Source organism: Equus przewalskii, chromosome 17 (assembly GCF_037783145.1).
Source record: "Equus przewalskii isolate Varuska chromosome 17, EquPr2, whole genome shotgun sequence".
NCBI classification, from domain to species: Eukaryota; Metazoa; Chordata; class Mammalia; order Perissodactyla; family Equidae; genus Equus; species Equus przewalskii.
Window position 1 is genome coordinate 66361660 of NC_091847.1, and position 139341 is coordinate 66501000.

At 40.9% G+C, this 139341-nt stretch overlaps 2 protein-coding genes across 10 annotated transcripts; one reads left to right on the plus strand and one right to left on the minus strand.

Moving 5' to 3' along the window:
• Positions 1 to 11211: 11211 nt before the first annotated feature.
• Positions 11212 to 83423, plus strand: MFSD6 (major facilitator superfamily domain containing 6). 8 transcript variants are annotated; one of them, XM_070580446.1, is made up of 8 exons: positions 11212 to 11396; positions 33156 to 34767; positions 62571 to 62668; positions 76212 to 76373; positions 77302 to 77400; positions 78878 to 79158; positions 80959 to 80983; positions 81144 to 83423. In XM_070580446.1, the coding sequence occupies exons 2-8, from the start codon at positions 33209 to 33211 to the stop codon at positions 81152 to 81154; spliced, it is 2235 nt and encodes a 744-aa protein (XP_070436547.1). In that variant the 5' UTR covers positions 11212 to 11396; positions 33156 to 33208; the 3' UTR covers positions 81155 to 83423. The 8 variants fall into 8 exon arrangements, with proteins under 8 accessions (XP_070436547.1, XP_008514750.2, XP_070436546.1 ...); XM_070580445.1 differs by lacking the exon at positions 11212 to 11396 and adding an exon at positions 11861 to 12157; XM_070580447.1 differs by lacking the exon at positions 11212 to 11396 and adding an exon at positions 12345 to 12694.
• Positions 83424 to 86853: 3430 nt separating this feature from the next.
• NEMP2 (nuclear envelope integral membrane protein 2) lies at positions 86854 to 110376 on the minus strand. 2 transcript variants are annotated; one of them, XM_070580460.1, is made up of 10 exons: positions 110191 to 110376; positions 102199 to 102314; positions 97871 to 98102; positions 97661 to 97733; positions 96212 to 96305; positions 95267 to 95381; positions 93433 to 93658; positions 90049 to 90225; positions 89184 to 89341; positions 86854 to 87204 (listed from the first exon to the last, which is right to left on the minus strand). In XM_070580460.1, exons 1-9 carry the CDS (start codon positions 110294 to 110296, stop codon positions 89203 to 89205), a joined length of 1278 nt encoding a protein of 425 aa, XP_070436561.1. In that variant the 5' UTR covers positions 110297 to 110376; the 3' UTR covers positions 86854 to 87204; positions 89184 to 89202. The 2 variants fall into 2 exon arrangements, with proteins under 2 accessions (XP_070436561.1, XP_070436560.1); XM_070580459.1 differs by having other exon boundaries at positions 86854 to 89341.
• Positions 110377 to 139341: the final 28965 nt, after the last annotated feature.

The window sequence follows — 139341 nt, forward strand, 5'->3', positions numbered from 1 at the left end:
GTGGTGTTATTGCTTAGCTAAATGTTTGGCAGAACTTACTGATGAAGCCATCTAAGCCTAGAGTTTTCTTCGTGGAAAAGTATTGAACTACAAATTCAATTTCTTTTATAGATATATGCCTATTCATGTTATCTATTTCTTGTTGAAGTAGTTTTGATAGCTTATATCTTTGAAGGAATTTGTACATTTCATTTCAGTTGACAAACTAGTATAAAATTGTTCATAATATTTTCTTATTATCCTTTTAATAGAATTGGTAGTGATATTCTTTCTCTCATTTTTTTTTATATTGGTAATTTGTATCTTCTGTCTTTATTTCCTGCTCAGTCTGGCTAGAAGTTTATCAATTTTATTGATCTTTTTCAAAGAACCAGCCTTTAATTTTACTTATTTGGCAAAGATCTTTTAGATATGACATAAAAAGTTTAACTCACAAAATAAAAAAAGTTGATAAGTTGGAGTTCATCAAAATTAAACAACTTTGCCCTGCAAAAGGCACTATTAAGAGAATGAAAAGACAAACCATGGATTTGGGGTAACATTTGCAAATCGCATATCTGGTGGAGCACTTGCACCCAGCACATATAAGGAACCCTCAAAACTCACCAATAAGAACATAAACAATCTGGGTTGGCCCCATGGCCGAGTGGTAAAGTTTGCACACTCTGCTTTGGTGGCTCAGCGTTTCGCCAGTTTGGATCCTGGGCGTGGATATGGCACTACTCATCAGGCCATGCTGAGGTGACATCCCACATGCCACAACTAGAAGGACCCACAACTAAAATATACAACTATGTACTGGGGGGATTTGGGGAGAAAAAGCAGAAAAAGTAAAAGATTGGCAACTGTTGTTAGCTCAGGTGCCAATCTTACAAAAAAAAAAGGAATATAAACAATACCATAAAAATGGGAAAAAGATCTTAACAATTTACTAAAGAAGAGATACATGTCAGATAAGCGTATGCAAAGATGATCAATATTTTTAGTCATTAAGGAAAAGCAAATGAAAACCACAATGACACACCACTGCACACCTATTAGAAGGGCTAAAATCAAAACACTGTAAATAGAGGCCAGCCTGTGGCCAAGTGGTAAAGTTCCCTCGCTCCTGCTCAGTGGTCAGGTTCACAGGGTCAGATCCTGGGCACAGACCTACTCTACTCATCCATGTTGTGGAGGTGGCCCACATAAGAAATAGAGAAAGATTGGCACAGACGTTAGCTCAGGGCAAATCTTCCTCACACAAAAACAACAACAACAACAAAAAGCACTGTAAATAACAAGTGCTAGCACAGTGCTGCCATATATTTGCTGGTGGAAATGCAAACAGCCACACTGAAAACAGTTTGGCTGTTTCTTATAAAATGAAACATGCGTTTACCATGTGCCCAGCAATCTCACTCTTAGGTATTTTCTCAAGTGAATTGAAAACTTTTGTTCACACAAAACCTGTATATAAATGTTTATAGAAGCTTTATTAATAATAACCAATAACTGGAAACAACCAGATCTCCTTCAATCAGTGAATGGATAAAAAATTCTGCTATGCCTATATAATGGAATACTACTCAGCAATAAAAAGAAATGAACTACTGTTTCCTACAACAATATCAGTGGATCTTAAACAAATATTGCTAAGTGAAAGAAGTCAGACCTAAGAGGCTACAATTTATATGATTCCATTTAGATGACATTCTGGAAAAGGCAAACTATAGGCACAGATAACTGATAAGTGGTTGCCAGGAGTTGAGGTGTTAACTACAAAGGGGCACAGCACAAGGGAATTTTTAAGGTGATAGAACTGTACTTTGTGTGACTGTGCTCATAGATACATGACTTCATGTATTTTTTAAACTCACAGGAAAATACATAAAAATCAGTGAATTTTATTGTATGCAAATAAAAAATAATCAGACAGGATGTGGGAGAGAGAATTAAGATGAAATGCAGAATTTTGGCAAATGACTAATTGCATTACAAATTAATCTTATTGCATTACACATGAGTGACCACATTGAAGGGTTGGGTTAGAAAGGAGCTGACTTAAGTAGCTTTGGAAAACAGTGTTTTGACTGGATATTGTTAGGCTAAAAGAAAATTCCAAAACACTGTACTCTAGTTGGTAAATTTATTTCTCATAGGGATATTAGTGAGGAATTCGGAAACTACTTGACATGTATACTGGGTTTGAACAAATAAGTAAATACACTGTAGATAATGCAAGCCAGGCTTCTCACTGGTAGAGAAGAATTATAAATAAGCAAAGAAAGAAAGCTAGAATGAATCCTATGATGCTAGACTGGAGTTGAAGGTATCAGTATGTACTCATGTTTTGTTTTGTTTTAAATTATACATACAGTTAGGTACAGAAATAAATATAATTATGTATGTATAAATGGATTAGTATACATACACACATTTCCTACTCTGTCCACCGTTAGGGGCTGGAAGTGGTGATATCCCAGTCACGATGAGTGCAATCAGTTGGTTTCTAAATACCATCTTCCCATAAAAACAACCAGAGCTCCTTGGAGAAGGAGTTGTTTCTAACGTTGGGGCAGAGAATATATAAGATGAGCTCAGAGCATCTTGTGATACCAAAGCTCCTAAATAAATAAATAAATAGGCATATCAAAAAGATACAAAATGTACAAAAATGTACTACATACATACACTGGAATATCATTCAGCCTTAAAAAAGGAAAGAAATTCTGACAAATGCTACAACATGGATGAACCTTGAGGACATCATGCTAAGTGAACTAAGACAGACACAAGACAAACCCCATATGACTCTACTTATATGACGTACCTAGAGTAGTCAAATTCATACGGAAAGTAGAATGTTGGTTTCCAGGGGCTGAGGGGAGGGGAAGATGGGAGTCATTGTTTAACGTGTACATAGTTTCAGTTTGGGAAGATGAAATAGTTCTAGAGATGAATAGTGGGAATGGTGTCACAACAATGTGAATGTACTTAATGCTACAGAACTGTACACTTAAAAATGGTTAAAATGGTAAATTTTGTTATGCATTTTTTACAATTTTAAAAAATGAGTTTATGAAGCAACTAATATGAGGATTGATTTCAGAAGATATTTTGGCAAAATTCATGGCAAAATTATCCTGTTTATATATTTAGAATTCTGCTGAAATTAATAAATTGTACTCAAATTCCACTCTGAAAAAAGACAGAGAAGTCAACCTGAAAGAATGCCTAATGGCAAAATATTGAACAATTTGACAAAGAAACTAAATAATGATAATATTGAATTTTAAGTCAAAGAATAAAATAAATATCCATGAGTCAGTACTGATCTAAATAAGTGATTGAATAAGTAAGTAAGGAAGAAGCGAAAACTTTTCCATACAAAAGAATTCCAATTAATAAATGTAGCAATAATAAGGAAAATGGAAAATCTTGATGAAAACATCACAGTAACAACAGATGCCAGCAACAACAACCAATGAATGCTAAAATGAATGAATAAAGGTTTGAGGGGAAATGGAGCATTTGCACAGTATCAATGTGTCTTTTCCCAAATATTGTTTATTATAAAGGGGAAGATAATGACCGCAGAGTGGAGAAACCTCGTAGACACCACTTTTCTCAGGGGATCAAGATTAACATTGCAGGTAATGGGATATATGGTGCGTGTGCTCTCTGATAGGGTCTGAGAAGGGCCCATGACCTCAGTGACATTATTCCCCAAAATATATGGCTTCAATCTAACCATGAGAAAGTATCAGTAAAACTAAATTGAGGGTCATTCTACCAACTACCTGACCAATATCCTTTAAAAGTATCAAGGTTGTGAAAGACAAAAAAAGGCCCAGGAGCTGTCACAGATTGGAGGAGACTAAGGAAACATAAATGTTATACGGAATCATGGATTAGATCCTGGAACAGAAAAAGGGCACTGATGGAAACACTGGTGAGATCCAATAGGACCTGTATTAGGGTTTAGTTAGGGTATTGGCAGCAATGTCAATTTCTTCATTTTCATCATTGAACTACGGTTATGTAGGATGTTAATATCGCAGGAAGCTGGGTGAGGGGTGTGAGAGCTCTCTGTTCTAACTTTGCAACTTCTCTGTAAGTATAACATTATTTCAAAATAAAAGACTTAAAAAAAAGAAGTCTGATAATACCAAGCGAGGGCAAGGATATGAAACCAGAAAAACTGCCATTAGGAGTATAAATTCTTACAACCACCTTGGGAAACTATTTGGTATTAGCTAATAAAGGTGAAAACCTGCATATCTTATGATTTAACAATTACACTCTTAGGTTTATATGATAGAAACTCATAAATATGTGTACCAAAAGGCAGTACAAGAACGTTCATAGCAGCATTATTTGTAATTGCCAAAGAATGTAAATAATCCAAATGTCTATCAACAGGAGAATGAAAAAAATAGTGTGGTATATTTGTATATTGGTATAGAAATAACTACACACAGGAATGTAATTTTGAATAAAAGAAATCAAATATAAAAGAGTACCTACTCTTTGATTGCATTTATGGAAAGTCCCAAAACAGGCAAAACCAATTTATAGGGTAAGAAGTCAAAATGATAGTTACCTTTGGGGAAATAATTTATAAGGGTCACAAATGGATATTTAGGGTACTGGTAATGTTCAATTTCTTGCCATTGGTGATGATTACACAGAGTTTTTATTATTTTTATTATAACTCCTTGACTTTTACCCTTAAGATTTGCGCACTTTTCAATATGTATGTCATACTCTAATAAAAAGTTTTAAAAGTTAAAAAATAAGTATATTATCAAAAATCATGTAACTGAAATCCATATTAAGTGCTTTGGTTTGTACTGGACAGATTTGCAAGGCTGGAAACAGGGAAGCCATTATGGAGACTGTTGCATTAGGACCTTAGTTAGAGTAGTCTGTGTAGGGATGGGTAAGAAGAGCAAATTAGAGAAATACAGAGGAGATAAAATTGGCAAGACTTAGTGTTTGACTGAAGGTGATAAAGATTTGGAACTTTATGTATTAGGCCATGAGGATGTAATGAATTTTTCCTTAGTGGGGAGGAACATGATGAAAGTGATATTTTTGAAAAGTTAATCTGTGTACCGTGCATAGCATATGCTACTTTCTATTACAATCAATCTGTTTATAGCCATGTCTCCTGCTAGTAAATCACAAGCGTCTTAATGGAAAGCACTTGATTTTATACTTCCTTATATATCCAAGGCTTAACTCTCTGTTCCACTATAGTAGATTTATTGTCATTTAAGATGACCATAATTAGAAGACAATGAACAACATATGATGTGGTACTGGATTAGGAATGGACAAGAAAACATCTTAGAAAACACATGAAGGAAATTATATTAAAACACCTGTTATTAATTTTTAAAAACTCTTATTAAATCAGATATATGAAGCCAGGTACCTGAGGGTTACTGTAAATACTCAATAAGAACATGGTTACCTTTCAACCCTGTTCCCAACATAGACATAGATGAAAAGAAGTTAATCTTGTCAATTCCTGTTTTCTTGTTTAACCTGTAGGGTCATTCAAGGGTCACAAGGATTTATGAGCTTGTTTCACCGAAGAAAAAGAATGACTTCAAGGAAGTTAGGATCACCAGATAACCAGGCTCTAGCCGCCAGTGAACTCATAAGTCAGATTGCCCAAGGGCTTATATGGAGTGAAAGAAACATGGATTACCACCTTTGTTTCTCTGAAACTCCTCCTGCCAAGCCCCTTAGATCTATAAAAACCCCTGCTTTCTTCTCTTCTTAAGGCAGATTTGAGGGAACCTATCCTCCTGCCTTCTCATTTTGGCCAATTTGAATAAAGCTTTCTCCATCTCCAAGCACCTATGTCTCAGTGATTGGCTTACTGTGCATCAGGCACATGAATTTGAGATTAAGAGGTTCAATATCATATAGGAGGATACTTTATCAACATAATAAAGAATCATCCATGGGGCTGGCCCCGTGGCTGAGTGGTTAAGTTCACGCGCTCCGCTGCAGGTGGCCCAGTGTTTCGTTGGTTCGAATCCTGGGTGCGGACATGGCACTGCTCATCAAGCCACGCTGAGGCAGTGTCCCACATACCACAACTAGAGGAACCCACAACGAGAAATATACAACTATGTACTGGGGGGCTTTGGGGAGAAAAAGGAAAAAAAAAAAAATAAAGAATCATCCATCTCAAAGCAATAGCTAGCCTCATACGCAGTAGTAAACAAGAGAGGCACCCATAGAAAAGAAAGTAATAAGACAAAGGGACAACTATCAATCACTGTGAATGTATAATTGTTTGGTGAATGTAATAACATTTTCAAAAGTAGATATAAATATTGGAAAAACCACAGAATCATTATTTGTAGGATGCTATGATCATCCACCTGGAAAACTCAAGAGAATTAAGCAGAAAGATATCAGAATAAAAGATTTCTATAAGTTAGACTTCCTTCCTCCTATTTACATTTTAAGACATCTTTTAAGTCCAGTATAAGAATAAGAAATAAGTATAAGTATAAGAAATATACTTTTATCTTGTTTAAACCACTATATGTGCTATATAATGCTAAATAATGCGAATAACACAAAGTGATACAAACACCGTCATGCACCACATGATGACGTTTCCATCAATGACAGACCACATATATGACGGTGGTCCCGTAAGATTAGTATCATATAGCCTAGGTGTGTATTATTGTCTTTAAGTAGCTCACAGTCCAGCATGGAACACAAACAAGTCATTACCATAGTATTTGATAAGTGCCATGACAGAAGGCTCATGGTACATGAAGCCATTGAAGGGCAACAAGCCTCATCTGTGGAGGACATAATGTTTTATTTGGGATCTAAAGGAGGGGTGGAGTGTTATCTACTCACTCCTGCTTGAAAAAACTCTTCTGTAGGCTTCAGTGACAACACCCTCCTGAGTTTCCTCCTACTTCTATGGCTGGTCCTTCCTAGTTCCTCCTTCTTTACCAACCAGTAAATATTGGCCCTTCTCAAGGCTCTCTCAGTATAGTCTCTCTCTGGGTGATCCCCTTCACCCCCATGATTGTAAATAGTACCTCAGTGTTGATGATTGCTAAGTCCAGCCCTCTCTTCTGAGCTTCAGACTCAGATATTTAATTGCCTACTTCACAGCTCCACCTGCAAGTCTCACAGGCATCTCAAGCTTATTGTGCCAAAATGTGAACTCTTCCTTTCTTCCCTCCGACCTGCCTCCCACAGTCTTCTCCCTCTCAGTAAAGGTTACCACAATCCAACCACTTGCTTGAGCCAGAAACTTGTGAGTCATTCTTAACACCTCCTTTCCCTTGCCTCCCACACCCAATGTATCACCAAGTGTGCTGATACACTTCCAAAAACTCTCTCTCAAATCCATCCATTTCTCTCCATCACCACTGCTACCACTCTGGTACAAGACACTGTTAATCTCTCTCCTCACTGATGGTCACTGTCTAACTGAGCCTCATTTCCACTTCTGCCCTCTCCATGCCAATCTCCACACAGCAGCCATTGTGATTTTTTAAAGGTACAAATCGGATCTCTTAAATGTCCTTCAATGGATCACATTGAATGTAAGCTAAAATGCAAAATGCTTAACATGATGCACAGGTTTCTGTCTGACCTGGCTCCTGCCCACTTCTCCAAGCTCTTCTCTTGACATTTCTCCTTAGCTCACCACTCATTCTGCCCCAGTCACCAAAGGTTAGCTCTTTGCTGCCTCAAGGCTGCTCCTTCTGTGGGGAAAGGTCTTTCCAGAACTCTTTTCCTGGCCATCTCTTTCTTATGCCTCAGGTTTCAGTTTACTGTTACTTCCTCAGAGGTCTTCCCTATCCTCCAATCTAAATTATATTCCTCCATTCTTCTCTTGCATGGCACCTTGTTTTCCTTTCTGTGGAAGTCTGCTAATTGACTCCCCAAATCCACTTGCCCTTTCTTGTGTAGTAATAGAGTGGCATACAAGCGATCAGCTAAAGACTGTTTCCCTCCCTTGCATGCAGATGTGGACATGTAACCATTTTAGACAAGGGGCTATGAATGGATGTGATGTGTGCAAACACTAGGGCTTCTCTTTGAGTAATTGGGCATATACTCTCACCATCTCATGTGCTGGGAATGGTGGGACCCGAGGCCATCACCCTGGACCAGACATGGAATCCGTGTGTTGTGTGGATGGTGGGCCACCCTCTCTGTGGACTGTTAATGGACTGCCTACCTGTGGACTGTTATATGAGAAAAAAATTTGAATCCTACTTAACTATTGGACTTTTGAATCTCTTCGTTACAGTAAAGAGGGCCTTGGATGAGTTTTAAGTAGAGGAGTAAGGTCTGCTGGTGGCACAACCAGGAGGCCCCGTGGTGTTGTGCAACCCTGTGGGACTGCAGAGAAGTGACATGGACAGACATTTTTAAAGATTACTTTGGTTGCAATTTGGAAAACCGATTGGATGAGAGAACACACTGAGGCAGAGAGGCCAGAGAAATGGTTGTTATGGGGCAGAGGAGGAGAGCCGCAACGACTGGCACAGCACAGGGATAGAGAGAAGAGGAGAAATTCCAGAGATATTTTGAAAAGTAGACACTTGGCATTTGACTGGGTGTGGCAGGCAAGTCATTGCCTCCTAGAGATGTCCATAACCCCAGGAACCTGTGAATATGTTACTTTACATGGCAAAAGGGACTTTACAAAAATTAAGGCTCTTGATAGGAGATTATCCTGGATTATCAAAGTGAGCCCAATGTAATCACAAGGGTCCTTATAAGAGTGTTGAGGCAAAACAGCCAATAACCATTCTGTTGATAAGAGAGATAAGGTGAGTTCTACTTGAGTCAAAGTGAGGATTATAACCCAGGAAGGCCTTTTTCAAAAAGGAAGAAAGTGTTCCGGAGAAGCATGGTTTTCAGTAGTTTTATAACTTTTTAGAACAAAGAACATACATTAAACACACCCAGAATACATATTCATCAAAGTTTCAAAGAGGTATTCAGTTGCAAATTAGCAGGGCAACATGCCCCTGATGTGGGGAAAAGGACTAACACGGTCTCTACAGACGGGGCATAGGAGGGGAAGTATGCATTCTTATCTTAAGAGAGTGCATCCTTTAATGGCTAAAGCAGATGTACAATGTATGTCTGACAGGCCATAAGTCAGGCTTCTTTAGTTCAACGCAAATCAGTTTTGAACCCAAATAGTTACCCCATACACCTCAATATGCGGAAATCTCTTGTCAAGAGGGAGGCAGGAGGGTCAGAGACAGAAAAGGCAATGTGAGGCCTGGAGTAGAGGTTAGAGCGATGAGCTATAAAGACGGAATGCAGCGCTGCAGACATCTCGATTTTATCCCAGGAAAACCCATTTTGGACTTCTGACTTTCAGAATTGTAAGATCATAAATTTGTGTTGTTTTACTCTGCTAAATTTGATGTAACTTGTTATAGTAGCAATAGGAAGTGAATATACTGGGTAGGAGGGTAAGGGTGAAGGGAGCATGGAATATAGGGCCTTGTACAACTGGGTAGATCATGGGCTGTTTGGGAATCTGGAAGTTAAGAGTGAGTAGGGGAGGGGCAGAAGATAATGAAGCGTTGATGTGGGACTTAGTGAGGCTGGGGTGCCTGTGAAACAGCCTACTGGACAATTGGCTGTATGGATCTGGTACTTAGGAGAGAAACCCAGAGAGAAAGATTCAGAGGCATCCTCAAATATTCTGTGATTGAAGCCAAGGGAGTGGGTGAGAGCAATCACAGAAAAGACAGAGGAAAGAAAGGCCTAGAACAAAACCCAAGCAGAGAATACAAAGGAGAGGGAGGAAAGGAGGCGGGGGAGGGGGAGAAGGGGGGGTTGGGGGGGAGGGAGAGGGATGTACAGGTTCTACCCATATTTCACAAAATATACTCACCTGCATGTACCTTATCCTAAGTGTGTTAAGCTACCCTCTCTCTTTCCCCCAGGATTCTTACTCTGCATTTTAAATCGATTCAAACAGCCACGTGATTTCAACATCTTCATTTTGTCTTTGAGCCTTTCAGTGCAATGGCTCCTGGGATAGCGTGCCTGGCAGTATACTTGGAAGCTAATTTCCCACGCCACACCCACTAGTTACCTCGCAGCGGGTCGGGAGACGTGGGAGTAGTGGCAGATCGCTCTTTCTTTATGTGGATTTGCAGCTTCTCTTTAGTTCTACTGAAAAGGGAAGGGGCTTCCAGGAAAAAATTCCTGCCCTAATAAGGCCAATTAAAACATTTTCTGCTGTGCCGACCCTTGAGGCTACCCCGTCCTGTTTGAAACAGAAACACCAGCTTTAATCTCCAGGATGATCTGGCTTCACTTTTCAACATGGGGCCGCCTTGGAGCAGCTGTAGTCGAGATCTACCCTCTTTTCTCTAAAGTTGTTCGTGCTCTCTTTCCTCTCCTTTCACATGTAGGAGAGAACCTGAACCATGGTAGACTTTCTTCCTTTTCTTTCTGAAAAGGTTGCTCCTTTTAATAGCTGGACAGATAAGAAGATTGGTATTTCTATCGTGACAGCTATCAGCTGGGTACTTTGTGAGCTGTTCAGTCCCAAACAATTCAACAGGAAGCTGCTCGAGGCCACGTGAGACCCAATTCAGTCTTCCGTGTTGTTGAGTCCAACCACCACCTTAACTTCTTTCATTTGAAACCTTAGCACTCACTGCCTTTAACTGGTTTGCTTTTATGCATCAGTGATGCAAGTGGGTTTATCAGGAGGAAAAGGCAGCTTAAGCTTCAGGGACGGTTCCTAGGGCCCGGATGGGTGGTGAGGGGGGCTGTGGGCTGGGCTGGGGCATAGCAACCTTGTCTTTATAATTTTGTTTGATTTTTCCTAAAGAGGGACTGCAAATGCTCAAGCTTCAGGGCCCATAAAATTCTCATCCATAGATTTCTGGTTAAGAGCTTAAGCCCTGGAGATAAAAGACGACTTCTCTCTCTTCTACTATTTAGTAATTTTGCATAGGTCACATTAAAGTTCAGCCTCGGTTTTCTCAGTTGTAAAATGGGAATCATTTACCTATACCTGTAGGATTATGATAAGGCTTAAATGGTACTCAGTGCTTCAGATATAAGAAATGTTCATAAATATCGGCTGCCATTATTATTATTGTTATTGCCAGAACAAGACCACAAGCTCCCTGAGAACAGATCTGGCGCCCCCAGAGCCCATTGCAGGCACCCAAAAATACTGTAGGAATGATATCTTTTACAACCCACTCCACTCTCCCCACCCTCTCTGCGTGTCTAACCAGAAATACAACTTCAATTACGTTCTTAGTGCGACAAACATGGTTACCTCTTTAGCAAGGCGCCAGATACTCGGTAGCACCTTCCCAATTTAAAAGGGTGCTTTAGCCTCGGTGAATCCTTCCCTGGTGAGTCCTGAGACCCCGGCTGTTTGCCTCGGGTCCCCCGCCCCGTTCCTCTCTCCCGGGTCAAGTGAGGACAGTTTGCCAAGGCCGGGGACTAGAGACACTGAGAGAACGCATCAATAGCATTAGCGTTGTACCTGCACTTGATGAGCGTTCCATAAAAGATGGCTATTATTATTATTACTATTACTATTCTCAACCAGGCGGCCATCTACTCCCCGCCCCCTCCCCCCGGAGCTAGGCCTGCATCATTTGCCTGAAGGGGTGTCGGGGAATGAGGGTGTAGGGGGATGGGGGTGGGGGGTTCGAGCCAGGGTGGGGGTCGGAGGATGCGGGGATAGAGCCTCGCGGTCGCTTCCCCTCCTCAGCGCGCCTCCGGAGCGGGGCTGGGCGCCCGGTCCCCAGGGGCCGCCAGGGCTGGCGGGAGGCCGGGAGGAGCGGCTGCCGACGCATCCGCCGCGCCGCAGGAGGCGGAGCGCTGCACCTGGCGGCGGGTCCTCGGCGCCCAGCCCTGACCCGGGCCAGCCGGAGAGCGGCAGAGGCCCGGGCCGGAGGAGGCGGCAGCGGAGACAAGGTCGCGCTGCCGGCTGCGCTCGGCCCGCATCCCTCCGCCGCATCCCGCCCCACCCGCCGCAGCCCCCAGGACGAGATGGTGCGCGCCGCCCCGACAGCCGCCGCCCTGGCGCCGGCAGCCACCGCCCCGCGCCCGCGGGAGAGGGCTCCGCGCGCCCCGCGCCGCTGAGCGCCGCCGCCGCCCGCAGCAGGTGAGTCGGCCCGGCGGGGGCGGCCGGGAGCCCCACCCTGGCCTCCCCCGCGGGGGCCGCGCGGGGCCTCGGGGCAGGGAGCCCCCTGGGGCGCGCACACCTGCTGTCGGGAGGGGGCTTCAGAGGAGGGGCCCCGGGGAGGGCGGGGGAGGGGTGTCTCCGCTCCCAGCCCTGCTCGCCCGCCGCTGCCCCCTCCGCTCGGCCTCCGGGTCGGCTGTCATCTTTAGGGGGTGCCGGGCGAGCTGCAGCCGGCACCCCGGGCTCGCCGGGCGCGGGCAGCACTTCCGCAAACGTAACTGGAGTCGGGAAAACAAAGGCGCTGCCCAGGGGAGCCCTGGCCCGGAGCCCGCAGCGCCGGGCGTGGGGTGAGGGCTGCGCCCCGAGGTCCAGGCCCTTCTCGGCCCAGCCCCGCGCGCGCCCTGGCCATAAACATCCTCGGGAGAAAGGGGGTGGCGAGAACCGCCAGACAGCCCCAGTGACAAGGTCGTGGCCACTTGTGTGGCAAGAGGAAGAAATTGACAGCGTCTGCCTCCCCAGGTGAATAAATACGGAAAAAATACCTCTTCCCTCTGCCTGCTGCCATCCTGGGAAAAATTGCCCCTCCTCGTGCTTGTTGACTTCCATTTGGTCTAACACGTCCCTAGAGCCCTTTTGAGGTGGTGATGCCGGTTGCTAGTCCTTCTGGGTCCTATTTCTTCCCTACACAGCCCCCCGTAAATTCAAGCAGGTTGGTGAAAAATTCCAAAAGCAACTTTCCCGGTTATTTATTCCATCCCCACGTCGACAGACAGGTGGATTCATTAGCCTTAAGGCCGGCATATGGTGCATTTTGCTTCTCCCACACACATTTGCAACCACAAACATTTCCTTTCATCTAAAAATATTTAATAAATACCATACAGAGCTCCTGAACAGATAAAATCTTGCCTATTAATAGTAGGAAGGAACCTTAAAGAGTTGAGGTTCTAAGCCCAACTGGTGTCTAAATAGTTCTATGTCCTTGGGCATGTCACATCTTCCTCTGTCTCAGCTTTCTCACATGTAAAAAGAGACGACTGGCTAGTACAGTGGCCAGCCTTACCCCTAATTGTTCTAGAAGTTTAGGATTTTGTGGAAATCTAAGCTCTTCAATATAAATGAGCGTAAAGGGTGGGTGGACATACAGTTGACCAACAACATGTGATAAAAGCGGGTCTGTGTTTGGTAGCTGCCTGGTGTCTGCAGAGCATCGCTTCCCCAAGACATGGCCACCAGCCAGCTAAAGGTGTATGCATCATTGATGGCCTTGTTAAGTAAAAGGAGAGGATAGGGAGGTCAGCTTTTGATGCTTTAAGTTGCTGTCATCAGCAGACGTGGAAGATATTTTCAGTTATTTAGTGATAATCAGGTGGCTTGTGTTCATCACAAGTTGTAAGTGAAATTTAAGATTGCTTAGGAGGAGTTTGGGAGATTGCTAATGTGCCCAGAGCAAAACACTGGGGGAGTGGGAGGAGAGAGGATCATATTTCGGGAATGCATTAAAGCAGCTAAGAGTGTTTACTGTAATTTGTTTCGGAGGCACTTTCCGTGTCTGTAGAAATAAGGTAAATATAAAAACGAGAAGGCGAACTGAAACACAAAGATAAGCAAAACAGCACCTTTGCAGGTAGCTGGTGGTCTGAGGTATTGGATCGCTAAGTCTGTTGTATATGGTTTCTGGAATTTTAACAGTAATAAGGCACTTTGTAAACACTTACTATGTGTAAGCACCATCTTAAACACGTACTTTCTAAATCGCTGTAAGGTAAGTCTTTTCCCCGGTCTTGTGGATGGTGGAAGGGAAGCTCGGAAGGGTTAAGGAACTTCTCCAAACCACATAATCAGTGAGAGGTGGAGTTAGATTTGACCCCGTGTCTCTGGCTCCAGAGCCTAGGAAATTTCCACATGGTGTGCCTCCCTGTTCAGCCTCACCACCTACGCAGGGTGGTGCTTCTGAACTTTGAAAATTAATGTTGCTTCGGCGTACATATATTTGTTAATATTTTCTACGTGGGATAATCTGTATATTTGTAGTGCGTGTATATTAACGCATATATATTTACCCATTTGTTCTCTCCATTTTTAGATTGAAGGTAAGTGTAAAAAGTAATATAACCAAAGATATGTTTAGTATTAGCCTTTTACTTCTTTTGATATTCAGTAAATCTCGATTTAACCATCTTATTCTCGCGAAAGGGAGAAATGCAGTAACTGTAAACGTGTCTGTTAGCTGCTTTGGTATATTGTCTTGGGAAAAATCAAGATATAGTAAGTGAAAAAAGGAAATTGTAGAAGAGATTTGTATGCATACACTTAAACCTGCATACAGGCATCGCTGTACCTCATTGTCCCTCAACTGTTGCCAGAGGCTGCCTGAAGGAAGTGGGAGGGGGTGCAGAGAAGAGGGCGCTTTTACTTTTTATTTATAAAGTACGTTTTGGCTTTTTAAAAAAAATTTTTGCAACAAGCATTTGTTCTTTTATTATATAAACTAAAAATGGAAACAAAAAGAATAGAATTGATTCACTTAATAAAAATCCAAAATAGGAAAAAAACTGAAAGTGGCTAAACTCTCTAACATTAGGGAAGTGAAAGGAGACTCAAGAGATCAAAGAGGAAGGTGATATTCTGGGAACTCCAGGTATGGGAGCAAAGGGTGGAGAGTCTTAGATGACTGATTTTTACCTTTTCTAAAAGTATCTATAACGTGTTCTACAGCACCCCCAATTTTCCTCGTCAGTAAGAATGCTTTGGTGCGCACCCCAATTTATCTGCCAGGCTAGGGCGATAAGAATTTCTTCCTGGTCTTGCTGGTCGTGGCTGTCTTTGGAAGCATGTCTGTTCTTTTCACAGAAGGTAGGAGTAGGAGAAATAAATTGACTTGCTGTGTCATTTCATGAGATTATGGCTTCTGCGTGACTTTAGGTGCAATTATCTTTAGTAACATAATTTCAGGAGCAGCAAGTTATCATTAAGTTAATTTAGTCTGATGCGTATATATATTTATTATATACAATCCCACAATTCTGCTTAGTTTTATGTAATATTAAAAAAGGCATTGCTTAGAACCCTTAAAAATTAATACATTTCCCTGCTCAGACTTAGAAATCCGGAGCCAAATACATTCAGAATCAAGAAAACACATGCTTCTTGTGTTTTGTACTTGAAGGAAATCTGAATAAGGTTGGCTCATTATAAATGCAATAGGCAATCCTGAGAAAAAGGTAATTGGAAAATTATTTTGCAGAAGAGATATTCTGACAATTTTAGGTGTCATCCAACATTTCGTTTCAGGTTCTAATTCTGTCTTGGGAAAGGGAAATCTCAGTCTTTTGATTTAGGAAGCTCTGTTGCTCAATGGTTTCTCTTTAAACCCAGAAATCAAGTGCAAAATCCTACCCTAGCACAAAGCCAGTTTAGGTAAAACTTCTTACTCAAAGCAAAACAAATGTGGCATTTCCCAGGGCACAGCAAACGTATATATCTAAAGCAAATTCTGTGAGGGGCAATGAAAACATCTTAATGTCTCCATCAGGAACATTCCATTTAGGTATAATTCCTGTGTGGTTGTTTATCCAACATTAGCTGTCTATGGCCATTTACTATACTTTACTAGCCTTTTGGAAGGTGAGCTGGGCCTGTGTCAGCTGACTCGTTGACTTAAATCCTGAATGACAGGTTATCTAGTACTTAGCCTTATTGTTGGATTTCAGTGACATTTGCTTTGTAGCTGTTTTTCGTTGTCTGTATTTAGAAGATACTAATTTACTTTTTTGTCAAGTGGCATTGTCTAAATTAAGTTAGCTGGTCAGGCAGCTTTCGGAAACCATCAGAGTCATTTGCTAAGACAATCATTTATTGGTGCAGAGCCCAAAACCAAGCCAAACCAAACCACAGCAAATAAAAAAAATGTGAAACACCTAAACCTTGAGCCTATGTGTTAATATATGTCTGCTGTAGATATTAGAACTCTGGTTGCTAGTTTGTGACTCTAAGTAGCACACGAGTACACCCCTACCTCAGCACTAGCAGAAAGTACCGTGAGTGTTGTATGGATTAAAAGTTGCCTCTGGGCTGGCTGGGTTGCGTATTGGTTAAGTTCAGCTTCAGCGGCCCAGATCATGGGCATGGATCCTCACCACTCATCAAGCCATGCTGTGATGTGTCCCACCTACAAAATAGAGGAAGATGTGCACAGATGTTAGCTCAGGGCCACTCTTCCTCGAGCAAAAAGAGGAGGATTGCCAACAGGTATTAGCTCAGGGCCAGTCTTCCTCACCAAAAAAAGAAAAAGAAAAGAAAAAAGAAAAAGCTGCCTCCATATGCCTTGGTCCAGTGTAATGTAAATGTGGCTGAGCTGTAGATGTGTTGATGATTGTGTTGAAGGGATGTTCAGGTTTGGAAGTGTCAATGAGAGCTCCGTATTCCCTTATGACCTGGTGGTCCTGCTGCATTTTAGGAATGGGAGAGAATGGGGCAAAGATGGGAAGAAATCTGGGCTCTTGGATAAACCATATTCCACAGGTATGAAAGAGGGCTGACCAAAGGAGGGCCAAGACACCTTTATTGACATTTGTCCTGGTATGTGTTTGAGAAGGGGAGACCAGCTCAGGGAACATTCTGCAAGTAGAAAACAGGAAAGTGCAATTTTGAATGACTCTGAGGAAGTGTTTTGATCTGAAATTAAGAGTGGGATAGGGAAGAGGAGGAGACGGGACATCGTGAGTCAGTAGTGGCTGGAGGGAGCTCTGCTGTGGCTTTGCGGAGGATAAAAGGAGAACTAGAGAGAGGAATTGGTGTTGTCTCAACAAGCCTGATTTGTGGGTTAACTGTGCCAAGGGAAAGTGAGTGAGGAGCCTGGGCTGGTGGTTAGCTGCCCAGGTGGTCATGTAGGGGGCCCTCCATGCACAGCGGGAGCCCTCCACTTTCATCAGCGCCTCAGCACGGCTCCCACTGCAGTACAGGGTGAGGAGTGAAGATGTGGCCAGCAGGGCCCAGGACTCCAGAGGAGCTCCGAGCCCTGGGACAGGGGAGGAGGGAGTCCTTAGGAGCCATGTGTCCAGGTCTGCTCTTATAACTGCTGTGGGCACTGTTCGGGACAAGGTTAAGGTAGAAGACACTGGAGCCCAAGGTAAACAAGGCCTCTCTCCACAGAGCCAAGCCTGAAGCCCCCACACCAAAGATGTGAAACAAAACCCTACGGAGTGACGTGCACAGCATCTGTGACTTTAAAGAAACGCTCTGATCTGGTCCGGCACAGTCAAGCTTCTGTAGCTATTGTGGAGTGTACTCTTAATTCTATTTCAAAATAATTTTGGAACCCAAATTCACCTTTATGAGGAAGTTTGAATAAAAGGCTTTATTGTTATCCTTCAAAAGGATAAAAATGACACACATTTTAATTTTATTTCCTATATAATGAGGCTCCCTGCATTTTGAAGGTGTAGTATCTTTTGAGAGTGTCTCAGAGCCCTGATCACAGGCCCTTTCATTGCTGCTCCTGGGAACCAGGACAAGCAGACTTCTAGGACCTTTCAGGAACTCCAAGATCATGGGTGTCCTGACTGTTGCTCAAATGCCTTGTATTTAAAATAATGCCTTTTTCATATGTACTTTAAAAGTGATAAATGCTCACTGAAGAAAAAGCCAGTGAAATATAAGAAAAAAAAATTAAGGTAACTCTTGATTTTACTTCTCAGAGATAACCCCTAGTAACATTTTGATGTTATTTTCTTCAGGTCTTTTTCTGACATATGTTTAGTATGAAGTACATAGATTCACAGATATAAACTCTTGCAGTATGTAGAGATTTGTGTCCTGCTTTTTTTCACTTAATGTGATGCATAGGTTGCGAGCATTTCCCCGTATTCTATACATTCTATTTAATTGTTTTATTGTTTCATTAATTAAGTTCTATTTTTCCGTCCTGTGGATATAAGGTTCTATTTTTGTCTCATATGGCTATGCTGTAATTTATTCAACTCCACTGATTACTTACTTTCTTTCAGTTTTGATTATTATGAAAACTACTAAAAGAAACATAGTTACACTTGAATCTTTGCCTTCTAGAAAGGTTATACTTCTACTCTCAGTGAATGAGTGCCTGTCAATTTTCATGTTTACCACCATTGAGTATTTTTATTTTCAAAAGTATTGGTATGGCTCGTATAGTAAGTATCTTTTTTCTTTAGTGAGCTGGGTAATGAATCTTTTTCTGAAAGAAATGGATAGTACGTGGTAACTCTCAGTTTATCAGTCTGAACAGCATAAGGAACAAAACAGTTTTAGATTACATAGATTGGAATGTGCTTAGGATAGAAATTATTTTAGACTATAGTGTATTTAGGGCATATAAGCAAAAATCATTGATAGTAGCTACCTGTCTATAGAAAAATGTATTTTAAACCTTGAAGTCTATGTTTTGATCTAAATTGTACACATAAAAGTTATGTCTGAAAAAGAAGCACTTATGAATTTCTGTTTAAAATTCCTGTCTTATGGATAGATTATTCTTTCTTTAACTCTCTTAGCTTCCTCAGTGTCTAATAGTGTCAGAATAGCCGATTAATAACACATCTTTTATTAAATAAGCATTTATCAAGCATTCATTGTAAATATAGCATTATTTTATATATATAAAATACCTGTACCAGAGCCCACTGTTATGTTATATTACTAATACCTGGAGTTGTGTTTTTGTTTCTCATTATAATTCTTATTTTTCCACAGTCTGCTTTTTCTGTGTTCCTAGGATTTTTAGATCTTAGACCCATATTCCTATACTAATTGTGTTTACCTGAGTCAGTCCTTTTCTGAAAAGATTTGAAAAAAAATTTTATGCATCTGTGTGTATAAAACAGGCATTCATATAACCAGGTTTAAAAATAAACCAAAAAACATTTTAATAGAATTGTAATTTGTCTTTTAATTTTTTGCTAATATATATTCTGTATAAATTGCTTCTAAGGTATAGGCGGCATTGATTTATTGAGGAAAATCTTTTTTTAAACCTTAAGCGAATAACTGTTCAATATCAACCTTTCAAAAATCTTTTGTTTTATGCTTTGAAAAGAGAAGTCTGAGATTTTCCATGTTGCATTCTTGGCAAAGAAACAAAGATTGCATTTATGTTCATTAAAATAGTAAATAATTTGATAATACAGACAGTTCTCAAATGGGAAGTGTTGACTTGCTGTGGCTCCCAGTTTCACTGCAGCTTGGTGCTGACCAGGTGCCATCCTCCCCTCTTTCTCTCCTGTCTAACCCTGTACCTGTTCTGTTACCTAGAAGGAGTTTGAAGACACCTTTTCAGTATTGATAGATTTCCCAGGCTCCCACATGAAAATAGTTGTGCTTGTAGGGTCCCCTATCTGAGAAAATGCATAATGATAGAAAGCTAATAAGAATTGCATTAGCATTTATTAGAGAAATATATGTCTGGTGGTAGCAACAATACACATTTGAAACACATTGTGTGTGACACATTTATTTAGTGCCTTCAAAGATCACTGGCAGTGACTCTGTGGCTCCCACAGGTTGGAACCATTGCCCTGGAGGAAGCAAGCAACCTGTGATTCCATGCCCACTGCTGGGGCTCATGGCTGGAGGGGAGTGAGTAGGCAAGCTCTGGGTGGGCCTGTCCTGGGAGATGTGTTGGTGGCTTCCAGAATTCCCCTAATTTAAAAGTTATGCGCTCTGTTACGCTTAGGTACTTTTAGTACTCTTGGTTCAGTAATCTGGGTGCTACCACTATCTGAAATATTATTTCAATCGGGAAATGGTTTCTATGCTTCAGCACTTGAAGTGCAGTGAATATTGGAAACCCAGCCTGTCCGTTAGTTTGGTTATCCTAAACAATCGATTTCATTGCTGTGTCTGGCTACTGATCTTTGTTTAGGGAGAGATGACTGTGCATTGGTTCTACTTCTGCAAAGGTTCTGGGACCCCCTTAAATCCGTGCATTGTCTTCTTTCTGGACAAATAACTGCGGAGTATCAGCAGCAGCATATTCGATTAATTTCACTTCCCGTTTTGAACGTTTATTGGATTTTTTGTTTTTGGAGAAACTCAAAAGATATGAATATCTTTTAAAAAATATTTTTTTTCATTCTGTAATATGAACTGTTACTTGTTCCTCACACTGGGCTTGTTTTCAGACAGGAAGTTCGAGAGGTAGAAGGAAATGAGATTCTAGGGCCTGCTTCAAATTTATACTATAAGCTGTTGGCACAATATTTAATCAAAAGTCTAAAAAGAAATGAATGGGAATCTGCTTCCGTGATGGTTGATAAGGTCTAAGGACCTAAGTTACAAAACTTTTTATTGATATTTAATTATGTCTTCCACAAAGTGAAAGTGAAAATCCACTTGGTTTTTATTACTAAAGCCACATTTAGGGTTAAAGGCTATTTCCCCCACACACCCTTAAGAGGTAAAAATAATTTGTTCCTTTTACCCTCTTAGCAGTTTGAAGGAATATATGTTAGGATTTCAGCTCCTTTCTTTCACATTTGTTATGTTACAAATATAATTAAAATGTTCCTACAGGGGACTATATATATATTTTTTTTTGATCGTCTTTTTTTTATTGAATTAATGATAGGTTACAATCTTGTGAAATTTCAGTTGTACATTAATGTTTGTCATTCGTGTTGTACGTGCACCACTTCACCCTTTGTGTCCACCCCCCACCCCACCTTTCCCCTGGTAGTACAGAGGACTATATTTTAAGTGAATAGTTATTTCTGTCTGGAGATACTTAATTATCATTCTAGTCCATAATCCAACAATGTCTTCTCAGGGAACCAGTGTACTCCCCCCAAATTAGGCTGTGGATGTGGAGATGGATGTGAACATAAATTCATGAACATTAATTTATAAAATGCTAGCCTAGTTTGGAGGTGGTGCAAAATAATTCTAGAACATTCACTTAGGAAGAAGGCTTTTGGAATAATTGCATAATAAGGCCCAGCAGTTTAATGAAATATTATGCCCTAGAATAAGATCATAACCGCCACCACCAAGAAATGTTCATATGTTACTTTTGAGTTAGAAAAATGCTTTTCCGTACATTTCATTTAAGCATACATAAATCACCCCTTTGTGAGTTAGTTGACTTGGGTTTGTGTTTTTATCCCCATTTTACAATGAGGAAAGGGAGGCTCAAAGAGGCACTGATTTGTCAAAGCCAGGAGAGCAACTGGAACTTCTCTCTACATTTCCTAAAATTAATCTCTGTCACATTAAACTTCAGTAAAATCTTATATGTATATTGCCATCAAGTGCTTGTCAAAAATAATCAGTATTTATTAAGAGCTTAGAGGAGTAAAAGGCAATATGCTAAGTACTAGATTCCTCCGTCAGGGAGTTTATAGCCTAGTTGGGCAGACAGGAAATATCTATAAAAAGAGCAATAAAATTACCCATAAATCCTACAGAAGCTGAGGAGTGAGAGCAATCTCTAGAAGTAGAGGGAGGAGTCAGGAAAATACTACAAGGTTAGTCTATTTCCAAGTGTTATGAAAGATTGCATTAGATACAATTCATAAAGTACTGTCTAAAATGATTCCATCACAGGATATTTGTACTTATAATTTGTGTTAAGACTAGTATCCTAAAATAAAAGGTCAAATGTTAGGAAATGTTTAGTAGGGGTTGCAGTGGCAAAACCCTGTCAATCTATTTCCGGCACTGAAGCCATATTGAACTTTGTAAAATACAGATATGGCCATTGTATAATCCTGTTTCATTCTCTTCAGTGGCTCCCCATTGTGCTCAAAATAAATCATACCTACAGGTTCTTATTATATATCAGGCACTGTGCTAAGAGTTTGACATGTATTATGCTTTTTCATCCTCACAGCTACACTAACAGAAAAGTATCGCTATGTTCCTCATTTTGCGGATGAAGCGACTAAGACTTAGAGAAGTCAGTAGCTTTCTCAAAGCCACAGTTACGCACTGACAGGGCTAGGATTCCACACTCATCCGCTAGTCAGTAGTGTGTAGAAGGCCCTTCCTGATCTGGCCCTCGCTTGCTCCTCCTGTGGTTACTCTTATTCATCCTTTAAAACTCCCCTAAGGTCCCACCCAGAGATTCCTATGTCACCCCGGCTTTTTCCTGTTTTAACCCTGAGCACAGTATGTTGTGGCTGTGTTTTCCCGGTCTTTTTCTCGACACTGGACTTGATAGAAGGGCCTGCATCTTCTTCACCATTTGAATTATTGATCAGCTAGCACACATCCCATCCGACGGTGGGTGCCAAGTTTATATTTGTTGGATTAAAAAAAAAGTCTTTATTTTCAATATAACTCTCTAATGTAGTATTTTATGTTCTCTCCTATCATCCTTCAGCTTCATATTAAAGGCCCTCTCTAATCTGATGCTGTCTGCTAGCCTCATATGCCCTTCAACCCCAGTATTAACCTTTTCAGGATCTCCTGCTGTCTTTTCTTTTCTACCATCGTGACATCCTAGAATAGTTTTCCCATTCCTCTTTGCCTAAGGCAAATCCTCCACATCTTTCAAGGTTCGAGTTAAGTCCCTCATTCTCTTGACAACCCCTATCTGAAGTTTGGGCTCTCTACTCTGAACTTCGGAAGCACCCCATTGTCTGTAACGTTTTTTGTTAATTATACAGTGCTATGTGGATTCTCTTCTATTATTCTTCCGACTTGTCATTTAGATCTTCCTTGGGTTTTGGGCTCATCTTTTCAACTGTAAAGCAAGTCTTTGAGGCCCAAGACTAAGTTTTTGACATCCCTGTCTAGTAGCTGCATAATGCATCAAGACCCAGTATCTGCTAAGAGCATAGGCTGCCTGGATTTGAATCCCAGGTCTGCTACTTACTCGCTATGTGACCTTGGGCTAATTATTTACCTTCTCCGTGCTTCAGTTTCCTCATTTATAAAGTGGAGAAAGTAGTCATTCTCAACCCACATAACTGTGGTGAAGATTAAATGAGTTAATACATGTTAAACCCATAGCAAGTGTTACTTAAGTGTTGTTGTGTTGTCGTTAGTAATAATAGTGATTATAATAGAGCCCACAGAGCCCTTACTGAAATACAAATATGTTGTCAAGATGAGCAACCACAGGGGCCGCATTAACCATTATGTGGATCAATTTGTCTGTCACCTAGCAGACACATTTTGCTGTGAGCCTGGGACAGGTCCACCAAGAATGACAAGGATGGTAGGTTCCGGGGTCTGGGAGGAGTTTCAGTCCAAGTGGAATGCTGTCAGTAGCATCTGTGGGGAGCTTTTGGGCAGCGCTGAGTGCCTGGAGGGCTCAGACTGGACGCTGGAGAATCAAACTGGGCTGACAGGACTAGAACCAGTTTTGACTCTTTCACAGTTTGGTTTAGCCATAAAGGAGCCATTTCCAAATGCTCCAAAAGGAAGAGGAAGATTCTAAAATAGTCGTTCACCGTTGTGCACCTTAATGCCCTTGTAGCTTGTGTAGCTGTTATAAAACCTACCTTATACTTCTTTTTCATGACATTGGCTAAATGTCTACCAGATGCTAAAGCGATCCTTATTGAAAAAAGATCTGTTAGATTTGACACTGAACGCTGTGCCTCTGAGGAAAGCTCTTCCTGGAAAATTCTGAGGGTTGAACAGAATGTTCAAGGGTGTAACCTGTGAATACCAGGACTCTAAGGCTCCTTTAGAGTTGTTTCTCTGTGTCTATGCTGGTAATAAACTGCAGCAGTAGTTAGAGTCCTGCTCTGGGACTCCCATTGCTCACAGGCATGGAGAATGGCCAGTAACAGTTGACAGCATAGACCTAGTGCTGAGGTTGAAGAAATGGATTTCCCCACTTGGCAGCTTCAGTGCTGGTCCCTGGGCAATATCGAGTTATGATGGCAATGGCGGCAGCAGGAGTGTCCTTTCCGTGTTATCCAGGATTGTTTCTTCTCTATCACTGATAGTTATGTCGATGCTATGTTATAGTGGTTGTAAATCTGACCTTTGGCAATTATTATTCCAAATAATATATTCAGTTTTAAGGGTTTTTTCCTTCAAAAGTTGAATCCATTTCCATCCTCATATATTTGTGGATAACTTGGTATATGTTTGAGCAGTTTTAATTTAAATACTTAATGAAGAAAGCTATCAATTTTAACAAGGATGATGTTACCGCCTCGCATCAGTAATTCAGAAATACCTGCTATTTGAATGACTCAGTGTGGGTACTGCTAGAATGCCTTTCCAGGTTTTAAAGGGCTTTGTGGTATTTTCACACTAATGGTGTTGATTACTATCATTAAATAGTGCTAGGTGAGAAAACTTCTAAAAAGAAACAAAGTCCTTATCCAGTTAACATTGACTGAAAACCTGTAATAAAGATTTCCCAGAGAAGTATACAAATTTATTTCTGTGTATTCTTTGAAATGCCATCTTCTCTCTTTTTTTAAATTTTCCTTTAAAAAAGTCTCTAAAACTCAGATGTTTAAAACAAAATATTAGCTTAATAGGTTCACGTTGGTGAACTACTCAGATTAAGTACTTCATCCAGCATATAAATAGTTTTACTGCTCTTTATTCTTGCTCTATCAATCTTATGGCAAATTAAATGTATCTAAGGCATTCAAAGCATGACCTACTTTGGGACATAGTTTAATTTTATTAAAATATTGAGTTTATTTCGGTTCATTTGTGTTTTATTGTCCCTGATCTTGTGATCACACAGATGACTATAGTTACACTTTATTTTTTTTGCTATGTTTGCAATGTGATTATTTCAGTTCCTTTTCATCAAAATCTAAATATGACCTGAAAATGTTGTCTAAATATTAATGTCCTGAATTAGAACTAAAAGTTTTGGTTGTATTTTTAGATTTGAAATTCATAGAAAAGTTACTGAATGTGACACTCATATAAAAGGTACTGAATGTTATATTACAGGAACATTTCCTTAACTACTTCGCATTTTTTGCTACTTTGAGACTCGTGTAACATGAGAAACTTTGTGTAACCTTATGATAATCAAAAATCATTTGAGTAAGATGCAGAAGAAAGAATGGCTTGGGAGAAAGTCACTCATCAAGGTTTAAATCAACATCCTAATGTAAGATATTTTGCGTCTTTGAGTTAGCATTTGGGCATCAGTTCTTCATCATCACTTGGACAATTCAGGGACTTATGCTTTTTTAAGAGGACTTTGTGTCTTTCTCTGACCTACTTGATAAAGACTCAGCTGTTGATTTATGAAGGTTAAGTAATTAAAGGCCACCTGATTAGAATTCATGCAGTCAGAATTCATTCTGTACAATTCCGAAAACTATTTTTAGTCTGTGATAGAAGGATACTAGTAGCTGCTTTTAATTGTCTTTTACGAAGACAAAGCTCATATGCCTGCCTGTTTCTTTTTTAGTTTTGATTTTTATTTTTTAAATCAGAGTTATGCATCTACAAAGTTTTAAAAAATGAACAAGTTTATAAACCTTGTTTTAAAAAAAGAACAAAAACTGAAAAAACAGATTCTATGCCATCCCTCCTCATTTCTTCTCCCAGAGGCAACTACTTTCTTTTGCTTTTAAGACTATTACTTTGATGTTCAGCAGTATATTTTTAAATGAAAAGCTTGTATTCCTTTTTTTGTTTTTTTGTTTTTTTTTTGGTGAGAAAGATTAACCCTGAGCTAACATCTGTGCCAGTCTTCCTCTATTTTCTATGTGGGATGCCTCCACAGCATGGCATTTTACATTTAACTCTATGATCCATTTTGAGTTAATATTCCTATAAGGTATAAGACTTAGGTTGATGTTCATTTTTTGCAAATTGATGTCTAATTGCTCTAGTACCATTTGTTGAAAATGTTGCCTTTTCTGTATTAAATTGTTTTCACATCTTTGTCAAAAATCATTTGGGCATTTTTATGTGGATTTATTCCTGAGTTCTCTGTTCTGTTCATTGATCTATTGTCTATCCTTCTGCCAGTACCACACAATCTTATTACTGTGTAGCTATAGAAAAAATCTTTTAAAAAATTGCTTTAGCTATTTTGGTTCTCTTTTAATGTAAGTTGTAGAATACTCTTGTCTACATCTGCAAAAAAAAATCTTGCTGAGATTTTGATAGGGATTGCATTAATCTTGTATATAAATTTGAGGAGAATTGAAAACTTTACTGTGTTGAGCATTCCAGTCCATGAACATGGTATGTCTCTCTGCTTACTTAGATCCTTGATTTCTTTCATCAGCATCCTGCACAGGTTTTGTTAGTTTATACCTAAATATTTCCTTTCTTTTCTTTTCAGAAATTATAAGTGGTATTATATTTTTAATTTTAGTGTCCACGTGTTCATTGCTAGTATATAGAAACACAATTGATTTTCTGTATGTTTATCTCGTATCTTGTGAATTTGCTAAAGTCATTTATTGGTTCTAGAAGATTTGGGAAATTTCTCGAGATTTCCTACATGGACAGTCGTGTCAACTGCAGGAGAGTTTACATCTTCCTTCATCTGTATGCCTTTTGTTTCCTTTTCTTTCGTTATTGCTCTGGCTAGAACTTCAGCAGTATGTTGCATAAGAGTGGTGTGAGAAGACAGTCCTACCTTGTTCTTTATCTTAGAGAAAAAGTGTTCAGTCCCTCACCATTAAGTGTAATGTTATCTGTAGGTTTTTATAGGTGATCTTCATCAAGTTGAGGAAGTTTCCCTCTATTCCTATTTTTATCAGACTTTTAATTAATGAATATTTAATTTTGTCAAATGCTTTTTCTACATCAATTGATAAGATCATGATTTTTTTTCTTTAGCTTCTTAATATGGTGGATTACATCAATTGATTTGCAAATATTGCACCAGACTTGCATCCTTGGAATAGATTCTGTTAGGTCATAGTGTACGATTCTTTTTATATATCACTGAATTTTTTTCCTAATATTTTGCTAAGGGGTTTTGTGTTTCTATAAGGGATATTGGTCTGTATTTTCTGGCTTTTGGACTGTGTTTTTTCTCGATATAGGATTCTGGGTTGACAATTCTTTTCTTTCAGCACTTAAAAAATATTGTGCCACTTCCTTCTGCTGTCCATGGTTTCTGATGAGAAATCTGCTGTAATTTGATTTTTTTCTTATGTTATGATTCCTGTCTCACTGCTTTCTTTGATTTTTTTCTTTGTCTTTGGTTTTCAAAGTTTGACTGTGATATGTCTTGGCATGGATTTCTCTTGTTTGGAGTTCATTCAGCTTCTTGAATCTGTAGCTTTATGTCTTTTGCCAATTTGTAAAGTTTTCACCTTTTATTTTTTTTGAGTACTTCAGTCCTGCCCTTTTTCTCCTCTTCTCCCAGGACTCTGTTGGCATGAATGGCCAATCTTTTGTTGTAGTCCCACAGGTCCTTGAGGCTCTGTTAATGTTTTTTTCAATCTATTTTGTCTTTGTTGTTCAGATTGTATAATTTCTGTTATTCTATCTTTCACTAATTCTTCCCTATCTCTCCTCCATTCTACTGTTGAGTCCATCCATTGAGTTTTTTTATATTTTGATTATTGTATTTTTCCAGTTCTAAAATTTCCATTTTGTTTTTCTTTGTATATTTCTTTGCTGAGTCTTTCTGTTTCTGTACTTCACCTTTCTATTTTTTTCATTTGTTTCAAGGATGTTTGTAATGGCTTGTTGAAGTATTTTTTGATGGCTGTTTAAAAATCATTGTTAGGTTATTCTCACAGTCTTATTTCAGTGTTGGCATCTGTCTTTCTCCATTCAGTATGAGGTCTTCCTGGTTCTTGGTATGATGCATTATTTTTAAGTGAAACCTGGACATTTGGGTATTATGTTATGAGACACTGGACCTTCTATTTTAGCTGGACTTTTCTGACCCTACTCTGGCAAGGGAATGGGAGATGCTACCTCATTACTGCCAGATGGAGGTAGAAGTCCAGGTTCTGCACTCAGGCCCTGTTGATACCTGAGGGTGAAGGGCTCCTTGTTACTGTGAAGTAAAGATGGATATTCTGGCGCACCATTAGGCATCCACTGATACCTCCCTGTCTAGGAGGGGTAAGAGTGCCTCATTACTGCTCCTCATGTGGCCTCTACTGAAACCTCAGTGAGGACAGGGGGAGTGACCTTGTTATTGCTGGGTGGTGCTAAAAGTCCTGACTGTCCCTTGCCCTCCTCTGACACCGCCCCAATGGGGAAAGGGTGGGGTACCTTGTTACTGACAGGTGGGTTTGGCAGTCCAGGCTCCCCATGTGGCCTCCACTGACACTGTTGTGGCGATATGGCCTCATTACTGCCTCACAGTGATGAAGGTCCAAGTTCCCTGCTTCGCCTTCCCTGACACCACCTCGGCTGAGGAGTTGGGGTGCCCTGCTGTAGCCTGGTGAGGGTGGAAGTCTAGGCTCTCCATTTGGCCTTTGCTGGCAGGGGTGGAAGTGGGGCCACAAATTTTTTTTCTGTGGTATTTGACTGGAGTACAGCAGTTATTATCTAAAGTTTTCTATTTTTGTAGGCTGCCCCTTTGCTGGTCCTATGGCTAAAGAGGCCTTTTTTTTCTTTTTTGGTTCTGCACTCACTTGTATTTCTGAGTTCTTCAGCTCACTCATCCTCATGTTGTTCTTTGGGTACCAAGGTCGCTAACCGGGCTGCCTTCTTCTGTCTCCCTTTCAGAGTCTTCAGTGTTTATTTTATATGTAATGCCCAAGATTTTTAGTTGTACTTAGTAGGAGCAGTAGGGAAAAGTATGTCTACTTCATCTTCTCGGAAGCAGAAGTCTACCCTGACTTTTCATACCATAAATTAGTTTTGCCTGCTTTTGAATTTTATGTAAGTGGAATCATATAGTATATACATTTTTGCTTCATGTTTCACTCAGTCCTTATTGTGTTTGTGAGATTCATCTTTGTCATTGCATGTAGTTTTAATTTGTTCATTTTACTGCTGTATAGTATTTTATTGTATGCATATAACAGTTTGTGTATTCTGCTATAGACAGGTTGGTCCCAGTTTTGGGCTATTAGAATTCTTCTGTGAACCTTTTTGTAGATGTCTTTTGGCAAATATATTACTATTTAATACATATCTAGTAGTTTTAATAGGGTACACACTCAGGTTTAATAGCTGTTCCCAAATAGTTATCGAAGTAATGTGTGAATTTACACTCCCACCAGCAGTCTATGAGAGTTCCAGTTGCTCCACATCCTCACTAACACTTGGTATTATGTTTTATTTATTTTTAGCCATTTTGGGGATTCCCAAATGCAGAATGCATTTTTGCATTCTGGTTTTAATTTGCTTTCACTGCCCGCTTTAATCAAGTTGAGCATCTTTTTGTATATTTATTCACTATTTGCTTAAGCTCTTTTGTGAAGTGCCTGTTCAAGTCTTTTGCTCATTTTTCCTATTGGGCTACCTGACACTTTCCTATGGATTTTTAAGAAGAATTCTTTATATATCTGGATACGTTCTTTTGTCGGATATATATAACATTCACCCTTACCAGAATACCTTCTCCTACTCTTTGGCTTGCCATTTTAATCTTTAATGTTGTCTTTTTGTGAACAGAAGTTCTTCATTTTAATATAGTCCAATTTATTTTTTCTTCCTTAATGCTTAGCACTTTTTTTTTTTTTTGAGGAAGATTAGCTCTGAGCTAACATATGCCACCAAATCCTCCTCTTTTTGTTGAGGAAGATTGGCCATGAGCTAGCATCCATGCCCATCTTCCTCTACTTTATATGTGGGACTCCTGTCACAGCATGGCTTGATAAACAGTGTGCAGGTCCGCACCCAGGACCTGACCCGGGGGACCCTGGGCCGCTGAACTGGAGAGCACAAACTTAACTGCTACACCACCAGGCTGGCCTCTGCTTAGCACTTTTTGTGTCCTATTTAATAAATCTTTTTCTATCCTAAGATCTTCAAGGTATTTTTGTATGTTTCTTCTAAAAGTTGTTTTGTCTTTTACTTTTAGATACACAGTCCATCTGGAATTGATTTTTGTGTTTGATGTAAGGTAGTGGTATCTGTTTATTATTGCTCTTTTTCTTCTTTTTTCTAAGACGTTGCCTCAAATTTTTCTTTTACATCATCTCTTAATTTTTCATTTATTGCTCTTGTTTTCCATAAAAAATTTCCATAGCTCTTTTTCATTCAAGCATTCCTTTTGTTCCCCCCTCCTCCTTCTTTAAAAATATATATTATTCTATTTTTGTTTCACAGTTGCATTTTTTTTCCTGTTTCTGAAGTTATTAGTTGATATATTTACGAAGTGTTTGCCTCCTCCCAAAGCTTCTGTTTTTTCCATAGTGATTTTTTTTTTTTTCTGTTTGGAGGCTATCTTTGGTGTAAGAGACTTTCCTCAGTGTCTTCCAATTCTTGGTGACTGCTCACGTTGGGCTGCAGAGGTTGCTGACGCTGCACTCCTGTGGAGAGTGATTCCACTGGGTTGTTTAGTTTAGGAGGCTTCACTATCAGGATCTGGAGGTCATTCCTCTTGGACTAATCAGATTCTCCAGAGAAGAACCTTCTAGTTTCCTGCCTGGAGGGTGAAAGCCTTCCCAGCCTCTGGGAACCTAGTGAGGGAAGTGGGATGGAGGCTGGGGGCAGGGCCAGGGCTCAGAATCCAGGATGCGTATGTTCACTTACTGCCCCTGTTTTCAGTATGGTACCCCTCCTCTCAGTTCTGCCTAGTGCTCCATGACTGTGGAACCTCTGTTTGTCCTCTCCAGAGGAGAGAACCTCTAGTTGTTTGGCTAGCTATGTGGAGTGGAGAAGGGGATTGCTTGGGCATTTTGAGTTGAGGTTCAGACTTTTAATCAACTGTATGTTGACAGCACACTCCGGCTCAGTTACACAAACACACACACACACACACGCGCATACACACACACACGCACACACACACACACTCTCTTACTTGCAGATAAACCTAATATGGCCGACCCGTGAGCCTTTGAGGGGTTCTGAGTAATAAATTGTGTTAGTTCTTGGCTTTCCCCACTGTCAACCCAGGTTTCAGTTTTCTCAGATCTCCTAAGTTAATTACCAATTATCTAACTACATTCTGGCTTCCAGAATTTTATTTTGTTGCTATTAGGTGCTCTTTAATTTTCCTAGCTTGGATTGTGACTTTAAAAAAGCAAGTGTGTGTGATCATCTTAGTGGGTTTAGGGATGGAGTAAAACCAGATGCGCTCAGTCTGCCATCTTCACCTAGAAGTGTAATATAGATTTATACATTTTAAAAACGACAAGTAATTCTTTCAGATTTGAGCTCAGAAATGGAGATTAATTTAGAAAATAAGTCCAAAGGAGAATTATTGTCCTTTTCAGGAAATGAAATGGAATTGGAGCTGCTGACCTGGTTGGTGATGGCACTAATGATGAAAGAAAAATAAGTATAGAACATTGAGGAAAATCTTTCAGCTGGGCAGCAAAAGATTGGATTTTGCTTTTCCTCCAAGTTTTGTGGAGAAAAAAGGTTTTTCTTTTCACCATTAAGAAAAACTCGATTTGGGAACTAGATAGAGGTGGTGGTTGCACAACGTTGTGAATGTTCTAAATTCCAGAGTTGTTTACTTTAAATGGTTAATTTTGTGTTATATGGATTTTTACCTCAAGTAAAAAATTCTTTTTAAATCTAAAAAATCCACGTGAACATTTGAAAGCTTATAGCTATGTAGACACCTGGCTTTTGGGGGTAAAAGATGAATTGACTGATTACAGAGGCCTCATTAAGTTGTGTTTTTATTGTCTGCCTAGGAGTTATGTAGAGATTTAAAAATGTTTATAAGTGTGATTCTGGATGATGTTCAGAAAGTTATTCATTTTGGGAAAAGAGAGAGCAAGATCTGTTCCATGGGGTGGCAAGTGAAGCTATGTCTCTCTGGTATAGAAGGTGAAAGGAATTAATAAGTGTTTAGTGAATACGCTTCCTACATCAGAATCCATTCATTGCAACTTGACAAATCTTGATGCAAGTAAGACCTTTTGATTCTTTGATCATTTGTAGAATAAAAGAAAGGGAAATTCTGGTAGAATGTGGCACAGTTCCTGTAAATTTATACCATTGATATATTCCTTATCTGTTATCTGAAATACCCTGTCTCATAAAAAGGTTTAATAGTATTTTATTATGTATAATGCAAGATTTGGCAGTTAAGTGTGGTGTATTAGAACATGCGTCCTGAAGCCATAATATCAGGGTTCAAATCCTCACTCTGCCACTTATGAGTTATTTAAGCTCACCACATCTCATTTTTCTCATCTGTGAAATGGAGAAGATAGTAGGGATATTGTGATTAATATGAATTAATACATATAAAAATCTATAAATGTTGCCTGACACTCAGCAAATGCTATCAGTAAGTGCTCAGCAAATGCTATCTGCTATTTTTTTCTGACATTTTCTTAAACTGCAATCCGTAAAAGCATATCTGGAGAAATGTATGCAATATAAGCAAAAAGACTACTTCCTTACCAGGGTATCTTTGTCATGGCTGAGTGACCAACTCCAGTTGCAAGTGTGCAATTGGCTCCTGCTCTCTCACTATACTGTGGTCGTGGTTAAGAGCTTATTTCTGTTTTTGTCTAGAGACTGAATGGTTTCAGCTACCAATATTTTCTAAAAATTGTAGACTTCATAGTGCAGTGGATTTGTTTGAAAAGGAAAACCTAGAAACCATAAATACTATTTATTTTCAATTCTTTATATTTGGTTTAGACATAATCCCTATCATTTATACATTTTCTCTAGGAATCAATGAAAAGATTGAAGAACCTGAGCTATAAACCTGTTGTTAGAAAATATAATTAGTCAGTCATTGGCCACAAAGAGTATTTGATTTTTTGAAAGGAATTTTTGTTTATCAGTATTGTGTGACTGCAAGTGATAAATGGTGAAACTTCTCTCTCACGATTATTATTTTTGCTATGGTTTGGAACTCCTCCGTTTCCTGCGAGATGAAGCTCTATGTTTAAATGTTACCATTTTCATACTAAGGTGTCTTTTAAATTTTACTTTACAGATCACCAGTCAAAATCTGGAAGGTCATAAACTTTTTGATGGTGGTGGTAAGCCATGGCGACAGATGATAAAGTTGCCATCTTAACAGATGATGAAGAGGAACAGAAGAGAAAATATGTGCTTGCTGATCCCTTTAATGGTATTTCCAGGGATCCAGAAGCGCCGTCAAATGAAACCCCCTCCTCCACAGAAACGGCTGCTGTTCCTGAGGAGGAAATAGACTGGATGGAGAAGCATTGTGTTAAAATAAACAACGATCTTCTGATTTCCAAGGTCTTTTATTTTTTCTTTTACTCTGCATATGGCTCTCTTTACCCACTTTTGCCTGTGTACTATAAACAGCTGGGCATGTCACCAAGCCAGAGTGGACTGTTAGTAGGTATTCGATACTTCATTGAATTCTGCAGTGCCCCCTTTTGGGGTGTCATTGCAGATCGCTTTAAAAAAGGCAAAATTGTTCTCCTCTTTTCTCTTTTGTGTTGGGTTTTATTCAACCTGGGCATCGGATTTGTCAAACCTGCTACCTTGAGATGTGTACCAAAGATTCCCCCCACTGCTCGCCCCACCAACGCAAGTCATCTGTTAACTGTCCTGCCAACGAACGCTTCCCTTCTCTCTTCCATTACCACGTCACCAAGAATGCGTGAGAAAAGGAACCTGCCTTCTTCCAGTTGGCCAATGATGTTAGAGGCAGAGCCCAATATCACGGAAACTGTCATCTTTTCGACAGCTGCAAACAAGACCAGTGCACCCACTCTGCAGCCTCAAACAGATGAAATTACTGACCACGTTATGGGCTTGACCTCCAACCCAAGCACGGCAACCCCTGCCCACCCAGGAAGTGTAACCAGGGAGATAACCACTACTGTTGTCACTACCACCACATCTTTACCTTCTGACCAAGTCACTCTTGTTTATGATCAACAAGAAGTTGAAGCTATATTCTTGGTGATCTTGATGGTTGTCATAATAGGAGAATTTTTCAGTGCCTCTTCTGTCACAATTGTGGACACGGTAACACTCCAGTATCTGGGAAAACACAGAGACCGCTATGGATTGCAGCGCATGTGGGGCTCCCTGGGCTGGGGCCTGGCAATGCTGTCCGTGGGCATTGGGATTGACTACACCCACATGGAAGTGCTCATCGATGGAAAGGGGTGTAAGCCCCCCGAGTACCGAAACTACCAGATCGTCTTCATTGTCTTTGGAGTCCTCATGACCATGGCCCTGATTGTTGCTACTCAGTTCCGGTTCCGCTACAACCACTTCAAAAACAATGAAAATAAAGGAAAAGAGGTGGAGATCCCTCAGGTGGAGAGGAACAACTCCACAGAGTCCTCTGAGGAGACCCCAACCACCACGAGTCACTCGCAGGCCTTCAACTTTTGGGACTTAATCAGACTGCTCTGCAGTGTGCAGTACGGCTCGGTGTTGTTCGTGGCTTGGTTTATGGGTTTTGGATACGGCTTCGTGTTCACCTTTCTCTACTGGCACTTGGAAGACCTGAATGGAACTACAACGCTCTTTGGGGTCTGTTCAGTCCTGAGTCATGTGTCTGAGCTGACAGCTTATTTTTTTAGTCACAAGCTTATTGAATTGATCGGCCATATCAGGTAAGAATGTGCTTACTATTGCTGCCCCTCGGCAGTTGAACCTTATCTTTTCCTAGTTTATAGCTCCTTTGAGGACATTTATGGGTGTTATAATTTGTGTTGGGGTGGGATTGAGGTAGGCATGGGCTTTCTGTTGCTCTTTCTCTTTAAAATAGAAACAAAAGGAAGGAAGTAGTGAACCTAGTTGGATTGTCTAAAAGAAACCAACAAAATATGCTGCTTCCTCTTTGTGTGCTAAGAAGAGACTTTTACAGTAAATATTTTCAGGTATAGGAGCACCAGTTTAGGGAGCTGTATTATTCTCTGGACCTTGAAGGGTCTACCTGTCCCAGGCATTTATGAAGGAAGGCTTAAGTGGATAAAGAGGATTAAGTTTTTTCAGCCTTCAGTTATTCTCAGCCACTAGCTGTCACAGAAAGACCTTGAATACATGGTGTATGAAGATATCCATTATGTTTAATAAAGCTTAGATGTGACCCACCATAATCCCTAATTCATGATAGTACGTGGAGGAGATCCTTATGTAATTTTTTCCTGATTATTACATGAGTCTCTGCATTTTTATCTGCCATGGACATGGGACATTTAAAAATTTTCCTTCTACCTGAAATTTCCCATGTAATCTTTTTAGTTGAAAAAATCTGTAAATGCCTAGTGTTTCATGTTGTGTGATGTCTTTGACCATTAGTATTTGTCTGAACATCATTGAACAGTATCTTGCTCTTTATAAGTCTTTCTGTTTTGTCATTGACTCTAGAATGTAGACCAGCCAGACTTAAGCATTCTTACGTCATAGGAAAGTATGGCATGCCTGTCATTAAAATTGTGTGCGTATGTGTTTTATTGAGGTCATTGTCATTAAAATATGAAGTTGCCCTAACTAAAAGAAAGCAACTGTGTGTGTTTGTGTGTATGTGGTAATCTTTAAATCTGCTGTTTCTATGAGAAACTAAAAAACAGAATGAGACAAGATTTGAGAAACATTGATCTTTCTTTAATTTCCCTTTTACTAACTGAAGAAAATATTCTCTAATTTAAAGTTTCATCCTAGCATTATTCTTTTTCCCAAACAATTGTGAATATTTTTTCTTGCTTGTTTTGGTTTTGCTTTGGGAGGCTTGTCCTGTTCTTTCTCTTTTTCAAATCTTTGACCCCTTTGTTGTCACTAAACAAAGTCGGGCACTGTGCGGATGGTTCCCAGACCTACACAGTCCCCAGGGCACGTTCATGGGGACAAGTCTGAAGAGAGTCCTGTAATAGTAAGGACATGGAATGTCCTTTAACCTTGTCCAGGTCATGTTTACATTCTCTGAGCTGTGTGGAGCGACCGTGATGAATTAGACGCTTCTCTTCAGTTTGGCTGTGTGAGTGGGATCTCACCTCAGCTGTTAGAATCACAGCCATTTATTCCCAGAAGGGAACAAGTTAGGTCTTACCGGTGACTGGAGTTCCTAGAATTCATTATTTAATCCCTCAGTAGCATTAATTGAATGTTGACTCAGTACAGGGTATGCGTATAGGTTCTATTTTCAAAGAAATTGGTAGGTTCTTTTCACATGCTAAGAAAGGAAGTTTCCTTTCTGTCTCTGCCTTTTGTCTGAGGTATATATTTTCATGGTAAAATCCCCGCAGGTTTACTACTAGTTTTGGTAATTACATGAGCTTATACTTGTTTTTCTTCCCTGAGTATTATTAGTTACTCGTTACTTAAAAACCTAAGGCTCAGTTAACCTTAATTTTCTGGTTTTATGTACAAAACTCACCGTCCTTTTCTTATTTAATGATATAATGAAGAAGGCAGCTCTGTGGTCACATTGTTCCTCCCAAGAGCCTATTGGATTTCATCAATTTGTGGTCATTCACCTCTTTTAGATTTTAATTCTGTTCATTAAAATATATTATTTTAACTACTTTTAAAAGGTTCTGATAGCCGTAGTGAGATTATTGCCCACATATTGAGGTAGCAGGGCTGTGTTTCTTTTGATGAAAATTTTGGGAGCCCAGGCAGGTGGTGGTGGTTGAGGTTTGGGGGTTTGCAGGTATGGCGATGACAGTGTAGACTTTTCATTGGAAGAATATCATCTGTTAAACAGTCGATGAAGAGAATGATCTTCCTATGACTTCATTGTCTTCGTGTTTTCCTTGTCAGATTGCAAGGAGGGATCTGTCTCTGGCTCTTGTGTATGCGTGTATGTTTTTTCAATATTTTGTGACTGTCTTATCGGGAGTTTATTTTTAGGAGTCAACACTACCATAAAAATTAGAAATATCTTAATGTAATCAAATGTGGATTTTTCCCACAAATTCTTTATATAGATTCACAATGAAGAAAAATTCATACCAGAAAACAGGTTTTTAAAATAGCTTGTCCAATTTTGAATCACTTAGCATTTTAACAGTTCTACAGTTTGGGCCCAGTTTTTCAGGGAATAACCTGATCTGTCTGTTCTATCACTCTAAACACACAACACACACACACCTATACCCACACAAGCACAGAGTAAATGATTTCTAATTTTGACCTTAGATTTTTATCCTTCTCAGGAAAGTGGCTTTCTCAGGCCAATAGAATAATGCTTAATATCTCTACTAAAAAAGTAAATTTCTTTTTATTTGAAATCTCAAGACTTTGGAATTTACAGCAGATATATTTCTAGGCTAATTTATGTAAAGATGTTAACTAGACTTCTATTTTTTTGGTAAGGAAGATTCACCCTGAGCTAACATCCGTTGCCCATCTTCCTCTTTTTTTTTTTGCTTGAGAAAGACTAGCCCTGAGCTAACATCCATGCCAGTCTTCCTCTATTTTGTATGTGGGATGGCTCCATAGCATGGCTGATGAGTCGAATAGGTCCACGCCTGGGATCCGAACCTGCGAACTCAGCCGCCCAAGCACAACACGTGGAACATTAACCACTCAGCCACGAGACTGGCCCCCTAGACTTCTTTGACTAGAAGTATGAATTTATCTTAAGGGCACATTCACCTTGCTGAATGTTTCAACAGCCATTAGGAGGATTGTGACAAAAATACATTGCAATTAATTATCTGTAAATTTGTAAATCTTTGCTATCCAATATTAGGCCATCACCTGTGTTATTTGATTTAAATTTATTTACATTTTAAGGGACACACAAAAATCTACTCAGTCAATTCTGACTTGCCCTGAAATTCTCACACTCAAGGTCAGTTTTGCCATGCAAATGTTAGCTGAAAGGGGTAATATGTTAACCATTATTAGCCATTAATTACTACTTAATAGTAGCTAAGTATCCAAATGAACAAGCCACTCAGTTTGGGAAAGGGCACAGCAGGAAGACCTAGAAGAGAGAGCAAGACTCTGGGCTCCCAGCTGAGCACACATGGGAGGTAGCGCGTGAGAAATATCATTGGAGGAGTAGCAATCAGCATTATAAGAGGGAGGCAACTGCTGCTGGGGTAATCAAGGAAGGCTTCACGGGGGCAGCCAAATTTGAGCTGGTCACTGAAGGATTTAGAGAAGATCGCATTTATGTTTTTTTCTTTTCTTCTTCTTCTTCTCATCCTCTCCCTTATTCCACCCACCTCTGCGCCGTAGTTGCTGATCCCGGATCTACTGGCTCTCAGATCCTCTCCTCACCCTGCGTGGCAGGGTGCCGATTTCCGCGGGCTGCTTCCCTCAGGACCTGATCTCTCCTGCGGTGGTTCTCAACCATTAGACTCACCAGGAGAGCTTTTAAAACTCACCTAATGCTCAGGCTGCACCCAGACCGATTACATCGTGCTCTCCAGGGGTGTGCCCAGACATTTGTACTTTGTAAAGTTGCCCAGTTGATTCCTATGTGCAGCCAAGGTTGATAACCACCGAGCTGATGAGCGGCACAGGTGGAGGATTAGAGGGAGGGAGGAAGGGAAAAATATCCAGGGCCTTTCTTTCTCTCTTTTTAGCTCGTGCAGCATGTTATGTGAGCTTTGGAGATTGTTCTCTCTAACCCTTTCGGGTGGTTCTTTCCCTGGATTTCCTCACAGGCACGTGCTGATCAGTACTCAGCTGAAGACTCCAGGGGACCCCTCTGCAGCTTTCTCTCTTTGTGGCTCTCTCTGCTCCAGTCCTCCGCCCTGCTCCCCAGACTCAGCCCTGTCTCCTCAACTCTGGAGACCTCTGTGCCCTGTAAGGCAGCATCTCTGATAGCTGCTGTATCTCACTGTGGCTCCACCCGCTGGGGGTGACCCTGAGCTCTGGTGAAATGGCCTTCTCCCTTCATCCTTCTAACCTGGACCTTGTAGAGGCTGCCTGCAGTTCTCTCAGCATGCTCCGGCTTCTCAGCTCTTCCATCACCCATCTTCCATCACAAGTCTTGATTAAAATGCAGAAAGATGGTAGACCTTAAACAACTTTTTCCCTTCTCATTTCTTTTCTTTTTTTTTTTTTTTAAGATTCACTCTGAGCTAGCATCTATTGCCAGTCTTCCTCTTTTTTTTTCCTTCTCCCCAAAGCGCCAGTGCCTGGTTGTCTAGTCTAGTTGTAAGTCGTTCTAGTTCTTCTATGTGGGCCGCCAGTGCGTGGCAACTGACAGACGGGTTCTGTGCTTCCGCGACCAGGAAGCGAACCTGGGCGGCTGAAGCTGTCAGCGCTGAGCTTTAACTGCCAGGCTATCAGGCTGGCTCCTTTCTCATTTCTTAAGTAAGGATTATTTCTCCTTTAAAAATGACTTTTACCACAACAAAAAAATGTTTTTAAAGACAATTTTCATAGTAAATTTGAAATTATGTTATATATGCTCTAAAGGAGCAAGTATCACTCTGTGTTATTTAAAAATCAAAATGCTGCCTATTCAATTTAATAAAACCGATATTTAGGCCTAGAGAATCCCAAATTAATAGGGTGCAGGGATGAGCACTAAAAGGATGTGGGTTGGAAAAGAGGGGAGACTTCAGGCCAGGTGGATGCTGGGATGAGCAGCCCGAGTTTTCTCCTGGAAGCTCTAGGGAACCATTGCAAGGTTCAAAGCAGGAGAGGGGCGCAGATTTTTTTTGCAATGTGGTAGGTAGCTTTGAAGCATGGAGCCCACTGAGAAGGTTCTTAAAATAGTCCAAGGGAGAGGCGACACAGCCCTGAATTAACAGCAGTAGCAACAGAAATTGGGGGAAGGAATGGATTTGGGAGGTAAAGTTGACAGAATGGTTTGGATGTTGGAAGTAGGGTGGAGACCCCACGTTTCTGGCTTTGGTATGGTGGTTCCACTAAATCCAGTAGGAAACTCAGGAAGGAGATACAGACCTGAGAGTTCTGAATTCAGTGTGGGGTTCATTTAGTTTGAACATCTAGATGGGGATGTCCAGCAGACGGTTAACGATTACAAACCTGAAGCTTAAGCTGTATCCCCAAGTTTAGGATTGGGGATATAGGTTTGGGACAGATAAAACCGTGAACATGGATAAGATCAACAAGGAAATCTTGTGGTTGAAGGAGAGGAATGGGCTGAGAAAATCAATTATGGTTGTCTCCAAGATTTTACTCCAAGTTTCTGCTCTCATTGAAGTGTTGGTCTGTGTTTTATTACTTAAACAGAGTATCCTCATGTCTAAGAATGTTTTGTGTTGTGGGGAGTTGTGTGTATGGTATTTACTGTAACCTGATCCACACCTCTCTTCGGGAGGAAATGACTTTCTGAGCACCCCTTAAATGCCATCACCTGAGCCAGGCAGCCTCCGTGAGCATTTATAGGTGGAGCTAGACGTAAGCAAGGGAGAGGGCGTATGAGGAACAGAGAGGGAAAGAGAGAAAGGTGGAGAAAGGAAATAGCTGCTCTCTCTGGGGGAAGGGTTCTCCCTGTCCTTATTCGTGAAGGGTTACAGGCTCGGAGTCAGACTGCCTGGTTCAGAGCCTGGCTCTGCCATTTGGGACTGTGGGGCCTTGGACAGGTTCTGTGATTTTTTTGTTTCTCAGTTTTGTCATCTGTAAATAGGGATACTATTAGTACCTACCTCTTAGTTTCTTTTGGGTTTTTTCCTTAAAGATTGGCACCTGAGCTAACAGCTGTTGCCAATCTTCTTCTTCTTTTTTTCCCTTCTTCTCCCCAAAGCCCCCTAGTACATGGTTGTATATTCTAGTTTTGAGTGTTTCTGATTGTGTCATGTGGGACGCTGCCTCAGCATGGCCTGAGGAGCGGTGCCATGTCTGCGCCCAAGATCCGAACCTGCGAAATCCTGGGCTGCTGGCACGGAGCACGAGAACTTTACCACTCAGCCACGGGGCCGGCCCCACCTCTTAGTTTTTCTAATGAAGACTAAATGAGATAAAATACAGCAATTGCTTAGAACAGTGACTGGCATATTTAGAAGTTCAGTTGATTTTACTAAATTATTACTTTATCAATCTTATGATATATTATGTTGCTCATAACTACAAGACCCGTTGAATCTGATAAAAATACAGTGACTTAGTACGTTATCAGAAGTGTACAGATCAATAAAGCTGCAAAGTTAAGATATTTGTGTTTTTCAAAATAACTAGTATTCCTCCTCAAAAACATCTTGGTCAAATTGAGATTTTCTCCCCTAATTTATGGTGACTATACATTGTTAATACAGTCGTCCCTGGTATCTGCAGGGGACTGGACCCGGGACTCCTGCAGGTACCAAAATCCGCGGATGCTCGAGTCCCTTATATAAAATGGCATAGTATTTGCACATAACCTATGCACATGCTCCGGTATACTTTGTCATCTCTGGATTACTTGTAATACCTAATACAATGTGAATGCTATGTAAGTAGTTATACTGTATTGTTTAGGGAATAATGACAAGAAAAAGAAGTCTGTACATGTTCAGTACAGATGTAACCATCATAGGCCTTTCCATCCACCGTTGGTTGAATCTCCAGATGTGGAACCTGTAGATACACAGGGCTGATTGTGTCCTCGTTAGTGCCATGTTTTAGGGCTTGGTGACTATAAGCTACCATGTCTGTAATAGCTGTCATACAGAATGATTGTAATTGTAGCTATTATTGTTATACCTGGGTAGATTTCTATTTTTCTATTCCTTTCCCATTTTGCCTTCAAAGATGTTGATATTAATTTTTAAAGGAAAAGCCTCTTAGAGCTATTTCAAGTATAGATTCTTATTATTAAACTGTAAACTGTAGAGTCTAAAAAGCAGAATTTATGACCAAGAGTTGAAAGGAAGTAATTTGGTTTTCATAGTCCCTTGAAAAGAACATCTTTGCAAAGAAATATATTACCATATTGTGTCATAGCTACCAGGCTGACTTGTTAGTAACAGCATTACTGATAATTGCGTTATTCATAGTTGGGAACAAAAGGCCGTTGTTGCAAGGTAGTGAACGTGAATTCCAGGGATTTCAGTTGTTGGTGTCATGTTTTGTTTGTTTTCTCTTCCACCTTCGGTGGCTGGGTTGACCAGGGCACTCACTGACTTAAAGAGAGCAGTGCTAACTCCCTATGAACTGTAGCTTTTGTGGTTGGAGGCAACCCCCCTCACCAATTCATCAGCTCAGGTGGTGGTCGTGGACGTGTGCACCAGACTAGAGTAAAAACAGCTCTTACAAATTTATTATCTAGACAGCCAGTGTGGAGACCAAATCAGCAGTCCATGGTAATGCTCACATTGGACATTTCCTATGGCCTGAAAGTTGCGTCTTAAGGTATATACCCTTCTGGAAAAACTCTTACACACATTCAGAAAGACATGTACAAGAATCTTGCTTACTGCAGCTTTCTCACAGTGAAAAAGAGGAACAGTCTAAATATTCATCAAGTAGGATATGGCTACGTTTAGTATGGTATAGTCATAAAATGGAATATTATGCACAAGTTAAAAAGGAATGGACTAGGTCAATATGTTAGCATGGAAAGCTCTCAAAAATCTGATGTTGAATGGGAAAACAAAAAAATTTAAAAAGTTATACGTTTTTATGGATACACCTATATGTATAGAAAGATATTTACATTTGAAGAGGAAGAATTCATTCCAAACTCATATTAGCCCCAGCTTTCTGGACAAGATATAAAGAGAAGGGGACTGAGATAGGGAGCAAAGAGGACAAGGAGAACCTCTACTTTACCTGTAATCTTTTATTTCTTTAAGGAAATATGGCAAAATATTCAGAATTTCCATTTTTGGTGATAGATGTACATATTCTGTACAGTTTTTCTTTTTGTATTTTCTATTGGGAGATAGCTTGAAGCTTAAGTCTACTTATAGTGGAGCAATATAATTATCCTCCTGTAGAACCATATGTGTGTGTGTGTGTAGCTGTATATATTTTAAAGAGACATTGTATCCAAATATATCAGGTAAACATTGAGGTTTTGTGCCCCTGATATGTACATTATCCATATATTTTTCCCTAAGTAGCATAAATATAAATGATTAAAAGTCTACTTTATATAATTGTTGTGGCCTCAGGTCTTATTTCCCTGTCTTTAAAAACTGAAATCAGGTGCAAATTCATAGTATCTCATTATGATTTAATATCAAACTGTGCCAAACAACCCTGATTTGGGTAGTAAATATAATACTTCTTTATATATAAAAAGATCGAGGGCTGGCCCTGTGGCCGAGTGGTGAAGTGTGTGTGTTCCACTTTGGTGGCCTGGGCTTCGCGGGTTTAGATCCTGGGCGTGGACCTATACATGGCTCATCAGGCCATGCAGTGGCAGCATTCCACGTAGAAGAACTAGAATGACCTACAACCAGGATATACAACTGTGTACTGGGACTTTGAGGAGGGAAAACAAAGAGGAAGATTGGCAACAGATGTTAGCTCAGGGCCAATCTTAAAAAAAAAAGAAAGCAAGGTACCAAAAAGCCAAGTGACGTCCCAAAGATCATAAAGTTTATTACTGGCAGTGAGTTCAAGCAAGTATGAGTGTTTATATCAGCTGTTTAATTATCTTGAGTCATATGGTGTCAATTTACTGCCTTTTCTGGTACAAGTCGAAAATGTAAGTAATCTGGCTAATTATATTTCTGTTTATCCATGGAAATATTTAGTAGACTGCAATTATATAATTTTGTAGGATACTTTGAAGAGTGGATAAGAAAAGAAATTTTCTTAGAAGCTTGTCTTTATAACCTTTCCAACTGGAAGGAGGAATACCATTCCATTCTTATTTCTGAAGTATTAAGCGTCTTTTCTTTGCCTTTTCTCTACTGAAAACAGTGTCTTTGAATGGTAATCTGTAAGCAGACAAACATTAACTTGCTAATTTTTTCTTTCCTTTAAAAAGCTAATGTGTAGATTGAAGCTCAGACATTATCAGAAAGAATCAGTGTTAGGTTGCGTTTGTCTGAGTATCATATCTCTGAACCATGCTACTGCGTGTTGTGGTTGACTCTTGACTATGGTGAGGAATCCTCAGTGATGGAGCGTTGGCCATGGTCCTTGGTTATAACTGTGGGATGCTGGCCAGGCATTTCATTCCATTTAGGAGAATGAGAAAGAGAAGGGTGCAGATTGGTCTAGCCTTGACCCAGTCATCTTCCCAAGTCCTGGTAGAAGTGAAAGGTAGCCTGGTGGCTATCCTGTTTCCTTTTATTCTTCTTTTGGCCAGTTTACCTATAGAGAGTACTTGTATGTGTGTGTCTGTGTGTGTGTGTCTGTGTGCACGCTTGTGCTGTTGACCTGGGTTCAGATCCCACATTTAAATGTGTCTGACCTTGGGTAAGTCCGCAGTTTAGCTTTGTTAAGCCTCACGTTCGTCATTTGTAAAATGCGGAGAATATCTGTACCTAACTTCCTAGCATTGTTATTTTATTAAGATTAAATGAGATAATATAGAGCACATAATAATTGCTCAACTACAAACAGTAGGTGGTATTATTACTATGATTAATTCACTGCTTCAACAAGTATTTATTAGGCACACACTAGGCAGCAGGCACTTTTCTAGTCCCTGGGGGTATATGGAGTGCATAATAAGATAGAGAAAGGCCAGTTCTCATGGGACTAACATTCTATTGGGGTAGACAATAGGCAGTAAACAGATGATTTTATTTCTGATAATGACAAGTGCTATATGGCAAAAATAATGCAGGATGACGGGTCCCAGAGTGACTGAGGAGAGGTGACCATTTTAGCTTAGGTAGGCTGGGAGGCTTTCTCTGAAGAAGTGACATTGGAGCAGAGTTCTGACAAGAAGCCACCCAGTGATGACTTGAGGGACAGAGGAAACCACAAGTGTAAGTGGCCGGGCTAGAGGGTGAGGAATAACAGGAAGCCAGCGAGGCGGGCAGGGATCCCACGGGGCCTGGAGGACCACGCTAATAGAGAGGATGTTACTCTAAGAGAAGTGGGAAGCCATCGGTGAGTTTGAGCAAAGGGTGACACCAACAGACTTCTGCTTTTATGTTTTTTAAAACAATTACGTGGGTGGAGAATTTATCATCATTACTTGCCCCACTTTAGAAAGGTGCCATTTTAGTTCATTCTCTGAGTTTCAGAGAAATTATGAGTTCTTTTTTCTTGAGCCATAAAGCTGGCGATTCGTGCACTTCCTTTGTTGATGTGGTGCCTGCCACCAATCTGGATGAAGGTTTTGGGTTTTTTTAGCAACTTCAAAATTTCAGAATAGCCATAGAGTCTAGAGGATAAACAAAAAATAAAAATTAAAAAAATCTCCAACCTTAACAAAAAATGTAATTACAGGATAATATTGTAAAAATAATAATAGTTGTTATAATACCATTTGAGCGCTTATTACATAAAAGTGGTTACAAAGGCACTGTGCTAAATGCTTTACCTCCAAGCCCTTCCTTAATCCTTTTAACACCTTAGAGTTAGGCATTGGCGTGTCCATTTTAGAGAGGGGAAGTTCAGAGTGGTTAAATAAGTTGCACAGGGTGAGACAGCTTGTAAATAGCAGAGGCAGGATTCAAACCCAAGCCACTCAGACTCCAGAACCCGTGTTCTCAGCCCCCTTATAGGTTCGTAGGCACAGAGTCAGACTGGGGAGTATTTTGTCTATGCAGCCCAGTCTCATGTCTTAGTCTTCCTCCTTTCTGCTCTGAGTGACCAGTGACTGGTACAAATTTTTCAGCTGTCACAAGACCCCCCTGTGTCTTCCTGATAAGATCTCCATTCCTCTAAAATGCCTCCCTCTCCCAAATTATTCCTGTTACTCTGAGTCCTCCAGACCAGCAATATTCAAGCAGTGTTAGGATGAGAGTAACGTGATTAAACTAACGCACATTGAATATAAGTGGCAAAAACGAATGTTGCTAATGGTGACCGTGTATCACATAGAAGGAGTTAATTCACAATTAAATATTGTGTTCATTCAATGTTTCTTAAAGAAGCCTTTAGTCAATGACCAGGTTCTGTTTTAGGGATACAGTGTTGAATAAGACAGACAAGGTCCCTCTTGCACAGAGTTCATGTTCTCGTAGGGAGTAGAAGACAATACAACAGAAAGAAACTGTTGGGTGCTACGAAAGTGTTAATTTAGGCACCTAAGGCGTTGGGAGCTGGAATAGAGTAAAGCAAATAAAATTGAGAGTTCTTCTGAGCAGGACCTAGTGTAGCCAGAGTCAGGGAGAAGAGTTATTTTGTGAACAGGATACCAGATGGGTGGCAATGCCACTCACCAAGGAAGGGAGCCCAGGGCGCGGTATCGGTTCCAGGTAGGGGAAGAGGATACCGCAGTATGGAACTTGTGGAAATCTAGCTAGCTCCATCCCATGATTTGAAGTTATCTGTAACCGTCTTCCTCCCCTACTCTCCTCCCTTCCCTTCATCTAGTAAATCCATTTTGGGAAATCGTTGACCTCAAACAAGGAACGTGTTGCTATCAGTGTTCCTTCTGGAAGCGGTGCCGTAGAGCAGGACCGTTCAGTGCTTCTAAGATGTGGATGAAAATTTTGTCCTTCAGCCCCAACATGAAGTCTTGATGAATATACTGCTAATGTCCCCTTGATATTCTTCACTCATAACTCAAGGCCTTCAGCCTAGAGGGAGCCTCCGTTCACCCTTAGGAATGCTGGCCCCTGCACTTCTGTGTGGCTGGAGAAACGCAGCACTGGGGGGAATCTGATGCCCCAAATAGCCTAGTGGCTTAGGTGAGATCTTCTGTGCCTGGGTCTCATCTGGTAAGTGCAATGTAAACTGAGAAAGAAAACCAACGAAGACTAGACCAGCAAACAAATCAGTTATTTTTTTTAACACACGTGCCTGAGTGTAGGATTGTTTTTATTTCCTTATCTCAGGAATGCTACTACTCACAGCTGGAAAATACTTTTTTTTTTTTTTAATAATTATTATACTACTTTTTTATTTTTTTTAAGATTTTTTTTTTATTTTTTTTTATTTTTCTCCTTTTTCTCCCCAAAGCCCCCCGGTACATAGTTGTATATTTCGTTGTGGGTCCTTCTAGTTGTGGCATGTGGGACGCTGCCTCAGCGTGGTCTGATGAGCAGTGCCATGTCCGCGCCCAGGATTCGAACCAACGAAACACTGGGCCGCCTGCAGCGGAGCGCGTGAACTTAACCACTCGGCCACGGGGCCAACCCCTGGAATATACTTTAATTCCACAGAGTCTTCGTGTATCTTTTACAGAGAACAATTTTATGCTCAGTTTGCTAATTAGGCTTAGTCAGAAAATCGTTGTTTCCATCTAATTTCAAGATCATCAATAAAAGTAAATGGGAATAATATTATTGAAGGCTTTACAGTTTGTACAGTTTTTGTAAATATTTTTGTTGATACAACACCTTGCAAAATAGTTAAGTTTTATTATATTTTATAGTGGCTTGATGAGAGCCAGAGATTCTCCTTTGGTGGAAAGACCATGTTGACTCTCTAGGGGTCTCGGGTGGAGCACCTGAGAACCTGCAGCCGGGGTTCCTAATTGAGTTCGAGAGTGTGGGTATTAAGGGTAGAGAAGCGTGTTGCTCTAGACTAAATTGTGTGTCCCCCCAAATGCGTACGTTGAAGCTCTAACCCCCAGTATGATGGTACTTGGATACGGGGCCTTTGGGAGGTAGTTAAGGTTAGATGAAGTCATGCAGGTGGGGCCTTCATGGTGGGATTAGTGCCATTATAAAAAGAGACCCTGGAGAGCTTCCTCTGGCTCCTCTCTCAGCCACGTGAGGACACAGTGACTGCCCTCTGCAAGCCAGGAAGACCATCATTACCAGAACCCAACAGCACTGGCACCCTGATCTCAGACTTCCCGCCTCCAGAACTGTGGGAAAATAAATTTCTGTGGTTTAAGCCACCCAGTCTGTGGTATTTTATTATGGCAGCCTGAGCTAAGACATGTGTCTAAACAGATAGAGCAAGGAGAGCCTGTGGAGGGCTAGGATGTCCAAAGATTCTAGGAGCCAGAGGACACTAGAGCTGGGACCTGTGGCCTAACACTGGGATGAGTGAGTGCAGAGGTGTGTAGGAGTGAGTCCAGCAGTGGCAAACTTATTTTTCTGCATGTGTGCGCATTCCTGGTAGCATGGACATTGGCTGGTTGGGCGGATCCACCATGCAAGCCTAGGGAGGAACAGATTTCCTCCTTAGTGGTGGAGTGGGGACCCAACCCAGGGCCTCTAGCTAATAAATCCCATGCTGTTTTCAGTATATAAGACAGTAATGTTGATATTCATTAAAGTAGGTGAAGACTAGTATCATTGCTGTTTCGTTACTCTTAATCAAGTTATTATTAATTACTATTACTCTTTCATTACTATTAATTAAGTTATTCTTAGTTCTGTTCATGAGATTTTGTTAGAAATCTAATATGATTCAAATGCAGATATAGCAAATCTTTGTGAAACAAAATTGTTAAGTTAGAGTGGTCATTAATTTTTGTGTGTGTGTGTGTGAAAAAGAACACCTTTTAAATTTCCCTCAAAGTTTGTTTAGCTGTATGACCTGGCAACTTAGTTAACCTTTCGGGGCCTTGATTTCTTCAACTGTAAAACAGAATTAATGATAACTCTTGCCTTTCCTATTTGAGATGATTATTGGCGGGAGTAAATGAGATACTAAGTGGGTAAAAATGCTAAACAATTGGGGGACGTTATAGAAATGTTAGTATGGGGGGATGGGCACGGCGAGGGACCTGCAGCAAGCAGAGGTCTCAAGACCGCTGACGTTTGTTTTCTTCCTTAATGTCACAAAAAGAACAGGAATCGTCTGAACAAAATCTGTTATTCAGTTGCAGAGTTATTAAAATAGGGCAGAATTTCTAGTCATAAAAGTTTACTAGTTGACAAGTTTCGGTCAAGAGTTTATTGTAACTGTATTTGCACTATTTTTTTCCTTACTTGAAAAATCCATAACTTAATTTTCACTTCAGGAAAGATGTTTAGCATTGTGATTTAGGATCACATTGAATTAAGTCTGAAAACTAGTGAAGGTTCCAGAAAGAGAGAAAGAGAGGAAGATGACCCCACAACCAGCTTTGCTGGAGTAGTTAAGACTCTTGACAGTGAGTTCTGTGGAGCCACCGCAGAGATCCAGGAATAGAAGAGATCAAGCCTCCTTTCAACTCCCTGGTAGAGCGAGCCCGTCTCAGAGACTTCCCAGGCTGCTCTGGAGACCTGCAGCGTTGATGAACACAGCCTGTGCCTGTGGTCACACCTATCCAGGATGGACTCCTGGACAGCCCTTGTCTTTGCTCTCTCCTCACAATCTTGCTAGCTCTGTGTGTGTGTGCATGCATGCGTGTGTGCGTGTGTTTTTGTGGTGCCCCTCCCTGCTTTCTGCTCCTTACCCCGCCCTAGCCATACATTCAACTCCTGATTATTTGATTTCAAAGTCTGCCTGCTTAGTGTAGCCCAGGTCCAGCCTACAGGGTCCGGGGCAGAAATCCTGGCTCACTGTGCGTCCTACCCCAGTGTTGACACTTGACATTTCTGGGGCTACCTCAGCAGAAGAGCTCTTTTGGCCCCATTTCATCTCATCACACAAAATTTTGCTTCTTGGTAAACTTTTCATTTGTGATCCAGGATATTGGGTGGCTGTCAAGTGGCATTTGCTTTTCTGTTTTCCTCTTACCTCATTCTTCCTAATGATTCATCAAAGTTTAAAATGTTAAGCGTCTTCCAAAGCCAACTCACACATACATCCCGCGTCCTTAATCCGAATTCACAGTTGTTGCTAGAAGCGTAACTATGCTAACGCAGCCAGTCCCTGCCTCCGCTGGTCCCATCCAGGGGCGGTTCTTCAAGCCCTTGTCTTGGTTTGACTTCATGTAGGGACCTGGGAGTAGGCCCACAGCACACTATTATCACCCTTGAAAGAGCACTGTGGGGCAAGGGGGCAGGGGCCTTGACCTTCCACTGACCAACCAATTATGTCCCCACTTTACCTCTCTGAACTTCTGTTTCCTTGTCTCTGTAAAATAAGTGGGTTGGACTTGATGCTGTGCCTTCTTTCAGTTCTCACTTTAATGATCCAACTTCAACTTGGGTTGTGTTTGTATGTGAAAAACCACACATCACACCTCACCCCTTCCTGGCTGCTCCTCCAAGGATTCACACTTTGAATGGTTTCTGCTGATTGGTTAGAAATGTGCACAAATGTGCCCAAAGCCACTCCATGCAAACTCATGCAGGCCATGCTGTGACAACAGACTGTCTAGCCAGTGATAGGGGATGTGATTTATGATGGCGGTCACTGGGATCTGTATAGAGAATTTTCTTCCTTCGAAGCCAGTTGACTTGAATGGAAGTTAGAACCCTAAACTTGAGGCATTTCTCCATGTACTGGCTTGGACAGAATTTGTAAAAGGCTTAGCTGCTCTTGCTGAAATATTTGCATTTTATTTAATGGTAGCTTACACATTTGGACAATGTTTTGCAGTTTTTCTTTACATGCTTATTTGATCTTTCCAAAACCCCTGTAGTATAACTAAGACAGTTATGACCATTCTTATTTTTTTTATTTTATTCATTTATTTTTTTTAAAGATTGGCATCTGAGCTAACATTTGTTGCCAATCTTCTTTTTTTTTCCTTCTTCTCCCCAAATACCCCCAGTACATAGTTGTATATTCTAGTTGGAGGTCCGTGTAGTTCTGCTATGTGGGACGCCGCCTCAGCATGGCCTGACAAACAGTGCCAGGTCTGCGCCCAGGATCCGAACCAGCGAAATCCTGGGCTGCCAAAGCGGAGCACAGAAACTTAACCACCCAGCCATGGGGCCGGCCCCAGTTACAACCATTCTTGAGAAAAGCCCTCTCCCAGTGTCCCTGTGCCGTGGATGCCACCACTTCTGCCAGGGTGCTGCGGATGCCCCACTGTGTTGCTCGTTGTGAAAACGTGTTAATTAGCACTGTTTGCCAAAGCTTTTCATCTTATGTGAACCACTGGAAAAGTAAATAGCAGTCCGCTAGATAACATAAATGAGTAAATATAGTTGGATTGGGTTGTGCAAAGTGCTAACAATCCTCCTCTAAGAGTATAGCCTCACTCTGACTTCAGAGGCCCAGGGAAGCCGCCACTAGTGTCAGATGTTCTATTTCTGGTCTGCGGAGTAAATGGCTCTCAAGGAAAACACTGGCATTCTTTACTAAATTTTGCTTTATGTTGGAGTGGTAAGTAACCTTGGAGGTCATTTTTGTGGGTTGAATTAAATGCTGAAGTCCTAAGCCCCGGTACCTCAGAATGTGACTGCGTTTGGAGACAGGGTCTTTAAAGAGGTGGTTAAGTTAAAATGAGGTCACTGGGGTGGGCCCTAATCCGATGGAACTGGTGTCCTTGTGAGAAGAGGAGGTTGGGACACAGACACACACAGGGAAGACGATGCAAAGACACGGGGAGAAGGTGGTCACCTGTAAGCCAAGAAGAGAGGCCTCGGAAGAAACTGCTCCTGCTGACACCTGGTCTCAGACTTCCAGCCTCAGGATTGTAAGACAGTAAATTCTGTTGTTTAAGCCCCCCAGGGTGTGGTAGTGTAACAGTAGCCCTAGCACACTACTACAGTCGTAGGCCTGGCTTCATCCCACTTTAGGTTCCCTGCCCCTAATCCTTGGCTGACGCTTACTTAGCCTTTGTTTGGACACTTCTCGGGATGTGGAACTTGCTACCTCACAAGGTAGCTAAGATCTTGTGTCACTTAGGACTCTCTCACTTGAGGTGGCAGAAAACCTTACCCAAAGTGGCTTAAGCGAAACAGGGGATGTATTGTCCAACTGAAAAATCTAGCAAATGGTCTTAGGTGTAGCTTAGGTGTAGGTCTCAAATGATGTGATCAGAACCTGGCTCTGTCCGTCTACTAGCTCTGTCTCCTGTTGGGTAGGCTTCATTCCCAGGCCTGCCCTGAAGGTCCCAGGCAGTCCAGGCACATCGGTTCCCAGGATCGAGTCCCGCTGAAAAGAGAGAATGCTGTATTCCCTTAGTTTCTGCTTAGCAACTAAAACAACAATATCTATTGTCCTGACTGCCGGCAGGTCTGACTTTGGGCTAACAGAGCCCACTCCCTCTTAAGGAGAAAAGCCCTTGACGTATTTGAATGTCTCTCCTCCAGGCTTGCTTCTCCAATTCCCTCAGGGACGTTCCCAGAACATCTCATCCCAGACTCTCCCGTTTTATCTTTTCCCTCCTTATTCTGGCTCCTTTCTTCTTTGGTCAGTGATCCCCTAATTGCTCCTACTTCCTGCTGTGGCCTGGCCAAAGTCAAGAACAGTAGGATTATTATCTCCTTTTGATTTGGTCATGATATTCCCTCAGCCTGAATTTTGATAAACTTGTTTAGTTCCCTCAAATGTAGTTTAGGGTCAACTAAAACTCTTAAGGCCTTTTTCAAATTGATTGCTAAGACAAATGTCAGTGATTCTTGTCTGGAAATTAAAGAATTTGTACTTTATATATATCTCAGGCCATCTCATGGTAAATTTTTAAACAAAGTCGGGGTGTGTGCGTGTGTGTGTGTTTGGTCATTTGACTCTTACCTAGAGGGAAACTGTCAACAAATAGCGTATTGTGTCTTCCAAGTGGTTGCATTCCATTAATCAAGGTTCTATTTTATTTTAAACATCTTTATTTTTCTACCTGGAGTTATACACAATCTAAGAAAAAGTAGACAGATAAACTAAAAGAAATATGGAGAAGTGTAAACATGGCCAGGAACCAGCACAGTGACCCGGCTGATGGTTACCGTAACTGCTCTTAGCTTATCAGCCATTTGGAGAGGAAAGATTTGAAGGCAGCAAAATAAAGAATGACTTAAGACTAGCAGAGATTCGGACTCTACTTTTATGTTTTCTTTTTCTAGCAGAAAAAATGGAAGGAAGTATTGGTAGCTTCACTGAGCATACACAACTAAATGAATGTTCTCTTCCCCGCATTCACTCTTCTGACCTACAGTGTGGTTCTTATACTCTGTTCTACAAGCATGAGTCAGTGGCTGGCTACACCTGCTTGGTGATAGAAGCTTGGTGGCTTCTCGGATCTCCATTAGTGATCCCCTTGGCTATGCTGTCCTTAGTATAGAAGTACCACTGATCCTTTGAGCTTTGTGGTTTGTATGCTAACCTTACCCTTCCGGTGAGATAGGCCTGTGGGCACCCAAGAACCCTGTTATCTGTTTGTGCACATGTGTTGCGGATCCCTTGCATGGTGCTTCAGGATGCCCCAAGGAAGCAAAGTGTAGTCAGCTATTCAATGAACTATTGCTTGTCCACGTACATGACTTAATATTTATCTTCAACTGTAACCTATTAATAGTAATCAAGCAATGGATGTTAGCTCAGGGCCAGTCTTCCTCAGCAAAAATAGGAGGATTTGCAGCAGATGTTAGCTCAGAGCTAATCTTCCTCAAAAAAAAAAAAAAAGCAAAAATGGTTCCAAATATGGACATCCGTTTTTTTATCATCTTAGTTCTAGGCCTCTTTTATAAGTCTCAGTGCATTCTTTCACATACCATCACTTATTCAGATACCTTAATCAGGTACCTTAATAAATATATGTGTACACACATGTATGTATACATACGCACATATAGTTACAAGTATAAAATGTGAATAGTTTATATTTACACCTTGTTCACCACTGTCTCCCTGGCACTTAGCACAAAGTGTATTCAATAAATATTTGTTGGGGGTGGGCCTAGTGGTGTAGCGGTTAAGTGTGCACGTTCTGCTTCGGCGGCCCGGGGTTCACCAGTTCGGATCCTGGGTGTGGACTCGGCACCACTTGGCAAGCCATGCTGTGGTAGGCATCCCACATATAAAGTAGAGGAAGATAGGCATAGATGTTAGCTCAGGGCCAGTCTTCCTCAGCAAAAAGAGGAGGATTGGGAGCAGATGTTAGCTCAGGGCTAATCTTCCTCAAAAAAAAAAAAAATTAATGAATATTTGTTGAATGATGTTCTATTTGAAGTATTCGTATTTTCCCTCTAGTCCATGAATATTTATTGAGTGTCTGTTCAAGTCAAGCACTGGAGATAAAGCTGAGGCAACGTAATATGAAGCAGTCCTCACTCTGCATGGAGCATACGGTCAGGGTGTCGATGCGTGGTTACAACTGAGATTAATAAGAGTTATGAGGAGGGGCCCGTGATGCTGTGATCACATAGAAAGGAGCTGAGTGAGATCTGAGGGGGAGTAGGACATCGGGACACAATTAGGGATGGGTGGGGACCGTGGCCCAGTCGGTACATTTGGCATTCATGTGGCTGGAGGACAGAGAACTAGGTAGAACACACTAGATAGGCTACAAGGAAAGATGATTCATAACATTATCTTGTTTCTGTCAGCAATTTTGATTCAAAGGTTCTCATTGTGTTACATGTACCTTCTGGGGATCCAGGTGGCTCTTGAAGCAAATGAGCACTTTTCTTTCTTTCTTTCTTTCTTTTTTGCTGAGGAAGATTTTCCCTGAGCTAACCTCTCTTGCCAATCTTCCTCTTTTTGTACATGTGCTGCCACCACAGCATGGCCACTGACAGATGAGTGGTGTAGGTCTGTGCCCAGGAACCGAACGTGGGCTGCTGAAGCAGAGCATGCCAAACTTAACCACAAGGCCACCAAGGCTGGCCCACGAGCACTTTTCTTAAGTCTGTCTCTACAGACTGCCATTTTCTTTGTCTGGAAGGAATATGACTTTGGCAGTGCTGCACAATTTCATGTACCTTTCTTTCTTCTTTTTTTTTTTGAGGAAGATTAGCCCTGAGCTAACTTCTGCCAACCCTCTTCTTTTTGCTGAGGAAGACTGACCCTGAGCTGACATCTGTGCCCATCTTCCTCTGCCTTATATGTGGTACTCCTCCCACAGCATGGCTTGCCAAGCAGTGCCATGTCCGCACCCAGGATCTGAACCGGCGAACCCCGGGCCGCCGAAGCAGAACATGTGCACTTAAACACTGTGCCACCGGGCTGGCCCCTCATGTACCTTTCTTAACTATGTATATAACTATACGACATACTTGCTCCCAATCTCACAACAGATTCCCCAGATAGGAAATATGGTGAATATTAACATAGCTAGGATTTCATACTGTTTTTAAGCAAAACAGAAACCCAGATAATGATCTCTTCAGGTTGGAGAACCATGGGTCAAGTGTCATACATCATTCATTGTGCCCATTTATAGCTGCATGAAACACAGTGACTGATCTCTATTCATTCCTTGAGAAAGTAGATATACACGTGGGAAAAAATTCAGAGAGTACTAAAAGATATGCTGTGGAGTCTCTCTCCCACCCCTGGGACAGTCCCCCACCGCCCCTCCCTAGAGACCATCAGTGATACGAGGTTCTAGTGGATCCTTCCAGAGATGTTCTGTTCACACTGAGCACATCCAAGTATATGTGGCTCTCCTTTTCTGACATGAATATTAGGATACAATGCTCGCTGTTCTGCAGTGACTTGTAGCTTGCTTTAGGTGACAGCATAAAGTAGTTAGTGGTTGGTAGATTAATGATAAAACATAACATACAACTTAAACATTATAAAACATGAAAAAATATAAAACGTTTGCTGATCTTTTGATCTAAGGCCAAATCTTTTCTTTGAAAACAATTCTGCTGATTGGGGTTAAACCACACCTATAATCTATGATTTCCATCGGTTTTGATTTCTTTAGTGTGGAACACGAATTTAAAGATACTGTGAAAACAATGTGAGAGCAGAATTCTTTTAGGTTTTAATCCAAATTTTTTATGGTTGTCTTTCCCACGCCTAGTGTGACAGGTTTTTCCCCCACCTTTTGAATCTTTATTGTTATATGATTATCAAAAAGTACATAACTCACTATATAAACTCAAAATCTACAGAAAAACACTCCTTAGACAGTGAGGAGCCTGTAATCACAAATCTCCAAGATAACCATCGGTTATGGTTTGGTATCTGTCTTCTTCTAGATTTGTTTATGTGCTAATATAACTTGAATATGGACACACACACACACACACACACACACACACAATATTTTATAACAGTGACCAGGAAGCCATTGTTTTAAGAGACTCATCTAGGGCTTCCCAACAGGAAGTGTTTAGAAATGTGTATAGGGACATTTTTAGTTGTTTCAGAGACTAGCATTTAGTGCCTAAGGGTTAGGGGTCCTAAACATCCCGAAATGAATGGGTAAGTCCCCTGCAATAAAGAACTGTGCCATCCAAAATAATAGTGATCCATTGAGAAAGTTTTCATTGAGTTCTTTTCATGAGCGCTTCTTTTTGCCCTCATGGTTTATCAGTTTCTGTAAGATTATATTAAATTACATTATTATAGCTTCATCGAGCCCTTGAGCAAGGCAGGCTCTTTCTGACTACAAAGATGAAGCAGACACAGTCTTTGCCTCCCTGGAAGTCACAATCTTCTGTGTGCAACAGCTGCAGACTGTGACAAGAACTCTAATGAAAACCAAGAGAGTAACAGAGGAACTGGGGGAGATAGCATCAATTATACCTGGAGACATGTGGGGAGGTTTCTTGGAAGAGATGAACCCTTTCAGGATAGGACTGTCACCGTCAGAGGTACCAGTGCCAGGAGTGTGTCTTGGAAAAAGGGAGTGGTATGTCATCAGCTCTGCCACTTCTAGCTAAGCATTTGGTCTGAGCGTGAGGTGTGGCAGCTCCTACCACGTGTTGCTCAGGTTGCTGACTCTGTGGCCAGACTCCTCTCCTCTGTCTGGCTGCTTTTGCTACCATTGTGGCATTAGAAGAGCCTACCATTATGGTAGCTTGGGCCACTTGCTTGGGGTAGGAATTCCGAGGAATGCCACCTATGATCCTTTCTAACCAGCCAGCCCTGGGAGTGCGGCACAGGATGGCGGGAAATGCCATGTTCTCTATGACAAGAAAGGGAGGGAGGACAAGAGATTCCAGACAGTTACAGTAAAACCCTGTTGTGCTAGAGGGGCAGAGAAATCCTGGCAGGACTCACCCACAGTCACATTACATCATGGAGGTTGGTTGGGAGGAGAAAACAGAAATTTTCCAGACTAAAATTTAACTCTTTCAAGGCCTAAACCTTATATTTTAATTATTTTCTAGAGAGTTTGGATATATTTTTTCCTACTTTCTTAACCGACTATAGGCAACATCATCTTCCTAAGGTCAACAGTATGAACTGGTGATTATGTTGGAAATAAGCTTTATTCTTGGGGAGGAAGGCACTGCTTACACTGAAAGCTTACATTCAGCTCCAGAATCTTGACTGTAATTAGCAGCTGGTGTCTGCCTGGTCTAGAAGCACATCTGTAACAATATCTGATGGAGTTTTTTACTGACAAGTTTATATAGACTGGAAAAGGATGATTGGGAATAATGGAACCCAACTTAAGGGTGAGGCCATATGCTGTTTACCATCCAGAAAACCTAAGCTGATTCGTATGTGAGGCGGACTAGACTGTGCTCCAAGTATCTGGTATTAGCGACCAATTCTCTCTCCTTAGGAACTGGTAGAAACTCTAGCCAGGTGTAGCTGAGGAAATTGTCCAAGTGTTCTGTAACCTGTTGGAAATGATGCTTTCTGAATCTTGGTTTATTGCTGGTCTCTCATCTCCCACTGTGCCCTTGGGCAGCCCCTGTACACATGGGAACATGTGCATCCTTATATGAGGGCTGTAACACAGATTACAGAGCATTTTCAGTCTCTCTCTGCTGATACTCCACTTCTGAACAACAGTCTTTGTCCAGGGTATTTTGTTTTTATCCAGTGTTTCTTCCTTTTTGAGGAACTTTCATATTTCTTCAGTAGAGGCTCTGCAAAATGCTTGCTGCCCGTTCCTTGTGCTGAGGCTGGGTTCTCTGCGTGCTGCTGGGCCTTTGTCTCTCAGATCTGAGTGCTGCAGGATAATCCTGCTCAGGGCTCTTTTTGCTGCTCATATGCTGTATTGTCTTTGGAATAAAGAATAATTTCCGGATTGGATCTGGACTGGAAAAGTTCACTCATCTTTTTATAAATCTGTAGCCTTTGATCCTTAGATCTTTCAGGCAGCCTCTCTGTCTGCAAACGCTTGAGCTGTTATGGTTAGCCTTTGTTCCCATTGTCCCCTCTGCCTGCGATGTTCTTCTGGCCTTCTTTGTCCAGTTCTTTCTAACCCAGGTGTCCCAGGGCCCCCAAGGGTAGCTAAAGGCCTCTCCTTTGTGCTCCCATAGCTCTTTATGCATACCTCTTAGAGTATTTTATTTAACTTACTTGTTTATATGTCTCCCCACTACACTGGAAGTTCCTTGAAGGCAAAGAGGATTTCTCTTCACTCTTATTCCCCTTGAGTCCAGCATAGTGTAGGGTACCTAGTGGGGTCTCAATAGATGTTTATTGAGTGAAATTCATGTTCCTTGTGGGTTCATGTTCCAGGGGGCATTTAACCATGTTATAGATGGTAGGGCATCATGACTAACCTACACTCTGGTAGGAATTGCAAATGACTCCCAATTAATTGTATCTATATCTTGAATACTGTCTGTCTGAAAAAAAAAAGTACCAGTTTCATTATAAGATAATCACCAACCAACTTACCCTGCCAATACTGTGAATTGTGGTTGAATAAGAAGCTGAAATCTCATAAGCACTTTTTCTCCTGCTTTTATATTTTGCTCAAATACAGAATCAAGGTGTTTGATGAGTGATTGGGGTTTCCATGGTGCATTGTTTTCTGTGAAATCATTTGCTCTTTACCAGTTGTGTTCCTCTGTATAGATTAAGTTCACTTAACACTGCTTGCTCTAAAATTGCCTTTATTTCTTGCCTACTTTCGTACTTACTGACTTCCCGTTGTGAAATAGGAAAGCATCGAGTCGTTTCTGAGCTTTTTCATTGTAGGTATTCGATATCTGTATCTGTATCTCGCTGAGAGGCATTTTCCAGACTATTCTTCTGTATTTTCAGACCTCATGGTGCCCAGGGACATTGTAGGATCCCAAATGTGTGCTCTATATTCAGCATCTAAAGAATTCTATTGTCCAGAAGATGATGTAATAAAACATAGCATACATTCCTTTCTGTTAGCAGATCCTTAGTTTCCTGACTGTGCATGTATTCATTTGCTGGGGCTGCCATAACAAAGCACCACAGACTGGATGGCTTAAAGAACCAGAAATTTCTTTCCTCACAAGTCTGGAAGCTAAAAGTCCGAGATCAGGGTGTTGGCAGGGTTTATTTCTTCTGAGGACCTCTCTCCTGGGCTTGTCGTCTGCCAGTGTCTTCACCTGGTCTGCCCTCTGTGCTGGTCTGTCCTAATCTCCTCTTCGTATCAGAACACCAGCCATATTGGATTAGGACCCACCCATATGACCTCATTTCACCTTAATCACCTCTTTAAAGGCGTCTCTCCAAATACAGTCACACAGAGGTACTAGCGGGTTAGAATTTAGGACTCCAACATATGAGTTTTAGGGAGGACGTAATTCAGCCCATAACAGTGAATGAAGGGCGCTTTAAATGTCCCATTCAGATGTTAAAGAAATTGTCAGGCTTTCAGGGTGCTGAGCTACTTTTCAGTGATTATTCAATAAATACGTGTTTAGTTTCCCTTTTCATAGATCGAAATGCCGCCTTCCTTTCTGCTCCTGATTTAAGCCTCGCTGACTTCTTGAAGCCACTGGCTTCCCCAGAATGGTTGCTGAGGAAGGAGTGTTTGTACTTCTCTCTCTTTGGGGATTCTGGGATAAACAAAAGGGTGCTGGGATACTTTTTTTAAAATAATAACAAGGCTACTAGTTATCGAGTGCTTATTCTGGGCAACTTTACAGTATTTTAATGATCACAACAAGCCTACAGAGTAGATACTATTATCCCTACTTGATATATAAGAAAATGGAGGCTCAGAGAGATGAGGTAACTTGCCCTTATACTTTTTATTTTAGTTTTTCTCCTTTAAGGCATCCGTGTGGTCTTGAAGGACTATCAGTGGTGAGATGAGGATTGTGGGAAAGAAGTGAAGGCTATGTCAAGCTCATAGCCACTGGACTTATTGGTGGCAATCCAAGACTTAAGGGTCCCGGAAAGTTTGAACTCCACTGACTGAACTCCACATTGGTAGATGTTTGAAGGCATAGCCCAATCTACCTGTTAAACTGGGCCAATTGACTCTGGGTTACTTTAGGCCAGACTTTTGGACTATGGCCTGGATTGAATAACGGTTGTCATGGTAACCCTGATTCAGAAGTGGGCTGAAAAGAAAGGTTCAGGATAGACAATATGAACACAAGGGAGGTGTATTATGAATTTTTTTTTTTTATGTTGGGATTATGGGAAAGTATTACTGCAAGCTGTTTAGAATGAGCTAGACCGGTGGGTCTTCACCCTGGCTTAGTATCTGAATAACTTGGGAAGTCTTCAAAAGCATAGTACCTGGGTTTCAACCCTACAGATCTTTATTAAGAGGGCTGTGGGCTCGACATCTGTAGTTTTTAACAATCACCCCAGTAAATCTCATGTACAGCCAAAGTGAATTAGAACTAATAAGCGAGCCAGCTCTAATGGCCTAGTGGTTAAAGTTGAGCGTGCTTCACTTTGGCTGCCCGGGTTTGCTTCCTGGGCACAGAACCACACCACTTGTCTGTCAGCCATGCTGTGGCGGCAGCTCACCTAGAAGAACTAGAATGACCTACAACTAGAATATGCAATGATGTACTGGGGCTTTGGGGAGAAAAAAAGAAAAAGAACTAATGAGCTAGGCCAGGGGTTGGCAAGCTGTGGCCCACGGGGAAGATCTGGCCTGCTGCCTGTGTTTGTATGGCCTATGAACTGAGTGGTTTCTTTTAAGTGGTTGAAAAAATCACAAGAAGAATAATATTTTGTGATACATGAAAATTATATAAAATTTAAATTTGTGTTCATAATTCAGATTTTATTGGAACATAGCCATCCATGCTCATTCATTTACATTTTGTCCATAGTTGCTTTCATGTTACAACAGCAGAGTTAAGTAGTTGCAAGAGACATACAAAGCCTAAACTATTTACCGTGAAACCCTTTATAGGAAATGTTTGCTGACCCCTGAGTTAGGTTAAGTCAAGGTCATCAAGAGAGCTGGTTTAGAACTTTAAAAGGAGACAGGTTTGTGTAACTTGTGTGTTTGTGTAGTGTATTTTGAATTTTAAATTTCCTGTGGGCTTTTTTTCCCCCTAGCAGAGGGACCCTGGTTGATCCATCTGTAGCGAGTTTGTTCAACAGATTTTTTATCAAACAGGATTGAAACATCCGCTTTTTTCCTGAAAACATACAAGTACAAAGAACATGCTGTCCACAGAATATGATAACCCGGACCTCTTCAATGGTGGGGATCTCCTGAATCCCTTCTACTATCCATTTCCTATTCCATCCCCACCCCATCACCCCTTTCCCCCATCCTTCGATTCCATATTGCGGTTAATGCCAGCCGGATGCCTCAAAGCGTTTCCTTTTCTTGATCCAATATTGGAAAAAGGGAACAGCGTTTATAGGAATGATTTTAATATAAAAATATAGTTGAACAAGATTAGGAAGATACCACTGGTTTCCTATATTGGTTTATTTCTTTTACTTTCTAGTTTTCATCCACTTGAATTTAGAAAACAAGAAAAGCATTAAGGTTAGGAAAATTAACAGAAAATGGAAAACAACCGAGAAAGAAAAACCCCTGCCATCAGGTTGTGTTTTGTACAGAGGAGCAGCCACAATTCATTTCCAAACCAGCCCGTCCAGTTCAGAAAGAGAGAGATGGTAACCTTATGCTTGGATGTACCACTTTAGGCCTTTGTTTAGTCTGTTTTTTACTTATAATTTTGATGATAGTGATTGTGAGACGTGGATATATATTTATCAGTTTTATAAGCATGTGATATCAAGGATTTAAAAAAAACGAACATGTATTAATTGAACTGATAGGAAAAATGCATTTGATTTCTGAATAGTTTATCATTCATCATTGGATGATAGTATTCGACGACCTTGAGAGGCTCCTTGTAAAATGCTTGGTGTCTTGGGTATTGCAAGTGAGGCCACATTCATATTCACATGTTCTCATTTTTATCCTGTCCTTCCTCCAGCATAGGGAAGTGGCTACAATCCCAGGCATATTTACCCTACAGCCACCTGGAAGGAAGCCAGCAATGTCATTACAGATGGCAGTGTGCCCAGACTATCTTAAAAAAGCATCGTCTCTGCTACTAATTAAGTTTCAGGAAGGATGATGTTCGCTTTTATATTAACAAGCATTTTGAAAAGGCTGAGGGCAGATATGTTCGAAGCAATCTTCTTATTCCTAAGAGTTCATGGTTAAATTTAATTGTCCTTTAGCTTCCCCTCTCCTACATTTGGGACACTGTGCTGGATGATGCATGGTTTGGGCATGGGAAAAACTAGGTAGTATTTGCATGTTTTGTATCTCATCCTGGGGCTTCAACTTATTTTTCGTTGTTGCTTTTTTTAGGGTTCTGTACATTGGCCTGGCCTGCAATACGGCTCGCTATATTTATATCTCCTACCTGGAAAATGCCTGGACTGTCCTCCCCATGGAAGTTCTTCAAGGTATGTTAACAGCTGGAGTTAGAAGTACTTCTCTACCTGACTGAGCTGTGGGTGTGTAAAGTTCAGTGGCCTTTAGCATCTGATGCTACCAAGGAAGGGCGGACTTACTGTTTTATATGGTTTTGAACTGGTTGTTAAGGAAGAGGTGACATCATGGGGCTGGTTCTTCAATTACTCTGAGTGTGGTTCTGTGTTTGTTGAGCTAAACAAAGCTGGATTTGACCCACACCCTTGTGATTAAACAAAGAAAGAGGCACTCTGGAATGAATTCTTACGTACAGTTGCGAGGCATACACATCCAAAGGTGGTTTTAAATATAAGAGGATTTCTCTTTTAAAGATTTTGATGTTTTCGTTTTGGTAGGTTAACTATACTTATTGAAAAAAGGTTGTCATAATTATTTTATTTCTTCTGTTACTTTTATCACATCTAGTGATTTATACCTAAAGCTTTATAGTCAGGCTATTGTTTTACCCTGAACCTTTAAAATGTTTGCTCAAATACCCTGACCTGAGTTCTTCTCTTTCTCCAGTTCTTTACTGGACTGTTTCCCCTTCAACATATAACTTTGAAAAAATTTCTAGGAGACTCGTCCATGTTTCTTAAGAGCAATGAAAACATGGATTTCTTTCTTTCTTTTTTTTTAATTGAGATCCATAATAGTTTATATCATTGTGAAATTTCAGTTGTACATTATTTTTGTCTGTTACCATACCAGTGCTCCCATTCACTGCCTGTGCCAACCCCCCATCCCCCTTCCCCAGGTAACCACTGAACTGTTTTCTTTGTCCATATGTTGTTTATATTCCGCATATGAGTGAAATCATATGGTGTTTGTCTTTCTCAGTCTGGCTTATTTTGCTTAGCATAATACCCTCCAGGTCCATCCATGTTGTTGCAAGTGGGATGATTTTGTCTTTTTTTATGTCTGAGTAGTGTTCCATTGTGTGTGTGTGTATATATATATATATATATATCTCTCTCTCTCTCTCTCTCTCTCTCTCTCTCACATCTTCTTTATCCAATCATCAGTCGATGGGCACATGGATTGTTTCCATGTTATGTGAATAGTGCTGCAATGAACATAGGGGTACATATGTTACCTTGGATTGTTGATTTCAAGTTGTTTGGGTAGACACCCAGTAGCTGGGTCATAAGGTATTTCAATTTTTAGTTTTTTGAGGAATTTCCACACTGTTTTCCATAGTGGCTGCACCAGTTTACATTCTCACCAGCAGTGAAAACATGGATTTCTATTCAAAGCTCACTCCCAGGTTAGCTCATATAATCCAGACTATATCTGGTAAACCCCTCTTAGCAACTTGTTTAACCGTTTTGTGGATGGCAGTATGATTAAAGTAAAGGTTTGGGACAAGATCATTGAAGTTGAGGTCTTCTGGGGCAGCCTAGGCTCCTAAATCATTAAATATACTAAATAGTCTGTGATTATATACAATTTCATTAGCTTTATAGGTTGCAATTATCAGTTTCCCTAACCCTGAGGATGCAAATACAGCATAATCAATATAATTAATTTCTTATCATGATATCTAAGATGAAAGACTCACAATTATACATTTAAACAAAATGTACCAAATGCAAGCTCATTCATCAAATTCCATTGTGGCAATGAAAAAAAAATCTATCCTAATTGAAAGGAGATATAATTTATATTCATATTAAAATGATAAAATTCAAATATATACACACTTTAAAGGTGCTTTTCTCAGGTCTGATGCAATGGTGTAATTCATGAAAGGAGATTTATTTATAAATATATAGAAATTGGAAATTCGGTCTTAAAACAAGAAATTATTGTTTGTAATAATTAGAACTCTGGAAGAGTCTTAAGGTGGGGCCTGTATCTCAGCATTGTGTCGTTTAAGAATAACAAAGCACTAAATGTGAACTACAGGAAAGAATTGTGCAATATGCAACACAGTTCTTAGAACGTCCCACCTCCACTTCCTATCCTAGTCTCACCTGACTTAACTGTGTTATTTACTGGTAGGCCAGAGGGTGCAGACTCGATTAAAAAAACTGGCGTGCCTTCAGAGAAGAAAGTATATTGTAATTATATATGCATACACCTTTCTCTCCTTTTAATTTAATATGAATTAGATGGAAAAGGACAGTTTGCGTAAGTGACTCAAGAAGAGATAACAAAAGAGAGAAGCTTTTTAATGAAATGGTTAAAGGAATAACAGAAGAAATTTATAAGAGAGGAAAAAACAAATGCTGTTGTGAATCAAAAAACTCTTTTTTCCTGTTAATTTATCAAAGATCTATCAATAGCTACTAAAAGTCAGGCAGCATGCTGGGTACTAGGAATGTAATAAAAAAAACAATGTATTAACTTAGGCCCCAAGGTCTCACCATCTGTTCTGGAAGCCAGATGTGTCAACACATAATTGCTACACAGTGTGTGAGATGGAATTAGAAAAATGTGCCGGGTAACAGAGAAGGAGCTCCGTGAAAGGAATGATTAGCTTTGGGAAGCAGGAGTGGGAGGATGAAGATATTATTGAAAGATTCCCCAAAGAAATCACGTGTGAGCTGGATTTTGAAGGGTGAATGGGAATCCACCAGGTGGCCTAAAGAGAGCGGGCGTTTTGGCATAGAGAAGAGCCGTGTGCCAGAGCTCAGAACTGGAAAGAAGGGCATCTTCAGGGAACCTCAGTGGTATGCCGTGGCTTTATCATCCCAAGCTGCCCACCCAGGACATATTTTTATAATACTTACGTGCGCCTCAGGGCAATCATCCCAGGGTTGAGGGAGTTGGCCATGTTCTGAACTAAACAGGAATTCTGCTTCTGCGGCAGGCTACGGTTTATACCCGTGTGATTCATTTTGTTCTGTGATACCAGTAGAAACCTACTTACTGATGTGAAGCGAGTAAAAAGGGGCAGCTGTAAACACATAGAGTCTCCTTGTCTAACCAAGGGCTCTCTGACCGCTTCCACAGAGCTCTTTGTGTCTAAAACTGGAGGAGACGGTTTCATTCCCTGGCAGAAGTAAGTGCTAGTGTTTTGGCTGCACAACAATAACAAAATGCTTGCGTTTGTATGACCCATGCCCACCCTGTGGAAAATAGCGGATCACCCATGCGGAATAAGACCTGCGTCACAGGAATACACTTCTGACTGAAAAGGTTTGTTTTGCCAGTCTGGATTCTTCCACCTTCACAAGTGTTGTCCAAATGACTTTAAAGTCCCTGTGCTTAAAGCAGCCCTACTCAGAATGCAGTAAAGACAAGAAATAATGATGACGAAACACTGAATGATTTAACTCCAGGACAAGCCCACTGTCAGGATAGATGCCCCTTAATTCCTTGACTAGGATTGCTGCCTGATGATTACTAAAGACCTAGACTTAAGAGGGGGAGGGTTGGGGAGTGGGATGTTGGCTGTCATCATTGATGATCTTGACGCTGAAGAGTCAGCACTTTCATTCTTTGATTCCCAACCAGTGCTACACAAGAGGATCCTCTTAAAAAATAGAGTTGAGGGGCCAGCCTGATGGCGCAGTGGTTAAGTTCACATGCTCTGCTGCAGTGGCCCAGGGTTCACCAGTTCAGATCCTAGGTGTGGACCTATGCACGGCTTATCAAGCCATGCTGTGACAGGCGTCCCACATATAAAGTAGAGGAAGATGGGCATGGATGTTAGCTCAGGGCCAATCTTCCTCAGCAAAAAAAGAAAAAAAAAAAGGATTGGCAGTGGATGTCAGCTCTGGGGTAATCTTCCTAAAAAAAAAATAGAGTTGAGGTCTGTCTCTTCATCCTATCACCTCTTGCCTTATCCCCAAACTCCATGAGAACTAGTACCACCTTAGTGGGCAACTGAAGTGGAGGAGACAAGGGATTGTGCTTATTCCATATCTCCGGCTGCCCATCTCTTCCTCCTTGAAGTTGCGTGTAACTAAGGGAGGAAGACTCCTTGTTATCTTTCATTCCTTGGAGCTCTTGATCATCGTCTCAGCATTCATCTCCTCATGTCATGTTGGTAAGAATTAGCAGAAGGGATGGGGATGAAGCAAATTTCATCCTCTTGAGGCCCCCAGGAAGGAGGCCATGCAGGTATCTATGTGGGGATCAAACTAAGACTGTTGGACGCTGTTGGGAATTTTGAGGATGTTTCTTTCCCATAATCTTTTTCACATTTAGTAGCCGATATTTTCTTTCAGCCTTATCCTTTTTGCAGTTCAGCCTCCCTTTGCAGCAAACATGTTGTTCTGTAGGTAACTGCTGGCACCATGTAAGGAAGCAGAAGACAGACTTCCTGCCCATGAGGAGCCTACATTTTATTTGAAAAAGAGACAGTGAGTCTAAACGTGCCTGAAAACATTACTGGGTGGAGTGACAGACGCGGGATAGTTCAAATTTATTTCTCAAGATCTCATTTTAAAAACCCATAGGAATTTCTTCTTTGGTTTTGTCCAAGAAGCATTAAAGCATTCATGATTTTGATCAGCAGTATACGCATGTAATAAAAATCAAGCCCAAATTTGTTACGTTCCTTCCTGTGCGGGTATTGGTCATGAATCCTTGCAAGACTTTGGGATGAATGTGATCAAAATTATTCCTGCTGTTGAAATGTGTTTGAGGAGAGTAAGGCCAGCCTGGGGCTGCTGTAACTGAAGAGGTCCTTCTGAGGCACTTGAATTAATGGCTCAAGCACTGAGGGATGAAAATGAGGTCTGTGTCAGGGTCCATCTCTGCAGGATGCTGGATCAGCGGGAGCCAGGTTAAGATTTTGATGAAAGATGGTTTTTTAATATCACCACTAGGAGGGCTTGAGCTGACATTTATGAAGCTTTGCTCTCTTACCTAGTATGCCTGTTCAGCTAGTAAGAACTATGTTTTCCTTCCTCTTATGTTCTGGAAGAGCATGGAAAAATCATGAAAGGATTACTGTGCAGCCCTTATCTGACAGTGGAAATTCTAGACATGATTCCAATGTGTTATTATCTGTATTGGAAATTTTCTGTCTGGCTTAACCCTTCAAATGTAAGTAGCTTGCCACGCAAATACGTAAGATAGACAAATGCTCTGAGTTCACCATTTCAATCGATAAGTTGACATGTGAAAGTCATTGGTGTTACTGTTAAAATTAATTTTTAATCAGATTAGTCTTATAAATTGTAATAGAGCAATTTTATTCTTTGTCACTTTACAGTTACTAAAAGTTCTTATAAAATCTTTCCTTCAAAATAGACATTATTTTGACCATTTAGAAATCATTTTAAATGTCTTCTGCTCCAAGAATCCTTTTCTGGCAATCGCATCCCACACTTAGCTCTTCCTTTTCTGCATTGTTCTCCAATTTATGGACTATGTTACAAGTTTAGCACTTAATTCCTACCCAATTATTTTACAAATACTAGTTTTACTTCCTGACTTAGTTTTAACTCTTAAATGCAAAGACCATGCCTTATACTTTTTGAATTCTCCAGAGACATGTACACAGGAAGATGTACTATACATGCTTGTTGTCTGATGGGTTTTACAGACTCCTGCAAAATGTACCATAGTCGATATTTTCTAATTTTTGAAGCTCTTGAATAATATAGGAAGTTCTAGCTCAAAAACTTATATAAAGAACATTTGAAAACTAAATTTGAAAGCTGAACCTTCAGTATTATAGCTTTTTTCCTAGGATACCATCTCGCCATCCATTACACATCTGTAGAAACATCAGTGTATTTTAATCATTTACTTACTTATGCTCTCACCTCATTCTATAAATTATTTGAGGCAGCTTACCAAAATAGGCAATGCTCTGGAAACCATAAAGTGCTTAGGCTTGAGTTAGACTGTCTTGTATTCCAGCTCCCCAGCCTAAAAGCTCTGCGTCTTTGGACAAGATGAGTAACCTCTCAAAGTCTCAGACTCGTGCTGTAGAATAGGCTGCTAGGAGTATTAAACTAACCCATGCAAAGTATTTAGTGAAGTATTTGCCTGCACATAGCCTTAAATAAATGTTAAGTAATTTAAAAATAACAATAAAAGTAAAATAAAAAATTATAAATAAATAAAAATCAGGACCAGGGGGAATATGATTTAGAAGATTCTACTCTAAGAGGTTAAATTTCAATTATGCATGAAAGCCTGGCCATTAAGACTAGGCAGTGCACACTGTTCTTAACCTATCTTTGGGGAAGTGAAACTTTTCCTGGCTTTGATATAAAAGCTGTTCTAACGTGTGGCTTCATATGGGGGACACTGAGCATGGAGTGTACGGTGTCGCTGAGTCTTGACATTAAACATTAAAAATTTTGGGTGGCAGTGTCCTAAAGCCTGCTTTAAGGTACGCGGAAGGCATGATGCCTGCATATGAAATTCACAAGGGCCCCCAAAACGTTATTGTATCAGTTACAGACCTTTGTTTAAAGTAACTTGTGTGTCTTTTTTACTTTGCAAGGTGCAGCTTAAAGAAGCTTATTTCCTCTATTTCTATTCACACATTGGATTTGAAGTTCTCTCCAACCTTACCCAGGGCACCTTTTATCCCCAAGTGCTGCTCCCTTGTATCCCAACATGCAGACCACTGCCTACTTAGTTTCAGTTCAGCTTTCTCGTGCTCAGCTGCGCGTGTGTGTCAAGCCCTGGGCTAGGTGCGGGTACGCTGATTCTCCTCAGGGAGCTCAGTCTGCTCCTTCAGGTAAATCCTGCGCCTTTCACCTGTCAGACTGTAAGCTCCATGGTGGTTAAGGACACGTTTTGTATGTCATCATATTCTCAAAGCAGAGCAGGGTACTGGCGCATGGTCTCGGTGCTCCGTAAGTACTGATAGATGAAGGCGTAAAGGAGATTCTTGTGGTGCCATACATTGGTGGATGCAGGAGCGTTGGTCTTTAACAATAGTTGTTGTTACTTTAGTTATATAAGTTAGTACATAAGTCGAAACTTATATAGAGTTTCTTTCATGTGACACACAGAAGGTTCATTCAGCTGCTGCTAGGTCCGTTGCTCTTTGTAGGGTCCTCTGCTGTTCCTGGAAGGTTACTTGCTGTTGGTGGCCCTGACTTTGGCAGAAATACTGGCTTGCTGTTCACCTGCTGTTTCCTTTTCTTCATGGACACACAGCTAGACTTTGTCTCCCAGCCTGCCTTGTAGTTAGGTATGACCATATGACTGATTCTGCCCAGTGGAATGTGAGCAGAAATGATGTGTGTCACTTCTAAACCCAACCCTTAAAATTTCCCTGTGCCATTCTCTCCTCCTTCCTCTGCCAGCTGGATCTTGGTACCCAGGGTGACAGGTGTTGAAGACGGCAGAGTCTGTGCAGCCTGGGTCCCTGAATGACTATGTGGAGCAGAGCTGCTCCTCTTCCGGTCCCATGCCCACTGGACTTTATATGAGCAAGAAAAGAAAACATCTAATCTGTGAAACCAAGACTCCAAGGTTTACTGTCGCAACAGCTAACATTACCTTAACCAATCCAGACGCCTTCTTTTATTGCCTGCCCAACAGAGGCCTTTTCTTAGGAAGAATAGTCTCTTAACTGATTTTCACCAGGTTGATCTTTCAGAAGCTTTTTTTATCCCAGCATTTACAGGTACACTGAACTAACTGAAAGGTATGCTTTTGTCCATCAACCGAAAAGATGTGTTACAATCGATTCAGTGTGCCAGTGTTGGGAGAATACTTATGTTTTGTTCAGTGAGCACAAGTCAGTGGCCGAAGCAAGAAAAACAAAACAAAAAATCCTATTTCCCCAATACTCTGATTGTCACTTCTCACCCCTCAGCCATTATGAGGTGATTTCCCCAAGCCAGGCAGCATTTTACAAAGAGCAGCTGTCTATTGGGGAAGAAAAGATTTTTCTCTTGCTCGTACGTGCGATTTATTGCAATAAGCGTTCTTGTGGGCCAAGACTGAACAATCGTGAAATGCATGTTGCAGAATCAGAGTCTCGTGTTGAATGTTTTAAGATAAAGAGTTATTTGGGGCATATGAATAACTTGCTAATATTTACAATGTGAGATCTTTGGGGACGGAGGGGAAGAAGGTAGTAAGAATATAGATTTTTTTAAAATTGGTAGATCGTTGGGCATGTTTGATATTATCAACAAAACCTCTCAAAGTAGATGGTTACATTTACTGTAAAATACTTTTAATAGTTATTAGGAGAATATGTAGTGTATTATTTAAGCACTAAATTTCTGAACTTAGACACCTTGGGTTTGGATCCTGTGACTTTGGACAAGATGCTTTAGTTTCTCTGTGCCTTAGTTTCCTTTTTGAAAAATGAAGAAAGAAATGGTACCTATTACTGGGAGGAATAAATGAGATAATCTCTGTAAAACATTTAGCACAATTCCTGGTGGAGTAAGCGGCTGTAATAATACTAATAATGAAAAAAATGGAATGTTAATCACAAATATTTCGAGTGATTCTAGGTTATTCAAATGTGGTGTATTCTTAAACCGCTGAGGTCTTAGCAGTAGGTAGTGTGAAAACACCTGTGTTTCGGTGAGGCCTTGAAGATGATCCTGAGGGACCCCACTAAAGGAAAGGAAGGACTGAGAAGCTAAGTTTGTGCGACCTCTGTGGTCTCTGAGAGTCGTTCCTTGCCAGTTAACATATTTATTAAGCACCTTGTATCTGAGTTGCTAGTCACTTACCGCTCACAAATATGAGTAGTTTTGTGACAAGTAGCCCAGGAAGGATTAATGCATGTTGCAAGGAGAGTCGATGTGTATGCCTGTATTTTCAGTTACTATTATCAGTTAGGGGAGTAACCTCTTTTTATTCTTACTGTTTGATCCACTGACTTAGTTATCTCATACTAAAAAGTTTAAAAGATTGTAGCTCTAGTGTAAGCATATTTACCATGCCACTGAATAAATTTGCTTATATATTTCATCACAGAGAATAATTATCTACTACGTTTTCACAGTTCTCTAATAAAGAGTAAAAAAAGTAGAAGCATTTTATTTCCCGAGTTTATGATATCTGTCACCCCCTAAATTTTATGGGAAAGTTGTTTTAGGTAGCACAATTGTCCTAAAATGTGGAAAATGGTGGAGCATTTTTAGATTGCTTTTTTTTTTTTCAGTGAGGAAGATTGGCACTGAGCTAACATCTGTTGCCAATCTTCCTCTTTTTGCTTGAGGAAGAGTGGCCTTGAGTTAACATCTGTGCCAATCTTCCTCTATTTTTGTATGTGGGATTGCCACCACAGCATGGCTTGATGAGTGGTATAGGTCCATGCCTGGGATCTGGACCCATGAATCCCAGGCCACTGAAGCGGAGCTTGTGAACTTAACCATTACACCACTGGGCTGGCCCCAAGATTGCTTTTTTAATATTTTAACATTAGTAGACCACAACACAATTGTAGTAAAACCATTGACAAGAGCTTCAGATTATTAATAGGATTATTAGAAGGTTGAACATTCAAGTTTAAGAAGAAGAACCACAAGTCCACCACTGTCTTTTGTACACAAAGGTGATATTACCAGCCCAGTCCCCTCTTGTGGCTTGTTTAGTTTTGCTGGTTTCTTTTCTAGGAAGTGGTATGGATTCTTCTATTTACATATTTTGAAATAAGGTATTTCAGAGAAACTGGGTTCTGAGTACTGTTGTCCGTAATGTTTTGGGTGGTTCTTTCCCTGGTGTCGGGTACCTTCTCCACACGCTTTTGCGGCTCAGCGCTCTGCTGAATCCCTGAGGGGGCCCTCTGCAGACCTCTGCAGGCTGCTCTCCGTTTCTGCCCTGGAAAATGTTGGAGCATATAGGTAGAGTGGCTTTCATTCTCCTGTCTTTAGTCCTGGAGAAAAATTTTTTACTGTGTCATTTACTATTTTTTCTTTCAGTTAATATGCTGAGTTGTTCTAAAGAATGTAGTTCCCAATTATCTAGTCAGTCCCAAAAAGCAATAAGGAAAGTCTAGAAATCTAACTATAGGGAACTTTTACAACTGCCGCTTAATACCATCCAACAAATTCTAGTGGTTTAAAAGCATCCTGATTTAAGCCATCCTGCTGGAAAATGCTTTAATTATCTCAGAAGACTCAAAGTTTTAGAAAACCCTTAGAATTTTGGGAAAAAAGAAAAAGAAAGAAAGAAACTCTATTACTGGAAGATTTTGTGTCCCCGGGGCCTTCACACTTAAGAGAATAACTGTTAGAATTATATTTGATCTAGAATTATAGGACAAATATATTTGTTAATGTTTTGGTTACATAAATACGTAGGCCCATCTTTGTCTACTTGTAAATCCTGCGATTGATTGCTCAGACTTAGACATAACAATAGATTTGGCATCACCATTAAAGTTAATTTACAACCGTTTGATTTGGTTTCACCTCTTTGATTCATCTTTAAGAAATGGTTTCCAAAACCCATGTTGGATATTACTATTGAATCTAATTAATTTTGAGTAAATTCATTTTATTTATTGGAATAATTTTGAGTTTTTTCCTCAGTGGTGTTAATGAAAAACTGTACATATCTGAAAAGAAAGAGAGTTAGCAGCATCTTTAATAATATTAATGAAAATATTTAAAAATATTTCCATGGTGCACTACTGTGTCAAAATTTAATTAAGACTCTATCCAGGCGTTATTCAGTTCTGAGTAAGCTGGCATTATCTGAGGTACTGTAATTGTTTAGCCAGATAAAGCAAATACTGTATTTGACTTCTGTGGAAATTAATTGTGTGCATACTACCTCTAATCATCTAATCCATCTATCTAGTTAAAAAATAACCTAGTTGAAATGATTACTGAAATATATATAAGCCTAAGAAAAAATATTTTGATGTTTCTCTGTTAACTATAGGGCATTTAATCTAAGGTACCCAGTAAAAATAGTGTTTATTCCTTTATGGATCTACTTAAGTAAGACCATCCCTGCTAATTCGCTTGTATGCCAGACACTGAATTTTACCTTGTTGGGGGCTGGATATTTTTGTATTCCTATAAGTGTTCGTCAGCTTTGTTCTGGCACACAGCTAAATTACTTGAAAACAGTATGCTCCTTCTGGGTCTTGCTTTTAAAGGCTACTTAGGTGGGACCAGGGCAGTACTTAGACCAGGGCTGACTCTCTCATAAATACCAACACCAGAGCCTTTTCAGCACTCGACCAATCCCAGGAATCTTGAGCTTTTCCAGTCTGGCTGCTGGAAGTGGTCCTGTTCCTGGCCCTGTCTGGGTTCTGAGTACTGTTGTCCGTAATGTTTTGGGTGGTTCTTTCCCTGGCGTTGGGTACCTTCGCCACGTGCTTTTGCGGACCATTGCTCCGCTGAATCCCGGAGGGGGCCCTCTGCAGCCTTCTCTCCATGCAGCTCTCTCCGCTCTGGTGCTCTGCCCTGGGTCTCTTCATCCTGTCGGCGCCATCTCCTCAGCCCAGTGTGTCCCCGCTGTGCTCTGCAGCTGTCACACTCTGACCAGGCAGGCAGCTGGGGCTACTCATTTCTTTCCCATCTCTCAGGGACCACTGTCCTTGTTGCTGTGTCCTGCATCTTGGGAACTATTGTTTCATGTATTTTGTCCAGTTTTTAGTTGTTTCAGGAAGGAGGGTAAATCCAGTCCCTGTTACTCTATTTCGGCTAGAATCAGACTGATGTCAGGTTATATCTTAAATGAATATTAATCTTTTAGTTTAATTTTCCAAAACATAACTTAAGAGTTTCTGATGATATTATCTGCAAATGAGATTATTTTTTCAGGGAGCAAGCCCATGACTTAATCTAGGCAGAACCAGATGATTTCTTAATCCCTTCTAGCTATAAAACCTGTTCTGACAATATATTTTTATTACATTTAAAGCAGTGCTCTAATAAAGATTTAAATGCAGACAATACACAGTTGTTACACATTAAAATAATCGCCAAAGTTTTCCACCTGTTATCTTCATCCTCCACCTCCCCCAGCAAATGGTGAAAGTGTAGTGAAACTGGTAACGAAGCCTTGTAAATGATGTCTACACTCTTTTGGAAAACAAATTGGAACTAATATGTATTAAAATGCATAAAAATTGTTATAGCTTTTGAATTATTAACCCCACTTGGAGAATTATAGCCAATGTAAATAATCTTAGATATGTAAAAAAGCTGTATCTTCAAAAGAATTAATCATGGTGCTAATTCTAATGGAAAAAAAATTGGTAATAATCTTAATGTCAAAATAGGTGCCTAATAAGGGATTAATGCTAGCCCTGGTGGTCTAGTGGTTAAGATCCAGTGCTTTCACTGCTGTGGCCTGGTTTTGCTTTCTGGTCAGGGACCCACACCACCTGTCTGTGGGTTGTTATATTGTGGCAGCTGGGTGTTGCTGTGATGCTGAAAGCTACGCTACTGGTATTTCAAATACCACAAGGGTCACCCATGGTGGACAGGTTTCAGCAGAGCTTCCAAACTCAGACTGGGAAGAAGGACATGGCCACCACTTCCCCCCAAAAAATTGGCCATAAAAACGTTATCAATAGCAGGAGAGCATTGTCTGATGGAGCACCAGAAGGTGAGAGGATGGCGCAAAAAGACCAGGCAGAGTTCTGCTCTGCTCTCCACGGGGTCGCTGGGAGTTGGAATCTACTCGATGGCATTAACAACAAAGAGATTAATACCTACAATATGTAAAGAACTCCTACAACTCAATAGCAAAAAAACCAAACCCAATTCAAAAATGAGTAAAGGACTTAAATAGACATTTCTCTCAGAGAAGATAACCAAGTGGTCAATAAACACATAAAAAGATGCTTAACATCACTAGCCATTAGGGGATGCAAATCAAACCCACCATGAGATGCCACTTCGTACTCATTAGGATTGCTATCATAAAAAAACACAGAAAATAAGTGCTGGTGAGGATGTGGGGAAATTGGATCTCTTGTGCATTTCTGGTGGGAACGTAAAATGGTGCAGCTACTGTGGAAAACAGGCAGGTCCTAAGTGTTAAGCATGTTGTCACCATACGAGCCAGCAATTCCATTTCTGGGTATATACCCAAAAGAATTGACAGCAGGGACTCAAATAGGTCCTGCACACCAGTGTTCATAGCAGCAGCATTCACAATAGCCAAAAGGTGGAAACACCCCAAATGTCCATCAGATGAATGGATAAACAAAATGTTTTATCTGCATACAATGGAATATTAGCCTTAAAAAGGAAGGAAATTCTCACACTTGCTACAACATGGATGAACTTTGCAGATATTATGCTAAGTGAAATGAACCAGACACAAAAGGACAAATACTGTATGATTCCATGTATATGAAGTACCCAGCTAGTCAAACTCATAGAGGCGGAAGGTAGAGTGGTGGCTCCCAAGGCCTAGAGGGAGTTTCGCTTTGGGATGATAAAAATCCTGGAGCTGGATGGTGGTGACGGCTGCACGACAATGTGAATGTACTTAATGCCACTAAACCATACATTTAAAAATGGTTCAAATGGTAAATTTTATGTATATTTTACCTCAAATAAATGAATAACATACAGATCTTTCTTACATATACTTTTAAATAAGTAAGTCACATTTCCAAAAAGAGTAACGTAAGGCGTGCTGACCAGACAGTCTTCTGTTTTTCCTCTCCAGGAGTGACGCACGCCGCCATCTGGGCAGCATGCATTTCTTACCTCAGCGCCGCGGTTCCCCCTGAGCTGAGGACGTCAGCACAGGGCATCCTGCAAGGCCTTCACCTGGGTTTGGGGAGAGGCTGTGGGGCCATGATCGGAGGCGTGTTAGTCAATTATTTTGGTAAGAATGGCTTTCTCTTTTTTACTTTCTTCACTGATGAAAATGTATGATTTTTCAGCAACACCTCAATAGACACTCAAAGTATTACTAAAGATGGCCAGAAGCTGAACTCCAGTGTTGACATTCTCTTTGTAGCTTTCATGGTAGTCATTATTATTGAGCATTGTGCTTTGGTTGTTAAGATGATTAGAGCCAGCCTGTAGCCCTGCACACTTCTCTGACCGACAGCTTAATGAGATGCTACACAGATGCCTCAAAGGAGCCGAGCCAGTGAATATACACAGGTGCTTTGGGTTTGAAGTAAAAAGCCTTAAACCTGGTGATAATAATGCTAGAGGAAAGAAAACTCATCATTGTTATTCCATCAGGAGATTTTGAATCAGAAAAATCTAACTATATGCTGGCTTTGGTAATGTCACTACATCTATGATAACGCAGTCCACCTGCCCTGTCTGATCTCCCTTATTGGAAATACTGGGGCTGGGGTGGAGATGAGATTATTCTGCTCAGGGATCTTGACTGCGCAGTCAGCTATGAAAGGTGGGCCCCGGGATGTCTGAATTTATAGCACTATTTGAGCTCTGCTGTTCCAACTACAGATCAATAGGGTTGTCTAATCATTAGGTAAAAGGTCTTTATGAAGAAGAGAATACCAATGAATTTTTCAGTGAAAGACACTCGGAGACAGTCCTTTATAAATGCAGTTTTAAAACTTGACCAATGACAGATCCGATACCAGCACCTGGGTTTCCAGACACCCACCCAGCCGTGTGTTTCTTCCACTGTAGGAAGCTAATGGTCATTCACCATTCTGTAGTTTACCCCAAGCTCTGGTGCCTTTGTCCTAAACTTTAGAACATTGACAGTTTTTGGATGAGGCCGATCTGCATTTGCTGGAATTGCTCTGTCGAGCACTCTGTTTTCGTAGGGGCCGCTGCAACCTTCCGGGGAATTGGCATGGCCTGCCTGGTGATCCTCCTGCTCTTTGCCCTGATCCAGTGGCTGGCGGTGCCAGAGGAGGAAGAAGGTAAATATGTCCATTATTCCTTAATGATTCTAAAGGTCGAAGCCACAGGGAGTTCTACACATACCCCTCAGAAACCCAGAGTTGGTAACAGAGGGTATGACAGACCCGCTTGGCCCGATTTTCTTGGTGGTGTATTGATGAACTCATCTGTACCATTGCTGGAGAGAGCCCACTTACTGTGTTGGATAAAATACAGCTCATTTTAAGTAGCTTGGGGTTTTTTTGTTTTTGTTTTGTTTTATGATGCAAGGGACTGGGGAAGTATTGCTTTTAAACTTCTCTTGTATTCCAAAGTGATTTAAAATTTAAGTCAAATACATATAAGGCTATACAGAAATTTTACTACAAGGAATAGGGAGTGGTAATAATCTCTGTGCTTTTACCTTCATTGAAAAAAGTGTCTAAAGCTTCAGTTTGAAGTTTTCCCTCAACAAGGCATGGCCTTCATTAAAACTGTTAGATACAAAGAAGGTTATATCAAATATAATGTGTAGATGAGAACAAGTTTTCAACTTTTTTTTTGAATCAACTTTTTTTATGAAGACAGCCAACCAGTAGAAAGGAAACATTCTTATTCAGCTCTTGGGTCTTAGAAGAGGTTCATCTTCTTTGGTGTCTTGTCCTTTGAGAGCATTCGCCTTAAATACCCGAAGTTCTTGTGTTAAGAGAAAAACTAGCTTGTTCCAAAACCCCAGAGACAGATTTTAATGGCAATGAGTTACACAGAAAGAAAGACGAGTGGCTGGCCCAGTGGCATAGTAGTTAGGTTCGTGTGCGCTGCTTTGGCAGCCTGGGGTTCGCAGGTTTGGGTCCCTGGCAAGGACCTACACACTGCTCATCAAGCCATGCTGTGGTGGCATCCCACATAGAAGAAGTAGAATGACTTATGACTAGGATATACAACTATGTACTGGGGCTTTGAGGGAAAAAAATAAAAGAAGAAGAAGATTGGCAACAGATGTTAGCTCAGGGACAGTCTTCCTCACAAAAAAAAAAAAGAAAGACAAATACTGATTTTTTTCTCACTCTTGTTGTTGTATAACCCTAACTGGATCATCTCTCTCACACAGCCTTGGTCCATGTCTTCAGCAAAAGGCCAGTAAAAACAGTTATCATGGGGCTTGTCCCGTTTTGATGCTTATCTTTAAGATCTCAATCCTGCAATTGGGTTTAAGGAAACATTCCCTATCACCCATGCCCTAGAGATGTTATATCTAAATTAAATGAACACCACATTTCATAAATAAATGTAAGTTAATGTCCATTAGGCCCTATAAGGAGACCCTGGAAGATAAGCATCACATTCATTTGCTCAGTACTTGTACCAAGTAAAGAAGCCCTGATACATAGCAATTTATTAACCTTGCCAAGCACACTCGAATGGGCTTATGGGATTGTTCACTTATTTATTTATTTTTATGTTTGTTTAAATATGTAGAAAACTGTAAAAAATAATTTAACATGACTTTCTCTCCAGACAAGACAATGTTGGCAGAAAGGATTCCTGTTCCATCAAGTCCCGTTCCCATAGCAACCATCGACTTGGTACAGCAACAGACGGAAGATGTCATGCCACGCATTGAGCCCAGACTTCCGCCCAAGAAAACCAAGCACCAGGAAGAACAGGAGGATGTGAACAAGCCAGCCTGGGGGGTCAGCTCCTCTCCCTGGGTGACCTTTGTCTACGCTCTTTACCAAATTAAAGAGATGATGCAGCTAACAAGAGACAACCGGGCTTCTGAGATACAGCCTTTACAGGTAAGGTTCCTCTGCTGGCTACTGTAAGTGGACTCGGTTGTGTTAGTTATTCCCTTATTCATTCAACAAGATTTATGGAGGGTCTGGTGGGGGAAATAGACGTGCAGACAAATAATTTCAGTATTCTGGAACAAGTGTGTTAGAGAGGTGTATACCAGGTCCCAGAGGGGAAACTCCACCTGCGGAGTTCAGGAACGCTTCACAGACAAGATGGTACTTCTTGAAAGAAAAAACAAATAAGTCCATTCTGATTTTGTATATTTCTTTAAAGTTTCCATGTTGATGGATTCTAGTTGCAGTGAGGATATGTGTGGTTCTTGCCTTGGGGGACCGTATATATGAATCTCTGTAATTCTAAAATCCTAGTGGGGACATTTTGTATATTAGGACTTCAATAACCATCTGACGAGTTAATGTATTGACTGAGCCACTGTACAGGTTTGACAGGACACCTAACTCAGTGGAAGCGTGGTTTTGCTGATGGCTTCACCTGAAAAATGACAAATGTGAATTTTCTTGTCCCTAGAGGTGTGGTCTCTCCTGAGTAAAGTCAAATCATGTTGATAAAACACTGTAGGTAATTGTAACTACAGCTGTGTACACTGCCTTTGGAAAATGAGTGTGTGACTTCTATGAACGATTTGGCCAAAGTAACGAGCCCACTTCCCTGTGTTTATAGTATCATTCCCTTTTACTTGATGAGTCATGTCAGCTATGTAGCTAGAGTAGCTTCAGAGGACACATTAAAAAAAAAAATAAAGGGAAAGACTTAAAGAGTAATTTGGGTAATGTCCGTTTTAGAAAATTTGAACTACCTTAATTAAATTTATCATGACTTTGTAGACTAATGCATAATATTTCTATCGTTTAAACCAAATCTGATTCTTCAGTGGTAACCATAATGCATCCCAGTCCATGCATGATCCTGTTTATTTATCAGGATATAAACTCACAGGACTCCTCTGCTCATCAGGAAGGAGCATATTGGTGTGGGAGGAGTGTATAAAGGACTTGAAGCGGGAGAAAGGAGGTCGTCTGCTTGAGGAGCAGTGTTTTCGTGACTTTGGGTACTCATCCTCATTTTCACAGAGGCCTATCAGGCTTAAGTAGCATTGAATTTTCTTTCTGATATAAGATTAATCAAAACTGGTTGGTATGCCTTAGTTATTCTTATGAAGAAGTCATTATACTAAGATTTTTTTTTACATTTTAGGATCAGTTACAGAAATAAAAGCATTTTTTTCAGGCTCAGCTATTTGAAGTGATAGGTGCTAATTCAGAGGAAGATTCATTAAAAAAAACAACAATACATTTACTGATTGGTAAAAATCAGGAATGTGGCCTGGAATGTGGCCAGGTGGCATTTGACAAGACATGCTGGGGGGTGTGCTGGAGTGAGTGTGCACTCAAGGCCTTACGGTTGGTTACGGAAGTGCTTGTGTATGTTCCCTTTTTTACATGGATGTTCTGTCTTATTTAACTTTTAGTGTATACTTTGAGTCCCAAATACACATCAGGACATTCTTTTCCCGGCCCTATCTCTGAGGCTGAGGATGCCTTCCTTACTGCTGTTGGACAAGGTGCTTTCTAGCTCTTGAATCCTATGGCCTCAGCAAGTGGCTCGACTCTCAGTTCTGTGCTGCTTGCCCAGTGACTTGCCACATGGCTGGTGGGAGCTCCGTAAATATTTGTGAATGTAAATTGTTTTCCTGGTAGTAACAGGCATTTTGGTAGTAATGTTCCTTTATCCACAAGATACGTCTGCTTATAGTGTTTGTGTTTTTCATGCGGCTTTGGCAGTTGCACATAGGAAAAGAGATGAAAGGTAAGATTTTCTATCCTTACTCCTCTCTTCCTTGTTCCCTGAAATGGTCACTTCAGGAATGATTGCCCCATGTTTTCTGTATCTTACTTGAAAGCATATAAAAGAGTTGGGTTTATTTGCTAGCACTGACCATGGGGCATCTCCTGTTTTATCCTTCCAGGGGACCAGTGAGAATCGGGAAAATTCTCCAGCTGGAGCCCAGCCTGTCCCATGTGAGACTCACTCTGACCCATCTAGAAACCAGCCATCCCTTCAAGCAGCAGCATCTCAGACGCAGAGCAACCCCGCTCACCCTAGCGTGGACCAGCGCCCAGAGGAGAGGGAAGACCAGCAGGCTCAGCCTGCCGCAGGAGGACACTGAGGGGTCTTGCTCATCTCACACCCTGCATGGAACTGGGCTTCTCTGCCAGGACAGAGGGAGAGGTGCCCGAACCTAGGACACGCCTCGCCTTGAGGAGCATAGCACCACATACGCTTCTAAATACCTGAACTCATTAACATGGAAACACACACACACAGGAGCTACAGTACATGTTGGCAGAAACAGGTAAACTTCCGTGACCCGCTGGACTCAGAGGGAGCTGGAGTTGAGCACGGATTCTTTGGTTGGTTAGGGTAAGGACTGCAGGACTTCTCTGCCAGGGCAGTAAGACTTGAAACCAGCAGTTACACTAAGTAGGTGGAGGGGAAGAAGTGCTTCAAGGTGAATGCTGATGTAATTTCCCTCTTCTGATGCTTTATTCTAATTATTTGGTTCTTAATGCAAACTGAGAAGAAACAGAATACATCTATAATTTTGTTTCTCTTGAAGAGAGCCATTTAAAAAATTATAAAACAGGTTTAAAAATTAACCAGATAAAAGTTAGTAGCATATATGCTTTTGTTTAAAAAAAAAGGAAAATATTTCATCAGAAACTTGGCATATCTCTAGCAAGTATATTTTTCTATGTGGATGGTATAGAATGAAAATAGTCAGTTCTTTGGGCAGCAAAAGCTGTCGTTGACTACTGCAAGCTAAGCTGAGCTTTAAAATGCCTTTTGTTTTAAATGGGCTTTAAGACCAGAGGAGAGAATATTTCAAATCAACCAACCAACTCAGTATCCTGTGGCTTGATAGAGAAGGGTGTACTAAATATATTGATACTGTAAATAGCCTCTATCACTATTTACAATTTTATAGTGATTTGGGCTCCAATTAGCTGATGGAGTAAAACAAACAAAAAATCAATGAGTTCCTAAGGGTTTCCTTAATTAAGCAGTACTATTTACAAACAACAGTATAAGATTTAAGTGCCTGGGGTGGGGATACGATTTTTTAAAATTACATAATGGGTCAGTTTTTGTTTTGTTTTTGGTGAGGGGAAAAGGTGGGGATTAAGAAACCAGGAATGGAAAGGACAGGAATAAGAAGGAACTATACTTTCCAATGAGTAAAGAAACAGATCTCAGTATATCCTTTCCCCTGAAGACACGGTCAGACACTGGACAGCTCAGATAGGGTGTGCCACTGTAAATATTACAGCTCCAGTCAGAATAATGGTGGGGTGAACCACACAAAGCTGGCTGCTAAAAATGAAAGCTGAGGTTGGTAGGAAGCCTTGGGGAGGGCTTGGAAAAGGGAACACCGCTTTAGCTGAATGAGGTCAAGGACAGCACGTACAACAGCTGTGGATGAGCAAAGGCGAGAGGAAAGAGAAGAACAGAGCTAAAAATGAGCAACCCACCTTACCCTCTGACCCTGCCTAGACAGGATCAGTTGTAAAGTGAGGGCTTCTCCATGACGCCACACTTCTGCCCAAAAGTGCATCTGGGAGAAGAAGTTCTGCACTTGGACGTTTTGCTTCACCACAAAACACAGCTTAAAAATAAAATAACAGGAAGAAATAGAATTACGCAAATAGTTATTTTTGCACTTGAACTGAAACGTACTGTACTGTAACTTATCATGACTCATTTTAAGTGACCTTTAAAATCAGATGTATTTATTATGCTTATGTAATTATAGAAATAAAGAAATGGGTGACGGGCTGAACCTCATCTATGAATGTACAGTATGTGGATTTGTGAAACTGACTGTAGAAAGTCAAAAACTTACACTGTATCTTGTGTTTACAGCTCTGATTTATTCCTTTGAAAAGCCTGCTGTTTTGGAAATGCACAGTTGACATGTTGAAATAAAAATAAATACCATTTTTAAATATTTCTTAAATGATAAAGATGTGACCAAACAAATAAAAGTCCTTCACTCTGTAATGAATGAGACCAAGTTCAACAGGCCTTTGTTAGGAAATATCTACCGTGAGATCTGTTTCAATAATGCAGTAATTTCCAGCCTTTTAAAGTGGGCAGCTTCTTGGTTTTGTGGACTTTGTGACTTTTTCTTCCTGTCCTCAAAGTGCCATATGCCATTTATAAAATATTAAAGTCAATTCAAATTAAATTTTGATTTGAGAATTTTATAACCCTGCTTGTAATTCCTGGAAAGACCCAGGGTGAAAAGCCAGGCTGGTAATCACTGCCTTAGTGACTGACTTCATACTCTTTCCCCTGTGACTGTAGAAAAAGTGAGTTCCTCCAGAGTGCACAGCTTGTGTGGATCCAAAGAGGCTCGTTGCTCATTATTAAACCACTACTCAAAGCCTTAAGTAGAATAATAGATGATCATCTATCTCCACCAGCCAGTAAACCACAGGAAAAGCCTAAGGAATTCATAGGAAGAACAATGCCGCTTTCCTGGCTTATTAGTCCTCCGTGGGCCACATGAAGCGGATAGTTGGCTAAGCGCTGCCCTCTGATTTTCGGTTCCTCCTCTGGCTGGGATGGTGGCTGCTGGTGGGGCTGGGACCATTCCTTAAGCAGTATCTCTTGAAGCCAACCTGGAATTAGCAGTGAATCCCAGAAAAGGGAACCACATCCATAGTTCCTGGGTACTTGTATGCTGATGAGATTATCATTTTGTCCTTACAACCCAGTGTGGTACATGTCACTGTCCCTGTTTTATTTTTCTTAAAGCTTCAGTCCGTGGCCATGTATCCTAGTTTTATGTGAGCTGCTGCCACAGTATGACAACTGACAGACAGGTGGTGTGGTTCCAAGACCGGAAACGAACCCATGCCGCGGCAGTGAGAGCACCGACTCTTAACCACTAGACCACCAGGGCCGGTTCACCTATTTTAAATAGGATTCTAGAGCTAACAGAGCTTACATTATGGGACCAAGGAAACAAAGCCAGGATTCAAGCTCAAACCTGCCTGATGCCAAAGCCCAGGTCCACCCAGCACCTTACTGCACCCCAGGAGGTGGGGAAGCCTCCTTGCTTCTGTTGTGGTAGAACAAGCCAGAAAGCAGCCCTGGCCTGAACCCTTACCTTGTGTACCCGATACACATATGCGTGTGGTTGTATTTCCATTTGGATTTCTAGATATCCCCAAATACCTAGAAATCCAGCACCTACAAACTCCTGATGCTTTGTTAGTTGTAAGGCCAGGCTCCTTACACTCTGGAGGTGACCTGGATGGTTTGGCAGCCCCGCAGAGAAAACTCCGAGGTTGGCCGGGATGCTGAGGACCAGTGCCACGGGAATCATGAAGGGCAGGCAGACACCCCACTGCTCGGCGTCCCGAGGCAATGGCATTGTACAGTGGCACTCTCTGGTATGGTGGCCATAAGCCACAGGCAGCTCTTAAGTACAGGCAGTGTGGCTAGCGCATCTGAGGAATTAGGTTTCTCGTTTTATTGAAATAGCCACATGTGGCTCATGGTGCCCAGACTGGACAGTGCAGGTACAGAGGAAGAGCTCACCTGTGGGACATCTCTGGGCCTTTTCCTCATCTTCAGCATGAAGGGCTAGACCGACCCTAAAGTTACGTTATTCTGAAAATACAAGACTAAACAAACATACAAAAATTTTTACACTGAGAAGGTGAGGGCCGGCTGTGACAGAGCCGTCAGGGAGTAAAGCACTGGCCAGCAGATCCACTCAGAAGACAGATCTGCGAGGGGTCAGATTGTAATAGCATGCTGCTCAGTGGACGGAAAGCACAAAGGGAGCTGGCTATATAATTCTCGTGTTAAAGTAATCAGGCCAAAAAGTCTCACGCAAACATCCCCCAGGAGGGCCGGCCTTGCTGATGTGATGATACCCAGTCTGCTGGCAAAGACCACCCCTTCCTTTATGCGGCCTGCCAACTTTTCCTCTGTGACTGCTGTTTTCTAATCTTGTTGTTGACCGACCTCCGCACGCCCCTCTAGTGGGCATGTTCTTTATTCAGATATGTTAAAATCTTTGGTCTTTCTCTGGCTTAGGAGTCTAGTGTCTTTTTAAGAAAACTTTGTGTACTTTTGCTGTGATCCCTGAGTGTGCTGCCTTAATAGGTCACCAGAGATTTGGGATGATTGCATATTTACCAGGATAAATCTTGGAAATGCATTCAGTGGGATAGCTGCTTTCATTTGTTGTTTTAGTAATTTAGGGGATCTGTTTGCTTTTTAGATTTGGCCCATTTTCCAAAAAGGCAGTGATCAAGAAGAGAAAGAGGAGGAGTACCAGCATTACTGGAAACAATCAGGTGTTGTAGAGGCACTTTCTATGCCTCTTCCTTTGAATCTCCCAACACCCTAGTATGTTTTAGTAGTATTTCGATTTTATAGCTGGGGAAAGACTCAGAGAAGGTTGCTGGAGGACATATATGGCTCAAGTGATAGAATCAGGATTTGAGCCCCAGTGTATCTGCTTCCAGGACCCTCGTTCTTTCTACTCCCCTTATTGCCATCTTAAAAAAAAAAAGTTAGTCAAGGAAATGGCCCCATGGCTAAATCACTCGAGATGAGGATGTCTTCTGATCTTGTGCAAATGCCAATCACAGGTGCCTTGAGGCGATGTGTGGCATAGACAATGGTTCACAGATGTACAGTGCAGTGACCAAAATCAGATTCTGAATAAGGCCAAGAGTCACACCACATGGTTAACTCATCAATGTCATGCCACTCAGTGGGGTCTCTTGGAAGGCAGCTTGCTCCTGGGGTCACCTAAAAATACTCTTGTCTTCCTGCAGGCTTCTTCAAAATGCCACATCCATTATGTTACCTATGCAAAAGATCTTTCAGTTGGACAAAAAAAGCTGATTTAAAAAACTGTACTTCTCTAACTCTGGGGAATAATCATATAGAATATAAAATCTTTTCTTGACATAATTTCAGAGGTCTTAATTCATCCACGCTTATTGATGTAACCTATCATCCATTCCAAACCTGTTAAAATCTAAAACTTCTTAAATTTCTAGATTTAAAAAAAAGTCATAAATTCAAATATTGTCCTAAATGTCAGATGGACACCCCCCCCCCAATAACTCAGCCCTAAGTATTATTGGCAAACTATACAACTAATTCACAAAGCATTTTTTGTGATACGTAAAATGTGTTTTAAAACCTTTTAAAAATAGCATTTGAATGATACAATTGTTTAAGCATGGCCACCTACGCCTCATGTCACCCACACATTTTGGTGTCAAATAGTCCAACTTGCTAACAACAGTCAGCTTTTGTGAGGCACACAGGGTAAGCAATACCACAACAAAGGGTCCTGTTATGCTCCATAATGGCACACCTATGGCAGTGCGAAGCACAAGTCCAACTTCCAACCACCTGTGAAGGGCAGAGACATTTTACTGAAAGGTCATTTAAACCATTTAAATGCCTTTACATAAAGAAAGGGAGGAGGGGGAGAGAGAGAGAAAGAAAGGGAGGAAGGAAGAGAGAAAACAGATCTCTTAAGGGAGTTATCTGTATATTGCTTGATGGGGATCAGAACTGTAATCAGTGCTATTATAAACCCCAAGTCAAATGAACACAACAGAAACACACCAACCATATCACAAATAATGCTTTTAATTGTTTAGCTTCTCACAGTACTCATATAACAGAAACTGACAAATTCATGATTTCCTCTAAAAATAAAATGAAAAACAATATCCCGGAAGACTGTTGCTCTTTTTCTCTCTCCTTAGCAGTTTTTATTGTGATGGTTGCACCTAGCTTGTTGGCCCACTAGGAGCTGCTTCCTCCTGTCATCAGCATCGCTTCACCCTGGCTCAGGTGAAGCCCAGCGGCTGTCCCGGCTGGAAGGTCCCCTGGGACTGAGCAGACTGTTCGTGTGTTATCCACACACACATGCTGTGGTTCACAGACTGCCTCTTGGAGGTGAACGTGGTGAGCACAGGCATCTGATACATTTATAATATATCATCAATAAATATAATATTATAAAAAACAATCAGATTAAACGATAACCAAAATGATGCTAGAACTGTTTACACTTTTAAAACAGTCAACATCATCATCACCTATCTGAATGGAAGACACCTTCTTTGATCCTTTTAAAGCAAAGTGTCTGTGAAAGCACAGATTGAATTTAGTGTGTTTCACAAAAATAGCAAAGCTCCTAATAGTAAAAGGTGTCTGGCAAAAACAGAGACCTGTACAACACTGACACTCTGCTTCAAAGAGAAAATAGCATTTGAAAGTCAATCTAGAAAGTTCCAAATGGGTAGCCACACTCTTTTTCAACAATTTAGAAAAACTCTACCAAATTTGGCTCAGGAAAGCAGTGCCCACATTATCTATATGTCCCTGCTCCACAGCCCTTCTTCTAGTAAAAGGAGATTCCTCATTCTTTATGCCTCTATTCTTTAGGATCCCACCAATAAGGCCTGAGTTAGATTCTTAAAGATAATCAACTTAGCAACATCTTAGCCCTGAGGGAGCTTTGCCATGTCAGATCTTGTCTCAGACATATGTTTTGGCCTCCTTTCCTCAGGTTAGTCCCTCACTTCACTGGAGTGTTCTCTGTAAGAAAGATCACAAATCTGTTTTGTAGGAAATTGTTAGAAACATATAACTAGACAATTTTTTTTAAGATTGGCCCTGAGCTAGCATATATTGCCAATCTTTTTTTTTTTTATCTTCTTCTCCCCAACCCCCCCAGTACATAGTTGTATATTCTAGTTATAGGTCCTTCTGGCTCTGCTATGTGGGGCGCCCCCTCAGCACGGCTTCATGAGTGGTACTAGGTCTGCACCTAGGATTCGAACTGGAGAAACCCTGGGCTGCTGAAGCGGAGCACGCAAGCTTAACCACTTAGCCATGAAGCCGGCCCCCTAGACGATTTTTTTAAATGGACCAGTCAACTCAAAAGGTCCAAGAGTGCCTTTAATTTAAATGTACAAAAATATATAGAAAGTAATTCTAATTTCTAATCCTTATATTTGTCTATAAAAGTCTTATCAAAACTTTAAAATACAATCTCAGGAAATGTTCCTCTTTATCACAGTTATCAAATAGCTAGTTGGCCATTAGTAAAAAAAATAAAGTCACCAATACTGTGAGACGCAAGGCTGTAGGGAGATGGCCCCTCGGGTCACCTCAAAAGGTCTCTTCTTCTACCTGAGTCATAGGAAACAATGGGACTGGAATTCTGGTTGCAGTGCTGCCTCTCAATAGCTTTGTGGTCATGGACAAGTTATGTAACCGCCCCAAACCTCAATTCCTCCATCATTAGCATTTTCTAAACATGTTCCAAGGAATATTAATGTCATGAAAAAGGTTCTGTGGTCGAATTAAGTTGGAAACTGCTGCACACAATTTCTCTTTAGTAGATTCACAATGCACACTGGCATTATTAAAGGCTCTGAGAAGTCCTGCAGTACATTTGTTTAACTTTGTATCAATCTTAGTTGACCTCAGAATCCCTTTACTGAGTAACACTTAATAGCATCCTGTGGACTATACTTTGGAAAACACTGGTCCAGCATAGCTCAGGTCTCTTCCAGCACTTATACTGATAACACGTAGGAAGAGCAATGCAATCTTTTGACATAGGTTCTAGGGATTAAGAGAATATTTAATGCCCTGGTGTTGCCAAGGCACCTATTCATGCTAACTGGCCCCCTGAAGAACAACATGATTCCCTTTTTCCTAATGATAGTCTGCATTCAAGGAAAGTGGTGATGACTCTCACAAATCTTGGCAGCCACCCGTGGTACAGTAAGTAGCAGAACTGGCCAAGAATGATAAGTTATCTTCAGTATTGTATAGTTTCAGTTTTCTTTTCCAGAATGACATGATTTTTCTCCCTAGCAAACGCTTTTGCCACTGTCCCCTAGAACGGTTCTGCCCACTAACAGGATCCCTGCCCTTTACCCACTTCCTTGTCCGGAATGAAGTCAGTGCGCAGGTAGACTGTCAGTCCTCAAGTTAAAGAGCTGCTCTTCCAAGAAGGCACCCCCAAGGCCGTACTGTTCTTCATGAAGACTGATCTCTTCAGGCGACAAGTGGCTTCCTCCAAGAACAAAGTCTGCAAACCTAATAAGTTTTTTCTTGTTTTCAATAAAGTTACTGTTATCACAGAAGGGTTTATTTGGAAGATAACATGTTCCCTTGCTACTTATCCCTTTAATTAAATTTGACTTTGCATCAACAGAGGACGGTATTTACACCCCGGGAGTGAAGACGGGAAAGGCTTATGCGATCCCTCTGGAGACACTCAGGGGAAGGGCAGAGAAGCAGGCGAACCCCTAAGCACTGCGGACCGCCAAACATACCTACTCCTGCTTTCTAATGCCTTCTCTTCTCTCGCTCTTCTTAGATTTATTATGCATTCATTATGTTGGTGTCAATACTTTTCGCCTTCAATATTTAGTTGGAAGGCATTGTTCTTGGGATAAAGCTATAAAGAAGGGAAGGATGTCGGGGCAGAGAGATCTTTCTTAGTAAACTTTGAAAGTTATTTTCCACACTAGCAGAATGAGAAGCAGGTGACACATCCCATTCCACCTTTCTCCTTCCCATATGGAAGTTACCTTTATGGCCGGCCCTATAAAACGCAGCAGATCAATATTTATTCTGGGCAAGTCAGAGCACTCAAGAACAGGAACCTCTGGCAGCTCCCACACCATCTGTTATCTAGGGAAGTAGTCTGCTTCTAGTCAGCAATATCTGTACCAAACCATCACATTATTTTTACATAATTCTAACCCAGGTTGTGGTCCAAGCAGCTGAGCAGCGCTTACTTTTTAGGAGCCTGGAGTCTGGAGACGGCCAGCCACGATGGGAAGTCAGGCCTGCGGCAGGCTTGGCGCAGCCCCTCCAGAGCACTGGTTGTTTCAGCTTCGGCTTGTTCCCTGTACTCGTCTTCAGTAAGATGCTTAACCACCAGCTTTTCTGATGTGAACCAGTTCTTCATTTTCCTAAAACATGTGGCATTTGGTTGCTAGGTTCCTGGTCATATGTGATTGGTCAAGTCAACCCTTGAGATTTGTAAAAATACATTTCTTAGACAGTAATCTTTAACTTCCTTTATATCATACTATATACTTTTTACTGCCGTTACCGTGACTGAGGTACACAGAACATGCAGTTCGAGCCTGCTGGGACATTTCCCCTCTTCCTGGACCATCCTGAATAACGTCCTAAGGCATCTGAGAATCAGTTTCTGATAGAGATGTTAACTGTATTTTTCTTCCTCGGTGATTTCTAAACACAGTCAGACAGTTACAAGTCTGCTTTCTTTATGCCTGGCCTGCTGACTTTCTCGGGCACTAACAGAAGCTGGCCTTTGAGATGTCCTTTTTTGGAGACCCAGTAGGCTCACTCGCCACCTCCTCTCTAGACGGAAAAGCACAGATTTGTGGGACATCGCCTCCCCCTAGTGGTGGTGATGCTGACTAATCCCAGGGAAAGGGAGTCAAGATTGTACAAGGTTGTGTTTGTACAATAATTGCTAACGATTCTTCCTTTGCTACATGCTGAGGGGCTCGTGATTGCACTATTTTTTCCCAACCAGGGAAATCCCAAAGGGAAGAATCTCGTAAAAATAGTAATGATGATAGGGTTTTAAAACATGTATGATATATTTATCAGAGTTTTTAAAAATGTTATTGTGTGGTTTTAAATTTAATTTAACCAGAGATTCCCAAGTTTGAGTGAACATCAGAGTTACCAGGAGGTTTTTTAAACATATGTTTTCTTGAGGTTTGGGACCTGAAAAATCTTTTCTCGTTTGAAGATTGTCTGGTGTTTGATGAGCTGGATTAGGGAACCGCTGACATTCTCTCCTTCCCCTTTTCTGGATGCCCAGCCTCGTCTCCCTAGAGGAGAACCCTGGCCTCCGAACAGAAGACGGGCACAGTCCTGCCTTTGAGGCTTACCCACTGCATCAACCGGGGCAACTCCTGAGCAGTTCTGAGCCTCACTTTGCTCGTATGAACAAATGAAAGCAGCGACATCTACCTCATGAGGTCACTGGACGGATTAAACGAGGTACTGTGAGCAAAGTGCTTAGTTCAGTGAGTAGCCTACAGTATGTGTGCAATAAGGAGAATCAAAAGAGTAGCTAGCATATATTATTAAAATATGTTCAAACAGCTGTTTGCAAAACTAGAAAGTACTTCACAAATCAAGGTATTATTTCTCTGGCTTATTATTTAACCCATATGTTCCTGTTTTACCTCCTAGTTATTCACATAATTATTCACCAGCAAAATGAAAAGTTGAGGAAGTTATAATACATTTTGATTATTACATTCATGTTAGCAGAATGCACAGCAAGTACATAAAAGAACCATCATGCAGGTGACAGAATACACTTTGCTCTTGGCAGGGCGGCTGGATGTTTAAAGGGAAAGAGAAAGGAATTCTGTCCTGCCTTCCCCCACCCACAAACCTGGCAAAGGAGCAGAGGCCTGGAGGACGTGGAGTGGCCAGCCTCCTCCTGGCAGAGGGACCGTGGGGAATCCCAGTCACTGTATGCCTCTGAGACGGGGCAAAGAGAACCAGCCAGCACCGGCCCTCCGACCTGGTGCTGGGGCCTTTCAGCCTTGCCAACGTCCTCTGCATAGGGGCCCTGTCCTGTGACTGGTGCATTTTTAACCCTGTGACATCTGCCACACAGGCAGTCACCAGACCCATAAACTACCAGTTACCACAGACTCTCCCTCCTCAGAGCCACGTTTACCTCGTAAATATTAACTCCCTCTGCCAGTCTTGGTGTCACTGTCCTCCTCCAGGCCCTCATCCGCTCTTGCCTGGATCACTGCAATGTCTGATAACTGGTCTCCTGCCCCAGGGGCTCCCCTTATACCATCCTCCTCCATGCCAGAAGCCAGAGGGCCCACATCCTGCCACCCAATGAGGTTCATGGTCTCTGCTCTGATTTTTGCTTGTTGACTGTATTTTTATTTTCAGACTATTTGTCAACATTTAAAAATAATGAGAATTCACATTCTAATCCTCATTCCCAGATTTTCTAGAAAACCAACAGATCTGGCAAGGCAGGGCCCATATTCTCACCTGGCAACAATCAGCTCACGCTGAGCGGTAATTGCACCCTGTTCAATGAGGCTCCAATGGAGAATTTCCCACAATCCTCATGATTGACCCACTGCCTCGCCCCTGTTCGGCATGACTCACTCAGTACCTGCTGGGGCCCCAAGCATTTGGATTTATAACGCTTGTCTAGGCAGGAGTCAGAGAGGGCTGGCTAAAACGCACAATGGTTCCCTGCCTGTACCATGTACACGATCACACTAGATTCCTTAGCATGGCCTACAAGGCCTCCACAACCTGGCCAATGCCCGCCTCACTCACTGCCTCATGATGGTACCAAACTAGGCTTTCTCCTTGTCAGGAAAGTCCTTCCCACATTTATTCATCTGGCTGTTTTGATTTATTAAGATTCAGTCCAGTAATAGCTCCTCCAGAACCTTTCCTGAACTTTCTCTATATGCCAAAGTCCCTGGGCAGGCTTATTTTAACATTTCAAAGATACAGAAATGTGTGCCTATGACTCAACCAGTACACTTAAGGGGAGGGACCCTCTCCTTCATCTGTGCACCTGACACAAAAACAGGTGCTTGGACTCAATGACTGAGGAGACATCATAAAGCTGTGACAAGAGAGGTTACCTCATCTTTCTTTCTGTATTTTCGAAGGGCTTGAGCCTTAAGTTAAAATCTAAGAGGAAAGAAAATCCTAAATATAAATAATACCTTTCAATCATTTATGATTCATTTCTGTTCCCTCACTCATTTCATAAGTACAACAGGTAACCCTAAGGCAGCTGTGGGCCCTGATAATAAGAGGAAATGCAGAATAAAAGTAGAAATTGTGGGCAACCCAGAGCCCAAGCAATTGTGCCTCTGATTTTACTGAATTCTGAGTGAGCTGTAATTACCTAGGAGCTGGCAGTGCACCTCTGAAAGACGAATGAGGACCAGAAATGGAGATAGGATCAGATGTGTAAGTTCTCTAGCCTCCCCCTCTCTCCGAGGGAAATCTCTAGATGAAACGTGGTTAATTATGAGATTAAATACGATGTGTACAAAATATCCCCCAAAATGATAAATAAAACCAGAACTCAAAATGTCACATTCACAAGGAAAACAAAAGATACGCACCGCCTCATATAACAGAAAGCTTTCAGTGGGTAGTGCAGACCCCAGGAGCACAGGAGGAGGATGATGACCACGTAGGAGAACTGAGGCACGGTGACCCCACAATAGATGAGAAGCAGGGAAAGGAGCTGCAGAGTCCACGTCAGAAGATTTATGCTCCTCTCGTCAGCAAGGGGCCCACGTTTGTAACAAACAGCAAAACTGAGAAATCCAACCATCAAGACATAGCCTGTAAGCAGAAGAATGCAAAACAATATAAATCTGAACTTGAAAAGTTATGTGCAAATGCTGGCAGAGCCTTGACTTAGAGCTAAGAACATATCAAGAAATCTTCATTTTTGTTTTCGTTTTCCAATGAAGTCAGGTTGAAAAACACACGTTGAGCTAGTTATTCCTTCCATGTGAGATACGAGGCTGACTTCTCTAATAATGAAGCATGTATAATAATAAATTATGATGACGTATAAGTGTGTCTGTTTTTCAGCCCAGAGTCCTAGATGGGCAAATGTCATCATGGTTGCTTTGCTCAGGAAAAAGCCTCAGCATATATCACCGTCAGCTACAAACCTTATTTTGTATTTTCACTTTCTAGTCACCAAAGGAAAATGTAATTGTACAGCAGAGAGATCAGGCTGACCCTCCTAATCCAGCGCTCAGTGTCAGCATCAGTAATGGAGGGACGATGAGATATTCTGTGTCCCCTGTCGTGATGCAATGCGACCCACACATCTCTTATGTGTTCCACCAACAGCGTTTCATTTGTATCTAAGCAGCCTCATGTCTAATTTCCAGTTTAGGAGATACAGAGGAGAGAGAAACTAGTTAAATTATACCACAAAGGAGTAATCACAGAAATCCAGAAAGTGACAGGACAACTAGGTTGGTCTCTCCAGCATATCACTGTGATAAAAAAGGAATTGTTATGGATTAAAAGAGACTTACTGGATATAATACATGCAAACTATGGTTCTCGACCACATCCTAGCTTATACAAAACAACTATCAAGGACATTTTGAACATGGTCTGCGTAAAAGATGGCCTAGGTAATAGATGATTTTATGTAATTATTAATTTTTGTATATTTAATAGTTATTTAACTATAGAGGAGAACGCTCGTTCTTTAGAAAAGCTTAGTAAAGTATTTAAGGCAACATACGATGATATCTATAATATACTTTAAAATACTTTAGCATAAAAAGAAAAATGAGCTAAAAACTAAAATCTTCAAGTAAAACAAAAATTGTTTTTGTTTTGGGTAGGTGGACTTATGTGAGAAATACGGTGCTAAGGGTTTAGGAGAAACTAGATTCTTCCATTCTTCATTATTTCCCAATTAAAACAAACAATTTTAAATAGTTGTTTTTTGTTTTTGGTAATATGAAACAAGAAGAACAAGCAGTTTCTTAATATCCTGCTTCTGAAAAGTCAAGTTTTCATTAGTCATTTATATTTTGGATTTCTTACTTTTCATACTGAATACATAAAGAAATGAAGAGCCATATTTTAGAGAAAGTTTTTCATTACAGATTAGATGTGGTGACAGCTTAACCACAATTCAAAAGCATATGCAGTGAAGAGAGACAAATACTTTTTTGCTCTTTTGATCATTAGTACAGAAAACTAAGGAAGACATCACAGGGAAATAGTCTAAAATGAGATCTAACGAACTGAAATCACCAACTATGGGAAGAAAATAAAATATTACTTTTAACAGCACTTCTCCTTAGTTTAAAATGAAAATGTAGATGCTGGAGAGAAATGTATGTCAAAAGAAGGCCTCCAGTTGTACTTTTCAGCTTTACCAATAATAGACCGTATTCTTAAACATTTACCTACCTAATATATATATTCTGTTTTCATACCACAGCCACTTCAGATCTTCCATCAGTTGGCACACAACATAAACTGAAGCAAACCAACAACCAACCATTAGAGCCCAAAACGTGCTATACTGTGTGTGGAAGAAAATAAATGACACAGTTTTTGGTTCATTCACTCTCATAAAAATAGAAATAAACAAATAAACTGTTTGTATTAGAAACTTCTACATAAACTGCACTGAAGTCAATTCAAGATACTCTCTGGAGTCTTGTTAAAGGTGTGGTCCACGAACCAGCAGCATCAGCATCACCTGGGAGCTTGCTGGGATGCAGACTGTCAGGTCCCACTGCAGACTCCTGACTCAGAATCTGCATTTCAACAGCATCCCCAGGTAACTGGCATGTACATTAAAGCTGGAGCAGCACTACTCTAAACAAGAAATTTATCTCAAAGTACTGCTGGTGTTGCAAGCTTTAATCAGAGCAACTGCAACATTATCATCATGAGCTAGTATTTACTTATTCTCAACTAAGTGCAGGGCATCCTTTTACTGAAGGTGTGCTGGGGAACTAAGAATAATGAGGAAATCCCCAGATGTAGCAATGCTGTCATTCAAGGCCCTGACGCTTCAGCATCACGATATTCCTCAGCTCTGCCAAGATAAATTTCCACTCAGCACAGAATCAGCCCCTGTCACTCATAAGAAAAACATATTACCTAGAATTAATAAAAAGGTCTCAGAAAAAGTATTGCCAAAACTTAATTAGTTAAGCCTGTGTATAGTAACAAATAAAAATGGAATCTCCAGAAAAAGATGTATTTTAAAACCAGTTTATAGAATGTAGAAATATGGTTTGAATTAGGAACTGTCCTAATCAATGTGACTTAATTTTGATCAGTGTTTCATGTCTATGAGATCACGGTTTCCATTTTTTATTCATTTGTACATAGTATGCCTACCTTAGGAATGAACCTTTTCACCAGCAGGAGGACAAAGACTAATGTCATTAGAACTCCTAGCACGGTCCCAGAAGAGTAATAGAAAATAGGGCTTCTGTCAAGACAAGCAGATAAAAGCCATTTAAATGCCAAGTCACACTTTCGGTATTAAAAACATGTTTAACTTGACGACAGTAGCCATAAAGAATACTAGGAAGAAAAACTCAGATGGTGGCTTTAATTACATCCTAAACTGTTAAAAATGAAATCTGTACTTGAAATTTATGGTAAATAGCTTGCCACTAACTCAAAACAAAAAGTCTGAGTTATAGTCTATGCTCAGAATCTGATCCAACAATAACTATTGAGCACTATCATGTAGCAAGCACTTGTCTGACAGCTTTCCGTGCGTTCACAACAGCCCTGTGAAACAGCTATCCGTGCCTAAATTCTACAGGGGAGGAAACTAAGGCACCAAGAAATTAACGATTTTCCTTCCCCAATCTTCCACATCTGCTAACTGGAGGATTCAGGCTTGCAGCCCAGCTCCTCTGGGTCCAGGCTCTACTCCACAGGCTATGTAAGCAATATCCGGTTTATAAAAACCATGGATGATGTTAAAAACACTTGATTACACAATGAACAACGTTAAGAACAGCAAGCTAAAAAGTAAAATATTATTGGATAGAGTTTTTTTTTTTTTAAAGATTGGCACCTGAGCTAACAACTGTTGCCAATCTTCTTTTTTTTTTTCTGCTTTTTCTCCCCAAATCCCCCCAGTACATAGTTGTATATTCTAGTTGTGGGTCCTTCTAGTTGTGGCATGTGGGACGCCACCTCAACATGGCCTTGTGAGCAGTGCCATGTCTGCGCCCAGGATCCGAACTGGCAAAACCCGGGGCCACCGAAGCAGAGTGTGCGAACTTAACCACCCAGCCACGGGGCCGGCCCCCCAGAGATTCTTTTTTCACAAGAAGTTATAATAAACAAAATACCAGGAAAATATGTTTATCTGAGAATCAGATATTTATTAAATTCAGCCTTCTATATCAGAGCCAGAAATCTTGGAGGCAGCTCAAATGTAATAGAGCAGGCATCTGGCATCAGAAACCATGAGTGTAAATCTCAGCCCTGGCAAGAACGTCATGTGATTATGGATGTTGGTTTTCTCATCTATAAAATGAGAACGCTAATACAGAGCTCACACAGTTGTTAAGAGGATCAAATAAAATAATGTATACCGTATTAATATGTAATACAAAATAATGTATGTGAAAGCCCTGTGTGATATATACATATCACACTATACAAATAACTGTTTTTGGTTTTAAAGGCCTTTCAAGCAGTATCTTCAGACCTATTGTCTGCAAAACGTAAATCAAGAACTACAAACTAGTGTGGAAATATTTAGCATAGGGTCCTTTACTCTTTTTCATTAACAAAGTTAAGAAAGTAAAAATGAATACTTACCTACTCAAGGTCTTTGCATAAAAGAAGAGGAAAACGCCTGCCAAGAACACAAGGAAGAGTTTGAAATCCACAGCTGGAGTAAAAAGACACAAACACACGAAGATTTTGTGTCAATGCAGTGTTAGTGAAAGAAGAGAAAAGTCCACTTATTGAAACGTCACTCCAGAAAAACTGAATCCAGAAAGTGAAGTATAACAAAAACAGACTTACTGTTTCGAGTCACACTTATTGTATAGACAAATGTCTTCCTGGCAGGCTTCACAGAGAAGCACACGGTCTTCCCATATGGATTGATGATGAGGGTTATTTCGTTAGTCTCCGTTGGTGTCCAAAAGTTATGAATCACACATTTGATAAAAGCTAGAATGGTTTCTGGATACTGGCAACTATGTCTTTCTGTGATATATACAATACTGAGCAGGCCTGAACTGGTAATTTTCATCTACAAAACAAGAACAAAAAACCTCACAAACACAGCAGTTAAAACTTCTTAGAAGCTTCTTAAAATCATGAGCAGAGGAGTATAGAGAGCCCAAGATGGGGTGAGAAAAGAACACTCAGATGTACGTGATAAGGTTCTGAGCCCAGGAGCGGACCAACAGATGTGTGTTTATTTCAAACACAGGCTGGACCACACTTCTGAAAGTGGATGTTTCTTCTCAAGTTGTGGCTAACTCCCTCTTCTGGCAAGTTATTGTGGCCAAGGGACATATAACAAGAATGATAGAAAGTAATAGGTGGCAAACTATTTGATTATGAACATAATGAGAATAGGGTTTATATCTCTACCATTTTCTACTGCAATTGAGAAAAAGTGCTTCCTTCTTCTGGATCAGCAGAGCATACATAATTCCGGCTTCTCTCACCATGCCACCTGAGGGAGGACCAGAACCTCAGGTCCTATTCAAGTCTCACAACAAAGCACTAGCTATAGTGCCAAGCAGATGGTGACAACCCAGTGATCATTGTATGACAACTCTCTGCTGCCTTTGTCCCTTTCTGCTTCTTCTTTGTCCCAGTAGGGCAAGCCTGGAAAGGGGAGTGAGAGCACCACCTCTGAATCTCAGGCAGCAGGTGATATCACCCTCTATGTGTCCATCTGTCTATCTACCCCTCATCTCTCTTGGACTTTAGTGCCTAGCTAACTGTTGCTCACTCAATACTACTTCCTGTCACACTTCCAGGGATTCAACATACACAGCAAACTCCTTCCAACACCCTGGCCTCTCAGTTCCCTGAACTCTCTCTCTGTATGCCCTTGTCCTCCACCCACCTCAGCTAATCCCTCCCATGGCCACACCCTGGATCTTGTCAGTACCAAACTGCAGCCCCTTTACAGGCTGCGTTTCACGTGTCCCACTGGCTGACCACTACCTCCTATCTTTCCAGCGTGCCCCTTCTGGCACCCTGACCCCAGCAGGCCTTTGACCCCACCATGGATCAAGCATCTTTCCCATCTTTCCCCTGCTCCTCACAGGGGATATATCCTTAGCCCCTTCTTATCCAGCTAAATTCCATGATCAATCATAAATCACTCTCTTGCATGTTCCCTTGACTCCTTCGCACCCCTCTTGCTTTGTCACACCCACCAGCAAAATCCAACCCTCCACCTATTCCAATCTTGCATTTGCACCACCAAATGAGCCGGAGAAACACACAGTGCTCTCACTTCAAACCCATGACTGGAGACCTGAAGAGGGACCTGAAGCTGCAGGCAATCATACCACATATTCCTATCTAGTTTTTCTTCAACAACGATTTCACAACTTCTCTTTCCTCAACACCCAACACTTCCTCCCTCCTCACTCCTCACTCCTGGCTGATGATCTTCTTACGTCACTGAAAATGGAAGAAATCGGAAGAGAATGTCGACCAGGTCCTATCGTTGTATTCACCCACCTGTCAGCATCTGCTGGCATATGCTCTGCTTCTTGCCTGTGGGGAGGAACCTTCTGCCACAGAGACTGACATGCTCCATTCTAAAAGCAAGCCCCTCACTTGTGCACTGGATCTGATCCCCCTGTGCCTACTCAAGGACATCGCCCCAGTAACTTCTTCCCTTTCTCCTACACTATTCCTATCAGCATACAAACATGTTGATATTTTTCGCACTAAAAAAACCCAAAAAGCCTTCTATTAACTCCACTTTCCCCTCCAGCTATGACCCCATTTCCTTGCTTCCCATTGCAATAAAATTATTTTTAAAAGTTGCCAATATCTGCAGTCTCCAGTTCCTCTCCTCCCATTCTCCCTTTAACCCATTTCAATCAGGCTTCCATTCCCAACAGGCTGCCCTTGACAAGGTCTCCAGTGGCCTCCATGTTGCTAATTCAAAGAGCAAATTCCTTCTCAGTCATCCTATTGGATCCGTCAACAGCACTTGGCACTGCCAATTATTCCCTCCTCCTCGTTAGACTTTCTTCCCGGGGCTCCCTGGACATCTCCTTCCTCACTTGCTACTTCTTCTCTCTCTCTTCTGCCCGCCCCTTCCTTCTCCCTGACCTCTTACTACAAGACTGACCCAGGCTCAGTCGTTGGTCCTCTTCTCTTCTCCATCTAAATTTACTCCTTAGTCACAAGGTTTTAAGCACCATCTATAAATATGCATCACAGCTTACTTTTGCAAAAAGAAACACAGGAAGGATATACCCAAAACTAATAAGACTGACTACCTACAAGGGTTGGGTAGGAATGAGTAGAGGAATGAGGGGGAGTGACACTTCTTTGAAAATACTTTTGTGTAGAGTTTTGACTTTTCAGCCACATTAATATTGTACATACTAAAAAATAATGATAATAAAATCAACCAGGATGGGGGAAAATCCTGAAACAGAAATGAATAAAAACAAATAGATTTCAAATGAATAATATAACAACACGGAAGGGGGGGTGGGTGGGAATGAATTAACCCAAGTAACTTTTGAGCACAGTTTTTAGACTACATACACTCAAACTAAAGATAAAACATACTGTAAACATATATTGAACTCCTGTTACTAGGTTTATTTTTTACAATAGTATTGCTTAGTAATTCTGAAATTACTTTCAGTGTTTTCTAGAATTAGGCATATAAATCAATATATTGAGGATAATGGGAACCAAGATTCTCCCTATCAGAGAAGGAAGTTACAAACATGGAAAGGAGGGAGATTAGGATGAACCCAGTGGTACTGGAGATATCAGAACTCATGGTTTTCAACAGATAGAGAGAAATAGATATGTGTGCAGGTGTATAAGTGTGTATATACACGTATGACAATGATATACCAGTAGTAATAAACACAACTAACACTAAATGCTCCTTGGAAAAATGTATTATTCCACAGCTGTGTCTAAGAAATTACAAGATAAGCCTGGAACATCTTGTTTGCCAGAAGGTAAAGAAGTGCTCAAATGATAGGACAAGTGTCTACTGAAAGAACTGGCAATCCATGAGACTATGTGAATAAAGATAAATTGGAGGGGGAAAATGTCTTCCCTATAGAAGAATGCCAATGAATGTAGAAGGAATAACATAGTCAGAAAACCACCATTTGATAAACATCATGATGATACTTGATTCAGACAAGCATCATCAATGGATGATAAAACTAGGGGGTGAAAAGTTTGATAAGGAATAGTTTCAATTATTTCCTCAAAATACTCATTTATTACAGAGGGGAAAATAGTCATTTTACAGTGGCAAAATTTTGTAAATTGACAGATACCACCTTAACCAAGTGATCCAAGTGGTGTAAACTATCAGTAATGGTACAAATCAACATCGTGTGCCTCCTGCCATGCTGCCCTAGCTACTCCCTCAGCCTAAACACTCCTTCCCACGTACTCTCTTGGTAACTCACTAACTTCACTGAAATCTTCCTCAAATGTCACTTTCTCAATGAGAACTACCCTGACCACTCTTTTTAATATTATAACTTGTCCCCCAACTCTCCCTTCTTATCTTACTCCACATTTTCTTTTTTCATAGCACTTACTGGTTTCATAATTTTCTTCTCTTACATTTATGGCTTACCCCATCCTACCCACCACCACTGGGAGTATAAACATCACACAAGCACGGTTCTGTTTTGTTCACTGCTGTACCCTAAGAGCCTTGAATAGTTCTCGGCACTTAGTAGGTAATCAATAAATATTTGTTAAATGTTGAATGAAGGAAAGTACTAGGCTATTGAGAGTAACTACTATCTTGGCTACACCTGGGATCAGAGGTAACTTCAGAATTTCTATATAGAGGCACTTGGGGTAGCAATTATTTTGGGAAGCAGGCAAGAGGGTGTTGTCTTGAGCTGTGTCTAAAAAGCAAGCACATTGTACGCACTTATATACTATATCTATTTGGAGTGGTTTGAAGAGCTGATTAGAAGTATGGAGAGTTAATGTCCCCTCCCACACACGCCTCCCCTTCAGCCACTGTGCGTATTCCCCAAGCGAGCTTTCATACACAGCTCTCCGTCACACAAAAGCTACTCTTTACTCTTGAAATAGTACATTTGAATTCCCTGTTCCTAAGACATGATCTAGAAGTAGGCTCTTACCTGCACGGTTGACCATATGTATTTCCATTCCATTTGGGAATTTTGATTGTAGCAGTAACAGTCTGGTTCAGAAGTTTTAATTAAATCCATTTCTTTCAGAGTTTTACACCTTGGAGCTGAGAGATGGAAAAGGGAATACATTTCCTAAACATTTAATTGCCCAGGATCTTTTTTTCTTTTTTCTTCACAGGGATAATGGTAACCATTTTTACATTTTCTGACCCATAAATTCTCCCACAAACTAATTATAGTCCTTCAGTCTTTCCAACCAGCAGGAGACAAGACAAAAAAAATCACAGTTCAGTGTCAATCCTCTGATGACATACGGAGGGCACTATAAGAGCAGAGGGAATAGGCACTCCAATCTTGAAGAGAGGGCAAGAACTGACGGCAGCTTCCTGGCGAAGAGGAAACATGAGCAAAGCCCTGAAGGATAAGTCGGAGGCAATGGCACAGAAGTCGGGGTGGGGTACCAAGTGTGTGTAAAACCACGGAGATGAGGGAAACCATGGAAGTGGTTCAGCCATTCCTGAGGACAGAGTATGGGAATACAGGAAGATTTCCAACACCTGCACCCAGAGAGGTGAGCAGGGGCCGCTAGTACACTGAGGAGCATGGACCTCGTGCTGAAAGCAGAGCACTCAGGGGTTTTAGGTGAGTATCAAAGTGTCCGCAGCAAACTGCAGACACTCCAAAGGGTTGAACTGAAGCGTTCAGTGAGGACGTGGGCAGGGTTAAGGCATTAACAGTAAGGCACCGTGAAGTTCCCAGGCACCAACAGCAGGCAGCCTTTAACACCCCTAGGCCTGGAACGGCAAAGGCGACTCAATGTTCCTGGAGCCCCGAGGACAGAAGTCTCACGGAATCACTACTAAAACTTCAGTGGAATGGTGGGGTGAGAGTATGGGCACCTCAGCCTCTCCTCCTGCCCTCCCGCCAGTGCCTCTCATTGGCCAAAGCCACTGGGAGGCCAGAGGGCAAAGAAGCCCAGGAGACGCAATCCACAGACGTCAGCTTCTAGGCCCTGAGCAGGGGAGGGAAGGGCAGAGAATGGGTCTGGAGGAACAAAGAGAATAACCAGGTCAATACGGAAGTGACAGGAATGCAGAGGTTTCTATGAGGAATGCGAAATCTTAGAGAAGACTAAAAGCAGAACCACGAAGGAGGCTCCTGAAGCAATCTAAGCAAGAAAGGAACCACACAGGAGGGAGAGCGAGCAGCTTAAAGAGCACTTAGGAGCGGAATCAACATTAGATGAGGGAAAGCAAGAAGACGACAGGAATTTTCCAGCGACTGGAGAGATGGTGAGGCCCCTCACCCAGATAGGGAACATCGGAGCCGAAATAAGCTTGTGCAGGCAGAGGGTGGATGAGTTTGATTTCGGGCACAGTGAGTTTTGGTTGGTGGGACTAAGAGAAGATAGACAGGTCTGCTGCACAGGGGAAATTTGGCTGGAGACAGAGGTAGATACATACATGAGTGTATAAATATGTCTGTGTTATATGTAATATGTAAATAATATATAATATATAATACAACATAATACAATATAACATAGAGGGACAAGTGCTGTATTACAGAGGGCAAATGTGGTAAATGCCACAAGAAAAGGATAAAGTAATGGGGTTCATTTTATTCTGTGGCTGCCACTGTATTTGAATTTAAAATGAAGTGAGAAGAAACTCATAATTCTTTCTGGATCCAGGATAGGGTGTCATCACATCTGTCAACAGGAAACAGGATCAGGGAACCTTATGGACACACAGGGAAATGGGCCTTACGCCCTGCCCCTGGCTCCTCTAAGGAAAGTATGGTCAGCTGTCTTCCAGAAAAACCTGAAACGAAGCTAGAACAGCCTGCTACACTAAAGTTGGGGAAGGATTGAGTAACGAGTAATAACTAGTCAATGATCACATTCATTTGGAGAATAACACTGAATAAGCCCAGATAGGTCCCCGTCCTGACTAAAACATCCTCAGCATTAAGACAGACTTGGGTAAATGACTCCTGGCCAAGGGCTGCACAAGGGAGAGGACGCTCCCAGGACATCAAGGGCTGGCAGTTAACTGTAGAAAGATGATGCCAAAGAAGGCAGTGTAAAACCTGCAAGAGCCTGAGCAACTGCAATAAGAACACACTGAAACACATGAAAAGCCCAAAGCTAGTGAGCAGCACAGGTGGGATTAGAAGTGCTCTGGATTGGCCTTCTGGAATCCCACGCCCTGCCTCCGCATAGCCTCCTGTGGGCTCTCTGAGCAGGAACAGGGGCTGAACTGGGTACTAGAGTTGAGTGGGGTTTATAGTGGGGTTCCTCAAAAAGAAAGGAATTCCTCCCTATCTCTGGAAAGGCAGTGCATTCTGGTGGGGCAGGTGAGAAGCGTGAGGTCGAAGGTCCACAGAGCCAGCAGTCCCAGACCATCATAAGAAGCTCAACTCCAAGCCAGCTGTTTCTGCGGGGTTACTCCTCCTCCTACCACAGGCACACCCAGTGCTAGGGGCTTTTCTTGTGGGTGTCTCCAGGGCTGTCCCTGCATTCCCTCTCCTGCTGGGCTCCACTTCTTGAAGGGCTGAATTGATTCACATAAGAACAGTGAACTACCCTCTGGTTAGTGGTCTGAGGGAGTATCCTCTTTGTGGGGCCCGAGCTTTGCAAACAAATGCTACCTTCAAATGAAGATTTTCCCATTTGGTTCTAAGACTGTCTCCTAAATCATTTGATATCCGAAACTCTTAAGAGCAAGATGATGCAATTTAAGTAGAGTGCAATAGTTTGAATTTAGGAGTAAATGCCTCTCTGTTGTCCAAGCCAGTCTTCTTGCACTTGGATTACTGCAATGGCCTTCCAGTTGGTCTCCCTGCTTCCAGAATCGCCTCTATGGTTCCCCCCACAACCTATTCTCTAATCAGGACACAGATCTTTTAAAAACATCGATCAGAGCACATCATTTACCTGCTCAAAACCCTCCAATGACTGCTCACCGCACCAATAATAAAATCTACCCTCCTCCCCAGGACCTGCTCCCTCTACCCTTCTCTCCGCCGCTTTCCCTCCTGCTCAGCTGCTCCAGCCGCCCCAACCCTCCTGACCTCAAGATGCCTCAAGTTTTCCTACTTGCTCTTTCCTCGACCTGCAAACCCGCTTTCCCCAGATCTCGGCAGAGCTTGCTCCTTCCGATAACTTGTTTGTTCAAATGTCACCTCCTCAGGAAGGCCTCTGACCCCACTGTCTAAGATGGCCCACTCCAACCCCTTTCACCTGCTTTATTCTTACTCTGCTTTTTCTTCACTTACATATGTATTTATTAGTTTATACTCTGTCCTTCTCTATGAAGGTAGGGACACTGCATGTTCATTACTGTATCCCCAGCATTTAAATATTTATCTTTTGTGGGTATGTTGTAATTTGAGAGGAATAGTGGGTTATTTGGGCATGTGTAGCCAAGCCAGTAAAAACCTGGCCAGTCTTTGTAAGAGCCTGGCCAGTGCCAGTCAGCACCACAAAAGGAAGTGCACTCTGGCCCTCCCCTTGAAGCAACCTGATGTAACAGGACACCATGTCCAGCCGGGTCCACTGGAACCCCACCTACGGAACCCACACGCTACACTTCCCCTTATCTACTTGGTCATCAGTGGACCCTCTCCTAGAGGGTGAGAGCTATAACCCTTAATATCCCCAGGCTAGGGACCCTCTTCCTTCTCCTTACCAGACAGAGGAGAGCAGGGAGAAGCAAGAGGTGGCAATAAGCTTGTTTTTGTTTTACTCATAGAAGGTACATCAGTGTATTCTATGTGAAGGACCTCCCAGTTAGAAGACAAGAACTTGCTCTGAATTTCACCTCAGTCTTCAACCAGATTAAGGAAAGTACAGATGGAGGGAGGTTGCCCTGACTATTGATACCTACAGACACACTACTAAAAGCATGTTGCAGTGTCTCCCCTGGAATTCTCCAGAGTGGCCTCTGGCTTTTGAGGTGAAGTCATGTCAAATTTACACAATACAAGAGAAATTATAGACAAGGTGGTGGCATTGCATAGTGTCCTCTAGCTGCCCTAATTGTTATCACCTCTCTCCTGACGTGAATACATTTCAATCAACCCACACAAGAATCCCTCAATATCTAAGGAACTAGAAATTCACAGCCACAAGAAGCCACAAGCCTAGCTCCAAGTGAGTTCATGGGAACCTTAAGCCATGGGCTAGTTGGACTAGCTGCAAGCTGGTGACTTGTAACAATCAAGATTGTTATCGCAGCTGGCCCACTGCCTTCCTAAAGAGAACCAGATCTTTAAATCCGAGATTGTTCATACAGGTTGTGTCTTCCTTAGGCCTCTCCTCCCTTCAGCAAATTTCTTCTAGACACATTTCACTGCTCAGCTTCTACTTCCTCTACCTCCATCGGAGGGTGGGAAACAAAATGTCACCAGCCTGACTGCTCATCTGAAGTCTATCGCCTGCTCAAGCCCTGACACGGAAGGCTGCGAGGCTGCCTGCCTGTCTGCAGGTGTCATTTACTTTTGTGGCCTTAGTCTTTGCTGATTCATTCTGTTAGGATGGAACTTCCTGTTGGTAGATGTAGGCAAATCCAAATATATCACGTCAACAAAATCCCCTTACAACGCAGTCCAGAAAACAAAAGGGACTTTCTAGGGATTCGCTAAGATGTAATAATAATTGTTCACTTGGTCAGAAGAGAATAATCCCTGCCTCGGGAGGGCTACTGCTTCCCCAGAGGCTGGAACACTTTTCCAGCCTGGAGGGTGCCCCACAACCTAGCTAGTCACTTCCTCAAACCCGATTCAGATCAGAAGAAAGATCTGGAAGTGCAGGCTGTCCCAGCTATGTCTGATCTCCCAAGCACTTATCAGTACCTGCAGGACCAACCCTGAATGCCACCCATACCATGGCTACCCCAGCAAGGCTGCGTCTCTAAGCCATGAGATGCGTGTCGCCTTCCTGACTCCCTGCAGTCCTCAGCAGGCTCCCCTTACTCTTTCAGCAAACCTGACCTCTGGAGAAGAGCACCTTTCCGTTCAGTTGTGCCCAAGCAGCCAGGACAAAGCACAGTTATTTACACTACCAAAGGACTCAAGTCAGGGTCAGCTTAACCAATGAGAGCCCTTAGTTCATCTTAAATACCACTCAATTTATAAATATTCAATTAATCCAATTTTAGGACTACATATCTCATATAAAAAAAGGGGATAGGTGCATATCACCTGCTTTAACTAATAAATTAAATTTAAAGTTACTCCTTTGTTGTACTGCTGCCATTTATTAGTTTTCCTAACTGTATAAGTATATATATTTAAGTTAAAAGAGTTTAGTTACAAATAAGATAAAAATATGCAGTCAAAACCTCAGACAAGGGCAGGTAGTACTTAAACCTATGTACAGAATATGCTAAAAAAAAAAAAAAAAACACAAACACTCCTCAGATCTTAAACAACCTGCAACATAAAAATGTTTCAGCAATGCTCCTTCTGAAAATTTAACCTTCAATGGCCCTCACATGGGGAAAAAATATCTTCAGGTGAAACTATAACAGAATAATAAAATCACTTATTAGACTGCCATTTTCTCCATTTGGCCTATAACTACTTTCTTTTGAGATAATGGGAGGGAGAAGAATAGGAAAAACAAAAATAAAACCAACAAACCTTAACTCTTCAGAGTTCAAACAGAAGATCTTTTCTGGGTATTATTTTCTGGATTTTGATATTATTATATAAATTCACATTTTCAAAGGAGTCAGCATGCAGCACCGGAGTTACAAAGGTAACTTCTCTATTGACCCTAGTTTTTTTTAACCTGACTTGAATAAAATCTTGATTTTCGTTTCCCCAAGAAGTACATAGAGAATGAAACTGAAATTAGCATGTGCTAATGCACATTTGGATCAGATTTTAATTTCAGGTACTGATTTTTCTTCTCCATAGATGAATTTGAAAGCTGTGGTTTCACACGGCCTGTTGCTATTGTTCCAGCCTGGGAATTCAATGCAGTGGCCCAAACTTGATCACAACTACATCCCAGTTGCCAGGGACCTCACCCACTGGCTGCAATCTACGAGTGACTCCTGGCTTGAAGTTTCTCTTCCTCTCAGCCAGACAACTACCTGCCCCTCCTCTGTCAACTGCCTCTGACTTTCCTCCAAATAGGGTGACAGAAAGCTGGCCTCCATCTGGATGTTCTCCATTCCAAGGAAGGGTGTGTATGTTCGAGACTGAATTTTAGAACAGGAAGCATCATCTAATCTAACCTTCTCACATTATAGATGGGTCCTATTTTATGAAAGGAAATACCAGCTGTTTGATTTCAGAGTTCCTCATAAAACCGCAGACTTTAGAGCAGCAATGGTTCTTAGATCTAGTCTAATCCAGTTTCCAGTGTGGCATCATTAGCACACCAGAGGACGTAGGATGCTTCATTGTCCACGTGTAAAGTCTACCTGGAATGGCAAGTGTCGCCATAAGACCACAGAAGATGCCATTTTTCTTAGCTGTGGGCTAGGATTTTATCAACTCAGTGGGCATCCTGCCAGTCTCAGGCAGAACGGAAGCTCTGATAAGCATTTCCGTCTCTCTGATTAACAAAATAGAAAAGTTAACACAAAATGTAGGAACACAAAATCGTGAAAAACGCTGAGTTCACTGAGGCAAAGAAAAAGGTGAGGAAAACGTTGGAAACCATTCAGCAATACAACATCTTCATTTTACTAATAAGAAAACCATGGTCCACAAAGATTACATGCCTGGACCAAGGTAATTCTACAAGTGGGTGACTGAATGTAATGAGTGAACAAGAACTCAAGGTTCTGGGTGTGGTCCAGGGCTACTTAGAATTTTCCGGCTGCTGCCATGCTCAGAAACCTCCCTTCTTAGATAGAGCTGTGATTTATTTTTTCACCAGTAAATTTGTCACTACGAAGCCTTCGTTTCCTCATCTGTCAAATGGATACATAAATGGTACCTACTCCCATAGGACTACTATGGGTATTAAATAAGATAATGCAGTTAAAGCACTTTTAACTGTACTTTTCAATATACTGTCTAGCACGTAGCACACACTCAACCAATGTCTGTTCAATGAAGACTCGGGTAGAGCCGTTCCCCAAGGTGTAACTCACTGCGAGATTGCCCTGAGTCGCAGCTCTGGCAGGATCTGCTAATTGCCTTCATCCTTAGACAAAGAACCCTGATTTTATTGGGAGGGGGTCGGGGGCTACTGTGCCCAGCTAAAATACCACACTTGGTTGCCTCCCTTGCAACCAGAGGTGGCCAGTGAGATGAAGGGAAGTTGGCAGACAGTGACTCCAGGAAATCTTTTAAAGGATTTTATGGGGAAAAAACGAAATAGAAATGCTCAGCCCATAGCAAATGAGTAGCAGTTCTAGAGTTAGACCCCTTCGCTTCCCCTTCACGCCAGATCGGAGAGCCCTCGGCAGACACTCGGAGCAGCCACCACGTCTCGTGTCCTATGTATCAGACGCCGTGCACACGGTAAGCATCAGTGAGCCTGGGAGCCAGCACCATCCGTCTGGCACGTGGCCAGCTGCCTAAGCTGCTCCAGGTCACAGTCAGGGGCAGGGGAATTTTGGTCCGATTCTAAAGCCGAAGCGCCTGCCTCCTCTGGTCTTAAATCCAAAGGACCAGCTAGACAGAGAAATAAGGTTTTCCACATAAATTGATGTACTGCACAAAAGCCCCGTGTTGACCCCGTGACTAGGGCCAGCCGTCCCAGTGACTAGCTGTGTGACCTTTGACAAATCAAAACGTCTCCGAGCTTCGGCTGCTTCTCCGGTAAAACGCGGGAACTGGGCCAGACTTTGAACTTGGCGGGTGCTTCTGGGCCTACCTTCTTAACGCGCCCGCGCGCCGGGGACAGACCGGGAGGGACCGGGAGGGAGGGGGCACGCCCCGGGGGCAGGTCGCGCCCGCGGGGCGAGCCGCACGGGGCAGGGACGCGCCCCCGCCGCCGGGGCCCGCGGTTACCTGACAGCGCCGCCGCCGCCTCCTCCCCGCGCCCCGCGCCCGCGGGCCGTGCGGCCCAGGGCGGCAGCCAGAGCAGCAGCCACCACGGCCCAGGCGGCGGCCGCATCCCGCCCGCGCTCAGCTCCGCGCGGCCCGGCTGCAGCCGACCCCCAGGGCGGGCGCCGCCGAGAGGGGCCGGAACGGCGCGAGGGAGGAGGAGGCGGAGCGGGGCAGGCAGCCCGCCAGGCCGAGGCCCCGCCTCCCGGGCGGAAGAGGCCGGGCCCCACGCTCCGCCTCCGCCCGCGGCGCCTCGTCCTCCCCCGGAGGCGGTTGAGCCCCCGCCGGCGGGTCGGGGAGGCGCGGGGCGTGGACTTGGGGGGGCTTCAGGGGGGTTTGGGGGGCCGCTCCGCTGGGAATTTTGCCTAAAACTTTCCTGACCCGTGGCCTGCGGGGTTTCAGGGCTCGGTTCTCAGAGGTCCCGTCAGTGACACCCCATGAAAACGGAAGGCCCTTAAGCAGCCTCCCCTTTTATAACTAAAAGTCATTTTACTTTTTGTCTTTGTTTCTCATTTTCCTTTTTGTTTGTAACAGCAATAGCAAATTGGCAATTTGCTTGCTTAAATAACACTGACTTGTATGTCCAAGCTTATAAACAAAGCACATCGTAGTATAAAGACGCTCTGAAACGTTCCCTCACCAATGTAACAGACTATCCCTTAAGATTAGCTTGCATTAAAAAAGAAATACAGAGAACGGATTGGTGGTTGCCAAAGGGAGGGGGTGGGGGTGGGCAAAAGGTGCAAACTTCAAGTTATGAGATAAATTCTGGGGATGTCATGTACAGCATGGTAACTAAGGTTAACAATACGGTTTTGTGTGTTTGAAAGTTGCTGAGTGTAGGTTTTAAATGTTCTCAGAAAATATTTTTTGTAACTCTATGAGGTGGTGGATATTAACTTATTGTGATGATCATTTTGCAATATATACATACATATATCAAATCATTATTTTGTACACATAAAACTAATATAATGTTATAGTCAATTGTATCTCAATAAAACTGGAAAAATAGAGTGGCCTTAACAGTGATAATTAGTACAGAACTTAAAGCCTTCATAATATTATACTGTACTTTTTTAAAAAAAAAAAAAAACAGACCCTCCTCAGGCTCTGGAAACCATTAATATGATTCAATATTTCATACTAAACATTTACCAGAACAAAAGGTCATTTCTTCTTTTCTAATTCTGGTTTTCTGCTGAGGTACCTCAGAGAACCCAATTGTGACAGAAATCATCCTCTAAAAATAACACAGCCTCATTTTCCCCAAAGGTCTGAGTAGAACTCGCTAGACTTTCCCTGGCTTCAAAGTAAGGTTTAACCAGCTGCCCTCAAACTTCTGGCACCACATGCGTACCCATATATGGCTTTTAGAAAGTTCAGAAATCTCCTTGTAAGGGACTCTTCAGGGGGATGATTTTTACAAATAAACTGTTACTACTTGAGCTCTCACCTTGTCTGACCCTGCAGACTGTCACCAGAGAAACAGCAGAGGCCCCGATCCAAGTGTGAGGTGTGCACTTGCCTCTTGCACAGCGGCTTTTTTTCCTAACCAAATTCATTTTGATTTAGTTTAGTTTTGGATGGCACTATGGAAAGTGGCTAAAAGAAACAGGTAGATTCTTGAATGACAAATGTGTTTTCCTGCAGCTGTATCTGGTAGAGAAATAAAAGAGCAGAGGGCAATGTACTAAATTAACATTTAAAGTGCCATTCATATAGTATATCCTTAATAAATATGTTGTAAAGAATCTAAATTGAAATATCACATTCCTCTCTACTGGAGAGCAATAAATACTTTTCCAGAGAGATTGAGAATATTAGAAGGTGATAACTCTGTCACTGGTGGACAATCATGAAACCCCACCTCACTTCCCTCAATCTTTCTCTCATAGGAAAACCTTAAGCCACTGGGGGAGGGGCAGAAAACACTACCACCAACAGGGCCGTGACAAAGACTCACTGCTTCTGGGGGAGAGAGAGAAGCACAAACTCTCTGCCCCTAGGGGAGCAGCAGGAAACGCTGGGGCTCACTGTCCTGAACTGACACAAAGTAGAGGTGAGCTACTGCTGGGAAACCCTCTCTCACTCAAGACACACCACAGATGCAAGGCAGGATTTGGCTGCAGTGGGTAAGGGGGCAGAAATATCGAGAAAGCCCCACTTCTAAGGCTCTAAGGTACATAGCACTTGCCTAAGGCAGGGCTAGCCAGGAGTATGGAGAATCCCCTTGCCCCACCAGAAGATAAGCACCAGTAACAAGCAATACTAGTCTCTGCTGAGGGGGAGAAAAAGTGTGGGGAGAGATCTCCTCTGTAACACAGTGTGCAAGGATTGCTGAAAGCTGAGGGACACTGAGAAAAACTCTCCAGCACTCCAGGCCCCACACTAAGCACAAGGTAATAGCAGAAGAATTTGAGGCCTCTGGTACGCCAAAGGTAATGACAACAACTAAAAAACCCAAACTCAGCTCAACTCCTGACTAGATTGAGTCAATCACCCACATTATTGACCTGACAGAAGAAGGGGCATGCCCATTTTTGGATATAAATATTATTTACCTCAGTCTTTACTGTTCTTCTATATATGAATCCATCATTCAATCAAAAATTATAAGATACTCAACAAACCAGGGGAAAAGAATCCATTATCAAGAGCTAAAGTAATCAAAAGAACAAGATTCAGAAATGACCCAGATGTTGGGCTATGATTAATATGTTGAATGATCCAGTGGAAAAGGTAAACAATGTGTGTGAATGTATCGGGAATTTCAGGAGAGAGATGGAAACTATTAAAAATGTGAAATGGAAATGCTAGAAATTAAAAATATATTATGAGATAAAAGTTCTCATCACAAGAAAAAAATTTCTTTTTGTAACTACATAAGGTGATGGATGTTAACTAGACTTATTTTGGTGATCATTTCACAATGTATACCAATAACAAATCATTATGTTGTACAACTGAAAGTAATATAATGTTATATGTCAATTATACATCAATTAAAAAAAACAACTGAAGAATTCCTTCAACGGACTTATCAGAAGACTGAACATAGCTGAGGAAAGAACCAGTGAACTTGATACAGGTCTATAAAAATTATCCAAACTGAAACAAAAGGAAAGAGAAGAGTTCAAAAAAAAAAGGACAGACCATTCAAAAGCTGAGACAATATCCAGTGGTGTAACAAACATAATGGAGTCCCAGAATGAGGGGAGAGGAAGAATGAGGCAGGGGAAATATTTTAAGATACAAAATTAAGAATTTTCCAAAACTAATGAAAACAGAAGCAAAAAGAAAATCTTGAAGGCAGCCAGAGAAAAATATGTTGCAAACAAAGGGATAAAACTTACAGCAGACTTCTTGCCAGAAACCATGTAAGCCAGAAGATAATGGAGTGACATCTCTGAAGAAGTGGAAGAAAAATACTGTCAATTCAGAATTCTATACCCAGCTACAATACCATTCAAAAATGAAGGCAAATGAAGCCTTTTTTTTTATTTCAAACAGACTTTCACTACAAGAAATGTCAAAAGAAGTTCTTCAGGCAGAGGGAGTATGATAGTAGGTAGAAATCTGGATCTACACAAAGAAATGAATAGCTCTAGAAATGATAAAAATGAAAGTAAATATGAAAGTTTTTATTATTTTAATCACTTTAAAAGATAATTATCTAAAGTAAAAATAGTTGCAATGCGCTGTGGGACCTATATGCAAAATTTAAACAAATAACAATACTACAAAGGATGAGAGGAAAGAAATGGAAGTATATTATTGTAAGATTCTCTCACTATATATGAAGTGATAAAATAGTATTTGAAGTTAGATTGTGATAAATTAAAGTTGTGCATTGTAAAACTTAGAGCAATCACTAAAATCTTTTAGAAGAAGTATAACTAATAAGCCAATAGTGGAGATAAAATAGAACAATGAAATAATCCAAAAGAAGACAAGAATATATGGGAAAGAAAAATTGGCAAATAGAAAACAACTAAAAAGATAGTAGATTTAAATCCAACCATGTCAATAAGTACATTAAATATAAATGGTCTCAACACCCTTATTAAAAGGCAGACATTATCAGATTGGATAAATAAGCAAAAGCTTATTTATATGCTATCTACTAGAAATGCACCTGATGTATAAAAATAAATAAGTTAAAAAGAAAAAGATGAGAAAAGATACGCCACACAAACACCAATCAAAATAAAATCAAGTGGCTATATTAATATCAAAGTAGACTCTGGAACAAGGATATTACTAGTAATTCAGTGGGTCTAGGGTAGGGCCTGAGGTTTCTGCATTTCTAACAAAGTCCTTGGTGGTTCTGCGGACCACACTGTGAGCATTAGGTCCTTAGAACATTAGGTCCATGGATAAATTGGTAGAATGAAAGCAAATGGAAGGAGTACAAGATCAAATAGTTTGGAAAATACAGCTTACTGTATTATCCCCCTTAGTTGTTCACAATGATGAATAGCATATTAAATACTTAAAAATTTGCAGTTGGCAGCTTCTAGGATGGTCTCCAATGATCCCCTCTTCCTGGAATTCATGCCCTTGTGTAATCCCCTTTCCTTGAGCGTGGGCTGGAAATATTGACTTGTTTCTAGGGAATAGTATATGGCAGAAGTGATGAGATATCACTTCCAAGATTAGGTTCTAAAAAGACTGTGGCTTCCATCTTGGATGCTCTCTCTCACTCTCTCTGGGATCACTCGAACTGGAGGAAACCAGCTACTGTGTTATGAACAGTTCTGTGGAGAAACCCATGTGAGTGAGCAGATATTCCCCAATAGAATCTTGAGATGATTGCAGTGCTTGGAGAAACTCTGAGCCAGAACCACCTAGTTAAGCTTTTCCTACGTTTCTGACCCTGAAAAACTATGATATAGTAAATGTTTATTATTTTTTCCTGCTAAGATTTAGTGCAATTCATTATGCATCAATAGATAGCTAATATAAAGCTATTTTAACTTTCCCTAACCAGTGTTTAGACCCAGGGATTGCTTAATTTTTACCCGACTGATGCTGTCTTGTTTCTGTAATGATCTTTCTTGGTATTGAGGAATTCTGGATGAGACATTTGGTTTATGTTTATGCTCCAATACTTCACCAAAATTTAAACCTGTAAATTCTTTTTCCCAAATAAAACCTATTAACATCCCACGCATACACAGTTTAGAAAACACTGCACTTAATCTTTGGTGAAGTCTTATTTCAAAGTCAAGTTTCAGCTGTATAAACAGTTTTGGAGTGCTTAGGCCAGAGTGTTAAAGGTGTTAACAGGTGAGCATCACATCCAAGCTTTGTGGTGACAGTGGCAATGAGGAAATAAAAAAGACACTAAGGAGAGGGAGAAATACAGGAAGACAGAATCTGGAGTGTGGTCAGATTTAGGAAGACTCTTAGATCCTTTGACATCATCATAGAACGTTGCTTCCTTCTCCTGAGAAGCAAGTGGGATTAATGAACTGTCATTATTGCAGACTATTGTTCTTCCAGTGCACTAGCATTTGTGTGCCTCTTTCCAGGAAATGAACTATACTGACTAAACACACCAAACCAGGCAAAATCCCTTATAAACGGGACGCCTGCAGAATCTTCTGTCCAAAGCCTCCTGGGATATTATGCAGACTTGCTTTCTATCTTTCCATTAAAAAGTAGAGAAAAAGTTTGCTCATCAGTTCGTCAGTGAGATGAGAAAGTTGTAGTTGAGGTCACTATTAAACTTGCCCAGGTGATGTAAGACAATTGTAACCAGATATTAATACCAGCCCATAAATTTCTACAGCAAAAGAGATGATTGAAAAAAGACCAAAATGCATTGCCTTTTGAAGCAGTTGCCCAGTTGTGCCTACAGATCTTAGCTGTGGACTGCTGGGAAATGCCCCATGTCCATCTCTAGGACAGAATGAAGCGCTACAGTTTGAGAGATCTGGATCTCATAGATAGCAGAGAAGTTGGCACTCTAGCTAGAATGCTAGCGGTGTGGGTGATAAGTAAATGTTTAGCATTGAAAACACGGATTCCCAGGACATAGCCACCAGAGATTCATCCAGTCCACCTGGGGAAGAACCCAAAATGTGCCTTCTTGATATGCACCCCAAGAGACCCCAAAGCATTAGGACTAAACTTTGAGTTTTACAAGCTTCATACTTGACAGTAAGTAGCATTTGGGGCAAGTTTATAATCACAGCTAAAATATTGTGTGTGCATTTACGTAATTCTTATTGCCATAATATGACATATTTATTGAAAAAAATTAATGCGTAATTAAGAGCTTCTTGAAAGTATTTTAGTGACCTGAGTTCTTTAATTCTATTTGGCTATTTCCACTTGATGTGAAAAAGATTACAATTCAGTTTTCAGCTTCTGCATTTTTATTTCTAGAGTTTTTGCTCTTCATAACTAATTAATTTTCCGTAACTGTCCCAGGGTTATAATCAGTCATTATGAATCAGAGGTAAAATTTAGCTAATGTCAGAAATTGTTTAGGAGCTTTCACTTGGTTTCTAGAAAGGTAGAACATTTAATTAAGTGAATTAGAAGGAAATAGGAAAAGTTCTACTACATTGGGTTCTTTCATAAAGAAGGATTTAGTCTGTTACTGCAATGAAACTTGCCAATGCCATAAAGATTACAGAGGCTATATGTCATCATTTCTTCCTTTTGAAAGTTCCCATTTTTAGAATTTGACGTATCAAGAGAAAAAAACCAGGCTGTTGAAGACTTCTCCATAAAGGAAAAGAATGAAAGGAGAAGTTGACCTGTCGGATCATGTTTTTCTTGGCATATTTCATTTCGGAAATACTTTGAAATTGACTTGCCATACACCAGTTCAGTAATTTTAATAACAATTCGTGTCAAAACTAAAAGATAGATAGCTTTTCAGTATGAATAAACGACATTGAGAAGGATTAAAATAAATATCATTTATTAAGAAATAGATAATATGTTTTCTAAATTGCTAAAGCTTTTGCTAAAAATTAATTCGTCAAATTCCATTCAAATCTTTCAATTCAAATTGAGAGATGTGGAATTCTACAAAGCAGTGGTTCTCAAATTTCAACGTGGATAGTCCTATTTCCAAAGATTCTTAGTCAGTAGGTCCAGTGTATGGCCTGGAAATCTACATTCATGATTCTGAGGCAGTCTTTTGACCATATTGAATTAGTGATGGGAAAAAAAATTCAAAAGTGCCTGATGATTAGTTGATGATGGCTGGAAAATAGTATCTATGGGAATAGACTGATGTACTTAGTTGATCAGAAAAAAAGAAGGTTGAAGAGTTACAGCTTTCTAAGAGCTAATTTAAGGAATTGGGATACAGAAAACTGGTCACTGGTTATTTGTTATGTTTTCAAAGAAAAGAGCAAAAGAGAAATAGATTTAAATTGCTGTGAGTAAGCTTAGGATGGCACTGTAAATACATTTTCCCGGCACTGGGACCCTACTTTCTCTCTTACCTGGACACTGTCCAGTCCTGCCGCTCCGCTCCCCTTGAGTCCTGAAGAACCTCTGCCAAGATTTTCTTCGCTGCCAACACACTCTTAGGAAGAGTTTTACTTAATCGGCCATTCTCTACAATCTAGGGTTTTTTCCCCCGACTAGAGTAATTTCTATTAGAACAATTAATAGTGAAATAATTATATTTGAAAGTCTTTTTTTCTTTCAGGGAAAGCTATAAACTGCAGCTATCCTTTTAGTTTAAATGCTTTAACTGTCTTGATTAGTCTTGTGTTGACAACAAAAAAGATTTGTGTATGATTCAGGAGCCCTTCAATTCAGTTAAAAAAGGGATTTTCTCCTCTTGCTTTCACTTCCTGATCACATACTTCAGAATGTCCCCAGTGGTCACAGTCTATCCAGAAAATTCTTCAATCTATTTTCTTTCATGTGCTTTTGGAAAGAACTCAAATATTTTTTTAAAAGTGCATGTGGGGGCTGGGAGATGGAGATAAATATAACAGTCTCAGATTTTGTTCTTCTGCTTGCATGTTCTCTCTCTGTCTCTCCTTTTAAGTCAGATCTCAATAGCCTCTGTTTCCAATATTGGTATCTCTGTATTCTGTATCTGACTAGACCCAAGTGTATTATGGAGTTGTTATACAGTCTTTTGACTCGCTTATTTTTCCAGGATGTTACTGTTGATCAAGGGAGTGGAAAGAAGGTATAAGCAACTCTTGGGAAAAAATTTATAATTCCTTTTTATAATAAAAATAGCATTTTATTTTAGAAAGAGAATTGACACAAGAGAGTCTATCTGTTCTAAACTGTTTCTATAACAAAATCATAATTTCTAGATTAGTCATGTTTCAATGGAACTTATGGAAAGTATAAAATAATTCAACTAATATACTTTTAATTTTTGCTAATGTTATTAATCATATTTTGCCCATAAAGTCTATCTGCCTGAAATTAGATATATTTTTGCTTGCATAAGCAAAGTCTGTAAAACTAGATGAAAAAGAACAATTATTATTTAGTACATTTCAGTTAATTTTCCCCCCACTCAGTTACATTTGTTTACTGTGATTTATAGGCCCTGTCCTTGTTGACAGGGTAAAGAAGTCTACCTGTTGATCAGAGTACGTTTTAGTTAGGATGCTTCCAACTACAAATAACAGAATTTGCAGCTAAAAGTGTCTTAAACAATGAAGACATTTATTACGTCACATGGATGAAAGTCCCAACGCAGGTTAATTCAGCAGCTTAAGCATGCGATCAAGGTCTCGGACTGCTTTCATCCTTCTACTCCACCACTCTCAACTTGCTGGACTTTGTCCTTAAGCTTTTCTCCTTGTAACTGAAAAAGGTCACCATTGCTGCTGATACTCAGTCCCATACACCTGTGGCCAAAGGCAGGGGGCACTAACTCCACTTCCGTCTCTTGACTAGGGAAGGAAAGCCATTCTTAGACGCTCTCACCTTCACCCTCTCAGCAGACTCCGCACGGGTCCCATTAGCAAGTGATTAGCCCATGTCCTTGCTAAATAGGGTGGAGTGAGCGCCTGGCATTTTCAGCCTCCATGGTGGGAGGGGGTTTCATAGAAGACAAAAACTAGATAGCAACAGACAGGGGAAAAAAATCACTGTGGTGATGTTTTTGACAGCTCCTCAAAGCCTTCAAAGCCTGAAAATGGCAGTCTGAAATTTTATGCTGACTTAATAAATGTTTTATTCATTATTCTAAACTTTGATAAATGTGTTTTCTTTTTTGAAATGTACACTTTAACTCAAAATGGGAGTTGTTTCTATACCAAGCATGTATTTTTCCTTCTATTGATCTTGTTTACTACATTTACATAACATCTTTATTCTAAAGCATTCAATTTCCTAAATAGCAAAGATTTTCTATTCTAATAGTGAAAGAGAAGAAAAATTAGACAGAGGCGTATGGCTTATAATGGGGAAAGTAAGGAGAGGATAGTAGGAATGGCAGAAAAAGAAGAAGGCAGGAAAAAAAAGGAGAGGTGGAGTAGACTGAGCAGTGACTAATCTGGACGGTCTGATGGGAGGGAGTTCAGCTAACTAGGTCGTTGGCCACTTGGAATGATGGGCAGGATGCTCCATGAAGAGCCTGGAGCAAAAAGAAAGAAAGGGGGAGGGAGGGGACTCCTTTTTCAGGCATGCATTCTGCAGGTTAGAATTCGTCCTAACCACATTGCAGGTGTGTCCCTGGAAATGCATGTTCATAGAGCTTGGCACCCCTTTTTTTTCATTTAAAGATAACTTGCCTAACAATAATGTTTAGAATAATCCAACTAAGTATTTAAGGCTTTTAACTTCTCTCGGCAATTACTAAAGCAAGGTTAGAATAGGCCAAGGAAATTTTTAGGCTCTGAGTTTCAAAGAGCCAGATCTTCCAAGTGATGGGGGTTTTATAGAGATTTACTCCTCCATGTCAAACCTAAGCCCACTTGGGAGAAAACAGCTCCTCTAAACCCACTAGTATTTCTTGGATTTGTTTTAAGATTAAGAGGTTACTCTTCTTGCCTTCCATTTCACCTTTTTACCTGGTTCTTTATTGCCTTTTACTGGTTTTGCCTCTTTCTACTCTTCCTGATATAGTAATCACTGGGAATAATATAGATTCTTTTTAATACCTTATCAATCTTGAATAATATACATGAGAGAATCGTTTTGAAATTCCTCCTTTGTGTGATAACTATCTTTTGTGTTAAATAGGTTTTTATTACTTTTATCCTTTTATCTATTATAAAATAAAAGATTTAGAAAACAGTGCAAAATAAATGTATACCCTAATGAGTTATTACAAGGCAAACAATTCTTGTAGTCAACACCCAAATCAAGGAATGGAATTTTCCAGCTATTCCAGAAGCCCTGCATGTACCTCATCCCAATTTCAAACCACCTTCCTCCCCTACAAAGTACCTTCCATCCTGATTTTCATAATAATTATTCCATGTGTTTCTTTATAGTTATACGACCCAAGTGCACATACATAGATGCTATATTTTTTGTGTATTAAAATTTTTTTTGGATATGTCTTTTAAACCTTTCTCATTCTACAGGTTCACCTTTACACTGTTTCTCTTCCTTATGATTTATCTGTTCAAGAACCCAGGCCGTGTGACTTGTGGAGTTTCCCACAGTCTGAGATGTGCCGTTTTCATGCTCATGGGCAGTGTGGCGTATTCCTCTGTCCTTGGTGTTTCCTGCAAACTGGCAGCTGGATTCGGAGCCTTCCCTGGACTTGAGTCTTATCCCTTTGGGCAAGACTATAGTCATGTTGTGTTCTTTCATGAGGAGGCAAATAATGTCTGGTTGATTCTCTTTTTGTGATGTTACTAACTATTGATGTCTACTAATTCCCTAGGGGTTGCAAAATGGTGCTATTCCAATCCCATTGTTTCTTTTTCACTTCTTAGTTGGAATACTTTTATAAGGAGACACATCTTCTCATCTACTATTTGGTTACGCAGTGGTTCCGTTCATATAGAAAGGGTAGGACAAGTGCTTGGTTCTTTCCCTCTTTTACAAATTTTCAAGAGAATAAATTGGTTCCTTACTCTCCTCTGAAGGTGACCAATTCTCTGTTTTTAAAAATACTATGATGAACTCATGATGTCAACATATTTGATAAGGTTTCAACCAATAGCAATTATTACTTCTTTTTTATTGAAGCTCAAATTGTCCTATCTTTGGCCAGTAAGATTCTCTTCAGGTTGACTTCTGAGCCCTTTTGACATACCCTAGTAATTTTTGACAACTTCCTTGATATTTGACATCAGATATCCGGGTTCATCTTGTATGCGTCTTGCCCTGGACATGGAATCAGTCATTTTTCCAAAAGTCCTGTCTTCTTTTATGATTTCAAGACTGCTATCTGAGTGCTAATGCTTATTGCTGCTGGGTTGGTTATTGTTGCTGGGCTTTTTCAGTGGCAAAGCTGGGAAATGTATCTATCCATTGATAAGGTACATATAAATATAATGTTACAGATAAAATACCTGATGATTACACTGATATTTCCAATTAAAATTCAGGACTAAAGGGGTTTTTACTTAGCCTTTTTATACTTTTGCTACATCTGTGTCTCTTTTCCTCCATAATAAGATTTCTGGTCCTCAAGGATATAGTAGATGTTGGAATTAGAATGTCTCATAATTACTCATTTACGTTATTCCACATATACACACGACAGGCTCAGAATAATAATACACGGGGCTGGCCTGATGGCATAGTGGTTAAGTTCACACACCCTGCTTTGGGGACCCTGGGTTCGCAGGTTCAGATCCCAGGTGCAGACCTAGCACTGCTTGTCAGGCCCTGCTGTGGTGGTATCCCACATAAAATAGAGGAAGATTGGCACAGATGTTAGCCCAGTGACAATCTTCCTCAAGCAAAAAGAGGAAGATTGACAATGGATGTTAGCTCAGGGTCAATCTTTCTTACACACACACACACACACAAAATTGAAAAAAAAAAGAATAACAATACACATGTCACCACTACCAATATAATTACAAAGAACAGCTTAAAATATTTTTTCCCAGGTTGTCCCTACTCTCCCCTTGTTTTTTATAGTTGTGCCACATCCACATTATGTGAGAATATAGTCTTTACATATTCTGCTCTCTTTTAATCCTCATTTAATATTTGTTCTTCAGATAACTATGTTTTAATGTATACCACCAGTCCTTACATTGATGTCTCTCTAACCAGTTTGATAGTCAAAAACTCATCCTCTGCAAGATTTTTCTGGAAGAGCTAACAAAAACAATATTCTGTGAGTTCTTGTATATCGATAAATGTTATGTGCCTTTTGTAGTTGAAAGTAAGTGTTGCAGGATATAAAGTCCTTGGCTCACATTTTATTCCTTGCGCCTCTTAAATGTATTATTCCATTTTCTTCTGACTTAAAGCATAGCTGTCAAACAAAAATGCCTGACGAGTCACTTGCTGGTTTTGACTGGCTACTCAATGGAATATTTTGTTTTTCTTTAGAGTTCATTCATTTTAGTAGAAACATGTCTTGATGTCGCTTATTCTGGGTCTATATTCTCAGCCACATAGTGAACTTTTTCAGTATGTAGTTTCATATTGTTTTTACTTAAGGAAAGCTTTCTTTAATTAGAGTTTCTAGTATCTGTTTTGTCCCCTGTTTTGCATTTCTTCTTCAAGGAGTCCAGGTATTTGTGGTGGAATCTTCTTTCACTGTCTTTGTCACATTCTCTCAAATTTTTATCTTTTTCTTTATTTTTTCTTTAAAAACACTCCCTCCTTTTATCTTTGATTGCTCTTCCGGCACATCTGTTTTATTCTATTGCCTCTTGTGCTCTTAGTTTAGTGTCCCTTCTGAGATGATTTTCCTTTTATTTCCAATTGTCTCCTGAGTTCTGCCACCTCAGTGGGAGAGTTTTTTAAACTTTCTGAGTTTTTAAAATTTTGATTGTTTTCATTTCATGTCTTGTACCATTTTATCAGTATGTTTCAGCATCTTTTGAGATAGAAGCTTATAGTTTTGATTTGTACTGTGAGCATGTCTTTCTGGTGTATGGATGCTATTCTGCTCGTTATTTCTTTTAGATGTAACTTTGCAATGGATTTGGCCTCAATACTCTTCTGTTTCTCATTTGTATGTGAAAATGGTCTTCCAGAGCTTTTAGTAGGACATGTGTTTTGGGTAGCTTTTCTAACGTCACAAGCTCCCTCCTCTGCTGCTTTCATGTGGTGTTAAGAAGGGTCAGCTTGCTTATGCAAGCTCCCGGTCTGTTCTCTTCCCCCACTTCTCTCAGGGCCTCCTCTATGCATTGTTCTGCTGTCTTGGTCCAGCTCCCTTTTGCTTCCCCTCTGTGGGGGACTGGAATTGGCCACCCCAAGATATGTCTCTTTGGCATGAGGATTATTTTGGGCTGGTTACTTTTAAAAGCTGCAGACATGAGAGAAACTCTGAAAAGTAGAAGTTACCCTTTGTTAAGATATATTTACATTTGTAAAGGAAATCTCCATCTGTAAAGGTGTCTCCCTCTCTGTACCAGGAAGAAGGGGGGATGACCTTATCTCTAGAAACTCTTATCAATGTGGAAGGCAAGGATTTAAATCTGCATAATAACCTTACTCTTGTTTACTGCGATTTTCTGGTAATCTCCCATAAGTGACTCCCCCAACCCCAACATCCTCCTTTGTCTTTAGCTGAGGATGGTATTTAAAATGAGAACTTCTGCCATATTGGTGAGTTGCTCAGTTGTCCTGGGTCTCTCCCATGTATACATGTGATAAAGCTTTGTTTAATTTTCTCCTATTATTCTGTCTTATGTGAATTTAATTTGTTGTCCAGCCAGGAGGACCCAGAGTGGGTAGAGGAAATGTCTTCGTCCCCTACACCTCTCAGCATTTCTCTTCCAGGTGGCACTCTCTCCTGGAAGGAAGGACTGGTGGGTCAGTCTCCAGAGAGAGTTCCTAGGGCCTATTCTGCTCACGCCCCTTCTGTCTATATAACAGACCCTTGCACTCACCACCTGCCGGATGGGGCACAACCTACCCACATGCTTTCCGGTAAAGAGTTAGTGCTGCTCTGATTTTCTCCCCTTCTGAAGCCTGTCAAAGTCTGGCAAGCTTTGTGCTTCTCTCAGCTTTTCCTGCTCAGATGCTGATACTCTTCAGGTCTTGTGGCTCTTGCTGATTTGTCCTCTCTCACATGTATGTTAACGTTTGTGGGAAGTCTTGTCACCTAGTGTCATGTAAACACTGTCTATGAATTTTTGATTTTGCTGTTTTTGCTCTGTGTATTTTTATGTTGAGATTTGGATCCAAAATTACACTGCTGGCATAGTCATCCTCTCAGAACCTGCCAAATAGCTTTAACGTATTCTCTTCTTTAAGTAGAATCCACATTTTCACAAGAATTGGAAATAATAAATTGCTAATAACTTCCTAAGGTTTGATAAGTTTTTTATAACTTCAGCAGGGTTTAGGGAATGTATTCTCAATGTAATAATATCCTCTAAGAGCAGTGTATTTTTCAGTCTACTTCTGGTACACTTAGAGAAAATTTCTGTGTCCTTGAACCAGTTAAAAAAAGGAGGTGTTCCAAGTATTAATGGAGACAAACTTTATATAAAACTTCGATATGAAGCAGGTTAGAAGTTGAATATCATAAAAATAATAATTCTTATTGTTGTAAAAGAGGAGATGTGTTTACACAGGGTTTTCACATTTATTATCCCATTTCATCCTCAAAATAACCCTCTTAGGGAGTTATTGCTATTATGAGTTCCACTATTCAGAAAAAGAAATTGAGCTTAGAAGACTCAAATGACCTGATTTAAAGATTTTAGTGGGAGGAATCTTACCACCTCTGTGCGTAAAGGGTTTCCTCTTCCACCTTATTCTTCCACAGAGGGCTCAGCTTTGGAGAGATTCCTGCACAGCACATGGGAGGAAGCAGAACCTGCCTAGCAAGCTCTGCCAGTCACATATTTCTTGAGGACCCATGGGGTGACAGGTGCTGCAGGCAGAGCTCTCTCACAGTCTGGTTAAGAGCCTCGTCTAGTACCTTAGAGGCTGTATATGACAGAGTGGCATTTGAACCCAGGTTTTCGGACTCTAGATCCTGTGGTCTGCCTTTTCCTGCTGGCTAACATCAGCTTCGCAGTGAGCTTTGTGTGACCTGCAGCACACTGAGTAAGTCCATGTGGCATTGCTCTACCTGCGTGTTGCTGGACATGAGTACCTTTGATTCATGGTAGGTGTGCAAGGACAGTGTCAGAGCATTACTGGTGCTTGTGGCAACACTTCTCAAATGGTTGCTCCCAAGAATTCCGAGCAGCAGAGGGGAGACCCCTGTCCTATACCTCCAGGGAGTCTTCCATTACATTATAACATTTTACCTTAAAATTCATACAACTTCTAAATTCTACTTCGCAATGTATCTGTGCTATTTGAAAGCAAAAAGAGTGTTTTCCAGCAAGTAAAATTGCTGTTATAAGGAGACCTAGAGTATTTCTCCAGTGCCTCTTAGTACCTCCTAGCATATTACCATGTACTCCTAAAGTGTTCCCCAGTTTGAAACCACAAGAGTGTAACCTTGGGTCCTCTAGGACCCATTCAAACTGACCCCATCTTATCAACGGAAGGTTCTTCAGGGGCAAGTCAAAAATTTGCAAGTCACATAGCTAGAGCACATGCAGAGAAGAAAATCTTGACCTGAAATGACCCCAGAACCAAAGATTCTGCCCCCCATGGAACCAAAGGACAGGGATGTGACTGGAACTTGAAAGTTGGACTTTCATCAGAGGCAAAGGGTCTGTTGTCTAGGAAGATCCTGTGTTAAAGCCCCTTCCACACCTTACCGTAAATGATTAAAACCTTACCATAAATGATTAGAACCTTACCGTAAATGATTAAAACCTTACCATAAATCTTTAAAGCCCTCCAATCAAAACCTGCCCTGCCAGGGTTTCCACGTACCAGCCCACTCTCCCTAATCTCTTAAATTTTGCCCCAAATCCTGTGTCTTGGAGACATCTGAGAGCTTATGCCTCCTGTCTCCTTGCAGATCGATCTTGCAATAAAGTCTTTTCTTTTCTCAAAAGCTGATGCCATAATAATTGGCTTTTCATGAGCATCAGGCAAGAAACCCCGACTTTGTGTGGTAGCCAGAGGAAGGGGAAAGAAGCAGGCTGCAGCTCCATCATGGGAGTTTGAAGATTTTGCTGAATATTTGGACTTTATTCTGTAGACACTGAGGAGCCAATGAAGCATTTCAAGAAAATAAGCAATCTGATTAATCTTGTGTTTTAGAGGAATGGCTTTGAACTTCTTTGATTATCATCTATAGTAAGAAATACATTTTACATAGCAATTCATACACAGATTATATACATAATATAGAAATATATGCATATGTATACATATGTGAAAGTATGTAAGTGTATATACGACACAAACATTTGATGAAACTTTATGTACCCTTATATTTTCTATTCTAGTCTATTTCATCTAGAAAAAACAATGCAACCCACTAAATTGGATTGCAAATCACATTTTCTTTTTTTTAAATTTTGGTGGTAGTATGGAGGCAGTGGTTGATGGAAGGGAGACAGCAACACCATTCAAAGTGCAGATGTGTCAAAAGAATTAGGATATAGAGCAAGTAGTGGCAGTGGGGATAGAGCTAGAATCCATAGGAATTGGTTACCAATTACCCATGAAAGTGATTTTGGGTTTCTGGCTTGAGTGACTGTCCATTCTATATACTGAGACTAGGAAAATAAAAAAATAAAAGTTTAGAAACAAAAATAACGAAGGCCATTTGGAAGCAATTTTTTTTTTAAAGATTGGCACCTGAGCTAACAACTGTTGCCAATCTTTTTTTTTTTTTCTGCTTTATCTCCCCAACCCCCCCCCCCCATACATAGTTGTATATTATTAGTTGCAGGTCCTTCTAGTTGTGGGATGTGGGATGCTGCCTCAACATGGCCTGATGAGCAGTGCCATGTCCGTGCCCAGGATCCAAACCCTGGGCCACCACAGCGGAGCACGCGAACTTAACCACTTAGCCATGGAGCCAGCCCCTGGAAGCAATTTTGAATTATGTGCAAGACATTTACTAGGTAGCTGGGTAGGTCAGTTGGAGCTTAGGAAGGAGACGCGAGCAGAAGAGAAAGATTTGGTACTCTTAATCATATAGGTCCTAATTGAAGCCAAAGGAATAGGGATAAGATTGCCAAGATGAATGGAAAGAGTCAAATGAGAAGAGGGCCAAGGGCGAAACTCCAAAGAGCACACTCATTTAAGAGGAGAGCAGAAACAGAAGACTTGCAACAGAAACTGAGAAGCAAACCAGGAAAGCAGAGTGTCACATAAGCCAAAGGAAGAGAATTTTCAAGGAAGGAGTAGTCAGCATGTCCACTGCTGGGGGAAGGTCTGGTAAGATAAGGTTCAACAATTAGGAGGACGTTATATCTTGAGAGATAGTAACAAAAGGGGGGAGTGGTTTAGGCAAGTGGTCAGGGGGAAGGGTCATAAAAAACGACAGGTATGTCGTGAGAGATGAGTGGAGAGGAGTACCCTGGCCCCTGACTGAGGGTCCAGGAGTAGGTGAGGTTTGGCTGCTCCAGGGAGGTAGTTGACACGCGGGAGAGCTGTCATCGAGTTACAGAATTGCCTTTGTTCTGGGATTCAGGGGCAAGTCACCAGTTCCTAAAATGGAGGATGGTGAGACTGAGGCAGGAGCTGGATCCTAAGGGAGTGGCAGTTCTTGCCAGTTCTCCAAGACTGCAATTGAGGCACAGGGATGAAGGCAGCTACCAACTCTGGGGTTCACTGTGTGGGTACACTGTGTGGGCCAGACTCAGGACCTGGGGCAGAAGGTTCAGGGCAAAATGAGAAGCTAGGGGTCTTAACTGCTGAGTCCGAGAGTGTTCAGGCAGGAACTGCTTCTGCTTCTCCAGCCTGGAAGGGGTACTGAGTTAGGTGTGAGCCTGCAGGAAGGAGTCAGGCAGTTCCTGCTGCTGGGGAGGAATGCTCCAGAGGATGGAGAGCAGTGGGCAGAGGCAAACAGTGAATGCAGTGGCTGAGGCTAGTGGCCACCGCTGGATCACACTTCTCCCTTCTTTTATTCAACTGCCTATAAACACCTAGCTCCTCACAGGCTCACTGAACTTGTTTCAACATCTTACTGTTCTCTGATTTTTAATGTTTTGAATAAAGTTTTTCTATGTATTCATGTATTATTTGCATGTTAGTCATTTTATCTTTTTGAAAATTAAGTATACATAAAAGTATACTAAAAGTATACATAATCCAAAATAAAGAAAATATGAAATTTGCTCTAATCATTAAGGATCACTTTCTTTTAAAAACAAGCCGGAGGGACCGGCCAGGTGGCATAGTGGTTAAGTTTGTGCGCTCTGCTTCACTGGCCTGGGGTTCACAGGTTTGGATCCTGGGGGTGGACCTACATACCACTCATCAAGCCATGCTCTGGGAGCATCCCACATATAAAGTAGAGGGAGATTTGCACAGATGTTAGCTTAGGGCCAATCTTCCTCACCAAAAAAAAAAAAAGAAAGAAAGAAAGAAAAAACCAAACTGGACATCTGGATTAAATCTTTGAACTTCTGGACAGATATGCCATTTGTTGGTGATATCTTGGTTTTAGGTGGATATCTTCTCCTTAATTCAACAAATGTTTATTGAGAGCCTGCTCTGGACAAGGAGTTTACATCTATTAACTTCTGACAAAAAAAAAGATGGTTGTTTAACAGTGTCATGGATTTACTGTGAATTCAGCTCATTCACATAGCTAATCCTCAAGGTGAGTGGGAGGTATAACCACTTTGACTTAATCCTGTCAACTGTAAGCTTAATGGGCTGACTTCTGGGTAGAATTAGAAATTCAAATATCAGTTTTCATATTCCAGGCTATTTTCTTTTTCTTGAGGAAGATTAGACCTGAACTAACATCCACCACCAATCCTCCTCTTTTTGCTGAGGAAGATTGGTCCTGAGGTAACATCTGTGCCCATCTTCCTCTATTTCATATGTGGGATGCCTGCTACGGCATGGCTTGCCAAGTGGTGTGTAGGTCCTTGCCAGGATCCAAACTGGTGAACCCTGGGCCACCGAAGCAGAGTGAGTGAACTTAACTGCTATGCTTCTGGGTCGGCCCCTTCCAGGCTATTTTTAAGTACTAAAATACTGTATTTGTGTTGGTACAATATCACTAGTTTAGTATTTTAAAAAAAGCAGACATCTGAATCATTTATGTGAGAGATATCCAGAGAATTTATACATTACATTAATATTTCAAATGAAACAGAGTTGTACTCATTCAGAAGTATGAAAATCCAGGAGGGATAGGAGATATTATTATTGGGCAGGGAGGTTCCCAGACCCGTTACCACCATTTTCCCAGGAGCCTGCACACCCCTCTCCCTGCAGCCAGATGCTCTCTGCTCCCCTCAGTGCTAATCATCCTCTGGCAGCCTGCCGCTTCCCTCCTAGGTTAACCTATTTCAAACAGGACCTTCTCTAATCATCCTACTTGAGAAGACTTAAGAAGTGGGAGAGGGTAATCTCTGTCTTGGACCTTAACCCTCTCTCAGATAGAGAACACCTTGAGGCAAAGTGTAGCCCCTAAGAAAGACCACATGTATGAGCCTGGTAGGGCTGCCATAACAAAGTGCCACAGACCGGGTGGCTTAAACAAAGAAATTTATCGTCTCACAGTTCTGGAGAACACAGCTAAGCCCATAACAACATATACATCTATTTCTTAAAAATCAAATACAGGCATTTATACATTCTTCGAAATAAATACCAAAATATCAGTATTACAAATAATAACATAGCTGTTCTTATGATGAGTTCAGTTACTCAATTGTATCGTGGATAGATTTGCTATTTAGTGGCCCTTGGAAGAGTCTTGGAGGCCGCCAACTTTATCTTTTAAAAATAGAGGATCTTGGCTTTTATTTTACTATGTAGTTACTGCTGCCCAACTGTTTCATCCTGCCCTTGACTGGATGTCCTCAACACAGAAAACTTTTGTGTGAAAAGCTAGTTTTACAAGGGTAATTAAAAGAGTTCAGTGAAAGAGAAGAGAAAGACAAGAAATCTTTCATTTTGGATTCACCAGGCTGACTGAAGAGAGAGAATCCAGACAGTCCTTCCCCTCTTTGGGAAGTTCAGCAAGAAGCTAGCCCAGTGGATCTGAGTTAGCTCAAAGCGAAAACACAGGCTAAGACGAGTAGAAATGGGATATGATGAACTCCTCAGCTAAGCTCTGGTCTGAGAAGGCCACTTCCTGGCCAGGAAGCTCACACTGCTGCATAGTGGACTAGGTGTCCCCAGTCCCCTCCCAGCTGCCCAAAGATACACACTGTAGCACTAGTGTGGGGCTCTTTCTGTTCCGCATCCGCTGGGCCGGTCCGGTGCCTCACTGCCTGTCACCTCTCTATGGAGTCATGAACACTTCCCAGCTTCTGCCTCTGAGTTTCCCACTTTACGTTTATTCCGAGAGGCTGCGGTGGGCGGGGCCAGTGCCCCTGCGTCCCATCCACGTTTGCCGAGTGGTTGATCCATCGAACTTTACAGACTCCTCATCCCTCTCCTTGGCCAGGTCCTTTTCAGCTCCCTGAGTCTGTTTAATTTGTCCTGTAAATGTGGTTGCTCATCCAGATGATCTCTATGATCCCTCTTCCACCTAACGTCATATGAATCTATGCTACAGTTTCAGACTTTAATTCAGATTTTTTAAAAGTCCCATTTATAGTTACAAAAGAAACTTAACATAAACGCCTTTGACTAACAAACAGGGAAAGAAGAGTACCCCCTTCCTTCCTAAGGTTTCAAGGCTTATTTTTAATGGAAAATTTAAGCTCACCTCAACCATGAGCCTTCAACTTGTTCCCCTGCTCTGCTTGGGCCACTCTCTTTTACGAGATGACTCTTAAAACTTCATATAAGCGGAAGCATTCTTTGTCAATGACATTGGCAGTTTCATCACCAATTATTAGACTAAATAACCCATATACAATTTTGAAAAACATAATTTTACAAATTCAAAACGACTATCTGTAAAATGTCATTATCAGCAAAAGCTTTGCTATTTAAAATTAGAATTGCTAATTGTTTTCTAATGCTCTTTTGTATGGTCCTTTGGATACTTTCTTAAGACGTTCACATTTGCGAAATGGCTTTGTACTGTTTTCTCCCCTTGCCCACTCATCACCCACACCTACCTGGCCTCCTGCTCCTTGGTGACTCACAGGCCGCGCCTCCTCCCACACATGCGAGCGGTGACCTGGCGCCCACTACCCACCCTCTCTTTCGCTCCCACAAATCTACCTGCTCACCTTCTCTCCTTCACACAGGTGGACATATTCAAATCTCACTGCTCAGCAGCCAAAGCACAATAATAGCTTAGAGGGGGAAAAGAATAATCTTTCCAGTGATCATTATGGTTTTTTATTTTTTGGTTTTTTTTATTGAGGAAACATTGGTTTATAACATTATATAAACTTCAAGTGTACATCATTATATTTCTATTTCTGTGTAGATCACATCATGTTCACCACCCAAAGACTAATTACAATCCATCACCACACACATGTGCCTAATCACACGCTTTGCCCTCCTCCCTCCTGCCTTCCCTTCTGGTAGCAACCAATCCAATCTCTGTCTCTATGCATTTGTTTGTTGTTGTTTTTCTCCTATTTATGAGTGAGATCATATGTTATTTGACTTTCTCCCTCTGACTTATTTCACTTAGCAATATACCCTCAAGGTCCATCCATGTTGTCACAAATCACCAGATTTCATCGTTTTTATGGCTGAGTAGTAGTCCATTGTGTATATAGGTCACACCTTCTTCATCCATTCGTCCCTTGATGGGCTTCCAAGTCTTGGCTACTGTAAATCATGCTGCAATGAACATAGGGGTGCCTGTATCTTTACACATTTGTATTTTCATGTTTTTGGGATAAATGCCCAGCAGTGGAATAGTAGGATTGTGTGGTAGTTCTATTCTTAATTTTTTGAGGAATCTCCATATTGCTTTCCATAGTGTCTGCACCAGTTTGCACTCCCACCAGCAGTGTATGAGGGTTCCCTTCTCTCCACATCCTCTCCAACACTTCTTGTTTCCTGTCTTGTTAATTATAGCCATTCTGACAGGAGAGAGATGATATCTCATTGTAGTTTTGATTTGCATTTCCCCAATAGTGGTGTTGAACATCTTTTCATGTGCCAGTTGGCCATCTGCATATCTTCCTTGGAGAAATGTCTGTTCAGATCTTTTGCCTATTTTTTAATTGGGTTGTTAGTATTTTTGTTGTTGAGATGTATGAGTTCTTTATATATTTTGGATATTAACCCCTTATCAGATATATGGTTTGCAAATATCTTCTCCCAATTGTTAGGCTGTCTTTTCGTTTTGTTGATGGTTTCCTTTGCTGTGCAGAAGGTTTTTAGTTTGATGTAGTCCCATTTGTTTATTTTTTCTTTTGTTTCCCTTGCCTGGTCAGACATGGTACTTGAAAATATGCTGCTAAGACCGATGTCAAAGAGAGTGCTGCCTATGTTTTCTTCTAGAAGTTTCATGGTTTCAGGTCTTACATTCAAGTCTTTAATCCATTTTGAGGTGATTTTTGTGCATGTGGTTGTCCAGTTTTCCCAACACCATTTATTGAAGAGACTTGCCTTTCTCCACTGTATGTTCTTGGCTCCTTTGTTGAAAATTAGCTGTCCGTAGATGTGTGGGTATATTTCTGGGCTCTTGATTCTGTTCCATTGATCTGTGTGTCTCTTTTTGTGCCATACCATGCTGTTTTGGTTACTATGGCTTTGTAGTATATTTTGAAACCAGGGAGTGTGATACCTCCAGCTTTGTTCTTTTTTCTCAGGATTCCTTTGGCTATTCGGGGTCATTTGTTGTTCCATATAAATTTTAGGGTTCTTTCTTCTATTTCTGTGAAAAATGTTGTTAGAACTTTGATAGGGATTGTATTGAATCTGTAGATTGCTTTAGGAAGTATGGACATTATGTTAATTCTTCCAATCCAAGAGCATGGAATATCTTTCCATTTCTTAGTGTCTTCTTCTATTTCTTTCAACAATGTTTTATAGTTTTCAGTGTACAGACATTTCACCTCTTTGGTTAAGTTTACTCCTAGATATTTTATTCTTTTTGTTGCAATTGTAAATGGGATTGTATTCTTAATTTCTTTTTCTGCTACTTCGTTGTTACCGTATAGAAACACAACTGATTTTTGTATGTTTATTTTGTATCCTGTAACTTTACCATGTTCATTTACTATTTCTAAAAGTGTTTTGGTGGATTCTTTAGGGTTTTCTATATGCAAAATCATGTCATCTGCAAATAGTGACAATTTAACTTCTTCGTTTACAATCTGGATCCCTTTTATTTCTTTTTCTTGCCTGATTGTTCTGGCTAGGGCTTCCAATACTATGTTAAATAAGAGTGGTGAAAGTGGGCATCCTTGTCTGGTCCCTGTTCTTAGGGTGATGGCTTTCAGTTTCGCTCCATTGGGAATGATATTAGCTGTGGGTTTGTCATATATGGCTTTTATTATGTTGAGTTGCTTTCCTTCTATACCCATTTTGTTCAGAGCTTTTATCATAAATGGATGCTGTATCTTGTCAAATGCTTTCTCTGCATCTGTTGAGATGGTCATGTGATTTTTATTCTTCATCTTGTTAATGTGGTGTGTCACGTTGATTGATTTGTGGGTGTTGAACCATCCCTGCATCCCTGGTATAAATCCCACTTGATCATGGTGTATGATCTTTTTAATGAATTGTTGTATTCAATTTTCTAGTATTTTGTTGAGTATTTTTGCATTGATGTTCATCAGTGATATTGCCTGTAATTTTCTTTGTTTGTGCTGTCCTTGTCTGGTTTTGGGATCAAGATAATGTTGGCTTCATAGAATGAGTTAGGAAGTTGCCCCTCCTCTTCAATTTTTTGGAAGTGTTTGAGAAGGATAGGTATTACGTCTTCTTTGAATGTTTGGTAGAATTCACCATGGAAGCCGTCTGGTCCTGGACTTTTACTTTTTGGGAGATTTTTGATTACTGTTTCAATCTCCTTACTGGTGATTGGTCAATTCAAATTCTCTATTTCTTCTTGATTCATTTTTGTAAGGTTGTATGATTCTAAGAATTTATCCATTTCTTCTAGATTATCCACTTTGTTGGTATATAGCTTTTCATAGTATTCTCTTGTAATCTTTTGTATTTCTGAGGTATCCATTGTAATTTCTCCTCTTTCATGTCTTTTTTCTTTAAAGATTGGCACCTGAGCTAACATCTGTCTCCAATCTTCCTTTTTTATTTCTTCTCCCCAAAGCCCTCCAGTACATAGTTGTATATTCTAGTTGCAGGTCCTTCTGGTCGTACTATGTGGAATGCCACCTCAGCATGGCTTGATGAGCGATGCCATGTCTGTGCCCAGAATTCAAACTGGCAAAACCCTGGGCCACTGAAGTGGAGCATGTGAGCTTAACCACTCGGCCACAGACCCAGCCCCTCATTTCTGATTTTATTTATTTCAGCCTTCCCTCTTTTTTTCTTGGTGAATCCAGCTAAAGATTTGTCAATTTTATTTATCTTTTCAAAGAACCAGTTCTTGACTTTGTTGATTTTTTCTATTGTTTTTAGTCTCTATTTATTTATTTCTGCTCTGATTCTTATTATTTCCTTCATTCTACTGATTTTGGGCTTTGTTCTTCTTTTTCAAGTTTCTTTAGGTGCACTGTTAGATTGTTCATTTGAGATTTTTCTTGTTTGTTGGAGTGGCCTGTATTGCTGTACACATCCCTCTTAGAATCACTTTTGCTGTATCCCACAAATTTTGGCATGTTGTATTTTCATTTTCATTTGTCTCCAGGTATTTTTTGATTTCTTCCTTGACTCAATTGTTGTTCAGTAGCATTTTGTTTAATCTCCACGTACTTATGACTTTTCCGATTTTCTTCCTGTACTTGATTATTCTCATTTCATACCATTGTAGTCAGAAAAGATGCTTGGTATTATTTCAATCTTCTTCAATTTATTGAGACTTCTTTTGTGACCTAATATGTGATCAATACTGGAGAATGTTCGATGTGAACTTGAAAAGAATGTGTATTCTGTGGTGTTTGGATGGAATGTTCTATATATATCTACTAAGTCCGTCTGGTCTAATGCGTCATTTAAGGCCAACGTTTCCTTATTGATCTTCTGTTTGGATGATATATTCATTGGTGTAAATGAACTGTGAAAGTCCCCTACTATTATTGTGTTACCGTCTACTTCTCCTCTTATGTCTGTTAATAATTGCTTTATATATTTCTGTGCTCCTATGTTGGGTACATAGATATTTATAAGTGTTGTATCCTCTTGTTGGATTGTTCCCTTTATCATTATGTAGTGCCCTTCTTTGTCTCCTGTTCCAGTTTTTGTATCAAAGTCTATTTTGTCTGATATAACTATTGCTACCCCAACTTTCTTTTCATTGCCTTTTGCATGGAGTATCTTTTTCCATTCCTTCACTTTTAATTTGTGAGTGTCCTTAGGTCTGAAGTGTGCCTCTGGTATGCAGCATCTATGTGGGTCTTGGTTTTTTAAATCCAATTTGCCAATTTATGCCTTTTGATTGGCACATTTAGTCCATTGGCATTTAAAGTACCTCCTGATAAGTATGTACTTATTGCCGTTTTGTTACTTGTTTTCTGGGTGTTTTAGTAGTTCTTCTCTGATCCTTTTTTCTTCTCTTGCTCTCTTCCCTTATGGTTTGATGGCTTTCTTTAATCTTATGGTTGGATTCCTTTCTCTTAATTTTTTGTGTATTTGTTATAGGTTTCTGGTTTGTGATTATCATGAGGTTCATATGTAATAACCTATGTATATGGCAATCTATATTAGGCTGATGGTGTCTTCAGTTTGACATCTTGCTAAAAGCTCTACTCTTTTACTCACTTCCTCCCACGTTTTATGTTTTTGATATCATATCTAACCTCTTTGTGTGTGTGTGTGTTTCTGTTACCCTCTTATCGTGGAAATAGATGATTTTAGTGCTTTTGTCCTTTGACCTTCATATTATCTTCATAGGTGGTTGATCTGCTACATTTACTGTATTTTTGCCTTTACCAGTGATTTTATTACTTTTTATTTAGGATAATTTTCTTCTTCCTATTTGTGGTTTTCTCTTTCCCACTTAAATAAATCCCTTTAGTGCCCAGCTTGCCTGCACCTGTCCCGAACCAGCAGTTCTCCATGCACTCAATTTCCAGTGATATGTGTCATTCACTGACAGAGTGGACATGGGCAGAGCGATGGTGGCCAGGCTCGAACTGGGGCTGCTGCTTCTGGTGCTACTCCTACCCACACAGATTTATTCAAATCAAACAACTATTGCAACAACTTCAAGTAGGTCCTCCCAAAGTACTTCGGCTCCCCCAAATCCAGCTAATGCCACCCCCAAGACAAGTGGTGGTGCTCTGCAGTCAACAGCCAGTCTCTTTGTGATCTTGTTCTCTCTTCTACATCTTACTGTTAAGAGACTCAGGCCAAGAAATGTCTATACTTCCCCATCTTCTAAATCCAATCCAAGTGGTGTCTAGATGTCCAGTGTGGCAAGGAAAAAAACAGGTCTTCATCAAATCTGCTGATTCTACACTTTATTTTATTGACACAGAATATGTTGAGGATCCCAAATTTGATTGGTTTGAAGAATGTGTGAGGGGTTTGACTAGATAATGAATGCCAATATTCAATCTGCTGGAGTTTCATGTACAAGATGAAGAGAGACAACATCTAAAAATTTTAAGAGATGATTTCTTGAAATATGGCTTAAGAAATATGGACACGTAAAACTCTACCTTGAAAATCAGAATAGATTTTACCTTATCTAGAGATAAAGGATGGGATGTGGAAGGAATCCAATTTTCATTTGGTTCTTTAAATCTATAAGTCCATAAAACAGTTAGGTAATATAAAAAGCTTCCATGATTCTATTTATATGTACATTAGAAGGAACTTCCAGATGTTACTGTAAATCCTCAATGTATTGTTTCAACAGAACTAATTTAACGCCAATGTACTCGGGATAAAGTTTTACATCATTAAGCTATCACTGTTCTCTTGAGAACTGAACTCTTTCCTCTGAGGCTTTGAATTTGACATTGCATTTGACTTTGTGTAGTAATTGGCATGTGCCAGAGTAATGATGGATTGGAATCTACCCTAAATCCAAGCATATTGAGTAAATTTTGCTTATATACTAATCACCTATATTCAATAAGAGCACCAGATTCATTTAGCTGAACTGATTCCAAAGAGTAGAAGTGCACTGATCTCAGAAAATTTCAAAATGCTTTTTATTTAGCATATGTTGGATACTTTTTACAACTTAAAAAATGATCTGTTTTGAAGATAAAATTGACAAATCTTGAAATTAAAAAGGCAAATATATGAAGGAGCTGAAACTGTAAATCAAGTATTTGGGAAGTGGAGACTGGAAGCTAACTTGCATTAAATTCAGAAAAACTTTTACACTCTTCTGTAAATACTTTTTTTAAAAACCATGAGTCAGAATAGCCACATTTGGAACACTTTCTGTTATCAGTCAATATTTTTAGAGAGTTAGAACCTGGTCCTAAAGCCTAAAGTGGGCTTGATTCTGGAAAGTAAATCTTTTCACAACTGTCTTGATGCACAAAAATCTTTTTAAAATTAGACACTCCCTGAAGTCTTTTGTTTGCATGGTCACACACTGAAGCTTAGATGTTCTTGTGTCTAATATGACCACAGTAGTCTTGATAACCAGTCACTTTTTTCCTCATCTTTAGAGACCTACACTGGAGCAAGACTCTCCAACAGATCTTGAGCTACTGTGTGTGTGAATGAACATTCCCTTTTGTTTCATATCTGAATACTGTACCTCTATTTTGGAGTGTATATTGTGTTTGTGTATTTATACTTTGATTCATAGTAACTTCTCATGTTATGGAATTGATTTACATTGAACACAAAGTGTAAATAAAAAATGGCTGAAAGTACAATCCATTGAATCAAAAAAAAAACAAGGAAAACTAAATCCCTTTAGCATTTCTTGTAAGACTAGCTTCTTGGAGATAGACTCCTTTAATTTTTCCTTGTCTGGGAAACTCTTTATCTCTCCTTCCATTCAGAATGATCACCTTGCCAGCTAGAGCATTCTTGGCTGTAGGCTTTTTCCTTTCAGCACTGTAAATATATCTTGCCACTCCCTTCTAGCCTGTAAGGTTTCTGCTGAGAAGTCAGCTAATAATCTTACGGGCCTTCCTTTGTATGTAAGTTGTTTCCATTCTCTTGCAGCTTTCAGGATTCTCTCTTTATCTTTAATTCTTGACATTTTAATTATAATGTGTCTTGGTGTTGGCCTCTTTGGGTTTATCTTGTTTGATGCACTCTGTTCTTCCTGAACCAGATGTGTGTTTCCTTCCTTAGGTTAGGAAAGTTTTCAGCTATCATTTCTTCAAATAGATTCTCTGCCCCTTTTCTCTCTCTTCCCCTTCTGGGATGCCTATAATATGAATGCTAGTGCTCTTGATGTTGTCCGAGAGTCCCTTAAACTGTTCTTGTTCTTTTTAATTCTTTTTTCTTTTATCTGTTCAGCTTGGGTGATTTCCTATAGTCTTTCATCCAGCTCGCTGATCCATTCTTCTGTATCATCTACTCTGTTATTGAGTCCCTCTAGTGAATTTTTCATTTCCAGTACTGTATTCTTCATTTCTGATTTTTTTTTTTATATTTTCCAGTTCTTTGTTGACATTCTCACTGAGTTCATCCATTCTTTTCCCAAGATCAGAGAGCATCCTTATGACTTTTTGCTTGAACTTTTTCTCAGGTAGATTGTCTATTTATTTTTCATTTAGGTTTTTTTCTGGGTTTTTTCCCTGTTCCATTACTTGGAGCATATTCCTTTGCCTCCTCATTTTTCCCCCTTCTCTGTGTTTATATCTATGTATTAGGTAGGTCAGCCATGCTTCCTGATCTTGGAGAGGTGACCTTCTGTAAGAGATGCCTTATCAGGCCCAGGCATGTGTTTCCCTCTTGTCACCAGTTCCAAATGTTCCAGGAGTGACCTCTGTG

Coding starts and splice junctions, on each gene's coding strand:
- NEMP2 (XM_070580460.1), bottom strand. CDS start 110,296: ATGCGGCCGCCGCCTGGGCCGTGGTGGCTGCTGCTCTGGCTGCCGCCC. Junction 97,734..97,870: donor AATAAGTGTGACTCGAAACA/GTAAGTCTGTTT, acceptor TTTTTACTCCAG/CTGTGGATTTCAAACTCTTC. Junction 90,226..93,432: donor GCTTTCTGTTATATGAGGCG/GTGCGTATCTTT, acceptor CACATGTTTTAG/GAAAATGAAGAACTGGTTCA.
- MFSD6 (XM_008516528.2), top strand. CDS start 33,209: ATGGCGACAGATGATAAAGTTGCCATCTTAACAGATGATGAAGAGGAA. Junction 76,374..77,301: donor CGTGTTAGTCAATTATTTTG/GTAAGAATGGCT, acceptor CTGTTTTCGTAG/GGGCCGCTGCAACCTTCCGG. Junction 77,401..78,877: donor GGTGCCAGAGGAGGAAGAAG/GTAAATATGTCC, acceptor CTTTCTCTCCAG/ACAAGACAATGTTGGCAGAA.